Below are 136,614 nucleotides of genomic sequence, written 5' to 3' on the forward strand. Positions count from 1 at the left end.
TTTTTTCCCACAATGACACTTACCTTCTTTCCTAGGTCTTGAAAGGAGACTATAAAACACCAGCCAATCTGAAAGGATATTATCAGGTTAGAAAGCCCAGGAGCCCAGGATGGGGTTGTGCTTTGTGTCTTCCTGGTTGGACCTCAGTTGGTCCATGGCTGCTCTACTTTGCCCTCGATGGGTGGATGGATGGGTGGATGGATGGATGATGATGATTGATGGGTGGATGGGTGGGTAGATGGATGGGTGGTGGATGGATAGATGATGGATTGGTAGATGGATGATGATGAGTGGGTGGGTAGATGAGTCGATAGGTGGGTAGGTGGGTGGTAGGCGGTTGGATGATGGCTGAATGGGTGGGTGGCTGGGTGGGTGGATGACATTTCCCTGACACAGCCTGGTTAGGGCTGGGCCAGAGAAGTCTCTAAGTGAGTATAGCTACAGCCCATCTCTGGAGTCCTTTTCCTAAGCTGTCCTGCCCTTGTCATCTGGCTGGAAGGTGACTATGGACTCCGAAGACTTTGTTTCTAACTTCAACCCCATCCTGGTCAAGTGACAGTTGCCAAGCACATCCCCAGACACCATTTTCTGTGTCAGGAAATGAGAGCTGCAGGGTCATGGGGTATTGTGACTAAGTGGCCATGAACCACACTGCCCCATGCCTCCCACAGCTGGGCCCACCGTCCCTGAGATAGCCCTGGGGGTGGTCCATGCAGTGTCAGGATCAGTATAGCTTCCGCCTTCTGGCATGCGCTTGTGCTCTGCCACAAATGCCTAGGCTTCTTTTGGGGCTAAGATGCTGCCTTTCAAAAGATGAGATGGTCCTGAGATGAGTGACCTTGCACATGTTTGTTTTTGTGTGTGAGGTGGGTGTGTCTTTGTACACGTTTACAGGTTCATAAGGCCAGATGTGAACATCAGGTGTCCTCCTCAGTCTCTTTCACACACACCCTTTCCACCTTGTATTTTGAGACAGAGTCTCTCAGCGAATCCACGGCTGACAGCTGGGGCTGCACCAGCTGGCAAGTGAGCTCCGGGGGCCCTCCTGCCTCCACCCTCCCTGCCGTGTGCTTCTGTAACTCCTTATCTTACGTGGGTCCCGGGGATCTGAACTCAGGTCATCATGCTTGCATTGCAGCCACTTTACCAACTGAGCCATCTCCCCAGCCTGTGTTTTATTCATTTTAGAAAAATAAAGTGTGCCCCCCCTCCCCCCATGGCAGTTGCCATTCTAATGGTCAGATTATCAGTATCTGAGTTCGGGAACAGCAGCTTTTTGCTGTTGCCCTCGTTGGCCTGCTGTGTACATTTTTATGCTGATTATGCTTTCATGGCATAGTCTGCTGTCCTGGCATTCCACCTGTCTGCTGGGTGGGGTCCTGACCTTTTGGGTCAAGTCATTATGCCTGTCCAAACTGGCTCAAGAGCTTCTCCCATGAGTTCTGGATTTTACAGTATCTTATGAGATGTCCCCTCTTTTTTGTCAAACACATTTAATTAGACCAGCACCACTCAAAATATGGTTTTGACTTTTTTTTTTCTTTCCTTTCTTATTTTTGTCAAAAATCAAGTGTCTATAGGTGTCTGAGACATGTGAGAAGAAAAACATGTTCTCTCAGGTTACAGCTTTAAGTCTGGGTCAGCACTGGGGTGTGGAGGCCTGGGAGGGTGGAACAGATGGATACAAACAAAATATGGCCCTGCCACCTAGGAGATCCTAGGGACACAACTACAGTCACCCTGTCCTGAGTGCAGTCTGTCGTGGGTGTGAGAAAGAGACAGGTTTTCTGGTGGGTCCTTGAGACCAGGACTGGGCCTTGGAGAAGGGAAAGGGAAACCCCCTCATCTACCACTAGGCCTTGACCCCTTCGTCTGCTTGTCTCCCAGCAGGTGAACCAGAACAGCACCTCCGCACACCTGGGAAGTTCATGATTTCCAGGTGAGCGTTCCTCCCGTCTCCCAGAGACTCCCAGCCCTGGCTGAAGTGCCCATCCTTTCAACCTTCTCTCAGCTGTGTCCACTAAGGTGGACAGGCCCAGCCCCATCTCGTTTCCATGGTGACTGCCTAGAGAGCTATTTATAGAATGGAGGCTTAGTCTGGGCTCTGGAGGGGGGAGTGTGTGGTCAGTAGGCATGGATGCTAGACCAACCAAAAGGAGGCTTCTTTGATCCTGGGGAGGAGCAGGGAGGACCATGGAGATGGGGGTCCTAAGCTATCTCCATACCTAGTGGAGACTCATACCCTCCCAGATAAAGATAAACCCTCAAACACCGAATGCTGTCACAGTCATTTCATCATTGTGGGACTCCACCAAGAGTGGCCTGAGGGGTTGAGACAAGGGGCACAGCTCCACCCCCACCTTCAGAGAACCCTATGGCCCTCCATGTCCTAGCCAGTGGCTGACATTCTCCAGTGCCATTTGCAGACTTGGCTCCTTCAGAGCCATTCTTGGTGCCTCTTTTGCTGAACAGTAGGGAAAGGGACTTTGAGCTCAGGCATCCAGTCTCTGTGACTGTCTGCAGCTATGCTGAGGGATTCACTTCAAAGAAAAGAACCTGGACAAGAACACTGCTCCCCTCCAACTCCTGCTCCCCTCACTTCCTGCAAGTCTGTTAGACTCCTGGACCAGTCCATTTCCAAAGCCCTGATTCACAGTTTAAATGAAATACCATGTACAGGGCTCGCCAGCCAACCCACCGTGGACTGGCCTGGATCAGATGCCGACACCTCTTGCTTCTCTGAAACTCAGTTAACACATAATTTTTGGGAGGTGGGGCTGTTGAAGCGAGGACTTTATGCATTGGATCTTTAATCACACCTTTAATCCCATCACTCGGGAGGCAGGGTCAGCTGGACCTCTATGAGTTCCGGGCCAGCCTGCTCTATCAATGGAGCTCTAGTACAGCCAGTGTTAATGTTGTGAGACCCTGTCTCAGAAATGAAAAAACAAAAACAAAAAACAGAAATGCTCTATTTCAGCATCACCCTCTGCTGACACCACTTCCCCTCTCTCAGACTCTGCGCAGCTCGGATGCCTGAGTCCTCGCCCTGTAATGGAAGTCGGACTACCCCAAGCACGTTGCTTGCTGTCAGTGTTGCCGTGGCCTGCTGAAGTGCAGTGTTTGTACCCCTCAGCGGAAACAGACTTGGAACCTCTGCTCCAGGGCGGATGTGGAGGAGAGAGAGACTACTTCAGCTTCGGAAACTTGGGAATTTTCTATTTTTTTCCTCCTTGAGAACTTTTTTTAAAGAATTGAATTTGCTATCTTCCCTGATGGACAGGCTCCTTTGTTGGCCTCATTTCTTGGAGCAAGACCTGTGAGCCGTGCCTCTCCTTGCCTTGACTTTGACCTCAAAGGATCTATTTAAGAGTTTAATATATGGGCTTTCCTCCATTCTTTAGTCCTACTCAGTTTCACAGAGAAAAGAAGTTAATTATTTGAATAAAGTAAACAGGCTGCTGTCTGTGCCTTACTTCACACGGAGTGAATAGGCTTCTTCCCTCATGACTGTGTGACAGGAGAATATGCCCATGCTGCTGTGGGCACCTCTGAGCTCCTGTGATCCCACAGCAAAGGCTCACAAAAAGACCAGTTTGGGGGTCCCTTCTGGTAAAGTTGGTGTGTACTTGGGTAATTCTCAGCACAGAGATACATGGCAACATGGATAGAACATTCAGCTGAGCTCTTACGAGCAAGGACCCATTTTCTTCTTGCCCCGGGCCTGCTGGCCCGAGGACAGCTTTGTAAGGTCTGAGAAGCACCCACGCCTTGCTCGACTTCCTGGGCTAAGCTGTGTGGCTCAGGGAGGCAGTGGCTTGCAGTGTCCTGGGGGTATGGTTTTGGAGGCAGGCTGACTTTTGTTGCTCTGGTACCTGACATAAGCAAGGGAAGGTTTCTTTTGGCCCATAGTTTCCATCATGGCAGGATGCCTGTGACAGATGTTCAGGTCACAGTGGGCAGTGAAGCAGGGAAGGGAGTGCCAGGGCTCCCTCGGTTGGCCTTCCCTTTTCCTTCCTCTTGAGTCTGAACTCCCCAGCCTGTGGGATGCAGGCTGCCCATGTGCAGGGCCAGTCACCCAGTGCCTCTACATCCGGTCAAGTAGATGGTGAAGTTCCTTTGTGACTCAGTGCTGGGTGTGGGCCCTCTTCATCTGCATAGTGGCACTTCCTGAAACTTCATGCAGTTACCAAGAACCACCAAGGGTGACATGGCAGTGCTCCTGTGTGGCAGCATCTGACTCTTCTTCAAACTAGTGAGAGGGTGGCCAGGCCTCTGAGACCCTTCCTTTCCCTTACTGTTTTATCGAATATATTTGTTTATGGGTGAGCTGGTGCACACATATTACAGAACATGTATAGACATCAGAAGACAACTTATGAGAGGTTATTCTCTCCTTCCACGCATAGTTCCAGGGAACTATGGCAGAACTCAGGCAGACTTGGCAGTGAGCACTTTTGCCTCTGTGGCTCCTGAGTGTCTTCTGTTTGTTCAGCTGTCATCGACATCTCCAGTTTGCCAAGTATGCTTTTTTCCACCTGACTCCTTCCCTGCCGGAAGCAGGCATCCCTGGCCTCTGTGTATGTTTGTCTACACATCCATACACCCTGCCCCCTGTAGCCTCAGTTTGGCATTTACAGGATCAGCCACGTGTGATCAGTAATACCCGAGAAGGGGGTTGGAGAGATGGCTTAGCAGTTAAGAGCACTGACTGTGCTTCCAGAGAATCCCAGTTCAATTCCCAGCACCCACGTGGAGTTCCCATTTGCCTGTAACTCCAGTTCCGAGGATCTGGCACCTCACACATAAAAAATAAATGCAAATAAATGTAAACCAATGCCTGAGAACACCGGGCTGACTGCGCGGCCTGCTTCTCATCAGTGCAGCCAGGCATGGTGCACCATTGTGAGTTGGAAGCCAGGCTAGACAATGTGAGACCCTTTTCAAAAAAATATTGAGTATTACAAAAATTATTTAATTTTGTGTATATGTTTGTGGACTGGAGCATGTGTGGGATTACAAACACACCACTGCATTTGGCTTTACCTATGTGTTAGGGATTCTAACTCATATTCTCCATTACACAAGAGTCTGACATTGGTTTCCACAGTGTGAGGCATTTTAAGTCATAGAGGAGAGACTGAAAGCATCCAGGAGGGGGTGAGTTCAATCCCTGGAACCCATGTAATGCTGGAAGAAGAGGACCAACTCCACCTTGCTCTCCTCTGACCTACTCTTTGTCCATGTCTCTTGTCTTGTCTGTCTCCCTCTTCCCCTGCACCCCCCAGCAGTGGGCTGTGATAGAGCTTCCATGCTCTCTCCCACGGAGTCATGGCTGTGACTGTGCACCTGCCTGTGGAGAGGGTCTGTAGGTAAGATTCCCGGGGGTGGGGGGCACGGCGAGCGTGATCAGTGTCCTACCATCCTAACAAACCAAAGTACAATCCCACCGCAGTTCACCGTGGGCACCAAAGCATCTCTTGGTCATGCAGAGCATAAGTGAGAGGCTGCTGACCGAAGTGGGTATCACTGAAAGCGGCCGCAACCTGAAGTCTACACAAGTAAGGACAGTAGCTTCCTTTGTCTTTCCCACCTTTATGTAGTCCCGCCTTTCAACCTCAGACCAAGGACAATTAGAGCAAAATCTTAGACAGTTGGTTCGGAGGGCCCCAGTGACTTCCCACTTGGTCAGTAGGCCTGGGTGTGGTGATCATTTGGGGGAGACACGGCTGGTCTGCAGATGGGGGCACTTTGGCTTGGAGAACAGCACTTCACTATAGGCACTTGCCACAAAGCCTGGTGGTCTGGGCTTCATCCCAGGATCCCACATGATGGAAGAGGAGAACTAACTCCTGCAAGCTGACTTCTGACCTCCACCAGTGCTGTGGCGTGCACTGTCACAGCACAGAGGGTGGAGGGAGGGGCAGGGAGAGAGAAAATAAATATAAAAATTAAAAGTCTAAAAGCCGGCTGTGATGCAATTTGCAACCCTCATACTCAGAGGGTATTAGGCAAGAAGGATCACAAGTTCCAGGCCAGCTTTGGCTACCTGTAAGTTAAGACCCTGTGGCAAAAAACAAAACAAGCCTGGAGTGTTGTTTCACGCCCTTAATCCCAGTACTTGGGTGGATCTCTGAATTTGAGACCAACCTGGACTACATAGTAGCACTCTCAAATCTCGAAATCTCTTCTTGGGCTGAAATGGGCTGAGTGATGGTACCTAGCATACATTAGGCCTTGTTCTTAGCACTCCTGTGCGCACACGTGCATGCAGAGAGACAGAGCGAGAGAGACACCCTCTTCCTGGGGCTCCAAAGATGACTAAGGAGATGCAATGGTTCATTTTAATGTCAGCTTGCCACAGATGAGTCACTTGGATAGTGAATCTCCCTTACAGAACTGTTCTGACTGCCTGATGGGCGTGGAGACCCACCTGGATTGTGGGAGGCACCTTCTGATAGCAGTCTTGATAAAGGTTGATTTTGAAAGGAAAACCATCTGCCTTTTGCCCTTCTGGCTTCCCTTTCACCACTGTTGATTGACATTTGAACCAGAGAGCCTGGGCTCGCACTGTGGACTGGCCAGCTGCTCCCAGGAGCCTTCTAGAGTGACTGAAGCAGATGAGATTGCTGAGGTACCAGCTTCAGGGACTGGGCAACTGCTGGGTTGTCGGGGTCTCAGGTGTGAGATAGCGGTTATTATTTTAATGGAAGCTGACTTAATAAATTATTTTCATGTATATATTCACCCAGTTGGCTCCGCTCCTCTGGAGAACAGTGACTAATACAGCAAGTAAGATGCCTGCCCCATAAGCACAAGGACCTGAGTTTGAATGCCCAGCTCTCACAAATCTAGAAATGAGTGTTTTCTTTTCTTTCTTTCCTTTTGAGACATAGTTTCTCTGTGTAGCCCTGGATGTCCTGGCACTCACTTTACAGACCATTCTGGCCTTAGAGGTTTGCCTGACCTCTAAGGTTTGCCTGACTCTGCCTCCAATACCTGGGATTAAAGGCATGTGCTACCAAGCCCAGCTTAAGCCCTAAAACTTTGAGACAAGTGCTTTCCCCGTCAAGCCATTTCCCCTGAACACCTGCGTGCTTTAATTTTCCTTCAATATTTCTATTTGTATGTGTATAGCTATTTTGCCCACATGTGTGTCTATGTACCACTTGTGTGCCTGGTATTCAGAGAAGCAGAAGCATCAGAACCCCTGTATCTGGAGTTAAAGACAGCTGTAATCCACTCTGTGGCTGGGTGCTGGGAACTGAACCCAGGTCCTCTGCAAGAGAAACAAGTGCTCCTGACTGCTGAGCCACGTCTCCAGCCCCTTCCTCACACTGTGCTTTTCGGATCTCACCGAGCAGCCCAGCTTTCTCTGTAGTGCAGGGTCTCCTGAGAGACTAAAGTATGTGTAAAAGCATTTAAAGGGAAACCAGGTCGCTGATCTCAGTCAATCTGGGTTTCCAATCTTGCCAAGTTCAGTACACCATGTCTATTTTTGTAACAGACTTCAAAATGAGAATGAGACATGTGCCATGGCATAATGTCACTGTCCTAAGAAAAAGTACATGTGCTAGACTTTAAATATATCAGCTTTGAAATTGCCACCTAAGGATTGTTTCTATGGTACCAGCCTATTTAAAGTTGTGACTGAGCCAGGCTCCCCACACCCCACACAATCTTTCAAGCGGATGCACAAACTTCAGAGGGAGTGGTTGGGGGCATGAATAGTGGGGTGGCAATACCGATGTTGATAGGCCTGCACTCCTGCGGCCTGGCTCTGTTCTTCAACTTGCTGCATGCTGTAGGCACTTGCCCTCTTCCAGGGCCTTCTCTGGAAGATGGGATGGACCAATGAGTGTCAGAGGGTCCTGCCATATGCCTGATGAGGCTTGTTTACATCACCCTTTTTGGATGGCTATGTGTGTGAGTACCTCTGCGGCAATCTAGACATGGTCCTGGGTGTCCCCAAGTCCCAAGGCTAAGCATTTGAACTGAGAAATCTGGAGGAGAGGGCATAGTTTTGAAACAGAAATCTTTGTGTAGCTGGGCTGTTCTGAAACTCACTCTGTAAACCAGGCTAGCCTCAAACTCACAGATCCACCTGTCTCTGCTTCCTGGGTGCTGGAGTTAAAGGCATGCACCTTTAACTACTTGGCCTTCAACTGAGAAATATTGATGGAAAAGGGCACAGCACCAACCTTTGAAGTTGGGAGGCTTTCATGTAAGGTTGTTGGCCTAGGTTCTGGGGGCTCATATCCATCCCAATCTCTTGTCACTTCTCATAAAACAAAACAAAACACCTAGCCTTGGGAGTTGGGAACATCTAGACTCATGTTGTGAAACCTTCTCATCCTCAGAAAGGTCTAAAGTCGGACCCCTATCTCTTCCATGTGGGCTGAGTCCTCTTTGTGAAGTTCCTGTCATACTGTCTGTCTCTGCTGCTGGGACCCTGAACTCTCCTCAGAGTCTCTACTGTGCTACTGCCTGTCTGTCCATGGTGTTAATAGCTTTTCCAATAGACTTCTCACTCCCCAGGGATCTGTTTCAGTGTCCCTCTTATTGCTCCCTGCAAACCCTTCACTTCTTTTGTTTCTTACATTGTTTGGGTCTAGCTCCCAGTGCTAGGATTAAAGGTGTCACCATACCTGCCATATTTAGGGCCAGTATTCCATAATCCTCCCGTATCTTGTCAAATTCGTGTAGTATATGCCAAAGTCCTGAATGCCTGACATTTCTGAGACTTGCCTAGCATAAGCTTCCTCTATGTTGAGAATTATGAAGTACCACTCACGTCAGATTGAGGCTGAGCTCCTAACAGTGCGGTGAAACCCAGGCACCACCTGCGTCAGAACAGATGAAGTAAACTTGTAGTTTGGGTGTGCCTGCCTGCCTGGTTGGGGCCATTGCCTCGATGTGTTACTTTCACTTTGCTCACAGGCAGGAAGATTCTTTCCCAACACAAGTATGCGTTTAACTTTCCTGCACTGGGGTTCCTGCTCACGCTCTGAAGGCCTCTTCCCTGCCATGTAACTGACCTCTATGCCGGTTTATTTTTTCCTATGGCTTTTCCTTTCTCCATTCTCCTCCCCTAGGCAGTTCAGATTTCCAGCTTGCTTGCCCTGGGCTCTTTTTTTTTTTTTTTTTTTCATTTTGGGTGGCCATACTTACCCTCTAATAACTGCCCTGCCATGGCTGACCTCTATCCTGGCTGTCTGAAATGCCTTTCCCCTTCTCCATTCTCTGGGCAGCTTTGAGAGGTACAGCTTGCCTGCCTTTCGAAGGATTGCCCTTTATCATTCGTGTGTATCTCTTCTTAAATTCTTTCATTAATGTGACTATAATCCCCAATAAGGGACCCTGATTTCACCAGTACCATGGTGGCTTTGACAGACTCCCAGAGAGCCTCACTAACATGTCTTTCCTTCATATCTTAGGTTTTATTGCTGGATTGTAAAGACCATGACCAAGAGCAATTTGCGAAGGAAAGGATTCACTTGCTCTCCACATTATAGTCTGCTAAGGAAAACCAAGGCAGGAATTTAAAGCAAGAACTGGAGCAGAAGCCCTGCTTACTGGCTTGCTCCCCATGCTTTTTAGCACCCAGGATCACCTGAGCAGGGGTAGTACCACCCACAATGGGCGAGGCCCTCCCACATCACTCATTAATCAAGTAAGTGACACCACAGGCTTGCTTACAGGCACCTGATGGAAGCACTGAGGGTCCTTTTCTCAGACAACTCTAGTGTCGTTGACAAGAGAAAAACAAAAACAAAACCACCCACCCACCCAAACAAACAAAACAACCAAAAACGCCAACCAGGACACAGCCTTTTACCGTTCTAGAAAAAACTAACCTGTTCCTGAACCCAAGACGGCATCAGACTATTATCTGGAAAAGTGTAAGATGAAATACGCCCCTTTTTGCTGGGCACTGGTGGCGCCGCACTCCAGAGGCAGATCTCTGAATTTGAGGCCAGCCTGGTCTACAGAGTGAGTTCCAGGACAGCCAGAAGTACAACGAAAAACTCTTTCTTGAAAAAGAAGCAAGCAAAGAAGGATGTCCCCTTTCCGCTTTAGCTGTTTATCACAGCAACAGAGAAATAACTAGAGCAGAAAGGGAAATAATAAAAATGCTTCCCGGAGAGAATGCTTGGGCGCTCCTTCCACCCATGCATTCCTTAAAGTGTTCCAGGTCCACGCTGGCTTGTCCTAAAGGAGCCGAAAAGGAGGCGCTTAGTCCATAAATCTGCTGTCGTAGAGTCATTATATTTCAGAAGAAAACAGGAACAGAGGTTGGGAAAGGAAAACGGATTTATTAACAGTCTGGCCACAGGTGCCTAGAGATTAAGTTCTGAGGTTCCTTTGCCTTTCCTGTTTACAGTTTTACAGAAAAAATAAAACAAAAGCCGATTACTCTGCAATGACGGGAATTTGAACAGAGAAATCTCTCCCGGCAGACAAGCTCTTTCTCTGGGGTTAGGCCATTAACCTTTTCTTCTTGCAACACGGAGTCCTGAAGATATTTTAATTATTCAGGGTCCTCGTGACAACGACAGTCTGGAATCGGCGGTTCTATCCGGGGGTGGCTTTCTTGGGCTCACTCCTTCACGGTCTTTGTTGACTGAGACTCTAGTACCTGAAAATGGAGTGCCCTGGGACCAGAAGTCCACACGGCCTCAGTTCCGTTGAGAAACGGAAATAGAGCAAAGCGGGCTCACCAGCTTTTCCGTTCCGCAGACCCGACCCCTCTAGCGTTAGGTCGCTGCCGGGGCAACAGCGCGCCATTTCCGCCATTGGATGACGTTGTTCCGGCGCGCCGGCAGGCTACATCCGGGTTTCTGCTAGCAGGCTCCTCGCAGGCTCTCGGACCCTGGAAGGAGGCTGTGTGGATCGCGGTCGCTGAGCGAGGTGAGTGGGCCGGGGTATGGTGTCCGGAACGCTGGCTGACCCTGCGCGGCGGCGGCCCCGTGACCTCCCTGCACCCGGGTCTCTAGCCCGGCTCGCTGGGGGACCCAGACCAGATGAGGCACTGGGACCAGCGAGCGTGTTCGGAGGGTCTTCTGACCTCTGTGGGCTTTCCCCCCATTTCTTGTGTGGGAGAGGCGATGATATTTTACCCGTGGGCCCAGGGCCTCCTGCCTCCTTTGATAACTTTGCACTCAACGTGCGCTCGTAGCTGAGGTTAGAACCTGTTGAGGTTACCGGTGCCTAGTAAGTTGTGGAGTGATATTCGTAACAGCGGGCCAGTTTCGCCCTGCCAGAAGTCCCGGACTCGCTTTGCTGGAGACGTCAGTCACTGAGGCACCTGTACGCGATGGCGTCACGTACTTAGGACCTTACTGTGCAGCGCACTGTGTTGAGGCTTTGTATGAAATATCCGCGTACAGAGACGCTGCTAGAGGTGGGGTTTGCACTCAGGCTGGGTTGTTAATTGTTACTGATTTTCACAATTATTCCGAAGGATTCACTTCTCAGTCTTGACTGGTAATGATGGTGAACCTGAAGCTGACCATGGGGCTGAAGTAGAGGACGCCTGCTTTCTTTTCTTCGTTTTTGTTTTGAGACAGGATTTTTCTGTGTAACAGAGCCCTGGCTGTCCAGAAACTTGATTGTAGATTAGGCTGACCTTGAACTCAGAGATATGCCTATCTCTGTCTACATAGTGTTTGGAGTAAAGTCTAGGTGCTCAAGAAACACTGGGAACTCAGCTTTTGTTGTTGTTTTGAGACCAAGTCTGACTGTAGCCCTGGCTGGCCTGGAACTCACTGTGTAGATCAGGCTGGCTTTGAATTTACAGAGATGAACCTGGCTCAGCCTTCTGAGTGTTGGGAGGATTTTTTTTTCTAAAGTATCATCTTAATAGTCCTTACAAGCTACTTCTGAATCTGACTGTAGTCACTGATACAGTTTATGAGAGAAAGCTGAAGAGATACTTGGGTAGAACAGTGTGTTTATTCCCCGCCTTTTAGGTGGAACTGAGCAGTGGCATTCATAAAGACTGCAGCTTTTCAGTGCCTCAGAAGCTGTTCAGGTTTGGGAAGGAAACCTTCAGTCTCATGAAACAGTATTTCAAAAACGTTCTGAAGTTTCCCTGGGAGTGAAACGCGACTAGATCTAACTCTTGCCTGGAGAACAAAAAGGACCAAGGTGCCCACCTGGTTCTGAGGTAATCCCGTGATGAACCCTTACTTCCAGTCTGTGGTGTGCTTGATGTTTGACTCTGCAAGGCCAAGGCAGCCTGACTTTTTAAAACCATGTGGACTGCAGGGACTGACTTGTCCTACTTTTTGCAGATCTGGTAACTTTGTCCTATGTTTTATGGCTGCTTTATTGAGCAGCAGCATAAGGCCAATGGGTTTTTTGTTTTCAGGAAACAAGAATAGAGACTCGTGAGGCTCTTCTGCTGGCCCCAGGTTCTCACAGTGCTGTTCTTCTCCCCCTTCCTCTAGAGACTGGCCATGTCTCTGTCCCACCTGTATCGGGACGGGGAAGGCCACCTGGATGATGATGATGACGAGCGTGAGAACTTCGAGATCACTGACTGGGATCTCCAGAATGAGTTCAACCCCAATCGGCAGCGTCACTGGCAGACCAAGGAGGAGGCCACCTATGGGGTGTGGGCTGAGCGTGATTCGGATGAGGAGAGGCCGAGCTTTGGAGGAAAACGGTATTGTCTGTTGGGCTGCGTGCCCTGGCATAGAGGAGTAGGGGACGCCTTCCTGAGTCCATAGCTACAGCATCCTGCTCTGTGATACTGAGCTGGGGTGGTAGGTTCCTCCTCAGCAACTGCTGTGTGATGGGAGCACAGCTACTTATGGATAGAGAAGTGCTAAGCCATCACAGGCATGGCAGCTTTGGAACCGTGTCCAGGTCAAGGAGTGCCCTCACAGGTGCCTTCAGGACAGGGAGGTCGAGAAGGTCACTGTGGAGACCTTGTTGGCTGAAACAAAGATAGAAAACTGAGTAGGTCCACAGGGGAAGTGTGGTAGTACAGGCTGGGCTATATACTGTCTCACAAAAAAAGGAAAAAGCATGTGTCCCCACACTTGACTGCAGTCAGAATTTTTTATCAATTTCACTTAGGATTTTTTTTTTATCTATCTGAATTTTTCTGTTTGATTTTTACACTTGAAGTTGTATCTAAAATAAATGCGGTGTATGTGTTCTGCTGGAAATTGGCCACATGCATGCTAGGTAAGGGCTCTACCCCTCTGAAGCAAACACTGAGCTAAAACAGTGTTTTCAGTTGTAAAATGGACACCCAGTGGGAAGGCTCAGAGGTTTGCCTGCAAGCCAGGCTAGCAGAGTTCAGTCAACAGACCCAGCATAAAAAGAAAAAGGGAAGAACTGCTCCACAAGGTTATCCTCTGACATTTTTTGAAGTGTCAAAGAGAAGTAAGATCACTTCATCATATTTTGAATTTATAATCAACTCTGTTGACAGTGACAAATCTCCAGCTATGTCAGCTACATATTTGAATTGAACAGATCCCATAAATGTTAAATGTGGGCTGGGAGATGACTTAGCAGCAATTAAGATTGAATGCTGCTCTTGCAGACCTGAGTTCAGCTCCCAGCACCCATGTCAGGCAGCTTGCAACTGCCCGTAATTGCAGCTTCAGGAATCTATACTTTTGGCTCCTTGGGCACCCACATCGTCATGTGTGTAATATTTTTGAAAATATTAAATATAAGATTACTGGAGTCCTGGTTTGAGTCCTTTTGGCATTTGGACATAAATAAACATATTACTGCCTTAAAGTGGATTCCAGGGCTGGAGAAATGGCTCAGTGGTTAAGAGCACTGTCTGCTCTTCCAGAGGTCCTGAGTTCAATTCCCAGCAACCACATGGTGGCTCACAACCATCTACACCCTCTACTCCCCTCTTCTGGTGTGCAGGTGCACATGCAGATAGAGCACTGATGTGCATAAAATAAATAAATAAAATATAAAAAAAAAAAAGTGGATCTCATGAGGGCCCTGACTATATGAAATTGTCTCGTGAGCAGTTTCCAGGACAAGGTACTGCAGAGACATTCTCTAAAGACCTGAGGGTTTTGTGTATGTCTGCAGGGCCCGAGACTACTCTGCGCCTGTCAACTTCATCAGCGCAGGACTCAAGAAAGGGGCAGCTGAAGAAGCAGACTCAGAGGACTCTGACGATGATGAGAAGCCTGTTAAGCAGGAGGACTTTCCGAAGGATTTAGGACCAAAGAAGTTAAAGACGGTAGGTCCTTCAATAGAGCTTCCAAGTGCACCAATGAGCTTCCTCAGGGCACCAATGCAGAGGCTTCCTGCACAGGGCAAGGCCCAGTGGACAGTGAGCTGCGCCTGTGGGTCCTGCAGTGTCCTTCCTGCTCTGTGTCACTGACGTAGCTTTGGTTCTCATGCTGCTTTTCATAATGCTTGCGCTCCACTAGATTGTTCTCTTTTTCTTTCTCCCCCAAGCTCGTCTTTTTTCTTTGCAGGGTGGCAATTTTAAGCCCAGCCAGAAAGGCTTTGCAGGAGGAACCAAGTCCTTCATGGACTTTGGCAGCTGGGAGAGACACACGAAGGGGATTGGGCAGAAGCTGTTGCAGAAAATGGGCTACGTCCCTGGTCGGGGCCTGGGGAAGAATGCACAAGGTGAGGCTGAGGCCCAAGAAGAGTGTGTGTGTGTGTGTGTGTGTGTGTGTGTGTGTGTGTGTGTGGCACAGGGAGGGCTCATCTCATCAGCCTGCTTCTTCCCTAGGAAGCCCTTCAAGTGTCGGTGATGTCCTTGGTAGATGGACAGGTCCTGAGAGGATGCTTAAGCTCAAAACTAAGCAAAAGGCTGTTAACTCTGCAGCTGGGTTTGGCATCATTGGCCACTTGTGCCCTCCAGCTGCTTGGCTTTCTTAAAACCCAGGTTCAGTATAGAACTTGGTTAAGTGGGAATGAGAATGCTAGGGTCTAAAGTGGCTGCACACACATATCTCTGTGAGCCTGGTGTCTCTAATGAAGAAACTGCTAATGTTTCAAAGTCAGACAGTCTCACCTACTGCTCTAGGTTTTGCCTGGCAGAAGTTTGACTGCTCCACAGTTGACTTTGTGGCCTTCTAAAAGCAGTGTCCTCAGCTCCCTGTGGCTTGTAACCTGCCCTTCTGTGACCACTTAGATGAGCCTTTTTGGGCTCTGAAGGCTCAGCTCTGCATCCCTGCTCCTGTGGCCTTTGTTCTTAGTCAGCATCTTGGTGTCAGGGAGGTCAATGCGTGGCACAGAATGGCAGCCTTTGCCAATTGAAGATGCGCCTGTGCTGCTGGCTGACAACCACCCATGTTGTTCCCTGCACCAGCCCTATTGAGAAGCAGCCCCTTGCACACGCCGCTCACCACTTTGGCTCAGAGCCACAGGAAGCAAGCACTCAGCTTTTTTTTTTTTTTTTTTTTTTTTTTTAGCAGGAACTGGGTCCAATCAGAAACGCTGTAATTCTTGCCTCAAGGCCACCCGCATTGATCTCAGGTGGTGCTGAACATTGTCCTAAGGTTTCAGCGATGCTGAATGAGGAGATGGAAGGAAAACCTGGGGAGGGGCAGGAATCCTCTTGAACGTGTTGTGTTCCTGTCCATTTCCAGGGCCTAGCCATACTACAAAAGTTAATTGCGGCAATGTGAGCCCCTTACCAGCCCATGGCTGTCCTTCAGCCAGTCAGCCCCCTGAGTTACTGTGCTTGCTGTATAGGCTTCTGACACCAGTAATGGACAGTAGAGTAGGGCTGAATCCTCCAAAGCGGTCTATTTTCCATTCACCTATAGTCTCCAAGGCCAGAAGTGACCTCACTTATCAAGTCCCAGGGGTGTGGCACTGTCCTGAACACAGGGAAGGGCACCCCTGTATGGTGTGTTGGTGGGGTGAGGCGCAGGAAGTGTTCTCATACTTGTATCTTCACATAGGTTGCTGAAATCTGAAAAATCTCTGTCCTTGTTCAGGTATCATCAACCCCATTGAAGCCAAACAAAGAAAAGGCAAAGGAGCTGTGGGTGCCTATGGCTCAGAGCGGACCACTCAGTCTCTGCAGGACTTCCCTGTGGCCGACTCTGAAGAGGAGGCTGAAGAGGTAACGAGGGCAGCTGTGTGGCTGGTTCATGGCTTAGGCCATTCCAGGCACTGTTATTCACAGGTTGTACATGCTGTGGGCCTTTGGGTGTCACCATGCCAACTCACACAGAATGCAGAAACAGCATGAAGGGTTGGGAAATGCAGGCCCTACCGGGCTCAGTGTACAGCCGATGACATTGCTCTTATAGGCTGAGGTGTGTGTGAGGCAATGGACAGGGTGGGGAACAGAGGCATGCTGCTGTATGGTGGGCTGACGGCAGAGCAGGCTCTCCTCAGCCCAGAGATGGCCTGGGGAGAGCAGGCACCATGCTTTCTGAACAGCTGCAACTCCAGCTGCTTGAGAGCAAGGCAATGACAGGTTAAATCAGTGTGAAGGGGGACTGACTTGTAGGGTGAGCACGTCCTCACTCACGCTACCTTCATGCTAACACAGAAATGCTCACCATTTTTGTGGAGCCCTGCCCGGTAGGGCCAGCATTTCCCAACCCTTCATGCTGTTTCTGCATTCTGTGTGAGTCCACCGAAGAGCAGCAGAGCCTCGCCCTTTGCTCAGCCACCGCCATTGGCTTCTCACACCTGTACTGTGTAGAGATGTTGGGGAGTGGGCCTTGGTGGCTGCAGGCCTGCTGCGGGCCTTGATCCTGGCTGCTGTGGAAGAGGCTTCTCCCATTGTCACTCACTGTCTCCCTCTACCTCAGGAGTTTCAGAAGGAGCTGAGCCAGTGGAGGAAAGACCCTAGTGGGAGCAAGAAGAAGCCAAAATACTCTTACAAGACCGTGGAGGAGCTGAAGGCCAAGGGTAGGGTCAGCAAGAAGCTCACAGCGCCTCAGAAGGAGCTGTCCCAGGTCAAGGTATGAGGATCTCTTATGAGGTCCCTGTCCATTGTCTGTGCATATGCATGTGCATGCATTCGTGTGGGGGGCGCGGGGGTGGCATATGTGTGTCCATTTCTCATTCCAAAACAGAATCTCTCCATGTAGCCCAGGCTGGCCTGGAACTCTTAGTGTATGCTGGCCTCAAATGCTCAGTTGTCCCTCACATCCTGACACTGGGATTCCAGTACAGCACTGCTTCTTGGTCCTGACCCTCTGCCCTTCAGGGTACAACAGCGGTCAGGCACACAGTGCTTGCATTTGTCCAGAGCTAAAGTGCAGCGAATTCAGTAACACTTCTAGCAGCACATTCCAGGCCCTGGGTTCCACCCTTGTCACTGTTGAACACTCTACCTCTCCATGCAGACTGTTAGTGGTGAGCACAGCTCCCCACCAGGAGCCTCTGTGCAGCCTATGGCCTCCTTTGGTTTGTTTTCTCCATAAATTCATTTGTAGATAAACTTTGCTGTTTGAGACTGAGGCGAGGGCTCCTGGGAGGAGGGCAGTAAGACGAGGGAAAACAGCTGACGTCTCTGTCCTTTAAGGAGTTCTGATGGACCCACAACTGTCAGGCCTGTCAGTTGTGCATGAAGTGAGATTTTGGAACAGCTGGGATGGTGGTGAAATCCTTCCTCTCTATGATGGACACATGGTGTTGCTGTAACTTTCCAAGTAGCTGGACAGCAGCGGTGGCAGCTGCTCGTCACTGCTTAGTGTGAGATAGTGTGCCAGCTCAGGCCTGGGTAGGCAGCTCTGCTCCATTAGCGGAGCTCTTACACTTGGCCAGCGCCGTATCCCTGCCCAGCGGTGGCTGACAGATGGCGACCTGCCTCTCTCTCCAAGGTGATCGACATGACAGGCAGGGAGCAGAAGGTGTACTACAGCTACAGTCAGATCAGCCACAAGCACAGCGTGCCTGACGAGGGAGTGCCCTTGCTGCCGCAGCTGCCTCCCACAGCTGGCAAGGAAGCCAGGGTGCCGGGCTTCGCGCTGCCGGAGCTGGAGCACAACCTGCAGCTGCTGATTGAGCACACGGAGCAGGAGATCATCCAGAGCGACCGCCAGCTGCAGTACGAGCGGGACATGGTGGTCAGCCTGTCGCACGAGCTGCAGAAGACCGCCGAGGTGCTAGCGCACGAGGAACGCGTCATCTCCAACCTCAGCAAGGTGCTGGCCCTGGTGGAGGAGTGTGAGCGCCGCATGCAGCCCCATGGCGCCGACCCCCTCACGCTGGATGAGTGTGCGCACATCTTTGAGACGCTGCAGGACAAGTACTATGAGGAGTACCGCCTGGCCGACCGTGCAGACCTCGCTGTGGCCATCGTGTACCCGCTTGTGAAGGAGTACTTCAAGGACTGGCACCCCCTCGAGGTGAGCTGGGGCGCAGCCTGCTGCTTGGGCTGGGGCATGGCTCCTGAGGTGGCAAGGCTGATATGCTGGTATTCTGCAGGATGGCAGCTATGGCACCCAGATCATATCCAAGTGGAAGAGCCTCCTGGAGAACGACCAGCTGCTGTCTCACAGCAGCCAGGACCTGTCCTCAGACGCCTTCCACAGGTGCCAGGCCCCACCCCCACTGCATGGCCTTGCCTCCCAAGGCGCAGGAATCTTGCTGAAGGCTGGAGGACAGCCATTCTCCCCCACTGACTGCTCCACACTGGCACTGTTCTGGGCTTGAAGGCATGCTTGCTCACGGGTCTGTTGAGCGTCCTGAGTGTCCAGGAGGTGGGCTGACCCTGGGAGCACCATGAGCAGCTTTCGCCCACAGTGGAAAATGCAGACAAGTGAACAGGCATTGCAGGGTAACAGTGAGACCCAAGGAGGCAGGTGTGGAGAGGACAGAGGTGTCTCAGGAGGGGCCATTCAAGCTGTGAGCCCGAGTGTGAGAGGTGCTGTGAACAGAGGTTCTTGGTGGGAAGGTACCCGATACCCTGTGCTGAAACCATTCACTACATGGTCCTGCCAGTTGTAGCCCCACAGAGGAGCCCAAGGCTGAGCGCCAAGACACCTTGGGAGCCCCAGTGGGGACTGGCTTGAGGTTTCCTGTGAGGTCTGTGGGGTGGCACACTTAGAGCACTGGGAAGCCAGTGGTGAGGCTGACCAGCCGCCCTTGCCTCTCACAGGCTCATGTGGGAGGTCTGGATGCCTTTTGTTCGGAATGTGGTTGCCCAGTGGCAACCCAGGAACTGTGACCCGATGGTAGACTTCCTGGACAGCTGGGCACCCATCATCCCGGTGTGGATTCTGGACAATATCCTGGACCAGCTCATCTTCCCTAAGCTGCAGAAGGAGGTAGGCAGAGCTCCGGCACCATGTCTCCATCTGTGTGCTGCTAGACGCCTGGGACTCAAGGACTCTTGTCAGCATGGCTGACGTCCTGCAGTAGTTCTAGCCTTTTCCATAGTACACCTTCCCTACCTCCCTCAAGGCGGAGGTCATTTCTCAGTGCCTTTGGTGAACCTGGAGCCATGCTGAGGTTTAAGTTGGTGGCATGAGTGTTTGCTTTTCCTCTGTGGAGGGTCCTAGAGTTCAAATTGTCTGCAAGGCAGCTTGGCTACTTCTGTGCCTGCCATTTACCTGCACGGTGGCTCTTGGCCTCCACACACAGGACTGTGGCTCTTGGTCAGGACACACAGAGCTCACCCTAACGACAGCACTGGTGAGTCCTGAACTGTCCATGCGCTACATTGTTCATCCTTCTGCCCTCATCCTGCAGGTGGACAACTGGAACCCCTTGACAGACACTGTTCCCATCCACTCGTGGATCCACCCATGGCTGCCTCTCATGCAGGCCCGCCTGGAGCCGCTCTACTCCCCTGTCCGCAGCAAGCTGTCCAGTGCGCTGCAGAAATGGCACCCCAGTGATGCCTCAGCCAAGCTCATCCTGCAGCCCTGGAAAGAGGTCTTAACCCCTGGGTCCTGGGAGGCCTTCATGCTTAGGAACATCGTGCCCAAGCTGGGTAAGGAGCCAGGGTCATGGCGGCTGGGTGCAGCTTACTCAGTGTCCCACTGCAAAGGTACTGCTTAGGGGAGAGGTGGGGCCGGAGGGCAAGCAGGGCCTGCCTGCTGTGTGTTCACAGCCGTGACCAAGGTCTGCAGTGAGCACTTGGGGTTGTCTCTGCCTTGTAGTTTTCCTGATGGGGCTGGCCTGGGTGTCAGAACCAGAAAGCCACTGGCCTCTTAAGTGCTTGTGAATCACGGGGAGTTCTTTCTGGGTAGAAGGAAGGAGCAGACTGGAGACCGAAAGGTCTGTCGGAGGGCACTGTGTACTTCCATGACTCCTTCCTACTGCAGAAGCTGAGCTAGGGACCATCTTTCTTGCAGGCATGTGCCTGGGTGAGCTCGTCATCAACCCCCACCAGCAGCATATGGACGCCTTCTACTGGGTGATGGACTGGGAAGGGATGATCTCTGTGTCCAGCCTGGTGGGGCTGCTGGAGAAGCATTTCTTCCCCAAGTGGCTTCAGGTGGGACATGGTGGGGTGGAGGGGAGAGCCCCGAGTCCTTGGTACTCACTGCTGTCTGGGCACAGTATTACCTCGTCTCAGCTCACAGAACCGGTCTGGGATAAGATTAAGGCTCAGTATATTTAGGCCATAGGCTGGCTCCAGAGTCTACTATAACTGCTCTATGCTGCAGCAACATGACCCCTGTAGTGTGGACTGCTGGGAGGAGCCACATGGGGACACTGCTCCTGCAGCTGTGGTCCAGCCCCCTATCCAGTATGTAGCCAGTGGTTTAGTGTCCTGTATTCCTTGGCAGGTGCTGTGCTCCTGGCTCAGTAACAGCCCCAATTATGAGGAGATAACTAAGTGGTACCTGGGCTGGAAATCCATGTTCTCAGACCAGGTACTGGCACACCCTTCTGTCAAGGACAAGTTCAACGAAGCCCTTGACATCATGAACAGGGCTGTGTCCTCCAATGTAGGTGAGTAGGGTTGCTGTTGGGGATGTCCTGGCCCTGCTTCGTAAACATGACATTGACTCCCATTTTTGGTAATCTGGGAGGCCACTTTAAGTATCACTTCACTCTCTAGACAGTGTCCAGTGGACCTAGGAACTCATGGCTCACAGCACGCCCTGTGACAGATTGACAGGAGCTGGGTCTGACTCGCTGCTGTGCACAGACAAAGCCTGGTAGTTGCTCCTTCTCAGAGTGATGTTCTGTGCCTCTGAAATAGTGTTGGTGCCTACTTCCTGGGCCACAGAGGGCTGAACTCAATGTCTGTGGCCCTCGGCTGCTGTGTCCTTGTGCACCACTGCTCACTGTCGAGGCCCAGGGTTGAGGTTATACAGGTCACAGTGCTGAGCGATAAGTAGACTGAGGTGTTCACAGCAGAAGCACAGGGTCTAGCCCACTTAGCCTGGTGCACACGGGCCTGGCCCTCTCCCTGCTGTTTCAGCTCTTGGTGAGGCTCAGTGCTCATGGAGGGTACATGGCTCCATGGCTCCAGAGTGGCAGCTGGGATGGGAATTGCTATCTCCTTTAACCTGTTCCCACTTCACCCACCCCAGACCATGATGTTCCCAGAAGTGGTTGTTCCTCGTACCCCCACAGCTTAGCATTTGCATTACCCCATGATCCTTCAAGTCCACATACCCTAAATACCTTTTCCATTTTTTCATTTAAGTTTTTCATCTGTGTTTGTGTGTCTGGTGGGGGTGTTGTACACAGGAGTGCAGTGCCAGGGGAGGCCAGAAGAGGGTAGAGATCCCATAGATCTGGACTTAGATAGCTGCGGGCCATCTGAGTGGGTGCTAGGAATTGACGTGGATTCTCTGCAGCACATACATAATGCAAACTCTTAACCAATGAGCCATCTCTACAGCCACATTTTCCATTCTTGGAGGCCAAGGGAAAGTAGAAGCAGTGTAGGCCATTGCTCACCTTGTAAATGGTGATTTTAGGGGTCCACATCTCCTCTGATACTGACAGGTTCACTTCGGTATTTGCTATCAGCCACGTGGTTCCCAGACCCGCTTGGTGATGCCGACTCCCCAAGCATGCACTGATCATGTGTCAGTGCCTGTGCCCTTAGGCAGAGGTGCCTCATCGAGTCACACACCATGTCATCACAACACACACGTTGGCCCTGCATCCCTGGAGTCACGTGTCCTCACTGACCTCCCTTCTTTCAGGAGCCTACATGCAGCCAGGTGCAAGGGAGAATATTGCCTACCTCACCCACACGGAGCGCAGGAAGGACTTCCAGTACGAGGCAATGCAGGAGCGCCGGGAGGCTGAGAACATGGCACAGAGAGGCATCGGTGTGGCTACCAGCACTGTGCCCATGAACTTTAAGGACCTCATTGAGACCAAGGCGGAGGAGCACAACATCGTGTTCATGCCCGTCATCGGCAAGCGGCACGAGGGCAAGCAGCTCTACACCTTTGGCCGCATTGTCATCTACATTGACCGGGGCGTGGTGTTCGTGCAGGGCGAGAAGACATGGGTGCCCACCTCCCTGCAGAGCCTCATTGACATGGCCAAGTAGACACGGGGGCCACGCCAGGCAGGTGTGAATAAACAGCACTTTAAACGAGCTCATAATAAATGTCTCTATCTGGGAGACCAGGCCACCGGGGCAGGACATGGTAACGCCACCAGTTGGCTTGGCAGAGAGGCTGGTGTGGTCTGCACTGTGGCCTCCAGCCCAGGTGGCAAGTACTGCCCTGTTACACGGGCTGAGCACAGTCTGTGGGTTTCCTGATGATCTCCAGGTCCTCACAGTTGTGGTAGTCAGGCTCCTCCCGAGATGCCCACAGGTCCCTAGGCAGTCCCTCCAGCTTCTGTAGTGGGAACCAGTGCACAGACGTGTCGTTAAAGGTGTCAGCGTACCGGGGGTTCTGAGGCAGTGGGGACTCCTCCAGGCCTTTCAGAATCTGAGCAGAGAGGTCCAGACACAGGCATTAGGTATGACCCCACTCTCTCGGCTTATTTTCTGTTCACCTGGGCACCCCATTTTCCTTTTGAAAAATAAGAAATGGAGGTTTGTATTTCAAGCTTTTCAGCCCCGAGGGCAATGGGAATGCTGGACTCACCTTGAGGATGAAAGGGTTTGGGTACAGACTAGGAGAGGCACCAGCTGGTTCCAGGGGAGCCCCCTCCCAGTATGTATGCTCATTAACATGGGCGGGTACTATGGCCTTGCACCCCCACCTGGCTATCTTGTCAGATACCTTTGCAATGTAGGGATAATTTTCCTGCAGAATCCTTGTCAACAACCTAGAAATAAAATATATATTTACACAACTAGGAAGTGTATGGGTGATTTTGTTTTTCAACTTTTGAGAGGTAGAAAAACAAGCTGCATGCAGCACTGAGGGCTGCACAGAGGGAACCCAGGAAGCAGCTCCTGGGGAGGTCAGCACAGGCAGGCACTGTGAAGCAGGTCAAGTGTGGTCTGCACTTTAAAAAGCGTGGCAGCTCAAACACTGTGTTCTCAGTAGGGGGGATTACTTGCAGATTCCACAAGTGCTTTAAGCTGGACCCGGTTCCTATGGGAAAGCCTTTCTGCCTGCGGATGGGTCTGGCAGTCCCATTGGGTTACCTTTCCTGGAGGCCTTGGAAGCTGTTCCCAATGATGAGCACCCTAGAGAGAGCGTCTGCGGACCAGTTGCTCCACAGCAGGTTGTTGTACAGAGCTGTACCACAGTGTGGCATGTAGAAGACAGTGGGCTGGCCCTGGACACTGCACTTCCCTTCCTGTGGAATTGATAGCAGAATGCGTGCTGAGGAGCTGAGTGCAAAGCCTCGCTCTCTCGTGGCACGGCTATGTTAGTGTACGGTTATGCGTGACTAAAGGAGTCGTCCAGAGGAACCCAAGCTGACTAAATGCAGGTATTCCGTGTGGTGACTATCCCCATGACCTGTGTTCTACATCTTCCAGGCATCCTTTCTCACTGCCAAGCCTCATCACAATGGGGTCACAGTGCCCTCTTCTAACAGCTGCTTGGCCATGCCCTCTGGTCCTCTCCTTGTAGTTTTCCATGTCAGGCATGAGCCCATGGTAGTTCCCTGTGGCTGCCTGTGGTCTTGGGCAGGGCCTGCTCGTGGCTCTCTGTGCACAGGCTAACCTTGCTGCTGTCCTTGCTCCCTCAGGTTACAGGTCTCCTCAGGCCTCTGCATCTGCTCTTCTCTGCAAAGCTAGCACTCACAAGGCTGGTCTGCAGCTGGTGTTGTAGGGTCTCACCACTGCCCAAAGCAGCAGGATCATGAGGCTGAGGCCATCCTGGGCCACAAAGACCCTGTAAAACAACCCAGGAGGGGCGGGGTAAAGGTGCTCGCCACCTGATCGTGCCATTCCAACCTGAGTTATTCCCAGCGTTCACAAAGAACCCAGATAGGACCTACAAGGTTCGACCTGTATGTTTTGTTGATAATTTTTTTGTGTGTTTACATGTGTTGTTCACATGCCCGCGCACCATGTGCATGCCTGATGCCTACCGGGGCCAGGTGTTTTGGAACTGGAGTTACAGATGGTTATGAGACTCCACATGGGAACATTCCTCTGGAAGAGTGCTTTTAACAGATGAGCCATCCTCCCAGGCCCTGGACTTAAGGGTTTGCAAACCTAACACATTAGTTCATGGTGCTGATTCAAGGTTTCATGGTGGGTTTAACAGTCCAAAATGGAAGTGACTCTGGGCTTCCCTGGGCTCCAGGAAGGCCAGCGAGGCACTGAATCATAGAAAGCTGGCCACGGGCAGAGGTGGGTGGTCTGGAGGAGCTGAGAGCACCTACCTCATTCTCGCTCAGCACAGTCACACCGAGGGAGGAGAGCACCGAAACCTCAGTTTGGCTAAACAGAGGGTCATAGGCCCAGCAGTGGCTTCTGGGGATCTGGAAGGTAAGAGGGCTGCTTTAGTCCCAGGCACACCGCTACCATATGCCATGCGAGACAGACAAAGCTCACCTGGCACTTCTCCAGAAAGAGAAGCATAAACGCGAGCTGGGTCCGAGCGGTCACACAGGAGGCAAAGTTCCCAAGGCCATAGCACACACACTTGACAGGGAAGGTGCTCGTGGCCAGGGGCTCTTCTGACCCATAGGGTGATAGGTCAAGGCACAGTCTTCCGAAAGCTTCTGTTAGCACCTGTAGTTGCTCCAGCTGCTTTCTAAGACACTCGGCAACTGTTTCTGAAAGACCATTACCCCAACTGTGGTCAGAGCACATGCTATTCCCAGGAGCGAGGCTGTGAAAGCAGGGCAACAGGCCTCAACACCCAGAGCAAAACTGCCTGAGATCTGTGTTCTGGCTTCCAACGGCTGGATCCTGAACTCTATTGCCCCAAACCTAAGAGCGTGTTAAAAGGTTTTATCTAAAGCCACGTGCCTGAGAGGTCTCTCCTGACTGACAGGAAGCACTTGAAAGGAGTGCAGGGTGCAGATGGCCTCCACAAGGGCAACTGGGTGGCTAGGTTTAAAACCACTGTCCACCCAACCTCCTGGCCCTTTTAGGTTACTGTCACACACACACACACACACACACACACACACACACACCCCAAAAAACAAAACAAAACAAAAAACAAAGGAGCCATGTGTTCCAACAATAAACAAGCTGTTTTTGTTCACCAATGTGGCAAAGCCATCTTTGTACAGGTTTCCCTGGTGGCAAAAGGCTGAGAAACTGTCTATGTCCTTGCTGGGAAGAGAACCCTAAAATGTTTTGGATAGTAGCTTGATGCTGCCTTTCACTTAACAATCTGAATCTGGCCTGGTGACTGCAGCCTGCAGGTGAAACTCAACTGAAAGATTACAACAGGAGCCTTTGATACAAAGTGTAAACAGTAAACAGGATCTGTCCATTCCCAAGTACCATGCTGAACATACTATATTGAGGACGTAGCTGCAAGGGGAGGGTCTACACTGTAATGTAAAGGAAAATGCAGGATAGACATGAAGTTTAGCTATCCTGACAGTGATTAACAGCATTTACTGCTCTCATATAGAAATATGAGAGCCAAGCACATACCACCTCACTTAATTCCCCAAACACTGCATGATGTATGCATTACCATCTCTACTGCAGATTTAGTAAGTGCCAAAGACACAGCTGTGAGGAAGGTAGTTGGAACCCAGCACAAATAAAAAGTCTTTCCATGAAGAATGTCCTTTGCCCATCTTCAGGCAGGTCCTCCTCCTTCCACTCCCACGTGATACTCACCCAGTGCTGAACTGCAGAAATCAGAGATCCGAAGGTCCTCCCTATTGAGAAGAAATGGCGTGGTCATCTCTCTTCTCTAAGGCTCTTAACCCTGACCGTGAACCAGCCCTTATTGAATGACACACCCATGGCCTAGATGTAGACAGCTGGGATCAAAAGGACCTCCGTCAAGAGATTTCCCAGGGATGGTCTGGGTCTGTTCGGCCTCTTTGACCTGGCAGAGATGCAGCTGCCTAAACACTATGAAGCCCTCAGACTTAGCCTTTCTGATGTGGGTGTCCTTCTCTCAAGACTGGAGAGTAGCAGGAGGGCCTAAACGAGTTCTTCTGCAGAAACTCAACAGGCAGCTTGCCCACTATAGATAATTCTAAAGGGAAAGTCCAAGGGTCTGGTCTTTATTCACATCAGCTGGTTTCCACTGCCTATGGCAAAACCATCAACAGTGAACTAAAATATGCCAGAGGCAGTGTTGGGGGGGGGGGGGGAACAGAGAGGAGAAGAACTGCCCCAGGAGGCCTACATTCTTCCAGGGAAAAGAGACCCTAATGCATTAAAGTACTTCTTAAATCCTAGGTAGTCTAGATCAGATTCTCTGCTCAGGGAGTCAGCAAGGATGCTGGGAGAAGCAGGGGCCTCTGGGAGATTCTGAAGCAGCTGAGAAAGCAGCAACTATCTGATAAGTGCCTTGAGAGTTCAGGCCCCAGGCACCTTCATCTCACTGATCTTTAGAGATCTTAGAGGAACTGTTTGCTTCTGTCCAGCCCCTCAGCCACACAGCCAGTAATTCCTTCCTGTTCAGAGATAACTTCTGGGTCACCACTACTTTTTGAGTATAACTTGGCCCCCTTATCATAACCTTCCTGATCCACCTGAAATACTACCAAAATTTGTGACTTAGTCCTCCAAGAGGACAACTAGAAAGGCAAGTACACGACATAAGCCTGTGTGTGTGCCCTATTAGAAGACACAGACCGAGCTGTGGGGAAATGGAAGTAAGGTAGAAGGGTCCAGTATAATGGAGGTGGAAGCATGGCCTTGATATCACCAAGGCCTGGTTTGGAAACAATGACCTTTGTATGTCTGAGTGCCCAAGATCTTAATGAGGCTGGAAGTAGGGAGGAAGTATGGAGGATGCCCAAGTCTGCACACAGCTGCTGCTCAGTAAACTACGGCTGCCAACATTGACAACTGTGTTCACGCTGCAACCTCGGTTTACAATACTGATAATAACTACTGCAGGGTGTGGCTCACACCTGCAATCCCCGCATTAGGAGAAAGAGGCAGACTCTCCTCCAGTTCCAGGCCTGCTGCGCTAGCCTAAGCTATAGTACGAGATCCTGTCTCTCAAACTCAAAACCGGACTCACAAACTGAGTTTGATCATTCTGACCCATGCAGTGAAAGGAGTGGTCCTCTGAGCTCCACACATGCGCCATGACACACGCACCCTCAACCTCTAATAAATAAAACGAAAACCAAGCAAGTAAAGAAAACAATCAACACTGGGCCTAACATCAACAGTGAATCCCGGCCCTGGAAGTTTACCAGGCGCCAGGAAGTGCTTTACGGTTACAACACTGTCAAACGAAGGCGCAGAATGACAAGCTGCTGTAACCGCAGTAACGCGAACAGCAGCTTTACCGAAAGCTTGCTACAGTGCAACCCGCCTGGAGCTCAGCCTTCCCCAGAGGGTGGGCACAGCCGCTTGGGGAGACTGAGGCTGGAGTGGCCTCTAGGCGCTGCACTCACTCGGCCTCCCGCAGGCGGCGCAGCACAGCCTCGCCGTCTGCCTCCGGCTCGGCCTGGGGCCCGCGAGCCTGGCCCTCGTACCGCCGCGGCCGCCTCCCGGGTGCGCGCTTCCTTCGCGGGGCCACCGCGTTCCAGTGCTCCAAAGACGGCTCGACTGCCGCCATGCCCCTGACGTCACCACTGCGCGCCAGGGCGGCCGCCATGTTGACGTCACAGGCTCGCCGAGAATACGCCATCGCCAAGCCCCTGGTGGGGGGAGGTGGGGCCGCGCGTGATCGCGGGGCTGCTGGGCGCAGGTATCGATGCTGTCACGCGGGCTGGCGGGCGGGCGTGAGATCCGGGCTTTCGGGCCGCAGCTTCCCGGCTCCTCACCCATCGAGGCCACTTCCTACGTCTCCCTTCCGGCGCGCGCCGGACCATCCTCTTGCTGTCACCTGTCTGGCTGCCATGAGGCAGGTCCTACCCACTAGATGGTCACTGACTTCATCTAGACCTTTGAGAACTAGCTGCTAGGTCCTTGGACCAGGCCTCTGCGAATGGGAGGTGTGGGTTCCAGGAACTGAGATGTCCCTGCACAGACGCCCTGTGCACCCTCTGGAACGAGGTGTCTGTAGCTGAGATGACAGATATTTAGGCCATCTCTGGTTCTTGGCGGTTCTCCCTCAGGCACTTCCTTCTTTCTAAGGGATTTTACTTGCTTTTGAAAGAGGGTCCTACTTTGTAGCCTTCGTTGGCCTGGAATTCAGCAATCTGCCTCCCTCTACCTCCCCAGGGCTGGGATTAAAGGCCTGAGGAATCATGCCTGGCTCCCTCCCTAAGAGACATTAACACACTGTATTTCCACAGAATTGTGGCAAAGCTTTAGAGACTGTGTTCCCGACGGAATTAGCCGGAAGTGTGGGACTACAACTATTGATGAAAATGACCGAAGTTGAAAGGTTGTCAAGAGGAAAGATTAAACCGTTTTTGTGTTTCCTCCTAGTTTTATCTACACGGTGAAATATTACTGTCAGGAGACCTCAGCATCATGGACAGTAATTTTAATGCCTTGAACAACCTGTCTCTGGACAGTTTCCTCGGGGGAGCCAAGGATTAGAGTAAGTGAGGCCAGGGTCCTTTCTGACTGGGTATTTCATGATACCCTGAATTGTCTTCCACCTGATGGGAGTTTGAAATGAAGGGCACTCTGAAAGTGCTGGTCTTGCATCCTAAAAAGCTATACACATTCTGATTACACTGTTGAGTGCCAGTTCCTTAATTTAGGTTCCACTGTCACTCTAGCAACCATCTGATTTGTGTGGCTCCTTGCACCCAGAACTTTCCACACTTGTTATCTAATTTCCCTTCTCCAAGGCTGACAGTGTTTTCTGCTGAAAAATAAATAAATAAATAAAAGGGCTTTGAAGTCTCTGCTACCCACTTTCTTTTTATTTTGAAACATAGTTTCGAAATCATCTACTTAACTAACCGTGTGAGTCACATGCCTGCATGAGTTTCTGAAAGAATCAACTCTTTGTATTTACTCAGAGCTGAGACACTGGTGTGTGAACTGGAAACTTCGGGCCTTTTGGAGGAACACACTGGATGACTTTGAACTGTAGGTGGAGCTCCCAGAGAGGCGTTGATAGGGGTCCGGTGCAGACAGCCACATGGATACCCCTGAGACAGACCACAAGTCTATGTTACTGTGTTGATCTAGTCCACCTCCAGTCTGTCGCCTCCTTGACTTCTCAGTGGTGCAGAGATACTTCTGGAAATGAACCTGCCCCAAAAGGAAGTTGCATTTTCATACCGAATGAAAAGTAAGCAAGTGGCAGAAACCACCTGACTTGACCACACCTGTCGTCACTGGACTGCGCCACCAGTTGGGGACAGAAAAGTGCTTCTAGGAGGAATACCAGATGAAGAGGATGAGGCCATCTGGAGAGTAAATGGCCACCACCACTCCCCCAGAGACAAAGCCAGCCTCATGGTGAGTGTCAAGGCCTGCCTGAAGCTGCTTCCAGGATCACTTTGAGTGGACTGGAAGCCTCAGCCAGCTGGTCTTTCTGTTCCCCTTAGGGCAACCTCATTAAATGTGGAAGCCATGTCTTTCAAGAGCATATGTGTTTGAACCTTGAAAGTTTTGGGCTGGATATAGCCCAGTGGTTAAGTGTTCACCTAGCATTTGAGTGGCCCTGGGTTCAATCCCTGGTACAGCAAAAATAATCAAATCCCAGAAACACCTTGCAAACTCCACCTCAGGTACTGCAGGTAGATGATTGGGATGGTGTAGCCTGTCTTGATCTCCTGGGTGTGTCTGTGTCGTGGAGGGGCAGGATGGCTGCAGCTGAGGTCTGGCCAGTCTGGCTCCTAAGGCTGTTGTGTAATGTCTCCCTCGTGGAGAGGTGACAGTGAAGGGTGGGGCTTAGCTAGACTCAGCAGCCCCAGTAACCGATTATAAATGGAGCCATTCCAAATCACGCTTGAGGTATAGTGCATGTAGAGGAGCAGTCGTGATTTCAGAGTGTGGGAGAGGATGGGTGGTGCAGGGTGGGCTTTGAACCTTCACAGGCATTTTGATCACCATCTAAGCTGTGGTCAGTTGCACATTGGACCCTGGAGCTTGAAAAAGTGGATGATGTTGGGACAGGTTTCTGTCATGAGGAGGGAGAAGGGGGGCGTTCAGGGGAAGGCCTTGTGTCCTGCAAGACTGGCTCCATGACAGCGTGTGTCCATTTTGTGGGCTGCTTTGGCCTGGTTGGTGTGCTCTGTCTAGTTCATCTTGGGCAGCCAGGTGATGCCAGCCTCAGAGATAGAGTCTTCCGAAGCCACCCATCCTGGCTGAGCTGTAGTCCCAGAATATGGGAAGAAGGCAACACTGTGTAGTTTGAGGATTCTGGAAGGGCGGGAGGAAGCAAGACTGAGCTGCTGGTAAGGTTTTGAGGGTCAGAGAGGAGTCTGGTGCTTTTCTGTCCATTTCAAAGGCTCTGTCTTCCTTTTAGGGGTGTGACTGCTGCAGGTCCTCCACACACATTACATGAGTCCACGAGTTCTTGGGAGAAGGGCCTTTCCACCAGCATGCTGGGGAGAAGTGCAGTGGAGATAACCTCAGTTTACTTTGTTACCGGAACCTGGAGAGACAGCAGGAAAGCATGTAGGCAGTGTGATTGTGCAGCCGCACTGGGAGATCTGGGCCCTGAAGCAGCGGCTGATGGCTGGGCACTGGCGTATCTGCGGTCTCCCTGGGTTACTCTTGCAGTGGGTTTATCTGCTTGTGGCTACCGGACTCTTCCTGGCAGCTGAGCACCGAGGCCTCCCAGAGCCAGGAGCAAGAAAGTGTCATGAACTTGTCATTGTCACCAACAGGGACCCATGGCTCCCTTCTGTTCTCTTGTCAGGTGGAACTACTTTTTTCTGTATGATGGTTCCAAGGTAAAGGGAGAAGGAGATCCAACCAGAGCTGGTATCTGCTACTTCTATCCCTCCCAGGTAAGCAGGGGCTGTTGTGTGTGTGGCCTCTTTGAAGACATGTTGGAGATTATGCTCGGGCCATGTGCATGCTCTGCTCTCTCCCCAGCCTCTGTTTACTTATGGTTGAAGTTTGGAGCCAAGCTCTCTCAGAGTTCCCAGCCTCCATGGCAGCTGAGCTGACAGGCCCATGCCACCAGTCAGTACTCTTTGTCTTTAGTTCCCAAACAGCTCAGGCCTCCTCTCTTGCTAGTTCCGCCCAGCTCTGCCAGCTGTCTGTCTCCTCCTGTTTTCAGGTCTTTGATCAGCTAATTTCAAAAGCGTTTATTTACACAGAAAAGTAGAGACTATTCCAAACTCCTCCATACTGTTTGTAGCATCGGCACCTGTGAACGCTGCCTACATCCCTCTTCTTCTTCTTCCTAGAGAAATTTAAAGCGAGTTCTAGATATTGTGCCATTTCACCCACCAGTGTTTCTTACCGTCACACCGGACAGACGTGACCATGAGTGACAGCACTTCTTTAGTTCAGGAGCTGCAGCTAGACTCTAATTGTTGCCATTTCTTTGGCATTACCCTACCAGATTGCCTCTCCCACTCTTTTCCTCCCCCAAGTCAGGACCCTAATAACACCCTGCTTGCTTAGTCTGTGCCAAGTCCCATTTTTAATAACAGGCCTCACACACCAGCCATCCTGTATTCTTGTTCCCTCAGATTACTGAGCTGCCACATTAGCCTGCCCCGTTCTGGGATCACCTCCTTATGGTGACACCAAGTGACATCTTCTGTTCACAGATTTCACTTTCCATTTGTAGCAAGCTCTGGATATCTGATGAGTTTCAAGGTCCATTCCGTGAGGCAGGATGTCATCATGGGCGGCAGGTGTTCCCGTGGGTCAGGGAATGTGTGTGGCCTCCCATGTGCTGAAGCCCTGCTTTGTCCTCTGCGCTTGATGTGGGGTCCTCTAACAGCCTGCCACCCAGCAACCTGACTCACAAGTCACCATAAGGAGGTGATCCTTATGGTGGCTCCACCATGCACTCTCCATTGTTGGTTTTCTTGTATGGTGGGGAGATGTTTGGAGATAGTATCTTGCCTTACAACCCTGGCTGCTCTTGACTCTATTTTATTTTATGCATCTGAGTGTTTTGTCTACATATATATGTGTACTTGGTACCCCTGGAGGGCAGAAGAGGGTGTCATCTCCTGGGACTGGATGGTTATAGGAAGTTATGAGCCATCATGTGGAGACTGGGAAGCAAACGTCAGTCCTCTGCAAGTACTCTAAAATGATGATCCATCTCTGTAGTCCCTGGCCTTGAACTTTGGGTTCTCTTGTGTCAGTGGGATAATAGGCATAAACCACCAGCCCAGCTGTTACTGGAGAGATGGCTCAGAGGTTAAGAACACTGGCTGCTCTTCCAGAGATCCTGAACTCAATTCTCAGCAACCACAAGGTGGCTCACAACCATCTATAATGAGATCTGGTGCCCTCTTCTGGCATGCAGGTACACATGCAGACAGAACATTGTATAGATAATAAATAAATAAATCTTTGAAAGAAAGAAGAAAGAACTATAAAAGCTGGGCCAGAGGTAACCAGCAGGCAGGGCAGTGTCAAATGGATCCCTGAGTTTAAGGCCAGCTAGGTCTATGTAATGTGAGTTCCAGGACAGCCAGGTCTACACAATAAGGCACTGCCTCAACAGCAACAGCACACACTTCTGGTCAGATGGCTCAGCAGGTCAAAGCATAAGCCTCAATTAAATCTCTGGAACTCATAATGGAAGAGAAAATTAGCTTCCAAAAACTTCTCCACACAGGTGTGGTGCATATGCCCAACTCACACATGAGCACACACACAAATGCATACAATGGGAATTTTTTAAAAATTAAAAACATAAAAACTATTCTCAGCCCATGAAAATGGGGAGCAGATGCTGGTCTGTGTAGAACAATCAGGTTGAACTTTGCTTCTCCCACAGACCCTGTTAGACCAGCAGGAGCTGCTCTGTGGTCAGCTTGCTGGAGTCGTCCGCTGCCTGTGGGACCTTTCTGGCACCCCTCCCACACTCATCCGTCTGCGGAAGCTCAAGTTTGCCATCAGGGTGGATGGGGACTATCTGTGGGTAAGTCTGAAGGGACAGAGCTGGTATTGGACTGTTGTGGTGACAACGTGAGCTCTCCCCCTGACTGCAGCTGCTCCTCAGACTGCAGTGCCCTCCCAACACTGCTGTGAGGCAAGGGCGAGTGAAGAATTTTAATCCGGCAACAGGGCTGCTCTGATCACACCCAAAGACCTTCTAGGTCTGTGTGTGATTCAGCTGGAATGCAGACACACCCTTAGTATACACCTTTAATCCCAAACAATGAAGGTAAAGTTAGTTGATGGAATAGGATATACTCAGCTCTCAGGAGGAGCTAGAGGAAAGAGAAGCTACTTAAAAGAGAGCAGCAGAGAGAGAGAAGAGAGGCAGTTTTACTGGGACAGTTGTATAGAGACAGATTGCCAAGAGACAACAAGCTAGACACAGGTGAAGATAGAATGAGCCAGAGAATGAGAAGGAGCCACAGAGTAGAACAGATTGCCAAAGATAGTGTGAGGCCAGGCAGAGGCTGAGAGAAGCCAGTTTGAATCAGTCAGCTTGGCGAGGAGTCTGAGCCAGAACACCTGAGTTGAATTAGCCAACCAGAGTTCAGAAAGAACTAGAAAGTGTGAACTTAAATAAGCAGTAATCTGGGGCTGGAGAGATGGCTCAGAGGTTAGGTGCACTAACTGCTGCTCTTGCAAATGGTCCTGAGTTCAATTCCCAGCAACCACATGGTGGCTCCCAACCATCTATAATGAGATCTGATGCCCCCTTCTGGAGTGCAGGTGTATGTACATGCAGGCAGAACACTGTATATATAATAAATAAATAAATATTTAAAAAAAGAAAAAGCAGTAAGCTTCTGAGAAGACAACTAATTCAGGCAAATAAAAGGTAATTTTGCAGAACTCTGCCAGGGCCTCATGGTGTCAGGCATGTGCTCTGTCCTTGAGCCACACACAATCCTTCAAGTCACTTCAGATATGCCTGCTCTGAACAGGGCAGATTTTTTTTTTGTATCATTTTTACTTATTTGCATTTGCACATGTCTGGTATATACATGCATGTACATGTTCAAGTATGTGTGTATGTATATGTGTGTACATGTACATGTATGTGTATATGGAGACATGGTTAATAGCATGCCTATTACTTTTTCTTAATGAACTACTGTTCTTTGTTTTAATGCTGTCTAGTTAGTGTTATCATCTGTGGCTTTTGCCTTTTGTAGCCTGAGAAACTATTGCCTTCTATTATGGTCTTCAGTTTTTAAAAAAAAAAAAAAGTTGATTGCTTTTGCTTCTAAATTTGTGTCTATAATCCTACCTGTTTTTTTCTTTATGGGTGGTGTGATTGGAGGTCAAGGTTGATTCCCCCCCCCCCCAAATTGGTTATCTAGTATTTCTGCACCATTGCTGAGTTCCCTAAGCACCTGCATCGTAGACAGGTGACTGTGAGCATGGGTGGGTCTGGGTCTGCTTGATGATTCAGCAAGTTCCTCCTGTCATGCTTTCTAGTTTTGTGCAAGTCTTGGGATGAATAGTATCCCTCCTGAATTCAATCCCTTTGCCAGTGGCTCTGGCTAGGGATGCTGTCCTTTTTCATTGCAGTTAGCTTGTGGGTGTGATGGGAAGTCCTGAGTTGGGAGAACAGTCCTGGGGTGGAGGGAAGGGGGACGACATGATGCAAGAGCAAGAGCTGTGTCTCACTGACACAGCAGTAGAGAAGTGGGACCCCAAGCCCTGGGTGAACAGGGTTTTTAAAGGGAAAAACCCAAAAGCAGGGGGTTCATGCCTTGACGTTACGGGATTGGGTAAAATCCATAGGGGTGAGGTGACCTTCTACATAATCAAAATTGCCATTCTTCTAAACTACATCTGGAACATTGGGGAGAACTTTCCCAACCAATTCTCATTGATTATTGCCAGGGATATTATCTCTATTTTCTATCATGTATTTATTTTCTGATATTTCCTGGAGGCTGTTGCTAGGAGAGTTAACTTTGTTTTCTGCCAAGTGTACATTCTGTGATATTTCCTGGTAGGTGAGTTCAGCTCCCGGTCAAGATGGCTCCTCATTTCAAAATGGAGTCACCCAGGCTAACTTAAACTCTTCATTCCCTCCTTTCCTTGTTCATAAAGAAGCCAATCCGGGGCTCTTACAGTCCATGGTCAGATTCAAACTGGTGGTACTGGGTTCTCATTACCATCAACTGTATAGTCCCTAGTCTTTGCCTACTATATCCTAACAACTTGTTAAGCAAGCATGGTCCAAAAATGACCAAAAGCAAAAGATTCTGCCTTTGAGCTGTTATAATTCTGGCTTTGCACATCCAGGATTGCAATACTAGTTCCCACTCCAGTAAGCAGGTCCTGAAGATAATAGCTAATGTCAGAGAGCCCCTTTTGACTTAGCATTTCAGCCTAATAGGTGGGATTTTGGACTGAAGGTCTTTTCTTCTGAATTTGTTTCATTTTTGACAGTAGGACCGTTGGCATCAAGGGGCTAGGAAGGCTGAAATGCCAGTCAAAAGGCTGGGCAACAGGACAGTCCTCAGAGGCGTCTGGTTAGTTGATCCACCTGAAAAGGCAGTGAGCAATCATGTTAGTTTCCAGCAAGTTCAGATCTCAGCTTGCAGTCTTAACCAGGTGAAAATCTGCTGAGACAAATTCAAACTAGAAACAGAAGTTAAAATTTGTCTAATAAATGAGAAAAGTGAGAACTCCCAAAACCAAGGAAGTAATTCATCTGGGGTCCCTTTGAGCTATGTCAGATTCAGGTTTATTGACTTTTTGATTTCCTGAAACTCATATAAATTTTTAGTTTGCAAAAGAAAATATATAAAAAGACTCAGAAAAATAATATATCAACAACATTTTGTGAATAACAGGTAAAACTGCATCCAACGGAATGAGTATCAATTCTTAGCTGTATGTTTTGTAACCTTTATAAACAATTTAAATGTGTCCATGCTCTGAAACTTTCACACTTTAACTGTCAGTACAGCTGTTGGTAATCAGCCATCATGCCATTTCTTGTACACTGGAAAGTTAGGCAGAAGTACATTAACAGCTTTAGTATTAACTTCTGGATGCTTGGACTTTCCTTAACAAAGCAACTAGAAGGAATAGGTTTAAAATATTCCTAAATCATATATCAAAGTCTCAAAAATGGCAGATATTCAAATATACATTTTGGACAGATGTTCCTAGCATAATGAGAAGCATCTCTAAGTCTATTTCCAGAGACAACCAAGAAAAAAATTAAAATCTCAAGCTTGTGACTGGATAATAAGCATTCAGTGTTCCATCAGCTTATCCCAATTTTATTAATCAATATTTTAAAGCTGAATTTCTGAGATTTTATAACAATGTAAATATATCAATAGCAAAGAGGGGGAAGAAATCTGAAATATTATCTTTAAATATTTATTTAGACGCCTTTAATTTTTTATTAACTCTGAAACATTTTCCAAATCTTTAAATAATAATTTTTAAATTTTCATAATCTAAATTTTTATATCCTCAAACTTTGTATAAATTCTATCTTTTTATCCAGCTATTCATCATAAAACATAGACAAATAACATGAAGCCTGTAGGCAAGGCGAACCTGTTTGCCTTTTTAAATATAAGACCTAGTACCTGGTAATTTTTACTAACTAATAAATTAACCAATAAACTAACAATGGATCTAATTATCTGTTCATTAACTGCAAAGCTGCCATTACCTTAGCTTAGCCATCAATGTGATTAGAGACCTGAGAAGGATGAATAAATGTACCAATCCATGTACCAATCAAAATGACAGTGACAACTAGTCAGTCCATCACCTTAGGCAGCTGTCCCTGGCTTCTGTGGTCTCATGGCATCATGAGCAGGAGCAGTCCAGCAACCAGGCACAGAAGATGAGAGACCATTTCTGTGGAAAAAGAAATGAGAAAATGGCCTCACCTTGCCCTTAGCAATGTGAAACATTGACTCTCCAGGTGTCCACAGTTTTGTCCACAGTTTAAGCTGGGCCCTAGGAGTGGGCCAGTTGGGGCAGTCTTGCCCAGTGGTTAGCATACCATAACCCAGAGTCGAATTGTGTCTAGATCTTAAGCTTACACATATTAAAATGCCATATTCATCAGATCTCTGACAAGATTGAGGACCAGCATATCTGAATTATTCATCATCTATCTTTTATTTATCTATTTTAAATTACATCCTATAAAATAGAATGTCGTAATCTCTAATTCTGGCATATTCCTTAGATAAATGTTTTAGAACCATATTTATTTCAAGTAGATGTACATAGGCAAACTTCATAATTACCTGTCCTAAGCTTAACTTTAAAAACATAAATAAAAGACTAGATAAAACTAACTCTTATAACTAACTGCAGTCATTAGCACAGCTTCAAATATCATTCTGAACTAAAATCAAAGCCAAACTTTCAGTCAGATACAATATATGGAAGAACTAGCAAATCTTGCTCATCCTGTCATATTACATTGAGACTGAACAGCAAAAAGGCTTAAAGTACAAATGGAGAACTAACAGCTGGCAACCTTAGCAGAAATGGACAATTCTGGCCATTTTAAACCTATCAGCCAGAAAGAAACAACATTCAATCATTTATATAGGAACTGGCAACCAGGCATATATTTTATATAATAATTAACAATGACTTGACTATAACCCTGTATAACCCTGGGCTAACATGGAGCTGCAATAAAGAACATAAGACATTTTTTTGTTGTTGTTTAAAGATTTATTTATTATTTATTCAACATTCTGCCTGCACACCAGATCTTACTATAGATGGTTGTGAGCCACCATGTGGTTGCTGGGAATTGAACTCAGGACCTTTGGAAGAACAGTGAGTACTGTTAAACTCTGAGCCATCTCTCCAGCTTAACATAAGACATTTTGCATTAAAGAAACATCAGCCTTTTAAATGGAGAGCAACATTTTTTACAGTTTTTTTTTTTCAAATCATATTTGCAGGTGTAAAAAAACAAAGCAAATACAGTCCATATCTTTTATAACATTTTATATACTTTTAGATTAGCATTTTTCCAGTTCCGTTGTTCTGGTTTAACTAAACATTTTTCTTGCTTTTCAGAGCATATAAAAATTTCCATCAAAATTCTTTTCATTATTTTTTATTTGTCATCCCGACATGATACACTGTAAAAACTGCAATTTTCTTAATTGGCTGAAACAGTATGGCTTGGTTTCATTGGGTAAAATTAATAAATACCAAAGTCTTTTGTCTTCCCCCAAAGGATTGAAAAACTATTCCAAGTTTCCTTTTAGTCTGCCCAAGGTCATTGTTTAAAATGCCTGATAAACTTTAAAACATTTCATAGCCTTAAACATATTTTTTTAAACCTGTTTTTGCAATCTCAAACTAAAGTATCCTTTTTAGGAATGAAGTCACAAAGCATAACCTTAATTTTAAAAGTCAAAACCAAATTTTATCAATGCAAACGATTTAATACTATTAAAATCAATACCAAGTGTATTATTTTGATGTCATAAACTTTGGCTGCCAGCAAGAAAATTCTTGTATACAAACACATGGAGGTGCAGTTTTAATATTTTATATAAACAGAATTTCAAATCTTGTTATTTTTATAAATCTGGTCTTTAAGACAGGACAGAATTATGTAATGTCTTAATATACTTAATAATCAGTAATTAGACATCAAGATATATAGAACATAGTAAACTTACATATTCAAAGCAGACAAACAAAACTTATTTTTACTTCTTTTAGTTGTAATTTCAAGGGAGGAACATCTTGCTACCTATTGAATCCAATTTTTATGACCATAGAGGCTTGCAGCTGTTGCCCCTTTAAGAGCTGTCTGCCTGCACAGAAACATTTCTGTGCAGAAGTTTCCATTCCCAAGCAACCCGACTCCAGTAAGACCTCTGCCACCAAAGCCTTGAGTTGGCAGAGACCAAAGCATTGGTAGGGCAAGAGTTTGAATTTAACCTTTAAACATATTTATAATAACTCTTAATTTATAACTAAAGCATACAAAGCATATTAACCATTTAAGATCTATCAAAAACAAACATAAAATAATTATCAACATGGGCTTGAACTGTGGTTGGAACTCCTATAATGTCTGGAACATTTTAAAAATCTGACAATTGTCCCAAGTGGGCTGGTGAGTGAAAAGAACAGTTTCAAAAGGATCAATTAAGTTAACATCTGGTGGCCCATAAGGGAAGAGCCATAGAATCTGCCTCTGATTTTGGAGAGCCTGTGGGAGAAGGATTGTTAGTGGGGGTCAGAAAGGGCTTGATCCAAGGAGGTGGATGAATCACTAGATCCTTCCAAACTACAATATAGGGCACTTGATCTGGGTGCCCACATGCTTTCTGAAAGACTCTATCTCCCACCGCAAGAAAGGTGGGAAGGTGGAAAGTTACTTTTGGCAGCCAGCTCACATTGAAGGTGGGCCATTCCGAGCTGCAAAAAGTCATCATTTTTCCTGAAAGACTAAGCTCTAGTCTTAACTTCCCTAAAATGGTCAGAACCAAGTCAAGGGGTTTGGAAGTAGTCTGTCCCATATCATCAGTCAGTCTTTTAATCAAAAAGAAACCAAAGAAATGAAACAGACAATTTCAACAAACAGTAAATCACACAGAGATGGAGCTGGCTGTCTCAGGCAAAAGCAAAACTAAAGGCAAAAAAATCACAGCTTGTACCCTGGCTAATTTCCTGGGACCAAAACTGAAATCAAAGAAGCAAAAAGAGCTGCAGCTTTGGACACAAGTAGAACCAAGCATTCTCCGATAAACGCAAAACCACAAACAATTAATCGTACACAGAAATGAAGCAGTAGCTTCTGACTCAAAGCCAAGTAATCTCAAGCGAACGCAAAACCACAATTAGTTAATCATATACACAGAAATGAAGCAGTAGCTTCTGGCACAAAACCAAGCAGTAGACAATCACACACAGAGATGAAGTGAAACCAAAAACCTGGCTTGTAAAAACACACACAGAGGCCGTGTAGTCATACTCATGGACCTTCAGATTCTTGCTCAATTTCCCTGCCACAGAAACTCCAGAGCAGTGGGTGGTCCTGACTCACAGACCTTCAGAGTTTCACTCCGGTTTCCCTGCCACAAAGCTCCAGAGCAAAACTGAGGAGGTCAAAAACGTCTTTTGACCCCAGTGGCTGTGGATCCCCAGTACGTCTGTCTACCTTATCCACATCTTGCCACTTCTACAGACACCTCAAGGCCTTTCAGAACAAAGAACAAAAAGTAAAGGCAAACAAACACTTAAAGCAGATGGACAATACAGTAAGACATTTACCCATGGAATGAAGCTCTCCAGGGAGTCCTAGAGGTTCTAGAGGGTTAGGGTTAGGGTTCCCGGTTAGGGAACCAAATGTTGTGCCAGGATCAGAAGACCCTCGGAGACCACCAGGAGACGACTTGATGCAAGAGTAAGAGTGCTTTATTACGAGAGTGATCGCACTTGGGACCCAAGTCTCACTGACATAGCAGTAGAGAAGTGGGACCCTGAGCTCTGGTGAACAGGGTTTTTAAAGGGAAAAACCCAAAAGCAGGGGGTTCATGCCTTGACGTTACGGGATTGGGTAAAATCCATAGGGGTGAGGTGACCTTCTACATAATCACAATTGCCATTCTTTTGAACTACATCTGGAACATTGGGGAGAACTTTTCCAACCAATTCTCATTGATTATTGCCAGGGATATTATCTCTATTTTCTATCAAGTATTTATTTTCTGATATTTCCTGGAGTCTGTTGCTAGGAGAGTTAACTTTGTTTTCTGCCAAGTGTACATTCTGTGATATTTCCTGGTAGGTGAGTTCAGCTCCCGGTCAAGATGGCTTCTCATTTCAAAATGGAGTCACCCAGGCTAACTTAAACTCTTCAACAGAAGGGGTTGGTGTCTGTGGAGATGAGTCTGGCTGCAGTCCTGTCAGCTTAGCTGCAGAGATAGGATAAAATTAACCTCTCATGTCAGCACACACGTTACACTATGGTGTTTTCATGGACAGGTGTCACTTGTTTTCTGCCCCTGTTTTTTATTATCTATGTTTCATCCCCACCTCCCGTAAGTGTTTTTATTGATCAGCATGGTGGTCATACCTATAATCCCAATACTCAGAAGGCAGAGGCAAGTGGATGTCTGTGAGTTCCAGAGCAGCCAGAGCTACAAGTTCAGTTCTCAGCACCCTCATGGTGGCTTAGAACCATCTGTGACTTCAGTTCCAGTGAACCTCACAACCTTTTCTGGCTTCCTCAAATACTAGGCATGCACACAGTATATAGACATACACACAGACAAAACACCCATCCATTTTTAAAAAGTCATAACTTGCACACACACATACACACACACACACACACACACTTACGCACACCTGTGTAAATTTAAATCTAAGATCCTTGGCTGGCTATGACTCAGTGGGTAAGGATGCTTGTCACCAAGCCTCATGACCTGAGTTTGGTAACCAACATACATGTGGTGAAAGTAAAGAACCTACTGTTGCAAATTGTGCTCTGAGCTCCATGTGTGTACTGTGATTACACCTCCTAAAAATGTAAAAAAATAAAAAATAAATCTAAGTTCTCTTATAGAGAATGTATAGTGTTTATCTTTCTAAAATTTTTTTTCTCACTATGGTGATTTCTACCACAGCTCCATTATCATTTATGGGTGCATTGTGTATTGTGTATAACCCCTGGACTTGTGGTTACATTTCCCAAGTGATTGGGAAGATGGTTGATAAGCATGTACCATCATACCTTGCATCACATCTTATAAACTTATAAATCTTATGAACTTATATGGATAGTCACTCACTCATTGTGTGTTCGTGTATGTGTGTGTGTTCGTGTGTGTGCCTACCACACTATACATCCTATGGTGGGTGTCTGTAGGTAAGAAGATAGTAGTTTGCTGGAATTGGTTCCTTCCTTCCACCATATAGATATCTCTCTAGGATGGGAACTCTTATCCTCAGGCTTGGCAGCAGGTACTGTTACTTCCTGAGTCATCCTGCCAGCTCAGCTGTCCTCTTTTGTTAAGGAAGCTGCCTTCTTTAGGAGCTTTGTGAAAACTTAGGTGGCTTTGGTTGTGTTGGTTTGTTGCCAGAACCTCTGTTCTCTTTGATTGATTACCAGGTTTCTTTTTTTGGCAGTGGCTCTGTGGTATAATTTGACAAGTACTGTGACAGGCCTGGCATTACTTCTAGTCAGGGTTGTGGGGTTTTTTGCCATGTAAACTTTAGGATTATTTTTCTGAGTTCTGTGAGGTATGTTGTTTGGTCCTTGATGGGAGTTGTATAGACTCTGTGAATTGCTTCATGACATTTGCTACTTCCACAGTGCAAGTCACCTGGCCCTGAGCGTGAAGGGCCTCCTGTGTTCGTGTGCTTCTTAATCTCAGTTTCCTCCACGTTTTGAAGTTTTCATAGTGGCAGTCTCTCACATCCTTATCTATATTCCTCCACTCCAGATTTTTGTTGGTGGTGGTGTTTTTGTTTTTAAGCTATGAGAACTGGCATTTTTTTCTCTCCTAATTTTTTCTTTCCTAGCAAATTTGTTATTGACGCATAGACAAACACCCGTAGGTTTTGTTGTCTTGCTCCCTCACTGGAAGCATTTATATCAGCTCTAAGCGCTGTCTGGTGCAGCCTGCAAGGTGGTTGAAATGTAGAATCATGTCGTCTACAAGTATGGATGATTTGACTTCTTTATTTCTGTTATGTCCCCTTTTTTCCTTTCTCTTCTGCTCTGGCTAAGACTAGGAGCACTAGATCAAGTGAATGTGGAGAAGTTTGCTGCTTTATTTCCTTCTGAATCTAGCAGTGAGCACCACCTTTCTTACTCTTGGTACACAATCTGTTTGAGCCAATCTGTGGTCCTTTTCAGCGCTTGTATTATGAAGAGATACTGACCTTGTGCTTTTTGTCTTGGGTCTTTCTGTGTTCTCAACTACATTTACACTTAAAATTATTATAGGGTCTTTTGCCTGGTTGAGCCTAGCTTGCATGCTGGGAATGACACCCTCTTGGTCCTGGTATATGAGCTTCTTACTGTTTTCTTCCTTCTCCTCCTCTTCTTCTTTTTCCTCCTTTTCTCATTTGTTTCTCAAGACAGGGTTTCTCTGTGTAGCAGGCTTGGCTATGCTGGAACTCTCTTTGTAGACAAGCTGGCCTCAAACTCACAGAGGTCTACCTGCCTCTGCCTCCCTACTACTGCAACTAAAGGTGTGCTCCAACATGTCCAGCTTTCATTGTGTTCTTGACTTCAGTTTTCCACACCTGACATTTCTGTGTCTATGTTGATGAGAGAGATTAGACTGTCTCTTTCCTTTGCCATGTCCTTATTTGCTTAGATCAGGGAAATGCTGGCTTTGTGTGAAACAGCTGAACAGTATATATTGCTTCGTGTTTCAGAGCTATGGTAGGATTAAAATGAGTGCCACCTGGAGGACATGGTGCCTGCACGTATAGTACAAAATGAAGGATGGAGTGAATGAGCCTGCACACTGCTTAGACCCACGGTTAGCCCCACATCTGAGAAGCAGTGCCAGGAACAGTTCACACCATCCACGTATTCACACAAACCTCCCCAGCTTGTCCAGAATAAATGCTGTGGTGCAAGGAACAAGCTTGCCGTTCTCACGGGCAGGCAGCCTCTCCACCCAGTGCATTCCTGCCGATTGCTGAGCATGTGTGATGAGCTGAGAAAGTGGCATGTCTGGTTCAGCAGATTAGGATTCAGGGCCCTTCTGGCTACTTGGAAATGGTCAGGAATAGGAATCCAGGCCCTTCATCCTGAGACATATGCAAGACAGACAGACAACTGCTTTTAGGAGACTCTGGCTTGGGGTGGTGTGGAACAAACTGGTGGACATGAGAAGGACAGATTGAAATCTCCCTAAAGCTACCACACTGGGCTAAGTCTTCATAAGATTCAGAGACAAGTGCTAGGTGAGGTACTGGGGTCACATGACCTCTCAGTTCTTTGCTGTTCAGTTCAGACCACTAGAAACATTTATATTGGATGGACATGGCACATTGAACAGAAAACACTACATAGGGAATTGAATAGAGATATCAGAGGGGACAGTTGTCCATCAGCTTCAGCTACAAGGATGTGGCCATCTACTGGACCTCCTGTCCTTGCACCACAGGGCCACTGTGTCCCTCCCTCTTAAGCCCTCCAGATGCCCTACGCCCAGCAAGATGGACAGCCAACACTAAAACTGCCATCCACCTTCTCTCCCACTGTCTATGCCCTCTGACCCTTACCTTCATGTTTTATTTAAAATATCCATAAGTAGGCTTTTGTTTTGGGTAATGATAAACAGACTTTTATTTTGAATAATCACACTTAGGTTTTGTTTTTTCAATAACATTGCTAAAGAACAAAACATTTCACATGTAAATTAAATCTGTAAGCCAAAGGTATATCCAGCAATTCATTTCCAGCACAGTTTTAAATGAGATCATTTTATAGCTAAGTAAAGGTTAAAATTCTACAATGTAATACTGAGGCTTTGGGCCTGGAGCAATGCCCAGGACTCAGAGAGTTGGTTGTATTTTGTCACACAGGAGTACACGGCCCAAACGTGGGGCCCCACTCCACATCACGACCCACAGCTCTGCAAAGCAATGCAGCCTCAGCCAGGCACAAATGCAAAGAAGGCAATTCCCCAAATAACAGCCTGCACCCCCCTAAAACTCAGAAGCTACTACTGTGAGATAGGGTGACTGTGTGGAAGGAGTTACAAAATGCACCCTGTTGTCATGAAGTCCACACTAGAGCAGGAATTGAGCACCAGAGTCTACACTGCAACAGGGAACATGAAGGTATAGAGTCTAAAGAGCAAAGCTTCCCGAAAGCTGTGAAACTTGCAGTTAGGGTAGTCCTTCGGGCTGCTGTGGGGGGGCCACGCCTGAGAGACAGTCTAGGCCAGGCCCCCTCTGCCCCTCTGAGAAGCTCAGCCCTCCATTCCCTTGGCACTTCTGTCCTTGCATTGTCTGAAAACATCTTCATTCCTTGTGTAGTGCTCCCAACTTCAGCTCCAGTCTGCTTCCTGGACATGGCAGCCATTACTTTGGATTGGTTTTCGGCCTGGCACCCAGTAGACGGCTCTGTATTGGCTGAGGAGCAGCCTGTGGTTTAGGGGTGCGGCGCTCCCGCTGCTGCAAGCGCTGCCTCCCTCGGGCCAGGGCCTCCAAGTACCAGTGCTGCTCTTTCCACTGTTGTTTTCGCTGTTCTAGCTTCTGCCTTCTGGCCTCCAGCTCAGAGAAATCCTGATCCAGCTGATGGAGCTGTGTCTGCAGCTGCTTACTCTCAGCATACATACCCTTGCAGAAGTCCCTGAAAACATGATTGGCCGTAGTCTCCAAGGCCTTGGCCTTCTTCTTTAGCTTCCTGGTGAGGTTCTCACCCAACTCCAGCAGGTTCAGCTCCTCCATTTGCTTCTCCAAGGCGGCCCTATCCTTCAGGAACTGAAAGTGTCTCTCTCGATCCATGAAGGGAGTGTTAGCTAATATGCTGGCTTCCTCCTTCTCTAAGTCCTGGATCTTTTTGTTCTGGCTCTGCTTTAGTTGTACAACAGGCCTCAGGGCCTTCAGCTTCTTCCTCAAGGTGGCATCCAGCATCCTGTCCTTCAGTAGCTGATTCTTGAGGTTGGCTGTGCGTGAGGAGAAGGTGTTGAGCAGCTCTCGCCTTTTGACTTCTATCTCCTGACACTGCTGGGTGTAGTCTTTCCAGAGGGAGTCATACTTCCTATCACTCTCTTCCTTCTTCTGCTTCAGGTACTCCAGGAGGGGCTTGTGTTCTTCTTCCTCCAGAGATATGGCCGTCTGCGTTTCCCTGATGTCCCTCATCAGTACTGACCGACGGCTCTTAACTGCTTCCATTTCCTGATGCATCTTACTCATGGCCGCCATGGTCTTCCTCCTCATCATCTTCTCCTGCTTTGTCATAGACGCTGGCTTCAGAAAGCTGTTGAAAATGGTCACATGGTGAGCCTCTGAAGGAGGAGTTTGGCGGCCAACAGCAAACCCTCCTTTGAAATCCTGGATTTCACTGGGACTGCTCTGCAGGTCTATGTTGGTGATGCTGACCCCTGAGGAGCAGGTGCTGGCGACAGGGACCAGTTTTTCAGGGGCACTTTGGCCAGTTTGAGGAAGTTCCATCTCTTTTTTCTTCTGGTCCTGGAAAATTAGCTCTGGCCACTTCACTCGGAAGTCGCATGTGGCCTTCTTCCTGGTCAGGCAGGCCCTGCAAGAGGGGTTTTGGTGTTTCAGCACAGTCTCATAATTGCTTGTAGTAAGTGATTTTGGACTAGCAGCCCCACCCATCTGCCTTTGTGGGAAAAGGGTGGCTCTTCCCTGCCTGAGGGGGAAAAGGGTGGTTCCTCCTACCCTTAAGTCCCAAGTATTATAATTCTGGCTTTGAGACTCCATTAAACCTTCCCCTCCAGGGTGCGGGCCTTTGGCCCTCCCAGATCCTGCTACCAGGGGCTCAGAAGCTCAGCACTGTCTCCTGGCTACAGTAGTCCCCTCTGTTCATCCCCTGGGCTTTACAGGCACAGGTAAGCACCTCCCCCACGGTCTCACAGGTGTCGGAGGTACAGGCCTCTCAGCCCAGGCAGAGCAGAATGTGGACTGTTATAGCCTCCTCATTAACCCTTAAGTGGCACATTCCCTGGTGGGCGGGGCTGGATAGAGGCGGGGCTTGTGGGATGGTGGGCGGGGCCTGGGTAGACTGGTTCGGAGCTGTAGGCAACCTTGGAAGAAAACCTGCTGAGTCTTGGCCCCTGTGGCAGGTAGCACCTGGGCTTTCTCAGCCCTGCGCAGGAGACCCTTTGCACTCGCCACCTACACGGCGCGGGCTGAGCAGGAGCCCTGGGAGGGAGGGAAGATGTCGAGGGCCTGGAGGCTCCAGGCTCCTGGCTTCGCTTCGCAGTGTGGAGTTTGGGCGCAGTCTGGGTCTGTTCCTCTGGCTTAGGATGCCCTCGGTGGCCACTGGGTTGCCTGTGGTGCTAGCGTCCTCCTGATGCAATGGCTGGTGTGCGAAGGGTGAGGCTTGCACAGCAAGCTGCCTCAGTTTCCCTGGAAGAGAGAGCCGCCTCAGAATTATGTCCTGTGCAGCCACCTCAGTACCGAAGGTAGTTACAGGTGGAGAAGGCCCAGAGTGTGGAGCGAATGTTCTAGGGAAGGACGCGGAGGAAGACCTCCCACAAACAGAGAAGCTGCAGGAGCAGAGGCCCCAGCATGGCCACTGTCCTGGTGGGCTCTCCCTGCTGTGAAGGACAGCTGAGGAACTTCCTCAGGGAAGAAGGCACTTGGCTTGTGGCAGGGGCAGTTTCAGTGCCTCCTGGCAAGGAGGCCCATGGGAGCAGCAGGAACAGGGAGAGGTGTCACTGTGTCTGGAGCCTTGGGAGAGGCTTCTGGGATAGGACATGCAGAGTTGGTGCCCTTCTCTATGTGCTGCCAGCGACCTCACCTCCTGCCCCTCTCCGGGCTTTTGGGTCTCAGTTCAGCACTGCTGTGTGGCTGCTGTGCTCAGACACAAACGAGGTGCCTGGGAAATGTGAAAAGGGGCGAAGGAAGAGTGAAGGACGAAGAGGAGAAGCAGTGGGGAAAGTAAGGACTCTACAGGCACCTTTAATCCCAGCACTGGGAGGAGGCAGCATAGGCAGGTGGTGGATAGGTCCTGTAAGTTTGAGGCTTGATCTCCAGAGCTACACAGTGAGACCTGGTCGCGGAAGGAAGCAAGGAAGGATGGAAGGAAGAAAGGAAGGAAGGAAGGAAGGAAGGAAGGAAGGAAGGAAGGAAGGAAGGAAAGACGGATAGACCCTGGGATACCATTTTTCTGCAATTGATGCAAGCATGGGCTTGCATTATTAGCCATCTACCTTGGTCGTCAGTGTTAGTGGCAAGGCCTTGTCCTGCTTTGAGATCTTTGTGTCACCCCTTAATAAGGACAATGGTAACAGGCTTGGGCCCAGTTCCTGCATAAGGCACCCACCTCACTGCCCCGCACGCACACAGTGGAGAACTCTGTTGAGACTGAGGAGTAATAAGAAGCAGTTCATGTTTCCCCTGTGAACTGGCAAGCTGTGGTCACCAGGGCCTGGAGAGCAACGGTAAAGTCGTATGGCTTCATCACCTTTGCTCAGCATCTTCTGCATCAAAGACGAGGGAAAGACCATGCCACATCTCCAGCATGGAGCCCCGTGCCCAGCCCAGCACTGCACCACCAAACAGGGTTTTTAATGGGACAGCGAAGCCAGCTGTTACTGTGCATGCTCTGGCTTTACAGCGAGACGCAGACGCAGGAGCCTCTCGTAAAGGTCTCTTCCAGAACCCATATGTATTGATCTTCTTGTTGGGTTTATGGGAGGGTGCAGTGTATCCTGCTCTCATTTGCAGCCTGGGCCTGCCCAGCCCAGCTTCCTAGCCTGTGGCCTGAGAGTGCATGTCTGAAGGAATTCCATGTCCCTGAAAAAGTTGATTGGAGTCTTACTGGATGCTCATACCTGACCGTGTGTGTCTTTCTTTTCTGTCTGCCTGAACCTCAGCTACTGGGACTCATGACTTGGTTGGGATAGAAAAGTGGCAGTACTCTGGAGGCATCTACACAGTGTCCTCTGCTGCTTTCAGGAACAGTCCTCACCCCAGAGCATGGTAACCCTAACCTTAACCCTTGACAGATGCAAATACTCTTCATTGGCTCTGCCAAAGCCCCTTCTGAAGACTGTGTTTTCATCAGTCTGCTGGGATTTGCTTTCAGCATTTCCATTTGGTTTCTTTCAGAATCTTAGTTTCTTTCTGAGTTTTTCTCCACGCCTCCACCTCTCTCATCTGTACTAATGACTGATCTACCCTCCAGAATGGACTGACCTCACCAGCTCCTTACCATCAGGCCACTGATCATTTATTTATTTATTTCCAGAAACTGTTTAATCTGCACCGGGAACTTTTCCCAGCTGAGAATCTGTGCTCAGCAGTCATGGTGGTTGCTCCATTAGGGAGCAAAGAGTGTTTCTCTTTGCAGAGCACTCAGTTTCAGGGATGGTCCTCCTGAGAGGTTTGTTCTGGAGCCACAGGGAGGAGAAACAAACAGCAGCCCTGTGCACAGGACACAAATATTCTCAGAAGAAAGCAGGGTTCCAACATGACCACAAAACCAACAGTGGTAAAGCTGTAGACCGCGCTATGATGTTAGCATGACCGGAACATGAATCATAATGAAAATGTTCAAAACACTGGACAAATGTAAGAAGGAAGAGCTAAAAACTGTGTGTATGTGTCTCTGCGCAGCTGTGTGATGTGGAAGCTTGCTGGAGGTGAGTGTTGTGTTGTTGGGTGTCTTCCTCGGTTGCCTCCACCATCCTTTTTGAGGCAGGGTCTCTTGCTGATCTGAACCCTCCTGAAATGGGTAGGCTGGCTCATCAGTCTGTGATCCTCCAGTCCCCACCTCCCCAGTGCTGGGGTTACTGGCATGCACACCATGGCTACCTTCTCTTTGCTTCATATTAAACTCAGGCCCCTCTTGCACAACCAGTCTTAAAGATCTTAAAGGAAAGCTTGTAAACCTCTGGTGGCTCTTGTGTCTCTGAAGAATGCGGGAGGAAGGCAGAATGCCACTGACTGCAGATGGGAGAGCAGAGAAAACGAAAGGGGCGCAGGAGAAAAAGAAACCAACTATGTTAAAAAAAAAAAAAAAGGAGTCTTTATGCTTTCTTCATGGATAACCATGTACATTCTGCCCCAAGCAAGGTAACATAGTTTCAGCTCTGGTTTGAAGGCATCTAAATAGAGCATGACCAAGCCTTTAAAAAAAAAAAAAAAAAAAAAAAAAAAAGAAACCAACTATGGAAAACGTAGACTGCTGACCAAGAGAGGGAAGTGTGTAACTGAGTTTGATGAGTGTTCAAAGGAGATGGCAGGTAAAAGCACAGCTTCAAAACCTCCAGTCCAGTTCTGGCTGAAATTCAGAAGGACAGTCGTGCTGGTGGCGCTGCAGGGGACACTGGGTGATGATGTCTCACGTGCAAAAAGCCAAAAACAGCCTCCAAAAGAAAGTCCCACATGGTACTGGAGCCTCTTTCCCTTTTCACTCCCCAAGAGGTGGGGATGGCTGTGATGTGCTCTGAGGGGAAGGGATGGCAAAGCTTCCCTGTGGCTCATGCTGCTTGGTCCGGGTTAGACAAGTGTGCACTGTCCCATCTCTGCGCCAGAGCCAGTTCTGCTGGCCACACACAGCTTCATGTCCTTGGACCAGGTCGATTCTCTCACCCTCCCTGGATCCTGCCTGCTAATGTTCTAGTCTAGGGTGTCGCCCACGTGCACTAGAAGTGTGGGAGCACTCAGAGCCCTAGATGTGTGCAGCAGAGGACCCACCTTCCTACTTTCAAGGATGCTGAGTGTTAATTACCCACGAGAGGGATGCTTTTGTGGGTGTCATGCACACCTTCCAACGTCAGAATTCTTGGGGCTCTGCAGCTTTGACAAACAGCTTTAACCGACCTACTCAGCTTGGGCTCCAAGCTCTCAAGCCCCTGCATTACTCTCAGTGAGAGCGATTCCTCACCTCCAGGGACAGAGATGAATCTGCTAATGCAGCTTCCAGCCTGTGCCTACCTTCCACCCTTCCAGCCCCCAGCTTGTCACTGCCTGTCTCCCGCACTCACTTAGGGGCTGTCACAGCTCCACAAAGGCTCCCGACCTGGGCATGCTCTGTGGCCTCAGGCCCAACCTAGTTCTGTTCTCAACAAGGTAGCATTCAGCAGTGGTGGGAAACCCCGCTCTCAAACAAGCACCCTGAGGCTTGAGTGGAGAATGCAGGTATTCACACAGGTGACTCTGGTAGCCTCCAAGAACCTGAGCACCCAGCTGCAATCGCTTGGGGTATTCATAAGCGGCATGGTGTCATTCTTTCTTTTTCTCTTCACTGGCGGGGTCTCTTTTGACCTATGTGACTAAGCTCTCTGTAAGAGACCACTGACTGGGGCTGTCAGAGGAGCTTTCCAGTAGCAAGTGGTCACAGAAGCAGCAAGTAAGCCAGGCTGATGGCGCTTTTGCAAGCAGGTACAACTTAAGATAAGGCTCTGTGGTTTTACTTCCCAGTAGACTCCGGTCCTCCCAGAGCCAAAGCCCTCCATGTCAGGCAGTGTGCACTGTGTTCCTGGGGAAATGGGAAGTTTCTGTCCTAGTAGGGGTTTCTATCACTGTGACAAAACACCAAGACCAAAAGTAAGTTGGGAAGGAAGTGTCAATTGGCTGATACTTCCACATCACTGTCCATCTTTGAAGGAAGTCAGAACAGGAACTCAAGCAGGCAGGAACCTGGAAGCAGGACCTGATGCAGAGGCCATGGAGGGGTTGCTGCTTACTGACTTGCTCATCATGGCTTTATTATAGAACCCAGGACCACCAATCCACAGTGTGGTGGGCCCTCCCCCATCCATCTCTAATTAAGAAAATGCAAGCTTGTGTACAGTCCAGTCTTATGGAGGCATTTTCTCAATCGGGAATCCCTTCTCTCAGATGACTCTAGACTATGTCAAGGTGACATAAAGTTAGCCAGCACAGTCGTCTAGTCTACGCACCCCAGATAGGGAAGCCGTGACAGACCAAAGTCCAGATGCCGTCCTATTAGGTGAGCCAATGAGTTTCCCTTGGAGTTACTAATATAGGTGTGTTAGGGGTGGGTACTAAGAGGAGCAGAAATAACTCAAAGACAGTTATATCACTAAAGCTGAGCCACCAGGGTGACAGCTCATGAAAGCTGGAAAGCTGGCGCACACTGCCCAGCTCAGCAGGACGGACAGTGTCCTTGCCTGGTGCCTCACTTGAGCTGAGCCTCTTCCAGACAGCTTGGCTTCTCAGAGTGACTCTTAGCAGTCTTTAACCACTTATATCCTCTTGGGGAGGGAGGGACCTAGTGAATCTGCTCAGCTTCAGTGACTTCCTTAAGCTGTTTTGAGTTGTTTCCTTCCTGAGCCTAAGGAGCTTCTCTGCAGGCTGAAGTGTTTCACCCCCTGTAAAAAACCCTGCTTCCCTCGAAGATGGAAGGTTGTATCTTGAGAGGAAACTGCTGCAGAGCTTTGTGACAGGTGGGATTTTCCTCCACCACTATCTTGTCCTCCTTGGGACAAGCCATGAGGAGCAAGCCATTAAACAGCACTCCTCCACTGTCTTGTCCTCCTGTCTTCCTTGTGAGGGCTGTGGGCTTGTTCTGGAGGCAGGGCTCACTGGATTTTGTCTGCTTACTTGTTGGAAGTAGCTTCTCTTTCCCCATCCTCCACCCATGATCTATGTTGCTCAGGCTGTTTGCTGCTTTTCTGGGTGGCAAGGTGCTGTTTTCCTGCTTGGATCCTTTTCATTGTGAATTTCTGAAACTTTTCCTATTTCTCTCTTGGGGTCAAGTCCACTGATCAAGTAGCTCTTCCTCACCGGTTCACTCAGACTGTTTGCCTTTTGTTTTCAAACTGAGACCTAGCACACATTAGGGAAACACCCTTTGGATGAGCCACACTTTAGTCCCTCACTGAGGAATTCTCTAGAAGATGTATTTTTTAGACAGAATCTTACTGTAGCTTAGACTGACCTGGAACTCATTTTGTATCATTGTATATCAGTTTGTGATCCGACTGTTAGGATCACAAACTTGAGCTAGCATGCCTGGTTAGGAAGTGACCTCACGAGCCTGTGGCAAGTGCCATAGAGGGCTTGGATTCTGTTTGTGGCCTCAGAGAGAAGCTACAAGAACCGTCCTTCCACTCTCCCTCTGCAGGCTCTGGGCTGTGGTGTGGAGCTCTCCGATGTCAGCTGCAGGCAGTTTCTAGATCAGCTCATCGGATTTTTTCATTTCTACATGGGCCCTGTCTCCCAGGCCTACAAGGTATGGCACAGATTGCCAGAGGCATTGAGCGCTTCAAAATCAGCACTGCTGGGACAGGCCTTCCCTGGGCCTGTCTCTGTGTACTACGTGGTTCCATGTGATGAGGTGGCACACCCTAGAGCCCCTTAGGGATGCCTGTGTCCCATATGTCTGCTGTCCCTCTTCTCTGGGTTGGTATACCTTTCTGGAGGATGTTCCCTGGCTCTGTGACAGGGCTGGTCATCGGAGTGAGAGCTGGGACATATATGGTAGGGATGGGATGAGACAGACCTGTCCATTCTTTTGGTTTGCTATTGGGGAGCCCCCTGTAGAAACAGAACCCTTCCCAAAGACCCTGTGTCCTGATCTCAGGTGCTGATTTCCTCTGTCCTTGTCTCAGAACTGCCCTCAGGGGGAGCTGAGCTTGCAGTGGGATCTCTTCATCACACAAGTCCTCAGGAGCACAAGCGAATCACACAGGATCTTCAATGCCCTGTGGAACCTGGACCATACCAAGGTAAGGCTGCTGCCCTCCTGTTCAGTGCCCGCATGGGTATTCGGGTGTGGGCTGTTGGGACAGGGCTGTGAGCTGCTTCAGAACACCTGTGTATGAGCACGTAGATGGGGAGTGGGAGGATGTGTTTTCCAGCAGAGCAACTAACTGGTGAACGGTTTCCCTGCTGCTGTAGACTGAGGCAGGCTGCCTCTCAGATGCTCCTTGCCCTGCTTCCCTGAGCACTCTGAATGCCAGGGGGGACCATCCTGACAGGCAGCAGATAAAAACTCAGTGAGTAGGGTTGTCACCACCACCTCTGAAGAGGTGACTCTGAGGCTCGAGGGGCTCCTTGTCTCTCCCTACAAATGTCCAGGGCTTTAGTGACCTGTGGCCTGGCTCACATCTTCTCATTTGCATTTGAGAGAGGTGGGAAGTTCTATTTCTGGACCATTCCATTTCCCATTTGCACTCACCCACTGAGTGCTGGCTGCTGTATAACTGGCCTGGGCTTCTGTGCATCTCAGGTCTGCCCTTTTCCTCTCACTGCTGAGGAAAGCAGCTAGGATTCAGCATTTCTAGCGCCCACTGTGCTGGGCAGGGGGTAGGTCTTCCCACTTCTGGGGGAACTTCGGAGGCCAGTTGGTACTGAGCACAGTCTGGGACTGTGAGCGTGAGGTCACTCTGTGTGCATCTGTTACTTTAGTCCTGGCTCACGTCCGTGCTGGTGGGGGGCTGCCATGTCTGGGCAGGCTGGACAGGCTCATGTGATTTTCATGGTTGAACAGCTGATTTCTTACAAGAAGTACAGGCCAGCCTGAGTTGTAAATGGCCTCAGTTGCACTCTGAAGACTGCTCTGCTGTTCCCTGGGCACTTGTGGGTGTTCTCACAGGCACGTGTCTCATGTTTTTTAGGTGGAGCCCCTGCTGCTGCTGAAGGCAGCTCTCATCTTGCAGACCTGCCAGCGCTCGCCCCACGTCCTTGCTGGCTGCATCCTCTATAAAGGACTGTGAGTTGTGCCCACGCCTCCCCTCCACTCATGTCCCCTGCTGGGCTGCCACCTCACTGTTCCCACTAGTTCTGTATCAAGGTCTGCAGTTCGAGGCCAGCTGTTTAGCAAAGGCCAGATCATTTGGGTTGGCCTAGGGTACATCACCTGGCAACTGGGAACTGTTCAGGAAAGGGACCCTGAGGTACTGTTTGCTGTCTTGGTCCAGTGTGAGTGGGTGGAATGCAGTGCAGAGCCCCACACTCTAAGCAGCAGCCAACCCTGCAGGTAGAGGCTGTGCTCAGTGCACTCAGCTGCTCCCAGCAAACTCACACAGAGAGCTCCAGGCCTCACCACCTCCTTACGGAACATTTGTGCTCACTGCCCAGGCAGACTGGGCCTTGGGAAGGGCTGAGAGGTGTGCCTCAGCCAATGTTCTGTGTGTGTGTGTGTGTGTGTGTGTGTTGGGGGGGGGGGTGACGGCGGGAGTGAAGACCTGGCTTCTCTTCCTTTCTGCTTTGCCATCTTGGACACGTGGCCCCCTCAGGAGACCGTGCTGGAGAGTGAAATGAGTGGGTGATGTGGGCCCAAGCACAGACCCCATGACCATCATCTCTCTCCCCAGTTCATCCAGGATGACTCTGCATGTCATTTTGTCACAGATGGCATCAAAGATAGGGTTTGTGGGCAGACAAGGTGGCTGAGTGAGTAAAGGTGCTTGTTGCCAAGCCTGGCAACCTGAGTTCCTTTCTGAGACCCACACGGTGAAAGGAGAAAACTGACTCCTCTGTCCTGTATACATCTCACAGCACTTGCCTGTGAGTGCACACTTGTACACACATACACACACACACACACACACACACACACACACACACACACACACTTTATTTTGGGACAGTACCTCACCATGTATCCCTGGCTGTCCAGGAATTCTCTATATAAACCAGGCTAGCTTTGAACTCACGAACATAGGCTGCCTCTGCTTCCTGAGTGCTAAGATTAAAAGTCTGTGCCACTGTGCCCAGCCCCCTCTGTGTACCAACTGCACAGAGAGGCCCTTCTGCCTTTTTTTTAGTGATGCCCATGGCCAGCAGTGTGGCAGGAAGTCCTACACTGTGTATAACTCACACACGGGTTCCCACTGCTCTCTGGGCAACTGGGGCATAGTGCTCAGAACTGGACATGTGTGGTGGACATGCTTTTGTCTCTGCTGGTTATTGATAGTCTCACTGTGCATACAGCCCAGGCTGGCCTAGAGCTCACAGAGGTGCCTCCTGCCCTGCCTTTGTGCTCCCAGTAGTTGGCTCAGAGACTCTTTTTCATTGCACACAGGTGGCTTGCTTGTGTTCTTAACATGCCTGCCATCTCTGTGTCGAATAGCTACATGATACCTCGTCAGTGAGGCCTGCAGAGCAGAGTCCTCCACTGAAAGCCTACCAGATTTCTGCCAGCCACATCCCCAAGATCCTCTATCTCCAGGGATATTTGTAGTGAAATTGTAATTCAGAACATGGCTGCCCTGGCAAGAGATCACATCCAAAGACCTTCTAGGTCTGTGTGATCCAGCTGGAATATAGATGCACTGGGCAGTGGTCTCCACTCCTGTGATCCCAGGAGACAGACACAAGCAGATCTCTGAGTTCAGGGCCAGCCTGGTACAGAGCAAGTAAAGTGAAGAAGCTTTTGAGGTAGAAAACAAAACAAAACAAAAAAAAGCTTAGGTCCAGGCTTGGTGATACATGCATTTAATCCCAACCTATGATGGTAAAGTTAGTTTGTAGAAGGAAGCACCCATGTTTGAAAGTGATGTCTAATTGAGTGGCAGAAAATGTGACAAATAAGAGGAAGATTTGACAGAATAGGATAGGCCAACTCTTCATGAGAAGAGAAAGGGAAACTATGTAAGCAGCAGTGCAGGAAAAGGAAGGAGGCAGTTTTACTAGGAGAGTTTTACAGAGACAGGTTGAAGAGAAAACAAGCTAGACACAGGTGAAAACAGAATGAGCCAGAGAATGAGAAGGAGCCAGAAGATTAGAACAGATTGCTACAGTTAGTTTGAGGCCACACAGAGCAATTCGATCAGAGGCTGAGAGAGAATCCAGATTGAATAAGTTAGCTTGGAGAGGAGTATTGAGCCAGAACAGCTGAGTTGAACCAGCTAGCAAGAGTTCAGCAAAAAGCAAGAAAGGGTGAGCTTATTCAAGGTAAGTTTCAGAGGCTGAAAACATTCTAGGTCTAGGTTAGACTGTACGGAGGCTGGAAGCTTCCAGGACTAGGCCTAGGTTAGCAGATGGAGGCAGTAAGCTTCCAAGAGAAGAATTAAAACAGGACAGTAAAAGTTACATTTGCAGTGGCATCTCTGGAGCTGGGAGGCCCCAACACTTCTCATGGCATTCTTATCCTTATGTCTTAACCCCAGGATTGTGAATTCCCAGCTCCCGCCTTCCCTCACTGCCAAGGTCCTGCTTCATCAGACTGTACCTGCAGACCAGGTACGGTACGGACTGCAACCTGCTAGGAGGCCGACCCAGAACACCTGTCATCCAGCCTGGTGGGGCAGGCTCCACATGGCAGGTTTAGGGCACTTGTTCACTGAATATGTCACAACCCATTGGTGTTGTCAAGGAGGAAACAAGAGTAAATGCAGGCATTTGCCATGTAGTGAGCTTGGGCACTGGTTCTTTTCACGCTAAGCAGAGCTGTGTGCATTCAGCTTCCACTAGCTTGCCTTGATGGCAGTGAGGACACTGTAAAGAATATATCCTTAAATCAGCAGGAAAACTGCTGCCTGTGGTGCTGTGTGCCTCCCATGCCCACCATGGGAAGCTGAGGCAGGATGATGATGAGGGCTACCTACTGAGACTCTGTCTCAGACACTGGGTACAAGGGAGGAGAAAGGAAGCAAGGGCAGGCACAGGGAAACCCTGAGCTTCATATGGTTCATTGTGTTGGTATGAAGAGTCCACACAGCCATTGACCATAAAGCTGCCCACAGACAGGTGGCATAGCGGTGCACACCTTCAAGTTTGAGGCTAACCTGGTCTACAAAGTGAGTCTCAGGACAGGCAGAGCTCCACAGTGAGGTCCTGTTTTGGGGAAGGGCAAAAATGCCTCAGACTACAGCATAGACTCCACAGCTGTCATCCACAGTTCCCATCTAGTCTCTCCCTCTCCATCCCCCCCCCCCAATTTTTTTGTTTGTTTTGATTTTGGAGATGGAGTTCCCACTGGGTAGCCTGGTCTACATAGAGAACTGAACTTCTTGTCCATTGGCCTCACCTCCCCAGTGCTTGGTCCCAGGCTGAGGCACTAGCACTGGCTTGTTTTGTGAGCTTCTGTTTGAAGTGCTTCACTGACCTCTCTCCCACCATGAGCATGAGCTGACATTCAGAGCCTGGTAGGGCTCTGGCTTCCAGTGGGTGGTGTCTGGAGGGCTGCCTGCACGCTCAGCAGTTTGGAACTGTAATGGAGCTCTTGCCTGTCTCCCATGACTCAGCTTCTGGGAACACACACTGAGGGAGAAAGGCCCTCCGAGCCTTACAGTGAAGGGGCAGCAGGTGAGACGTGGCTGCCTGAGGGTGCTGCAGACTTTGGCCTGCTGCCGCCGCCACATATGGCTCTCAAGCTGCTGTCCGGTGTAGCAGTGGCTACCCATGACTGGCACAGAGGCTCACGGCCCCTAAAGCTGGAAACTTGTTTTCCCACCTATACAAAGGAACTGCTGGCTTCTAGTCTGTGTCTGAGGGTCAGCTGATTTACATGAGCTGCTGCAGACTTCCTCAGGTCTCAGCCAGAGATTTCACAATGAGTACAGTCGCTTATACTATTTTAAGTGGAAATACTGAATTTTATTTAATGCCTCAAAGTAGTCAAAGTTATTTACTTAAAAGGGAAGGTCCCAAGTATTACAGGACTGTTAGCTTTAGAGTGAGAGGTTATGTAAGTTTGTTTGCTATTGCTGGGGCTTGGAGCCCAGGCCACTTGCGCTTTGTCACTGGGCTGTACTCCTAGCCCCTGTGGCTGTGCTGTGGACTAGGTTCCCAAAGCCAGAGTCAAGAGTGGGAATCCTTGCTCTGGTCTTTCATGGGAGACACTTAACCAGTTCAGAGCTGCTGCCTTGAAGCCTGCATGGCCCAGTTCTTGCCTCCTGGCCTCTGAGGAGCAAATGGCCCTGCTCCATCTGCTGGACTCTTGGCACAGGGTCATACCAGCTCTCTGGGCTTGGCTAAACCCTGTGAGCAGATGGTGCATGAATTCCTGATGGTTGTCAAGAGGAGAACATGGTGTCTGGTGCCAACCTGTGCACTCTTGTTTCAGAGACTGCCTGGAGCAGGGGCTGCCCCACAGGAAGCAGGTACGTGGTGCGGTAGACAGTGGGATGAGCTGTGTCAGACAGACGGGACTGGAACAGCTATGAGGACAGTTGTCCTTTGGCATCCTGATTTCCAAAAGTCATAGTCTTGGGCATGCCCTCCTGTGACTGCATTTTGTGACACTGCTCAGGTAGTGCTCAGGGTGTGAAGCTGGAGAGAGAGGAAGAAAGCTGTGGCTGCCATCTCATTCAGGATGAAGTGACTTCCCCAAGTGGCTCTGGCCTCATTCTAAAGCTGGAATTTGGCTGAGTCCTGGGCCAGCTGGAAGCCCCCCCCCCCCAACACTTATTTAATTTTAACTCATCTGATGTCTCCCTTCTCCACATTGGAATGTCATTGCCACACTCCTCTTTCCTTACTGCTCACAGCATCTGGGCAGGAGCTCTGGGGCTTTGGGCTAAGGGAGCAACCCCAGGGCTACTACCTGACCCAGTGTGGTTTAAGTGAGGCAGGTGAGTACCAAGGGCTGACCTCAGAGCCCTGCCCATGTTGTTTTTCTTTGCAGGAGCAGCTTTGCCCCCTAATGTGCAGATCACCCCTGTTTTCCTGAGTGAGGAGGAAGTGGCCAGCCTCCAGGAGTTCACAGTAGAGAGCGAAACTAGGTAGCCTGGTGTTCCCAGGGGTTTCTTCCAGCACGTGTGCTTCTTGCTTGTCTCCTCCACCAGCTTGTGAGGGTGTTGATCATAGGTGTCGTGGCATCAGGCCATGCAACAAACTCAGTGTGATACCCAGTGTGGAGCCAGGGGACCCATTAGCTGTGGTGGCTTACTGTGTGGCCTTGGCCACCTCTGGTCTGTGATCCTGACCTCACTGAGACACGCCCTGAGGACCACTCTTTGTCTTTCTTTACCTCTGTGGTTTGACCACGGTGGCATCTTGAGGCCAGTAGGTGCAGATGTCTGTTTGTCACTGATGCCTGTGACATCAGAGGATCAGAGCCGTAGTGTTCTACACTCTGCTAATGTGTTTTGTTTGCCAGACTCCAGGGAAGTTCATCTCAGTACCCTGCCTGGGATCAGAGCACCTCTACCCTAGCAGAAGATGCCACAAGGTATGCGCCATCTATGGCTGGGACATCAGCTGCCATCCTGGAGCCCACCCCCCATGATGGAGCATGGCTGAACGGCAGTGGGACAGATGAACACTTGCCTGGGCATGAGCAGGAACATTGTGGGACCACAGGACTGGGCCCCACTGCCTGTGGCTGGGGCACTGGCCTCAGCAGCAGGCTGCAGAAGGAGCTGGGTTTCTCCCAAGAGGAACTGGACTTGCCTGAAATCCACATTTCTGAGGCTCAGGAAGCCATCCCAGCTGTGCCTGCCCCAGGTGATCAGGAAGCAGTCTTCCCCAGCCCCCAGGACCCCACACTTCCTGAAGTCACAGCCATTTGCAGGTGCCTGGACCTTTCCCCTCTTGAGAGGCCTCCTGAGAGCAGAGGGCCAGAATGGCTCACAGACCCTCCCATCACCAATGGCGAAGCCCGAGTTCCTGGCGCAGACCCTCTCCCCAGCAGCAGGCCTGTGGCACTTCCTCCCAGTGATCCTGCGGGCACAGAGCCCAGTATGGAGAAATATGCGGATGGAGCCGACTCAGCCCTAGCATGCAGTCCCCACTCAGCTGACTGTCAGGGCCCCTGGCCCTCTGCAGGCAGCAGTGGCTTCAGGCCATCCGCAGCTGGACTCCACGAAGGCCTCATGCCCATGAAGCTCTACACTCACAGTGTGAATGGGCTGGTGCTGTCCTTGCTAACAGAGGAGCCTCTTCTCAGAAACGCTGCAGCCATCGAGGAGGTGGTGAGTGTTCTCGGGAAGGACCTCAGGTTTGTGTACTGAGGCTGAGTGGTCCCCACCTCTGTGAGGTTTTGTAGGGTGTGTAAGAGTGAGCCACATAGGCGTCACAGCACTGGTGTACAGGTGCTGGAGAAGGGAAGAGTTGGGCAGTAGTGGCTTGCACACAGCTCTCCCGTTGGTACCTTGCTTCCTTTTCAGTGGCCTGCAGCAGTGTTCAGCTTCCCATTCTGAGGTCATGCACCAAGGCCAAGGTGCCCTGCTTCTGGCCCAGCTCCAAGCTGAGGCAGCATGGGCACTGTTACCAGCACATCACAGCCTGGGGAAGGGGTCCCCAGGAACCCTGCATTTCCTCCCTAGACCCAGCCTCACATAGTAACTTGGGTGCTCCTTCCCAGAGTATATCTGAAATCCAACTGGTTGTGGAGGGCTCTTTTTGAAAAGCCATCCCTCCTGAAGCAGTGAACTGAGCTCTAGGGTCTGGGCCCACACTAGTGATAGAGTTGCTATGGTAACAGCCTTGCTGTCCTTGGCAGGAAGAACAGTTGCTGCAGGGCAAATGGTGTTCTAAGGCTGGACTTGTTTTTTTCTTAAATCCACATCATTCTGAGGCAGTCCTCCACTGAGGAGCCAGTCATGTTAGAGCTGAGGACAGGCTTCCACAGACCCTGCCCGTGGCCCAGAGGCTTGCTTTGAGCTCATTCAGTGTAGCAGTGCATAGCTGTGCCCACCTCTGCTTTAGGACAACAAAGGGTCATGCTGCGGCTTCATACAGCTCTGTGTCTTGTCTTTCCCTCAGATCTCACTGTGCTGGGCCCCAGGAGGGTTGCTCTGAAGACCTGGGGTTTGGATGCAGCAAAGGAGATAGACTGCCCCTCTCTTTGCCTCTGCCCCTCTGAAGAGACCCAGCCCAGGCTACCTTGGGGAAGGGTGGGCTACATAAGTCTGCTAGGCTGGATCACTATGTCAGGCAAGCTGAGAAAGGTCCTGGCAGGCAGGCCCTGCAGCTCCTGTCCTGGGAAGAAAGAGCCTGGTCGGGTGCAGACCTCATGAAGTGGCGTGTCCCCGCTGACTCTCACCCATTCCTCATCTCTGTCCCAGGCTAATCGGCCCTTGCTGAAAGGTTGAAAGAGGAGAGGAGAGTGTCCTGGCCTCTGCAGCCTCCGCTGTGGAGCCATTTGTCAAGGCCAACCACATTGTGACCACAGCCTCCAGCTCGACTGTACAACAGTAGAGTTGTTGTGGCTAGGCCCAGGAACGGGATGCAGGGCATGGAAGACAAAGGCCAGTAGTACTCTCTAGAGTACTCACCTTGAGCAGTGCTGATCTGAGAGTGGGAATGTGAACCAGACAGAACCCAGGTCTGGTTTATAGGAGAGGTTTGTTACCATCTCTCTGTCTTAAGCAGAATAGACTTAAATAGAAAGTGCTTTGCCTGATTCTTCTGCAGCTTTCTTGCTGTTTTCTGGAAGGAAGACAGACAGAATCTCAGCAGCGTGGTCCCACAGGCTGGCTAGACAGTGCCATAGCCCTCTGAAGAGGCTCTGTCCGGAGGTCTGTCTTCTAAGAGCGAGCCTGGGAGCTGTGCTGTCAAAGGGAAGTGCTAGAGACTCCCACCAGGGGGCAGCTTAACATCCCTGGGCTTGCTTTGGGCTCTACACCCGTGATCTTTCCATAGCTCTTCAGCTTCAGGGAGCCCGTGGGTTGCTGCTTCATTAGGCTGTGCATGGGGGCACCAGGGATTGCTTGGTGATGTAGCCATGTCAATCCTGTGGGCTGCACACACTGCTCCCCAGCCCACAGGGCTGCGTCACCCGCCTTGAGATGTAGTGTGGGCTGAAGTCAGATCCCTACATCTCCTCAGGCCGTTTTGAGATCATGCTGCATATCTAGTCAGTGAGGCTTTTACTCAGGGACCTGGACATTTTCAGCTTTGCAAGCTCTACAGCCTTGTATGGTTCAAAACCAGGCAGCATGTGAGTGGTGTGGCCGTGACCTTCTGTGACCACCCCGAAGACTCCTTATAGGTCACAGGGGATACTGTGACTGATAAAAACTGTCCTCAGTTGCTAAGCTGTACAAAAACAGGTCACCTGTATTTAAGCAGACCCTTGTATCTATGACAGCACTTAGTCACCAGTGGGAAGGCTCCTCCATATAACCTGTCCTATGATAGCTTAGAGTTAAGCAACTTTATCTTAACTATAAGCTAGGCACAAAGTAGAGCCTTCTACCTTCAGAGAGAGCAGGATCTGGTTGGCTCACTCTCTGGTCCAGCTTTCCCTGTCTCTTATCAGCAACTTTAAGAGGGTCACTGTTACCTGGGCCCTTAGGTCTGGATGGTATGGTGTGGCTGTGTGGTGAGCTCCCCTGGCCATCCCAGTGCCCACCTCCAGGCTGCTTGGCAAGCTCCCCTGGCCATCCCAGTGTTGACCCCACTCGACCCCGCACCACCCCAACACATATAACTTTCAAACCTAGGCTCATTTGTGTCTGCCAACCCAGTGTTGGTAAGTGTCCTGACCGTCAGGGCAGAGGTAGCTCTGTGTGCACCTGCTCTCCTCAGCTGCACGCTCTCAGGAGAAGCTAGTGGTTGCAGTGGTTGAAGTGGCTGGCACTCACTGGTTTGTCCATTGGCTCATTCATGGGCATTCACACACTACTTATCTGCTGGAGCTCCCGAGACAGAGTTGGGGAGGTTCTTCCACTCACAACCTCTATCTCCTTCCTCAAGACAACCTACCTCTGGTGGCTGCTCCCCAGGACCGCCGCTTTCTGCAGGCCGTCAGCCTCATGCACTCTGACTTCCTCAGCTCACGCCCCTCTCAGAGCCCTGAGTACAGGCCACAGGCCCAGAAGTCCCCAGTCTTCTAGAAGCTGCACATTCATGGAAGAGATGAGCTCCTGATAAACTTCACCCAGGCTGTGGTGGGAAACATTGTGAACACAGGCCACCAATATTGTTAAGACAGAAAGTCCCAGAGATGAAGAGACGACTCAGGGGTTAGAGCACTTGCTGCTTGTTCAGAGGACCTGAGTTCAGTACTAGCGCCCACATTGGATGGTTCACAATTGCCTGTATCACCTGCTCAAGGGATCTAATGCCCTCTTCTGAGCTCCATGTGTACACACATAACACATGAAAAGAAAAAAAAAATATATATATATATATAAGCATGAGGGGCTGGGGATTATACACGCCTGTAATCCAAGCACTCAGGAGGCAGAGGGAGGAGGCTTTCCACAAGCTTGAGGCCAGCCTGGTCTTCATAGTGAATTCCACGCATAGGGAAGCCCTATCTAAAAAAAACAAAGAAACGTGAGTGGAGCCTGATGTTTCAGGCAAACACTGACTATTTTCGCCAGACACAGTGGCCACGGAGGCATTGTCTAGGTGCTCACTTTTTAACTATGCCACCCTATGACCTCCTGGCTCTCTGCAGTACCACAGCAGCCTGGCATCGCTGAATGGGCTGGAAGTCCACCTGAAGGAGACACTGCCCAGAGCTGAGGCCAGCCCCAAAAGCAGCACCTACAACTTCATGCATTACGACCGCATCCAGAGGGTGCTCTCAGGTAAGGGACAGATACAGGGACCCCAGCCCCGCGTGGGTGGAGAACTAGCCCCAGTCATGGCACTGCTGTAGAACACAGCCCTCTGGCCTCAGTTAGGCCTCTTAGCTCACTGGCAAACCTTCCTTTGCTCCTTTTCTTGTTGCTCATTCCCCAGAGGGAACTCGTGAGTTTAAGCATCTGTGGTAAGGGGTCCCCCGTGCAGGAGCTACTGTGGCTTGCAGTGGGGCTGGCAGTGCTCTCTCCCAGAGGCAGCAGTTGGGCTGGGACCTGGACTCATTGCCCCCGCGTCAGGACTGGGCACAAGGAGTTGGGGAGGTTCTACCACTCACAACCTCTATCTCCTTCCTCAAGCCAACCTACCTCTGGTGGCTGCTCCCCAGGACCGCCGCTTTCTGCAGGCCGTCAGCCTCATGCACTCTGACTTTGCCCGGCTGCCCCTGCTGTACGAGATGACCGTCAGGTGAGCCTCTGAGCCCACTTCCAGCAGCCCCTCAAAGGCCTGCTCACCAGGTGCTTCCTGGGCCTGGCTGTGCTTATCACTAGGTAGTGAATGTGGTTGGTCCCTTTGGCCCTTTGGAGGCCATCCTCCCATGCATGCCTGGGTTAGGTTTCCCAGAGCCTCCCCTGCTCTAGATATGCAGGTTATGACAGTGGCAAAGCTGTCATAGGGCTGTATCTTTCCTGAGGGTAGACCAGACAGCACCATTAATTCTAATTACAAATGAAACGCTTCCTGTGAACAAACGCACTGCAGAAAGTTCAGAACCAGACATTTCTCCAGTGCACAATCACCATGAGAGCCCACCTGTGTCTTTTTGTGGTGGCACTCCAGGGCACTGCCATCTTGGTTTTCATGCTCTGTGGCTGATAAAGATGATGTGGGTTCCATTTCCCTCTCCACTGCCATGCTTCCTCATCCTCCAGGTGGCTGGTACAGTCTCTGGACTATTCCTGAAACTGGATATTTAAACCAGCCTGTTCCTCCTCTCCATGCTTCCTGAAGCTAGAGGAAAGTCAGGCACATTGGAGGGCTGCCGGGAGAGCCTCCCCTCCCGGGAGACCTGCAGGCTCAGAACTGGCTGTGCAAATGACTCTTCATTCCTCTCGCAGTGAGAAACATGAACGCACGTGGAAACAGTGGTACCCTAGGCCACAGTCTCATGGGCAGAAGGCCAGGCTCTGAGCCCAGGCCTCCATGACTCTGAGGGCATGCTCTTCCCCAGAGGCCCCAGGAGTTGGGCTAGAACTGGGGGTCTGAACTCACAGGAGCACACAGAGCCTTGGTGATGAAATTCCCATGTCCTGTCACCTGACATGCTAGAGCCAGCTGTCTGCCCTGGTATCCCCTGCTGCTGGTAGCAGCTGGTAGCTCGTCCTCTCTAGCTGGCAGCCGACATGTGACTTGCATCTAGGTGTGCTGAGTATGTGGCTGTGGAGTAGGAGGCGGCAGTAAGCGAAGGTCGACATCCGCCCCACCACCTGATGGTGGCCACTGTGCTTCAGCCTCCTAGAGCAAGAGGGTTCAGTGTGGGGTAGAGCCCAAGGCTGGTGCCGGGCGAGTTCTGACCTCAGGGACAGGGAGCAGCTCCGTGGCACTTGCTAAGGAGCACACAGTCTCCTGTGGTCTCTGAATAAAGCCAGGCACCCTCTGCTTGCCAACAGGAGGGTCAGCATTGCCACACAGGGGTAACTGGAGGGTTTACCCATCAGGCCCCACGCTTGAGCTTCAAGAGGGGCTGACGATCCCTATGCCAGCCAGATCCCGTGTGTACCCAAGGCCTGGGGGTGCCCCTCATCCAACAGGAGACAGCGGAGGGGAGGAGCCTTAGCGGCCCTGACTCCACTATTAAATGCTACAATTAGGGAAACTGAGGCTGGTAGGCTCAAGGAAGAATGTAGGGCTAGAGGTGACTAGGGGTTCCTGTTAACAGGTGGGGTCTCTCCTTGGTTACTGTGCCCTGGCAGGGAAGGATTCAGCTGAGAGACACAGTTTAAGCTGAAGTTTACTTGGCAAAGTGGAGAAGATGAGGCGGGCTGTCCTGAAAGTGGGGGAGCATCATGATGGGTATTGGTTGTGGATTTTTAAGTGTGTGTGTGCCGTGCATGTGTGCATGATATGTGTGCATGTGTCTATATGGTGAACACACATATGTGTGTGGTGTGGTGTGCATGTCTGAGTGTGTGTGACATGCATTGTGCATGAGGTATGCACATGTGTCTGTGTGTGATATGCACATATGAATATATGTGTCAGTGCAGCATGTATATGATGCACATGTTGTGTGTGTGATGTGTGCATGACGTACACACAGGTGTCTGTTTCTGTGTGGTGTGTGTGTGTGATATGCCCATGTGTGTCTGTGTGTGGTATGTGTGTGATGTGCATATTGTGTGTATGTGTGCATTTATGTGTGATGTATGCACATGTCTGTGTGTAATGTGCACACGTGTGACTGTGTATAGTGTGTGTGCACGTCTGTGTGTGGTATGTATACATGTTTGTGTGCACATGTCTGTGTGTGTGTGTGTGTGTGTGTGTGTGTGTGTGTGTGCGCGCGCGGGTGCGTGCGTGCGTGCAAGTTTGCACATGCACCACAGTGCGAGTGTGAAAGTCAGAGGCCACTGTGCAGAACTTGGGACCATTTTCTATCGTTGGGTTTCAGGGTGTCAAGCATCCTTCTGGCCCTGTGTTGTGGAGTTTTAGGGAGTTCTTATGAATATTTATGCAATTGGTGGCATATTCATAGATTGAGGTAACCTTTTTTCTTCTCAAACTTTCTCTTTAGGGTATTTATTACAAGGTTTTAGGGAAATAGCACAGCGGTGTGAGGAGATCAAGCCTGCAGTGCAAATGACACTGGTGTGGAGGATGCTGGCCCTTGGGTAGTGTGCATGTACCTGCACTCGTCCCAGGTGCTGTCTCGGTGTCTGGGCAGTGTGGCTTCAAGGGTGTGGGACAGATGAGCAGCATGCTGTCGGGAGCTCAGCGCTGCTCCGTGAGCAGCTGTGGTTTCCTTGGTTACCCTACTCCTACCTTCTCAATTACCCATCACAGGTCTTCCTCTGTGCAATGCTGCGTCCCTCTGTCAGCCCGTGGGTCTGTCCCTTCCCACTCCTCTGTCACCATCAGGCATCAGGATACAGCAGCACCAGCTACCTCCTGGGCCGAGGCTCTGTGGCTGGTGGGTGGGACAGTCGTTCCTGCTGTGAGGAGGGAGGGATGTGAGCAGGGCTTTTGCTCCGCTGTTGCTGTGTTGACAGCAGCCTCCATGGTTCACTTAATTGGTAACTGGGCCTTTAGATCCTGACTGCAGCCACCTCAGGCCCATCATCCCTCCTCCCAGCCCCCAATGAGTTGAAAAGACAGGAGAATAGTTGTTACCCAGGCCTGCAGCTCAAAGCAATGGTCTGAGCCACAGCCGGCATTAGGGGTGCTGGGGTGGCCAGCCAGGGCCCACACTGGCACCCCTGAGCTGTTGTTCTCCTTCCTCCCCCATAGGAACGCCTCCACGGCTGTGTATGCCTGCTGCAGCCCTGCCCAGGAGACCTACTTCCAGCAGCTGGCGCCCACAGCCCGCAGCTCTGGCTTCCCGAGCCCTCAGGATTGTGCCTTCAGCCTCGCAGGCAAGGCCAGGAGGAAGCTGCTGAAGCACGGGGTAAACCTGCTGTGAGCAGAGCACAACCTGCACTGGGCCGCGGCCCTCCACACAGTGTCCCCAGTGTTCAGGGCCGAGCAGGACCTCGCTCCTCAGTGGGTGCTGAATGGCACCAAATGGGCTCAGGTGCTGGCCTTTGTGACTTGAGACTTGACTATGGTACAGAGCAGGCTACAACTCAAGAATGCAGCTCTGGGAATCTCAGCTGACAGTCTACTCATGGTACCCATGGTGCTTTGCAACCTTGTGGTGCTGAGTTCCAGTTTATGAAACAGATTCCCCAGGGCTCAAAAATAAAATGACCAAACTGAGTTCTGAGCAATTGCCTAGCGACAGAGTGAAGGTTTATAAAGTTGCTTACGTTAGAGCACAGATCATGTGCATAGAACCGGTATACGCTGACCTACAGACCGAACTCATCCCAGGTGCCCGGCAGCACCAATCCCACAGGCCTGCTGTGGAGGGGTTTCTGTGCTATATTGTGGAGTCTGTGCATGGTGATGGCACATGACTTCCTCCCCATGTGCCCCCACGGGTGCAGAACTCATGCGTCTGCTGTGCTGGCTGTCTCTCCCCAGGACTGCACAGCCTCGTGCCTGTCTTCAGGGTCATAAGCCGCAGCGAGCAGAGTCTCTTCCTTTCCCTGAGACCCCTCTAGCTACTGGCTGGCCAGAGGCTGGCCTCCCTGCCAGGAGCGTCCTGCTTCCAGCCAGGCACAGGCATACTGACCTCCAGCCCCAGTCAGTTCTTCCACAATGAAACTCATTCCAAGTTTTTTGGCAGTTCTCAAGAGACCTCACGATGAACTTCCAGCTTGTTCTGCCGAGGGGTGCTCCGCACAGCACACTCTCCCGCCTGCTAACTGGTACTCAGTCCTGGCCCTAACCTTGGTCTCAGCCCATGATATGTGGGAACCTGGGACTCAGGAGCACAGAGGTGTCGCATCTTCCTGCTGTGGCTCTTCTAACTGCTTGTTTTTGAGGATTCTTCTAGGAAGCTCTTTCAGGGAATGTCACTGAACTCCACCTGCCCTTGGGTGGCACGGAGCTTTCTGCAGACCAAATGCACTCACTCTAAGAACCAGTGCCTTCCCAAACTCCACTCATAACAAGATGAGGCCTGGCCCAAGCACCATTGGATGGGAAGCCCTGAATGTAGGGGCTTAAAAAATATCCCCAGGGGTTTTTCTATAAGTCAGGAACACATTCCCTCTTGAGCATGGACATATCACTGGTGTGTGGTGTGCGTTGTGGAGTACATATGTGTGGAAGACAGAGAAGGACATGGTGTGTCCTATCATTTCCCACCTTATTTCTTTGAGACAGGGTCTCTCACCCAAATGAGCTAAGCTCCCTCATTGCTCAGTGCTGGGTTCCAGGCGTGCGCATGGCCTCACAGCTCTTAATGTAGGTGCTGGGATCTGAACTGGGGTCTTCATGCTTGTCCTGCGAGCTTGCTCCTCTCCGCTCAGCCATCTGGTAGTCCACACCTGTGGTGCCAGCTCTGAGGTGAGGCAGGAAGACACCGAGTTGAGGGCTGCCTGCACCACTATGTGGGCTCCCTGCCACCCACAGTTCTTACCGAGAATGAACCTGAAAAGAAGGAAGGACTGAGGGTTTAGCTCAGAGGTGCTTGCCTGGCAGGAGGCTCTGGCACATAACATGCATACCTCTCTTGGCCTGTTATTTGTGGGGTTGTGGGTCTTGAAGACACACAGGTAGCTAGATGGTAAGGCCCCCAGGGAGGAACTTCAGCCTCAGCCAGAGCCTGTGAACCTTGTTGGAAGTGGATCCATAAAGGTGCAGATGGCTCTGCCAGTACTTCCGGTGAAGCTGGGTGAAGTGACGGTAAGCATTCATCGGTTCTTCCCAGGAGTGCACTGGAAGTCCCTTCTCCCCCACACAGAGTGGCCTCCACCCACAGAGCCTCAGAGACCCAGCTGCCTCCTGCCCTGCCTGGCTGGTCCCTGCTTGTGCAGCCTCTTGAGAAGATGTGGCAGAAGCCTGTGGCTCTGCTTTTTCTTTGCTGTCGGTGGAGGGCTGGGACCTCAGGTATGAGGCATTTCCTGGTCCCAGGATGCTTCACTGGGGTGCACAAAGGTCCCTCCCCGTTCCAGATTACAGCCCAATTGGGCCTCCTGCCTGAAGCCGGGAGCTGCTTACCATTGACAGTTTTGTGGGGTTTGTATGTAAACTGTTTGCCACTTCTGCCAAAAAGAACCTCTGGAGTTGCTTCCCTCAGGTCTATAGAAACCCTCACATCTCAGCCCAGGTCTGACTCAAGAATTCAGGTCCTGAAACACTGCAGGCATTCCTCCTCCTTTGTCATTTCTCTGTTTCCACCAAGCCAGTTCTGATGTCAGACTCAGTGTTGGGTTTACACTGAGCCATCCTGGTGGCCCTCCTTACACTCTGCCTCTGCCATGGAGGCTCCACCGAGGCCCCTCTAAGCCCAGGGAGGGGGGACACCTGGTGCTGCTGCTGCTGAAGTCTCTACAGCTAGTGACTGGCCTGGAGGCTGTTGGGAAAGGACATCCAACCCTAGCTTCTTGCTCCATTGCCCTTGGCGCCTGGCCTCTCAGGACAGTTGGCATATAGCCCCAAGCCCACAACCTCAAAATTCCCTTTGAAAATGGAATGTCCCCACAGCAGAGGCTTGACAGGGTCTGTGACACGCTTCCATTGTACTGGGCGAGTACCAGGCCATCCATGGCAGTGTCTGCCAGGGAGCTCTATCCACAGCATCATAGTCAACAACCAGAGTGTCACTGTGCACCTGAATAAAAGACTCCACACACTGTCCACAGCAGAAACCATAGCATGCTCCCAGGAGAGATTCAACTGGCCATCATTCCCACTGGGGAGAGACTGGCGCACACCCATTCACACCACTTCCAAGTGACAGTCCTGTGGTGTCCCATGATGTCCAAGCAGGCCTTGAGCACCATCCTAGGTGCTTCTGACACATAGGTGATGGAGACGAGTCACCAGGAGAGCAGCTATGTGAAAATGGCTGAGGGGGAAGCCAGTGGTTACTGCGTGTCAGGAAACAGTGACTGGACCCGCTTGCTAGCCTGCCAAGGGGCCTGGATGGACTCCTGCCCTCCAGAGCCGTGAAGGGCAATTCTGGATGTTCCAGCCTGTAAGTTTGCAGTCCTTTGTCACAGCTGCTGCAGGAATCTACACCCAAGTATTCGGCTTGTGGGAGAGGCAGGCCTGGTGAGGACGCTGAGGCACCAGCCTATCACGGGAGTCCAGCATGAGAAGATCTGCCTGTCCTTGGCTAGAAGGTCACCACTCCCAAGCGGGTGGGAAGCAGGGAGAGCGGTGGGGTGGAGGGGGCTTCTTGAGGGCTGTGGCTGTCCCTAGAGAGGGCTTGTGGCCTGTAGCCCTGAGAGGATAGGCAGCGGGTGGATGGAGCTGGCAGTGGACAAGGGAGCTAGTCTACCTGATGGGTGACAGGGACCCATCATGTCAACAGCAGTACAGGGGAGTGGTGCACTGGGGTGTTCATGATCTGCATCCCCCTCCTGCCCAGCACACACACCTACTCGCAGTCCTCAACTGCTGGCCTCTGAGAGGAGAGTAGCAGGAGGGGCAGCACCTGCCACCAGGCCCCTCTGTGAGGAGAGAACTAACCTGTTCTTCCTGCACATCTTTGAACCCTGACAGGAGCCCAGAGGCTGCCCAAGAATTGCTGAGAGGCAGTCCCTCTCTCTGTCTCACCTTCTTACAGCCAGGCCCAGCATGCTAAGGCAATGACTTGGGGCTCTGGCCTGAGGCCTGTGGAGGCTTCTAAAAGCACCATATTCACTCTCCTACCCAGCAGCCAAGCTGGTGCCAGCTTCAGCCTGGGCTCCCGTTACAGCATGTATAACCAAGGGCAGTGAGTGGCTCTTTTTGTGCCTTGTGTCCCTCCATCCTCATCCCCACACCCCGCTCAGCTAGCTCAGTGTCTTTGTATTCTTGTTAAAGCTTAGAAGATGCTGGCAACCCAAGAAAAGGCATTCTGAGGGTCCAGGACGTCAGCTGTTTGGCACTTGGGTGCAATCTACACCTATAGAGCAGTACAGTGCACGAGTTCCAGCAGAACACCCAGATCTGAACACTGGGGTCCCTGTGGTGTAGCTCTTCTCCAGCTTTAAACTGCCTCTGGATTACTACAGTGTAAACCAAGGGAAACTATACACATCTTTGCTGAGGAGAAACGACAAAGGGCTTAGCTGTGGGTTGGAACCTCGGGCCTCAGGCATGCTAGGTTCTACTACTGAACACCATCTCTTATTTTTTTTTTTAATGTGTTTTCACTCTGGTGGTGTGGCTCAGTGGCAGAGGTTCTGCCTAGAATCCCCCAGTGAGGGGTTGGGATGTGGCTCAGTGGCAGAGCCTCTGCAGAGAAACCCCAGTGAGGAGCTAGGGGCATAGCTCAGTGGCAGAGCACCTGCAGAGAATACCCCAGTGAAGGGCTGGGGCATGGCTCAGTGGCAGAGCACCTGCCTAGAATCCACTGTAGGGGACTAGGAGGTGGCTGAGTGATAGAGTGACTGCCTAGAATCTTATCAGTGGGGCATAACTCAGCGGTAATGTCCGCCCAGCATGCATGCAGCTCTGGATTCCAACCCCAGCAGTGCAACCAACCAACCAAAAACCCCTAAACACTCTCATCATGAACTTGGGATTGGCTCACATGTGGGAAGTGGGGTTGGGGAGAAAGGTTAAAAAAAAAAAGGGAGATGACCAGAAGTGACCTGAGAAGGTGGCGGGAAGTGGCCAGTCCAGTGTGAACCTCTTGCCACCTAGCACTGCAGTCCGCTTGAGTGTGTCCACAGCCATCTGTCAGCAGCTCTCGGTGGCCTCATTCTGTCCTGTTCCCTGCATTTATATCTGGTTCACAGCAGTCAGCTGGAGAGGTAAATGCTGGGGAAGGCTGCTGGCAGCGGTGCCTGCAGCCGGGAAGGGATCCTTAGAAAGGCACTGGCCCCTAGCCTATGTACATTAACATGCATGCACCTGTGCAGGCCCTCCTAAGCCACTGGAATGCCTGATTGAAGTCAGGTTAAGCTTCTGAAGCAAGCATGAGACCCATGCCACGGAAAAGACTGAGTGGGTTGCCACTTCTCAGTGGTATAGGACAGAAAGCACAGCTCAGTCGTGTCTCGGGAATCAGTGCAGTGTCTATGCTCATGGGGCCTAACAATCAACAGGCAGGGTTGGTTTCAAGCAAAGCTGCTTCAGGAAGCACGGGGACTCCGAAAGTGGGGCTGGCTAGTCTCCTGTGGTTCCTGCGGGTGTGGGGTGCGGGGGGTTCGTATCTGTTAGAACTTGAGTCATCGTGTGTCCAACTCTGATCCAACAGGGTAGGAATTTGGGAGATTGGCTGGTCCGGCCTGGGTCAGGGGTCCAGCCCTCAAGCTGATTTGCCAGACCTGAAACCTAAGGGCACAGTGTGGGGTTTTGTGCAGGGGCTCAGTGGTAGGGTGTCCGGCCCACATGGGCGAGATATGGGTTCCATCATTAGCATTGCAAACAACAAACACATAAACAAAAACCAGCACCCAGGATTCTGTTGACGAGAATTGCAAATCGGGCTGTTGTAGAGGCCGGGGCCAGGTGGACAGCCCAGCATCCCAGAGAACATGGCTCAGGCCTTACCGCCCTTGCTACCCAGAGCAGCAACCCTCAGCCCCAACTATTCAAGCCACAACAGCAGCGAGTTCTAAGATACAGGTAGGTCTGTGTTCCACCCCACAACACAGAAGGCAGCTGCTGTGGGATGGGCATGGGCCACCCACAATCTGCCTCTGCTGTATGCAGCCAAGCCCTCAGCTGGCACCAAAGACAGTGATGGGAAGCAAAGGAGGGTCAAGGGTCTAAGGACCTGTTGGTGACTTTGAGTCTTGGCTGGAGAGGCATGAAGAGGAAGCGGTGGGGATTCCTGTACCAGGTATTGGCTTGCTGTCCTTCCTCACCTCCGGTGGTCCTAGTGACACGCACAAATGACCCCCCAAACTGCTTAGTTGGTGGCGCAGCTGGAGGACGGGGAGGAACATCTTGGCCCTGGGAGGGCACCGCTCTTCCTTCCCTGGTGCAGCATCCCAGCGTTCACAGGCACTGGGCATGTGTCCCAACACCCTGCAGCCAGGCTGCCCCAGGGGTACCTGGCTGCCATCACTGTGGCCACCCGCAGTTGCTCACTGTATGTGGAGGAGATGGAACCCGGGGCCTCAGACATGCTAGGCCTGTGGTCCATCCTGAGCTACATCTTAGCTCTCTCTGTTAAGATGGCCATTTGGCCTCGCCCACGTGATTCGACTCAGAAACCAAGAGCCATGCTCCCACACCAGCCCGCCACTTCCCACGGCCCAGGCCCTGCCTGCTGTCACAAGCTACTTGACCACAGCACTTGTCAGCAAGCTCTTTATTTACTTCCTGTTCCCCACCTGTGTCCTTGGTGGTGGGGCAGCCAGGATATGAGGGAGTCATGCACTTTGAGGGGCTCTGCGGAGACCCCGAGTGCAGAAGCTCCAGAGCCCAATGGTTACCTCCCCAGCTCTGAGTAGAGAAGCATTCTGGGTGCTCTCCCTCCATCGTGGACTGACATCATCCAGTTAATGTCTAAAGGTGGCTGGTTGGCATTTGGACCTAACACTGAACCTCTAGATAAGGCAAGCTGTCCATTCTGTCCTGCTCTGCACAATGCTCATGGGCTACCACTGCCAGAGAGCATCCTGAGGATGGCTGGCTGGCTGGCTCCATTCTCACATCAGCTGGACTCAGGGCCTCTGGACGGCCTTCACTTTGGGACAATAACTGTCTTCTCTGGAGACCAAAGAACCAGCGCCATGTCTGTGGGTCTGTGGCTCTCTCTGGTATCCTCATACCCAAGGGTGTCCTCATACCCACTGAGCCACTGGGCTGACAGACATGGGGATGACTCTATGCCATCTCTCGTCTACTAGCATCTGAATGGTTATGTACAGATATAATAAATGTCAACTCTTAGGCAACACACTCCAAAGCATGATGGACACTCTGGTCATGTGGTTGGTGGCAGAGGTTCAGCCCGGCATGGTTCCTGCCAAGCTTGGCACACTCAAAACCACAGCAGCAGCATGTGTGAGGCCTGGCTTGGCAGTAGGCTTCTGGAGGCAGTGAGCTGAGTGGATCCCTGTTCTGCGGCTGACCTGAGAGCCCTCACTGGTCTTCAGCTCTGTAGGAAGCTGTGGTTAAAGAAAAGGCCCTGGTCACAACCACCGGGGCTTGCTAGACTTTGGGTGACAGCGATAATGACGGATTTCCTGGGCCTTGACCTATGCACCACCCTGCCGGTTGTCTGGCAGCTCATAATGAACCCAACTGGGTGTGCGGGCTGCAGGTGGCCTCTTGCTTCGGGACAGTGAAGGGTCCTAAGAACCCCAGCATCGGAGGTCAAGCTGTCTGGCTCAATGGCTTCTGGTTTGTGGTGTTCCGTTTTTTTTTGTTTGTGTTTGTTTGTTTGTTCTCACAGCTACGTAAGTTTGAGATGATTACATTTAGACAAACAGCCATTTGGTTACTCTATTCCAGAACACGGAGAAGACATCAGGTAGCAAAGTGACACAGACTGGAGGGGCACAGAGTCTCTGGTCACAGCCAAAGGGACAGACACACTGGTAGGCCAGAAGTCCCAGCAAATAACCAGAAGGGGAGAGAAACCTAGGAAGTCCCCAGTAACCAAAAGAATGATGCCCCACAGTGGCAGGAAGCCATTTCCGCTTCCAGCATGGATCAGGGCATGGTCAGGGTGGGCTGCCCCCCACAGTCCACCCAGGCTCCCACTCAGCCCGGCTCCGGCCCAGGCAAACGTCCTCATCGTCCTGGGGCAAAGATGAAATCCAGGGCCTGCCGTTCAGCAGCTGCCACGTTGGGGTGCCAGAGGTCCACCATGAAAACCACCCGTGGGCCGTCCTCAGCAGAACCTGGAGAGGAGCATAAGGGGTCAGATTAGCCCTGGCACAACTCAGTGTGGCCTGAGCTGTTGTCCCAACCCACAGAATGTCCGACACTGGGTGTGAACCTGAATGTGACGATGGCCTTTAGGTCATGACGACTGAAGTTGGCTTGTCACCTGTAATACCAGCTGGAGAGATTGTCCATGGGAAGATGATGTGGTTGGGGGCGGGGGCGGGGGCGCTTAGGACTTTCTGGTCAGTTTTGCCCAGTACTCTAAAAGTTTTCCTTACAAAGTCTAACAACCATGAAGCAAACGGGTGGGCAAGCTCTGGGAGAGGCAACGCCTACCTTCATGGAACGCAGTGTGCAGGAAGGAGTCGTCAAAGAGCAGACATCGGCCTTCCGCCCAGCACTGGGGCTCGCCCCCCACCACCAGCTCGCAGCCGTTGGGAGTCTTCAGACCTGGGGAGAAAACACGGGACTGAGAGTGGAGGCAGCCAGGTTTCAAGCCTGCTAGACGGTGGAGCTGAGCTGCTCTGGCTAATGCTCAAAAGCTCAGGTCTACCCTGGAGTCCACACTGTGGGCTGCCTGTGACCCTTAATTCAGAGGCTGAGACCACCCCGAGATGACGGTGTTAGGGGTCCTTGGGGATTAGGCTATGAATGGGGTCTACAGTTATGAAATGGACCCTTCTACCACGTGAGGTCACAGCCACAGGGTGCCATGAGTTCGCTGTGCTGGTGAGTCTTACATCAACTCAACACACAAACTGGAGTTATCTGAAAGGAGGGAACCTCAATTGAGAAGATGCCACCATAAGATCCAGTTGTAGAACATTTTCTTAATTAGTGATTGATGGGGGGGGGGGGCCCAGCCCATTGTGGGTGTGGCCATCCGTGGGCTGGTGGTCCTGAGTGCTGTAAGAAAAGAGGCTGAGCAGCACCCTCCATGGCCCCCGCATCAGTTCCTGCCTCCAGGTTCCTGTCCTGCTTGAGTTCCTGTCCTGACTTCCTCCACTGATGGACAACAATGTGGATGTGTAAGCCAAATAAACCAAGATGCTCTGGGTCATGGTGTTTCATCAAAGGAATGGCAACCCTCACTGAGATACCCACCCAGCAACCACAGCAGCCTGACAGAGCTCCACGCTGGACCTTCAGCCGCAGAACGGTGAGCAGCACACCCCTGGGCTCTTGTTTTGCTTGTTCAGACAGGGTCTCTCACTGTGTTGTCCAGGCTGACCTTGAACCCTGCATCCTCATACCTCGGCCTCCTGAGTACAGGCACCACCGACCAGCCGTTTCTGTTTTAATTTAAAACTTTGTATTCCTGTTGTGTGTACCTGACGACACACATGAGTGAGCATGAAAGGTGGTTCTGTCCTTCCACTGTGGGCTCTAGGGATCAGGCATGTAGGGCATGATGTGCCTTCACCCACCAAGCACATCTCCCCACCCCCTTTTTGGTCTCTGAAAGCCACCCAGCATGTGGCTGGCACTCAGAGCCCAGTAGATAGGTCAGTCTTTCTAGGGACAGGGGGATTAGTGAGGCAGCGCTGGCTGCCACGTAAGTTGTCAGCAGAATTCCTCCTTTGCCGGCTTCATCTGATCTGGGTCCTAGACTCTTTTGTTTAGGTTAAGAGCCTGAGAGTCTCCTTACCTCGGGAACTACTGATGATTAGTCCTGGGACCCATGGGAATCCAGGGACGCTGAGTTCAAACAGGCTTCATCCACACACTTCAGCCACCCTACAGCAGGACCTCTTCAAAGGACAATTTCCTGCGGCACCCTGGGGGCCATCCAAGACCCGTTATTTCCCGAAAATTACTAGCTGGCCTCGGAAGGGAACAGCCACTTCGGCAGAGTGTGTACTTTCTACACTCGAGTGTACATACAGCATATATGGTATGTGCTCATCAGACATTAACACAGGAGTCCACGCTTGGATGTCCTTCTCCCAGCCTGCCCACTCAACACACCCGGCTCCTACCACATCAGTCTCCAAGGCTTTCCCCTCCTCTGCATCCCAAAGCTTTTGAACAGCACAGTAGCTGAGGACACAGTTCAGCAGTTCGGCGCTTGCCCAGCATGCATCGTTCTTGGGTTCACCCCACTACCGTTTAAATCAAAAGCTCCCACAAAGCAACACCTTTCAAAAGAAAAACTGCACTCCCATTGCCAAAAGGCTCGAGCCCCAGCCTGGCCCCGCTCTATGGTTTGCTGCCGCCTGGGCTCTCCTACCTCAGCCTCCCAGCTGTTTGCATCCTCCCATGATGGATCCTCGCCAAAGGTTTATTAACCAAAGCCACTGTGTGGATCAAAGGCTACCCGGTAGTAGTGATGGCCTCTGCCTGCCAAGAACTTCACATGCACAAACTACTTCTGCTCCTCAAACAGCCCTGAAGGCAGAGTTGAGCACCCCTGTTCCAGAGAACAGCTTGGCTTCCAGGGCCTGATAATGGAAGATGAGTGAGGACCTAAGCCAAATGTGCTGCCTCCAGAGCCCTGTGGTCCACTGTTTCCCAGGGCAGAGGCTGTGCCTTCCAGAGTCATGAGAGCCACTGCCACACTCAAGAGAAGACTGCCAGGCGCTGCGCCAAACGGCCACTTAGTGAGTTGTGTCCCCAAACTTCTCCCAGCACTGCTGCTGAGTGCCCATTTTGCAGAGAGGCGGCGAGGTCTAGGGAGACTCAGGCTCTGTCCAGCCCCACAGCTGCCCATGGACCCAGACTCCCCACTTCCTGCCGGCCTCTTGTCCTGCCGGCCTGCCAAGTCCCTCCACAGCAGCCCTCTGACGGTGTCACTCCTTCTCAGCACTGGCATCTTCAGTCCAACCCGTACCTTACTCAGAATCCTCACCCAGAGAGCTGAGGGAGCAGAGCTGCTGGGGTAAGAGGGGGCGGGAGACCTAGCAACTGACATAGGCTCCCTGCAAAGCACACTAGGGAACCCCTCCACAGCCCGCACAGGGCGCTCATCCTCTGCTTTCCTTCTCTCCTGAAGTCAGCCAGCACCGCTGCTTACCGCTATTGCCCAGCTCGGCACACGCTAGCATGCTCACCAGCAGGGCCACGGCCTCTGTCACCAGCCTTTTGTCACCATTTGCCAGGAGGAAGAGGCCACAGAGCTGTGAATCTGACTCCATGCACCACACTCTGCCCTTAGCTCTGGTAAGCACTGAGACACACCTCGTGTTATCAGATCCCCAAAGGAGAACCATGGCCTCACTTTCTAAGGAGGAAGCTCTGAGGAGGGAAGCAACTTGCCCAACACAGCCCAGCTAGCTCACCAGCTGGGCCAGATGCAAATGCAGCTCAGCTTGGGACCCAATTTGCACGCCACACATACACAATGTGCAAGATTCCTAGAATTTGAATAAAGTGACCAGAATACTGGGCACCATTTATCCACGGAAAGTTTAGCATCTCTCACAGCCTCCTTGGGCATCTTCCGTGACACCCCCACCCCCTGGCCCATGAGGTCTGTCACCACAGACTAGCCACCAGCCATACCTGGATACACAAACTCAAGCCAGTGAGAGCTTTAGGCCAGCTGTCCCACTGACCACAGCCCAGGCCCTGGGCAGCCACACGTGGCTAGCGGCTCACGTAAGAGACAGGAAATACTAACAACGAAGCTACCATCCTCCCCTCCGAAGTTCTAGACAGAGCTGGCGGTGGTGCCAGCTACTAGGTTTAGGTTGGTGTGAGGCCCAGTGGCAGGGAGTGTGTGTGAGTGCCCGGGCTCCATCTCAAGCACCACAGGAGAATGAACCAAAGTTTGAGAGAATAAAAGGAAATGAGATTCACCTTCTGCTGTCACAGTCGTTTATAGACCACCACCAGGAAAAAACAAAAACCTTTTTCTGGGGCTGGGGCTATGGCTTAGTTTGTAAAGCTCTTGTGGTACAAACATGCAGACCTGAGTTGGAACTTGCGCAGGTGAACCGGATAGGCACTGCAGCACACACTTGCAGTCACAGGGCTGGGGAGTGGAAGACACAGAGATCGCCCTCGGCCTTGAGACCAGACGGCTTAACCTAAGCCGTGAGCCCAGGGCTTAGAGAGAGCCTAGGAAAAGTAAGCTAGAAACAAGACTCCAGCCTCAACACAGACACACATGTAGTGCAGGCTAGCCCTCCAAGCCCTGACCCTTCTGCCTCAGCCTCTCGAGTGTTTGGACTGCAAGGTGCCATTGCGCCCAGCTAAGCACTGCCGGGATTGGATCAAAGCCCCCAAGAGGCAAAGGCACCTTCTTACGTGAGGCTTCCGTGAATGTGCGTGCTGGGGCTCCGCCCCCTCCACGTACCTAGGTGGCACCGGATGCGGATGTTTGTGGGTCCGTAATGCTCCGTGATCACAGTCCCAGGACTCAGCACTGAGATGCAGGCGTTCCCGAAAACATTGTTGCCGATACAGGTCCGGAGGCTGCCAAGCAAGCGGTAAGTCCGTGGGCACTTCCGGCAGTTCCTGGGGACGCACACGCCCTGGTTCACAAAGTCAAAGGTGAACCACTCCCCGCTGGGGGTGCTGTTCACCTTCCAGCCCTGCGGGAGGCTGCAGTTAGAGAAGGCCTTGTAGAGCGTCTCGAACTCGCAGAGGATGGCCTGGAAGTTCCGCTCCAACAGCTCCACGTCGTGCTTCTGGGCGTCCCGGGAGAAGTAGGGTGATGTGGGGAGGTCAGGCAGGAAGAAGACCTCGGGCTTCTGGATGGAGGGCTGGCTGCTGAGGTAACGGCCCTGCTCCCGGATGCCCTTGTGGATGCGGCCCATGCCGGACCAGGAGTACCGCTTGGCGTATTCCTGCAGGTTGTGGTAGAGCTTCTGGTTGAGGCCGTCGTGGTGCGTGCAGTGTACACACTCGGGCGACTGGCAGTACATGGACCCATTCTGCAGTCCGTTGGCATCGACGCCCTGCAGGAGGGAGTTGACGGACACATGGGGTCGGGGCTGCTCTCTGCCCACATGGTAACAGTACCAGAGAAACAGGACCAGCAGGCAGGCCACAGTGACCACGGCTGTGCTGTCGCAGTCCCGCACGGACTGGATGCCAGTGGCAATGCAGTCCCTCAGGCCATCCAGAGACCAGCTCCAGGTTACCAGCCACTCCAGCCACATCTTGGTGGAGTCAGTACTCGGAGTGAATGAAGCCGGCTCAGATGATCAGTCCTCTTGGGGTCCCTGGGGCACCCCCAGCGTGCAGGTTAACAGGCAGACGGTGTGGCTGGAGCAGGGGGAGGCATGGCTGCCACTGTCCCTCAGTTCCTGCCCAGGGCTCCATTGATGAACAGTGAGGCCTGCCAACTGGGCCCACTAGTGAAAGTCACTGCAGTGGGGTAGAGGGCGCTGCCTTATGTCCCGTTAACAAATGCTGTCAGTCACCGTGCAAGGCTTTTCATGATGTCCATACCTGGATGGAAACAGAAAACAGCAACATGAAAGTTATGACTAGAAAAGTCCTGAATAGCAAGAGTCTCAGGAGGCTGGAAATACATCATTAAAACAGCACCGACGCCTCCCCGCTTCCCTTCTCAAGCACGATGTAAGTCAGGCTATCACCACACCGGAGAAGCAAGTGGGTGCCCTCGAGTGACTGTTGCGGCAGACACATGGCTCCTTGTGCCACTCAGCTGCGAGGTGACCTAGTGGCCTCGCCCACAGGCTTATGAAAGGGAAAGCAGCACCCTTCTCAGTCCCTGACTCAGTTTCCCACCCGGACAGCAGGACACTCCCTTGCTGGACATCCTGCTTGGGGGAGGTGGAGCCCCCAAATCACTGCCAAACACGATGCAAGCCCGACTGTGCCTCTCAGGTCTCTAGAACCTAGAATGCCCCCCAAGGGGAACCCAGAGTGTCCCCCAGTTTCTCTGCAACGCTCTGTCCACCCTTCCTTCTCCAAGGCGGTACAAACAGCCAGGTGTGTGTTCTCCTGAAAGCACCTCCATCAGGAGCACGGCTGGGAGCATTTCAGTGCTCCTCCCTCCTCCCCTTGGGGCAAATGGGGGACAGTGACAGCACAACTGTGTCCCACCGCCTGGACCAGCTAGGCCTGGGAAGTCTGCAGCGCAGCAGAGAAGTCACACACATAAATTAGACATAGGTTAGACCTGCCTTTTGCAAGGCACTGCCCTTCTCTAAGCCTTCTCTGTTTTCATCCTCAGCTGGCTGGGGATGATGATGTCATCGTAAACCCTCGATGTGTGATCAACAGGCAAACCAAAGATGGAAACTACCCCAAGGCTCCCGTCCCAGACAGGAGGCAAAGGCCGAAGCAACCTGACTTGGGTGATGTCCATTCCCAGACTCAAGGAAAACCTTTGGTGCTCACTCAGGACCCACTGGCATCATCCAGGTGTCAGCTGAATAAAGATTGGCTATAATGTTTCGGAAGTCAAAAACACACATGCTGAATATTCATGGGGACTCTTAGGCTTCTAGGAAAAGTACAGGAATGTGGAGAGGAGAAGCCAGTTTCTTCTCAAGATGCTGAGCCGGGTGTTAAGCTCACCACCCGCCCCTCCTCCATGGGTAATGCCATCCACCCTGGCTGTTTCCTCTTTAGGAAAAGCCCCAGAAAGGTGTCTTCTTTGCACTTCTCTTCAAGACAGCCTAGGGTTCCCGAGATTCTGTGTGAGACTCTCACCCGGTGTTCACAGACTCTTCGAGCAAACACATTCCTTCCCTAACTGCAACTCCAAAGCTGCCTTCAGCAGCCAGGCTTCCTCAGATGCCCCGAGACTGAGTTTGTGGTAGTACCTGACTGGAGAAAATAAGTTCCCACCAACCTGCTTAATGCCAACAGCGCGCGCACGCGCACGCGCGCGCGCGCACACACACACACACACACACACATACACACATGCTGCTCACACACCTGGGTGGGTGACTAGAAGAGCTCTCGGTGGCTGGGCTCCCTCAGAACACCCTCACTTCGGACCACACTGACTAGAGCCTCCCCTGAGACAGAGCAATAAACAGTTCCACAAGGACAGACCTGAACCCCTTCACAAAACCAAACCCAGCACTAAGAGGGGCACAAGAGCTGATCTGTGACAAGAAAGCAAACTGTGGCTTTGGTAGAGCGAGTAGCAGCAGGAGGGTGGATGGGTGCACACTGCTGGCTCTCTTCACACATCTGTTCCCGTCAGGGATGGGCATCATGCAGCCCTGCACCTCAGATCTCAGAGACCAGCAGGCTCTGGGGAATAAAGGCCAAATTCACGTCCAAACAAAGGTAAGTTCTGACATGAGAAATGCCTGGGGAGACAGTCTCCACTTGACCCAGTTAACCCGGATCAGATGACCAGCTCAGGAGGCTTTCTGATGCTAACGAGCTCGGGTCACCCTGAGGTGAAGCCAGGCGACCCTCAAGCCCCCCTACCCCAAGGTACAGCACAACATAGGGGAGGTTGTGTTGCTTGCTATTCGCTCTAGCAGGGAGCCAGAGAACTGTCCTGAGACAAGCCCTCCCCTCGAGGGATCTTCCTCACGGTCTCCAGTGTCACAGGGCCTGGATGGAGTACGAAAGGAGAGAGGCCAGAAAGATGCGTTACCGCAGGTGGTGATGCCCATAGTCAGGGGAGGAGATGGTGAGGTGAGGGCTACCTGGAAAAGTAGGAAGGAGGTGTAGGGCGCGTGACAATTCATGGGACAGGGAGGTGGGTTAAAGTGGGTGATGTTGAGGAGGAATGGGGGACCAGGGAAAAAGGCGATGGAGGAGGTTGGAAAGAGGAGAAGGAGAGAAAGTGGGGGTGATGCTGCGCTGCGCGATCCAGCCCGAGAGGCACTCGGCACGCAGCCGGTGCTAGGCGACCGCGGGCCCTGGGCCGGCCCGGGATGCAGGCGCGGGCGCCCCGAGCATCGTCCTCCGCAGCCCCTCAGCCCCGGCGACGCTGCTTACCTGCGCGCGCGGCTGCGGGGACCCGGGCGACGCCACTGCCCCAGGGTCGGAGCCGCCCCCTGCCGCGCCCGCAGCCGCCGCCCGGCCGGAGCCGCGAGCCCCGCCGAGCTGGTGCCGCCCGCGCTGCGCTCCGCGGCCTCGAGGACCACAACTCCCACAATGCCGCGCGCGCCTGGCGGCGGGGAGGGGGCGGCGGGGCGGGACCCCCCGGCGCGTGCACCTGCCGCGCGTGTCCGAAGGGGAGGGGGCCCCGCGCGTCCCGCCTCACCGCGCGCCGGGTGCGTGCATCAGATTCAGGGTGTTCGTGTTTGAATCGCCCTGGGTCCTGCTCTGCCCTCCCTCCCACCCTCCCTCCCGCATCCCCTCCCCTCGGTGTCCTTCCCCTCGCCCCTCTTGCCTGTGATGGATCCCACACACACTTCTGAGGCCCCGCGGACACGTGGGATGAAATTGCAAAAGGAACAGCCTGGAGGATCCGGGGCTCCGTGCCCCGCCTGGGCGCTGCCCACTGGAGCTGTTGCAGACCTGGCGCCTGCCCACAGGGAGGCCCAGTCTAGTCAGCAGCGCCCAGTTCAGCCCAGCTCACAGGAGACAGGAGGGACACCGCTCTGTGAGCGCCCAGGGAAGCGTGGGCTCCGAGGAACAGTGCATGGGTGTTTTGGGAGCGTGGGGTGGGATGCCAGCCCACAGCCCATCTGTGTCTGTCCTCGAACCTACTGCTTCCAAATCCCAGCATGCATCTCTGTCATGGCCTAGAATCTTCATTTTTCTTCAGGATCCGCCTGTCCCAGAACTCCCTGGCCCTTCACCCAGGCTTGCCCTTCAACTGTTAGTGGCTGAGAACCCACCTCCCTCACCCAGGACCCATTACCTGGACAGAGCCCACTCTGTCACTTAAGCCCTTGTCACACCTCCAGAAATAGAATAACAGCATTTCCCCTACTTTTTCTTTTAATACAATAACCCAAAATGCATTCATTGATTTACTAGGTTCTTTTGTAGGACTGCCACCAAACACCTGACAGAAACCTCTTGTGGAGGAAAGGCTCATCTGGGCTGATGGGTCAAAGGTTTTCAGTACGTCATGGAAGAAAAGGTGTGGAGGAATGGTGGACATGGAAGTACATGATCTAGGCTCAGTAAACTGGAGCGAAAACAAAAACAAAACAAACTCCAGGGCCAGCCAGTCCTTCAAAGCGTACCTCTACTGCCTACTGCCTGCAGCCAGCAGCCAGACTCTCCTCCTTTAGGCTCCAGGGCCTTCCCAAACGGTGCCATAGGCTGAGAACAAGCTGTCAAACCATGAGTATGACTTAGATTGGAACATTCACAATGAGAGCCTGTAAAGTGGACTGAGGGCAGGTGTGGGCTAGAGTGGGCTGCCCCGGAAGCTGGTCCTTCTCAGCCCGAGTAACGGGGCCGAGTGGCCAGAGAAAAAACAGGGCTTGTGTCCTGCTTCCCATTTAGAAAGTTGCCCAGATCTAACCTGGCTCGAGGTACTTCATGCATAGAGAGCACTAATTCTTCATATGGTCGTCTGTATGTGTTCCTTTCCCGGACTACACCGTCTGCAGTGCATCATGAATTAATATTGTCTATGAACCTTGTAATTTTCTGTGACCAGGGTGATTACAGGGCTCCGAGTTTGTTAAGCATATTTATTTGTTTGGTGGCCAGATTCCAGACATGCTTCTGCTAACTTTTCTGGCCATTTCATCTTTTTTTTAATTGGCTGAGAGTCTCAGAAAATGAAAATGACCTCCCATTCTCTGTCAAGCTCCAGTGGCCTTAGGTGAATTCTGCCAGAAAAAGGTATCCATGACTTGCAAAGGGAACTCTGGGGGTGAGGACTGTGGACACACTGCCGCTGAGCTAGTGGAAGGGCTGGGACTAAGTGCGTCTAAATTGCCTGCCTTCAGCTCGGCTGTGGTGTGTTCTCCTCCCTCCTGTCTTGGCGAGGGCAGTCACTGCAGCCCATTCTACACTGCACAGCCCATCATTAAACCACCGCAGGAGCTTGTGCCCCCCCCCCAGCTCTTTGCTTCTGCAGCTGCAGCGTCTGTATGCTTGGGGGTGGCTTGCTTGAGGACATATCTCACTCAGTCAAGGTCACAGTGACCCAACAAGGAGTGTGTGTTAAAGGGAACTGGCATGGCTACTGTGGAATGTGACTGGGAGTGTCATCTGCCAAAACGACAAGTTAGGTTAAGAACCAACAGCTTAGCTTGGTTCTTAGCTTAGCTTCCAGGTGTAGGGACACACACCTAGAACCCCAGGATTTAAGGGGTTAAGGCAAAGGGATGGGAATTCTAGGCCAGCCCAGGGCTCTATAGCAAGGCCCTGTCTCAAAACACAACACAAAAGAAAACAAACAGCCAATAACGTCACTGTGCAACAGTTGTGCTTTCATGAGGCAACACAATAAGGGTTTGAGAAGGAGGGGGGGAGTCATGGGTGACCTTGAAGGTTATGTTCTACAGCAAAGAAAATACAATTACATTATGGTATCATTTTACCCTCTGTGTGGGTTTGCATGAGAATGCCCCCCCACCCCCATAGGCTCATGTTTGAATACTGGTCCACAGCTGGTGGAACTGTTTAGGAAGGATTAGGAGGTGTGGCCTTGATGAAGGAGGTGTACTATTAGGAATGGGCTTTGAGGTTTCAAAAGCCCAGGCCCAGTTACAGTCAGTGTTTTTTTTTTTTTTCTCTCTCTCTCCCCCGCTTTCTCACTGCTGCCATGCTCCGAGCCATGATGGTTATGGGCTCACCCTCTGGAACTGTGATCCCATCCCAACGAACTCTTCTGTAAGTTGCCTTCTTAATTATAGGGAAGCACCTAAGACACCTGCTTGCATGCACACATGGGTCTATGTGTATCCCTGAGAAGCAGTGGGGGAACACGTGTAATCTCTTACATGAGATGCTCTGTGTTCACACATGCAGAAGATATCCCTCAGAGGAGCCAGTTTTAAGCCACAGGATTTTTAAGTTCATGGAAAGTTAAGAAAAGAAAAGGGACTGGGATGGAGGGCAGAGGGAGGGCCCGCATTTCCCACTGTGTCTAATTTGACTCTCTCTTACATACAGGTTTGCTGTGTAGCCCCAGCTACAGCTCAGGCTGTCAAGGCTTGGTGGCATGTGCCCTAATGTACTGAGCCACATCATCTCTCCTACTGACAGTTTAAAAACTACCCTGTGATCATCTTAAATACCCAGAAAACAATGTTGGCAAAATTCAACCCCTAAGAACGCAGAGCAAAGCAGGAGCGGGAGAGAATGACAGTGGTATGTCTGGCAGTGTCGTGAGTGCTGCATGCCTGTGTGTGTGCGCCCGCACTCTCTCCACATGTGTGAAGAGAGACCCTGGTCCCAGGATATGGTACTTTTCAATAGTGGCTGAAGTTAGTTTAACACCCTTTGCTCTGGTTACATTTTCAGAATAGTATTTATGTTCAAGAATGTTCCTTGCATTTTCTTTAATGTAGAAAAAAAATTAATGCAGTGAGCTTTCATGGAGAGAAAAACCAAAATCTGCGAAGAGGAAAAATGTTGGCACAAACCAGAGACAAAAATCCATCAGCCTAGAAAGATCTTCCAAGCGTAATGTCTGTGACTGCAGAAGGCTGAGGCAGGAGGATTGCCACAGGTTTGAGACCAGCCTGTAACACATAGTTGAATTAGAACAAATTCCACATTGATGTGTAGTATAGTACAAAGTATAAAAACATACGCTAATATGTATCAGTAACAAAGGTATTGTGTGAGGCCAGTCAGTACAAATTGAGGTTGGTAGTTACTGCTGAGCAATAAGACAGGCAGAGGGAACACATTTGGAGCACAGGCGCTGTGGAGAAGGCTCAGCCAGTAGGTGTGCCTGCTGTACGGGCACGATCTGATTCCACATCCCCAGAACTCACAGAGGACTGAGGCGTGGCTGTAAGCAAGCCTGTAAACTCAACGTCAGGGGCAGAGACAAGGGGTTTGCTGGGGCCCTCTGCCGTCAGCCAAGCTCCAACTTCAGGGAGACACCCAGAAAGCGATAGAGCAGGGCGCTCCTGGGGCCTTCATGATGTGCACACACACACACACACATTTGTACAGATATCACGCACGCATGTATACGCATCCATGCATGCACACTCACTTTAAATACCAAGGCCAAGACAGGAGAGATGGCTCAGTGCTTAGAAGCACTGGCTGCTCATGTGGAGGACCTGGGTTCGATTCCCAACACCCTCATGGCAGCTCACAACTATTTGTAACTTCAGTTCCAGGCAGGGGATCTGATGCCCACTTTTGACCTCCACAGGTACCAGGCATGCATGTGGTATACATATATACATGCACACAGGCAAATATTCATACACATAAATACATAAAATTAACATTAAAAAATACCAAATCTATGAAACAAAACATTAAGATGAAGTTGATCCATGACATTGTAGTTTGTTTGATTTGTTCCTCTGAATGATTCAAGTGTCAGAAATGATGAGGCATCAGTATGAGTAGGGAAAGTGAGCTTTTGAAAGTTTGGGTTGTCTGATGTGACATGAGTGATTCGAAGCACAAGAACGGCCATTTTCGTGTGGTTCAACTTGGTGTTAGTGGTACTATTTTTGGGTGTTCTACTGAATTCCTCTGGGCAGCTGCTTCCTGTCGGTTTTATTTACTATCGTGTGTGTGTGTGTGTGTGTGTGTGTGTTAGTCAATGTTACCACCAACTTGACAGGATTTGGAGTCTCCTAGGAGACACAGCTAGGCAACTCTGTGAGGGTGTTTTCAGATATAACTGAGGAAGGAACAGCCACCTTCATTATGGGCAGCACGGGCCCATGGAAGGGGGATCCAGGCTGAATAAAAAGGAAAGTTAGGAAAAATAGCGCTCAACACCAGCACTTCTGATCTCAGGAGCCGCATGACTGGCCACCTCGGGCTCCTGGCATGTGGTGGATCACAGTCCCTGAAGTAGATATTTGCTCACAAGGATGAGAGAAGTAAACTGATACGGGAGGTGAGTTAGGGGAGCGGAACCTGCACACTCTGGGAATTGCCAAGAGAAGTCAGAGAACAGCATTCTAGGAGAAGAGTCTGCAGCTCTCCAGCTGGGTCTGGCGCTGGATGGGAGTGCTTGACGGTTGGCATGGACACCCAGGGCATTCTGTCCAGAAAGCAGAGCCACAAGCAGGTGTTCCAAGAACGGTCAAGATCACCCCACACTAATCCAATAATGCGCCGCTGACATCCATTTAGCATTTGAACTTCCTGCTTCTGGCGTAAATTGTGGGGCCAGACACTTGGCGGGCGGTGGCGGGGACCTGCCTCCAGATGCTGGAGTAAGTGAATTACCCAGAGGCTCTCGGGAAAGCCTGTTTGTTTCCCCAGCTGCCTGTCACTGGGTCAGCCTGCTTCGTTTCCTCGGTGTTCTTACTGGGTCACTGTGTTACCATCTTGAGTGTGGAAAGCCCAGACTTGGTGCCAGGAGCTGTCTTGGAAGGTCATGAAACCTTTAGGAGGATGGCCTTGCTGGGGTCAGCCTTGAGGTTTGCAGCCCAGACCCTCTTCCTGTCTGCTCTCTTTAACCTCGCTGAGTTAGATGGAGATTAGGGTCTCAGTCCTCCTCCTCCCCCAGCAGCGTGAGCCACGTGCCACCACACTTTCCTCACGTGGCTCATGTCATGTCCGGATTCTGCCACGCTGACAAAAAAAACTAACCAATGTGATCTGGCTGCTCTGTGTCCCTCCGATGCCTTGGACTAGCTTCAGGCGAGTAGCATGTGCTGACAGAGAGGTTCTTGAGGCGATAGGGTTAAAAGGCGGTGGGAGTTTTGTGGGGAGAAGTAGGTGACTAGGTCCCTGGTGTTGGCTGATGGCCTCAAAAGGCATTAATGTAGGTCTCTAGGGAATGGTGTTAGTTCCTGTGAGCGCAGAGTTATAAAAAGAGCAACCCTGATCCCTAAATCTTTCTGTCTTCCTGTGTTGTCCTGTACTGTAGTCCCTCCCTCTTGTGCACGTTCCTGCAGTGATAGGCAGGTCAGCAAAGTTCAGGATCAGTCAGTAGAGGTCAGCCAGACAGAAAGGGCTGCTCAGTCACGGACTGTCGGCCTCCAAAAGAGAGCCACACATCCTTCTTTGTGCAGTGTCCAACTCGGGGCATTTCGCTATAACAGCGTCAGGTTGACCGGCATGTCAGGCACAAAGCCTGAGCACTCCTAACAGCCCCCACATGAGAAAACAAAGATGAGCAAGGGTTAGATTCCAACACCATCTTCAAGAGAATCAGCCCAGAACCAACACCTGAAATAGGATTCAGCTCTTATGTGCAACAGATATTATCTTGATGACACATTTTGTTCCCATAAGACGTTTTTAATGGGAACAGACTAGGACCAAGTACAGGCTTCAGTGTCTGCCTCCAGCTGGGGTGACACTGATGCTATTGAACTTGCTCCGGGGAGGTCACTCCAAGGGCAAAGTGCTGCTTGTGCTGGTGTGAGGACCTGAGTTTGCTCCTAGAACCACCTTGAGAAAGAAAGAAACAGACCAGTGGGCCGTGGCATATGGCTATGATCCCAGCCATGGGGAGGTGGTCGAAGACACCCTTGGGATTTCCTGGACAGCCAGTCTAACCTAATGAGCAAGCTCCAGGCTGGTGAGAGACCCTGTCTCAAAAAACCTGAAGGAAGACAGCCCAAGTTGCCTCCTGGCTTCCATACACACGTGTACTGCCCACACAAACATGCACCACACATGCAAATTATTGAACAGCCAGTGCCCAGTGGTACCACCCCTCACAGTACATGCTGGCTGCGCACACGACGTAGAGCTGTGTCAATGCAGACTAATCGGTGTTGGCTCTGGAAGAAGACATAAGAAGCAATACGGGAACCTAGTCTTTCTATTTATTCTCTCTATGTAACCTTGGCTGGCCCGGAGCTCTGTGTGTGGACCAAGCCGGCTTTGAACTCAGAGAGACCCACTGAGATTAAAGGCATGGACCACAGCTGGTTTAGGAATCTAGTCTTTAAGAATAATCCCAATCCCAGGAGCAGAGAAGACAGGGTGGCTACACAGGCTTCCCAGTGGAGACAGGCTCACTCCCATCCTCAGCTCACCCTTCCGTCTCCCAGCACAAGGCCTGTACTTCTCAGCTACTTCTAAACTCTGAAAAGCTCCCTGGGTGGCCCCCGGGCTGTATTCCTCACTCAACACACAGGACACCAGGTACACAGCACCAGTGGGGAACCAGGAGCAGAGGGTCTTAATGCAGTCTCCAGAGAGGTTTTCAAACATGATCAACATTTAAAAATTACAAGACACCCCTCGTCCTAGCTCCACTTTGTATTGCTGTATTCTGATAGCTAACAAAAGCAACTTCCTGGAGAAACGGTTTATTTTTGGCTCACAGTTCATAGGGTGTAGTGCATCATGGGCGGGGCCCACGGTGGCAGGATTGTGAGGCAGATCCACAGTCAAGAAAGAACAACGAAGGCAAGCATAGTGGCACATGCCTTTAATCTCAGCACTCGGGAGCCACAGGCAGGTGAATCTCTGTGAGTTAGAGACCAGCCAGCCTGATCTATAGAGTGAGTTCTAGGACAGCCAGGGCTACACAGAGAAACCCTGTCTCAAATAAAACAAAACAAAGCAACCCCCCTCCAAAGAAAAGGCAGGAAAGGCTTCTGTTCAGTGTATTTTCTCCTGTGTATTCAGTCCAGGATCCCAGACAAAGGAATGGTGCTGCCCGAGGTGGGCAGGTCTGCCCATTGCAGCCTGATAAAGGTAATCTCTCATAGGCATTCCCGGATCCTAGGCCCATCAAGTTGACCATTGAGATTAACGATTGTACTAATTTAAAATAAAAAACAAGCGGGCTAGCAAGATGGCCCAGCAGGAAAAAGGGCTTTCGTCACACATCTGAAGCCTCGAGTCCTGTATCTGGAACCCACACAGTGAAGAACCAACTCCACAGAGCTGTCCTCTGACCTCCGCATTCAGGCTTCCCCGCAACAGTGATAAACATTTAAAAAAGTCTTTTAAGAAGAAAAGTTCCAGATTCTCTTGAAAAGAGGTAAAATGTTCAGGAATGCTGGGACGTGCTTATTCGATTATGTTGGCTAGTGTAGAAGAAGGCTTGTGTTGGCCGTGACACCAGTGACAACTGTCACTTGTCACTGTCTTTACACCGTGCATGTGTGTGGGCACTGAGAGTGAGGTGCTGTTCCCGCCCCTCCTCATCTTCATCAAAAGTGGAGAAACAAAAGCCAGCCCAAGAGGGAGGGCTGGTGGACTGACTGGTGGGCTCTGTGGTGCCTTCTATATCCCATAAACCCTTGGGTTTGAAGCTCCCAGAGCGACATGGCCAAACACACTATAGAGAAATATCCGGCTGTCTGCTGCTGTTTGTAGGATTAAGCTTGGCAGCGTCTGAGAATTCCCCATGGCAGGCGGAGATGGGACGGGGCAGGAACGTGGAGGCTAAAGTGTGCGGAGGCTTGTGGAGGGATGGAGCAAGGCCCACGCGGCTGAGGTGGGGTGAATGTGGGCTGTAGAGGAACACGAACTGGACAGCAGCTCAGGTGTGAGTGTGTGTTCATGCAAGCATGTGTGTGCATGCGTGTGAGCCTGTGTGTGCATGTGTGTTCGTATGTGTGTATAAGCGTACATGCATGCATGGGTATCTTTCTCTACTACTCTCTCTACTTCATTTGATTTTCCTTTATTTTTGAGAATTTCATAATAATAAATATTACTGCTTTCTTATACACCCCAGGACCACCTGCCCAGATGTCATCCTTCCAGTGTCTTCCCTCGATGCTGAAGAGGAGAGCACTGTGGGTGGAGTCCTCACAGGGAGCCCCCTGGCACATCAGGCCTGTGAGGAGGCCTGAGAGTGGCCTGAGACACAGAGGAAGGTAAAAAATTACAAGACACCCCTCGTGCTCCCTGTGTGGGCACATCAAGAATGTGGGATCCCTGCTTGGAACACTAGAAGCCGACCTTGGCTTCTCGTGGGGTCTACCCAACTACTGCCCAATTCCTTTGACTTCCTGCCAGCATGATGTCTGGGTTTCAGAAAACCTGGGGCCCAGAGCAAGGGAAAACTTGAGCATCACGTCAGAAGGTCTGCTTACCAGGTGCTGACTTAGCACAGCCTAGATGGAGAGAGAGGCGCCTTTCACTGGATGGCAGTCCCCGGAGACCTGTCCCCGATCTGCTGTTACTGGAATCTGCAACTCCCGTGAAAGGTTGCCCGGGGCATGACTCACCTGGTGCACATCCAAACCAAGGCTTCTGCATCGCAGGGCCACCCGGGGCACCTCCCTCCTGCTGCAGCCACAGTTCAAGAGGGGCCCTACAGCCACCTTGCCTGGCCAGCTGGCTTGGCACACTGCAGGTCAGCAGAATTTTCTAGGATCCAGGGGTTAAGAAAGAATTAAGTCCAAGGAGCGAGGTGGTAAGTCCCTGACCACCACCACATTCCTAGAGAGGTGAGGGTCAGCGTGCCCTGCAGGATCTCACCTGGGCTGAAGTTCTGAGCTGAGACCTTGGAAACAAATGCATGTAAACAAACAAACAGATAGCTAGACGACTCCCTGGAGTCTCCTTGCATTTCTTGTTGATCAATTTGGCTTTCACACGCCTGGGAGTTTGTGGAGGTCTGGAGTGGATGATGGATGGATGTCTCAGGGCCATCTCTCTCCTCTTTCTGCGCACTGTCTTCTGTCTTACAGCCACTTGGCCTAGGGTGGTAATTCATCCGCTCTGCCAGGTTCTATCTCACTCATTTGGTGCTGGAGTCCTGGTGGTCAGGTCACGACGTGGCCATTACAGACTCGCTGACTGATGAATTTGAAAGGCTGTGGGGTCCAGATGCCATCCCCTGAGTGTGAGTGTGCAATGGGTGAAGGGCTCATGCTTCCTGTCACTGTGAGCTGTGCTGTTTAGACTGAAGTCTGAATGAATCCCGTTTCTACCCATCACTGCCCATGTGGCCTCACACATGGCTCAATGAGCCTCAGTGTGTCCATCTGTGGCAATGGGCCCACTACTTCCCAGGAACACTGTCCTGTTTCAATGGGGTGACTTAGGCAGATCTCTAGCATGTGTTCTGGCTTAGGACGGACATGCATTTAGTTTGTGCATCCTCAGCCTCCCTAGCCACAAGACACTCTCAAGTCAGCATTTCCCAGAAGCTTTTCTCCTCTATTCAGCGTCTTAACCTCAAGTTTGCACAGATAGGAAGAACTTCATCGCTGCCCACAGACCTCTTGGTCCACCCTCATCCCTCTGGCCAAAGCCCTTGCCAGGCAGCCGTCTGCCAGGAAGCCGAGAAAGTGTCGCATTCCTCACTGGCCAGCCGGTCTAGCTGAATCACTGAGCTCCAGACCTTCTCTCAGGAAGGTAGGGGCTGGCTCCGTGGTTAAAGGCGATTGCTGCGAAGGCAAGGTGACTAATTTCAACTCCAGATCCCACAGTGGAAGGAGAGAACCCACTCTTCAAGGCAGTTCTCTGATCTCTACATCCATGCTGTGGTGTATTCATACACACTCTCTCACACACACAGGAGTTAATACACACATTCAAATAATAATAATAATAATAATAATAATAATAATAATAATAATAATAATACGAAGTGCAAACACAGCAGATAGGTGATTGAGGAAGACATCTGGCTTGCACTGCACAGGAACACAGACACATGCATGCATGCATTCCCACATCACATACATGCACATACACACATACATACCACACGCATACACACACACCACACACACATACACACCACACATGCACACACCACACACATACACACACACACACACACACACACACACACACCACACACACCACACACACATACACACCACACACATGCACACACACACCACACACACACACACGTGTGCGCACGCGTGAGCACACACACACCGATCACGAATTGGAGCGACATGTTGGCTTGGGAAGTTGTACATGTCCAGCGATGAGCTGAAAGAACAAGGTGGTGACTCTGGAGTGAGGAGCGTGGAAGGGACTTGTGGGATCACGAAGGGACTGTGAAAAGAATCCATGGAACTGCTGAGAAGCCCAGAGGATGCAAACCAAGCATCCTGAGAGGAGCAGGGATTATGGGAGACAGGCTCAGGCAGGAGGACCCTAATCAGTATCAGAAGGGTGGGGGAGGGGTAGGCCAGTGGACAAACTAGCTGTGGCTTCAGAGGACTCAGAATCGTTGGGATCCCTTCCTACTGGCACCAGTTAGAGGGGACCTTCTCAACCTTGGATCTACACCAGCATCCCATGATGCTCAGGGAATCGTTGTGACCGTGACAACGAAGTTTAGTTTGGTTTCAGGAGCTTCTGTCCATGATGGTTGGCTCCACCGTGGCTGAAGCAGAAGAGTGTGTCTGGAGGGCAGGGCAAAAAGCTGTGATGCTCGCCTCTTGGTAGCCAGGAAGGAGGGAGGGAAGAGGAGAGGGAGAAAGAGAACAAAGATGAGGAGGAGCAATAGGGAAAGAGGAGGACAGAGGAGAGGCAGACCGGCCAGGGGCAAGATTACCTTTCAAGGACACATCCCCAGTCACCGAAATCCTCCAGCTTTGTCCCACCTCAAGACCCAATCACAGCTCAGTGAAGGGATTCTCCAGCTGAGGCCAAGCTCATGGGCCTTTGAAAGGACACTGGGCATCAAAGCCCTAAAGCTCACCTTGCCCGGGCTCTCCACATCGCTCACCAGCAGACCTGCCTGTTCCATTCGCTTGCTTGCTGTCTGTGATCTAGCTCCATCCTGCTGCTGAGACAAAGCACTGATCAAAAGCCACGGGGGCGGAGGGCTGTGGTGTATGGGGGTGTTATTTGCATTGCACTTCCAGGTAACAAGACACCTTGTCTGGCTTGTACTTCCAGGTCGCAGGTCATCATTGACGTGAAGGTAGGAACTCAAGCAAAAACTTGAAGCAGAAACAATGGAGGATGCTGCTAGGAGGCTTGCTCAGGCTCAAGCTTAGCCAGCTTTCTCCTACAGCCCAGGACCACCTGACCAGAGAATGCTGGCTTATATGTCCCTGTCACAGAGAGAAAGGGCTCAAGGAGGAGGCTGGGGGTGGAGGCGCTTGCCTTGGGAGGAAGCAGAGACAGGCAGGTCTCTACAGTTGCATGAGGAGTCTTTTCACAGCCGCCCAGGATGAACTATGAAAAGAAGACTTATCTGTACCATGGCCGTCCCTCTCACTCTACCTAGGTCTCCGAGAACATGACAAAATGTCTGACTTGCTCTCGTCACTGCCACCTTTAACTCGCCGGCGTCAACTAGCTAATGTGTCTGTCTGTGCGTGGATCTGCTCAGTTGTGCCAGCTGTGCTATTAACACATTTAACTCAGCAAGCAATTAGCAGCTGCAGCTAGGCCCTAAGCAAGTGCTTAGAATGAGGGGCTGGTCGGAAACAAGGCTCCCACCCTCCACTTCCCAGAAGATGCAGAGTAGGAAAGAGGAATTTTCCTATTATTGCGTAACTGTCTGTTTTGATTCTCTACCCTTGCTTTCTTTAGTTTCCCCCTACCAACATCAGCTGTCTGTAAAGGCATTTGTTCAGCTGGCCTCAGGAAGCGTGTGCCCACAGTCAGTGTTTCCATGGGCACGGAGGGGGAAGGCTGGGCAGGGAGAGTGACAGGGAGAGCCATGCACTTGCCTCTGCTGACTTCCTGAAATTTAAAAACGAGTGCTGACAGGACAGGACAGATGACCCTGACCTGCCAGTCCGTCTCCGATGACAGAGCACGGGTGGGAGCCTGAAAGCGGGACCCCACGGCTGCCTGGAGATGCTTGCAGGGCCGGGACCACGCTGAGGGTGGAGATGGGGGTGGGGGTGGAGAGACTGCAGCTGTGGTGATGGCGATGGGATAGTGGTGCTGGTGGTGGTGGTGAGGTGTGCGTGGCCGCGCACAACATGCGTTGCAACGGATAATTCTCCCATTAAAATGCTTTTTAGAACAATGTTTGAATACTTCTGTCTGCATCTAAACCCCAAACTCTATCTTTACTTTCTTTCTTTCCTCCTACCCCCCCCCCCCATTTTTTTTTTTTTTTCAAGGCAGGGTTTCTCTTTGTAGCCCTGTCTGTCCTGGAACTTGCTTTGCAGACCAGGCTGGCCTTGAACTCACAGAGATCCCCCTGTCCCTGCCTCCCGAGTGCTGGGGTTAAAGGCGTGCGCCACCGCTGCCTGGTTTTTGGTGGCCTCCAGCAGACATGCTTGGAATATGAAACTCCAAGTCCAGCCCTGTTCCTTCATTTGCCATCCTCAGACTTGGCTCCATAGTCTCCTTCGTGATCATCTCTCTCACACACTGTGTGGCCATCGTGACTGTGTTTGTGAGGACTTCTGACCTGCACTCCCTCAGTGGCCAGGCTGCCGGGTCACAGTGCCATTACAGAGGAGGCTTTAATCTCCCCTTGAACAGGCTGACTACCCTGAGGATAGCCCTGAGGAGGGTGGGTTCAGGAGCAGAGGGGTTATCCAGCAGGCTAACACAGGATCGTGGTTGTGATCCAGGAAAGGTGAAACAACTTGAGAAATGTTCCTAAAGGGAACAGGATATGGTATTTGGTGGCAGCTGTGGTTTGAACTCACACTGAAGTCAGGTCCCTGCTGTTAGGCACTGAGTGATAAAGAGAAATCAGACCATGGCATTCAGAGATGTGGCCTCTCAGAGGAGATTAGGATGAGTCAAGGTCATTAGGGCAAGCCTGTGCGATTGATTTCTGGTGGCTTTAGAGGAAGAAGGAGAGAGATCAGACACGCCCGGACCTGCTGTCTCTGGCCATATGATATTCTGTGCCACCTTGGGACCCTGCCAGCTTGAAGGCCATTAGCAGGTCAGGCCTTCAAACTCGGTACCTCCAGGACTGTGTCCCCAATAAAAACAAAATACTTGAAACAGGGTCTCACTCTGTAGCTCAGGCTAGGCTGGCCTCAAGCTCATAGCGATCCTCCTGCATGACCTTTTCAATTCACTACGTGATGCCCAGTCTTTGTAAAGTAGCCTACCATAAGACTTTTGTCATAGCAATGAGGAATGTGAAGACAGTGGATAGAAGGGCTGAGGAAGGAGCCGAGTCTATCTAGTTTTCTCTGTTGGGCACCTGGAGGGAAAGATGAGATGACCGTGTTTGAAAGAGAGAAGTCATGTGCCATGGACCATTTTAATCATGGGAAATGGGAAATGGCAAAGACCACAGGTATTTTTTGAGGTGTATGTACTTGTGAGCATGTAGAGGTCAGAAAACACCTTTGGCGTCTTTCCTCAGGTCCCTTCCTAGTTTCTTAAACTAGGGTCTCTTACAGGCCGACTGGCCAGCCGTCCTCAGCAAGCCTCAGCCATCCTCCTGTCTTCTACTCCAGTGTGAGGATTACACACAGATGCCATCAAGCCTGCCTTTTCACATGAGTGCTGGGAACTGAATTCATGCCCTCGTGCATACATGTGGGGCAGGCACTTTGCCCAAAAGCTATCCTAAACTGAGACCAAGAAAAGCCACCACATGGGAGGAAAAGCTGGAAAATTTCACTTTGTCTAACTGTTTTGCTTCGAGTCAGAATCTCATGTGGTCTGAGCTAACCTTATGTCCTGTTCCGCCCACCTCTGCCTCTCAAGTGCTGGGATTACAGTACTTGCCGTCATGCCTAGTTTTGGTCTATGGCTTTGCTTTAAGTACTTCTTCAATGTAGTTCTTAAAAAAAAAAAAAAAAAAAAGCGTCTCCTTCGGTTGTCATTTATAATCCATGCGATAGCCCGGCAGCCGTTTGTAGAAGCCCTTCCTTTTCATTTGGCATTCCTGTCTCACAGCGGATTTTGAGAACAGAAATATAATCACCTCCCTGCAGACAGCCCTTTCTCGGCCCGGAGAGGGGGGAGGAGATCAGCCGCAGAGGACTCTGGGTTGGTGTGGCGCCAACAGGCACATCGTGATCAGGGTTGCCTTGTCAGAAAGTGAGCCTTATAAAGAGCAAGAGGGACCCTAAAGCCAGGAGCCTGCACACCCCAGACCCACCTTCTCCGCATCTCCTGAGAGAGAGGGAGAGCTTCTTTTGAAAAGGAAGCAGTCCCGTCAAGATGCTGGAATCTAGAGAGTGTGATGGGGTCAGACAGGATGTGCTGAAGTATGGAAATGACCTCAAGTCTTTTTTTTTTTTTTTTTAAAGGACTTCCCACCCCCATCTCCAGTGCAAGCCTGAGCTAGTTTCTTTTTCAAATCAGGGCTTAGAAAATGTGCTGCAGGGGTAGTTTGGGGCATTCTGATTTGCAATTCCCAGCAGCTCTTCCATCCAGAGTGCTTTTTGGTTTCCATGGAAACTAGCAGTGTTTTGAAGAGGCGGTGGCAGGTTCGGTGCAGAGCAACTGCCACTGGGGAGTATGTGTCAGTGTCAGTCTGTTGGTTAAAGTGAATGCTGAAAGGACTGTGCTCTGGGCTTTCCTCTGACCCTGTCAACTTGACCTTCTCAAGAAAGAGAAGTGACATGAAGATGAAGCCCCGCCCCCACCCCAGCTTTTGGGCGGGGGGGGGGGGACCCATCTGCAGTCACACAGCATCAAATGTCTCCCACTTGGAGTCAGCCAGTAGAGCAGGTGTGGAGATGACACCTGTGTTATTCCTGTGGCTGCGGAGCCCAGCTCGTAGCTGATAGGTAGGGAGACTTCCTCACTGGCTGGCATTTCCTAGCTTGGAAGATTTATGTCTTGTGGGACATATTCTTAGCATCCTGAGGGATTGTCTCACAGCAAATTTCAGGCTGGACTTTAGGAGTCTGTTTGCATGTGTATGGGAGGACAGAGCGTGTATCTTTCTCAGCGCTGGAATTCTGTGGGAGATTTCTTTCTGGTCAGTCTACAGGCATGTGATCTACCTGTAGAAGCCCAAGTTTGTGGGGACTGGACATCAGCTGCAGCCGCACAGGCTGATCTTGGTCTCCATCCAGTTTCTACCCTAAAACTCCTAATGGCCACTGGGAGGGCTGTGCTGCCGTGGCACTCCTCCCTCAGAGCCCGCCCCCCACCCTCTTTGAAGACTTCTTCCTTCTTTTCTCTTAGCAAAACTACATTTGCACTCCTTGCCCTTATTTCCTATTCTTCTTGGCTGTGAGACAGTATGACGGCATAAGTCACTGGTTCAAGATATTTCTGGTGACTCTTGATCACCCCAAAGCTTTGCACCCCAGGTTAAACCCACTGAGGGCTAAGACACCATCATCCTCACAGAAGCCACACCAGCTGCGCCTACCCACCAAAAGGAATGTACCAAGAAGATGGGGCACGCTCCATCCCTGCTTCTTTCTAGCTCCTCAGGATCGCTGGTGCTTGCATGAGCCAAAGGCATGGTGGGAAAGGGCTGACAACAAACAACACACACCAGAGTTTCACAGATGAGGAGTGAAAAGATATGGGATCGGGCCACCAAGACAGGGCGCTTCCTGCCTTTTGGACCGGTCCTGCATTGTTCAATCCTTACAATCACCCCTTGGCTCTTTTTCATAGTTGCTGCATAGATCAGGTTGACCTAGAACTTTCAGTCGCCCTGCCTCAGCTTCCTAGGTGCCGGTATTGCAGGTCTGTACCATTCAACCCGGCCAGAAAGTGACATTTAGAACATCTGTATATTTCACACAGTAAAGCAGGGTGGGAAAGCACCAGGGCTCCCATACAGGACTGTGCTCGGATGCGGGATGGATGACGCTTTCATTTTTCTTTGTGATGAAAACCTTTGTGGTGGTGAGAACCCAGCACGGGCTTCGCCCCCTCAAGAGGCACCAGACAGGGTCATGTCCACAGCTTCAGGGCGCGTGTGGATCTCAGGAAGGGTACAGGGCCTGCTGCTAGACAAAATGTAGCACAAGGCTAGTGAGACAGCATTTGCTGCCAAGCCTTAGGACTGGAGTTTGGTCTCTGGGACCCATCAAGCATGAGCGGAGAACAGATTGTTGCAAATTTTCCTTTGACCTTCATACACACACACACACATACACACACACACACACACACACACACACACACACAAATGCACAGAGTAAATAAATGCAAAACTGTAGTAAAAAAAATCACTTCTAATAGCATAGCCAGCTTAAGTTGAAGTTCATATTTAACTTTATTATTAAAAGTTACAAATAAAAACAGTCATGTAAAGACAAAGAGGATGGACATGGGAGGAGGGAGAAAACAGGCAACAGGACAGGAGCCTACCACAGAGGGCCTCTGAAAGGCTCTACCCTGCAGGGTATCGAGGCAGATGTTAGGACTCATAGCCAAACTTTCGGCAGAGTGCAGGGAATCTTATGAAATAAGTGGAGATAGTAAGACCTGGAGAGGACAGGAGCTCCACAAAGACAGTGACAGATCCTAAAATTCTGGGCACAGGGGTCTTTTCTGAAACTGATACTCCAGCCAAAGACCACTCATAGAAATGGCCTGGAACCCCTGCACAGAGGTAGCCCATGGCAGTTCAGCATCCAAGTGGCCTCCATAGTAATGGGGACAGGGACTGTCTCAGACAGAAGCTGATTGACCTGCTCTTTGATCACCTCCCCCTGAGTGGGGAGCAGCCTTACCAGGCCACAGAAGACAATGCAGCCACTCCTGATAAGACCTGATAGACTAGGGTCAGAGGGAAGGGGAGGTGAACCTCCCTTTTCAGTGGACTGGGAGAGGGACACGGGTATGGAAGAGGGAGAGTGAGACTGGGAGGGGAGGATGGAGGGAGGTACAGGAGGGGATACAAAGTGAATAAACTGTAATTAATAAAAATAATTAAAAAAAGAAAAGAAAAAAAAAGAGGAAAAAAACCCAGTCATGTAGCAGGACGTTTTGAACACTGTATTCAAATGCCGATTTCTGTACTCAGAGATCTGGTTGAAGTCTAGATGTTGGCATTGTCTTTATCACTGAAGCATCTCCTGTCTCAATGTTGTGTTAAAATTTTTCTCCATCATTTCTGATTGGTTAATAAAGAGCTGAACCACCTATATCTGGGGAGGAGAGTTAAGGTGGGACTTCCCATCCCAGGGAGGGGGTCCCAGGTGCAGAGAGAGAGAGGAGAAGGTCAGTATGAGGGAGTCGCCATGAGGACAGGGAGAGAGCAGGAGCAGCCAGGGCAAGACTAAAATGGCAGGCAAAAGGGGAAGTGGCTGGGAAATAGGACAGGCCAGCCTGGATGGGTTAGAATAGGTGAGTATCTGCCCAGCTATAGTGCTTGAAGCTTATTAATAAATTCAATAGGTTTCCATATCATTATTTGGGAGCTATAGGAGGCATAGCAAAGCCCATACTTCTAATTTTACAGTCACATACTGAAATTAACCAGATCTAAAGACTATGCACTTCCACAAAGCCCTGTATGATTAGAGTTGACATTTGGGATGGACCCTGGGGCCTTTATACCCCCATTAAAGAATAATGAGATTATAGAACAACTGAAGAATAACCCACTGCCACAAATGAAAAAACCACAACAGATTCAGAACTAGTAAAACAGCTTTGCGTCCCTTTTATGATCCGTGTCCATTGCCTGCATTCAGTTCATTTTCACCCCTAATATTCAGCCTCTCTTTCTGTTTTTGGGAATGTGGGGGGTTTCAGGACAAGGTTTCTTTGTGTATCACTGGCTGTCCTAGAACTTGCTCTGTAGACCAGGCTGGCCTCGAATTCAGAGATTCACCTGCTTCTGCCTCCTGAGTGCTGGGATTAAAGGTGTTCACCAACATTGCCCGGTATATTCAGCCTTTCTTAATCTCTTGTCTGCATGCTATACTGTATTTGTTTACATACACACATATGTTAGTGTCTAGATTCCACATATAAGAGAGAACAGGTGGTTTATTTCTTTCTGACATTCTAAGCCAACCCATTTTTCTGCAAATTGCGTGATTTCATTTTTCTCCTAGCTGAATACTTTTCCATTCTATGCATATACACCAAATCTTCATTATCCATCCATTTGTTGACAACTTGGTTGATTTGAATTCTTTTTTTCTAGTGAGTAGAGCGGCAATAAGCATGGGGTGCAAATATCTCTATTAAGGGTCTGCAGTTCTCTTGGTATATACCCAGAAATGAAGTAGCTAGGTCATATCATAATTCTATTTTTATTTTTTCGCTTAACACCTAAACTGACTTCCACAATGCCTTCGTTAATTCACGCTCTCACCAACAGTGAATAAGGGTTCCTCTCCCTGCGTATCTTTTCTGACATTTACTGCAGGTTTATGGGCGACAGCTGCGATGGCTAGGTGAGGTGGTTTTACAATGCTTTTAATTTCCAATAATAACATTGCTTTCAGTATTACTATGATTCAAATTCCATTTTTAACATTGGCCCAGCTTGAGTCTTGATGCGCATCTCTGACTGCACAGTAGCCAGGGACTTCAGAACCATGACCAGGTACCCGAGAAACATGGTCAGACACCCCAGTCTGTCATATACTCCCAAACCATGGCCAGGCACCCCAGAACTGTGGCCAGACAGGCTAAAACCATGACCGGGTATGTCAAAATTCTGAACAAGTACTTTAGAGCCATGGACAGGCACTCCACAACTGTGGCCAGGCTGGGCACAGAACCATGGCTGGGCACCCCAGATTTAAAGGTACATTAAAGAGTTACATGCTTTTTGATTATTATTATTTTTAAACCATCATGCATCTTGCCTTTTCTGTTTTGCTTTGGGAGTGTGGACTAGGACTGCTCAGAGGGCCAGAGCTTGGTTCTGAGGATGCCTAAATCTGGGAAGAGTAGAGACTGGGACAAACTGAGGTACAGGGGCAGAAATGGGCTGAGGACTCGAGAGGCGTTTCCCTGTGGTGGGCCTGGCGCGCTGCTTCCCACTTGTCCCTGTTAAGAGAGCTCAGTAGAAGTTAGCTTTTCCTATGGGCTCAACACAGCCACATGCTCTAGACTGAGCCACACGCCAACTCCAGGGTTTCTCAGTGTATCCTTGGCTATCTTAGACACGGTTTATGGATGGGCCTGCCCCTGCCTTCCCAAGTGCTGGGCTTACAGGCGTGCACCACCACCGTCCAGCTTTATTTTTATTTTTATTTTTATTTTTTGAGGTGGGTGTAGAAGGGCCTTAAACATCTTTGTGGACCAGAAGTGAATCTCTGTGAGTAAAACACTATAGGAGCCAGGAGTCTATGACAGCCATGCAAAACCCTATCATCTCTATTTATGTGTCTATAGCTGTATCTTTATCTCTCTCTTCTGTCTCTCTTTCTAGATTATATACATGCATATATATATATATATATATATATTTTTCAATCTATAACTGGAGCATGCTTCATGAGCAAGGGAGAGCGTGCAATGACCTTGGCTTCTCTTTCTCTGCCAAGAGTGGAAGGCAGCCAGCCATTTCTCCAGACAGGATTCTGCTTCATTGGATAGAATCCATTTCATCAGATGTCATTATCCACAGAAAACAACCAGCACCCCACAGGGAAAGTGTAGAGACGAATGATGTATAATTCAGGGTTTTCTAGAGTAACAGAACTGATAGAATACAATGTGTGTATACACACACGCACACACACACACTCACGCAAGCACTCGGGGATGGGGTGGGGTGGTATTTATTGGAGTGTCTCACAGGCTGTGGCCCAGCTAGACCAACAATGGCCATCCAAGAATCTAACTGTTGTTCAGTCCAGGAGGCTGGGTGTCTAGTATATGTTAGACCAGTTGGTCTTTAGTGTATGTTAGAATCCTGAAGACGTAGGCTCTAAGGCCAGGGAAGGAATGCACAGCAGCAGGGAAGATGCAAGTAGGCAAAGGGCAAGAGCTTCCTTCTTCCATGTGCTTTTATGTAGGCAGCCACCAGATGATGTGGCCCAGATTAAGGTGGCTTTCCCTCAGATTTAGCGTGGGTCCTCCCACTTCAATTGCTCCAACCAAGAAAAGCCCTCACAGGTGTGCCCAGGTGCTTGGATTTTGGTTAATTCCAGATGTTGTCCTATTGTGATCTGCTTTCAAGTTTGGAGTGTGGGATGAGGAGGCTTGGTGTGAAAGTGGAGAGCTGACTAGTAGAGCCATTTCTGGGATGCAGGCCCCTGCTGGGCACCATCTGGGGCATCACAAGGCTGGCCTCAGGCCTTTGGTCCTGGCAGACTCTAAGCTAGCCTCCTGGCTCATCGTCTCCCTTCCTCAGATTAGACTTGACATCATAGAAACAGAGCTGGGCGCACTTCAGTGTGCCATGCAGCGCCCCCTACTGGCTCCATCCCTGGAGCTCCCTAACCACAGTGCCCAGGGTGGAGCATTAATGAAGCCCCCTGGGACAGAGAAACAGGCCCCCCACCTGTGATGTATCTGAGTAGGAGCTCAGCCATCTGAGCCGAGCACCTACAGGACCCTGAGCTCCTGGGGGCTGGACAGTGAAGGTGACTGGGAGACCACCCTGGGTTCAGACCCCATGGCTCGGCCCACAGGTTCTCTTGTGACACCTTGTGTCTCTGTCTAGGTCTGGCCAGGGCTGGCTGCCTGGCTGCTGGGTCAAGATACTAAGTTGTGCCCATTGCCAGGGAAGCAGGGTCATCTTGGAGACTGGCTCTGTGGCTGTGACCACACGGGTCTCCTGAGGAGCCTCTGCCTTAACCTAAGAGCAGCCAAACAGGTGAGGCCACTCAGGGGAGTTGACAGGAGAAGTCTGTGTACTCAGCTCCTTGCTCCACAGTCATTAACTGCGGTTGCTGAGCACAACCGGCCCACATCTCACGATGACACTCTCTGGTGACACAGGAGGTGTGGGCACAGGTCCACACACGGCCTTGTGAGTGAGCACGGACCTGCGTTGGCCCGATGGCTTCTGTGAGGAGGGAGGATGTTCCAGGGGCCAGAACATGAGGTGTGGTAGCACCAGCTGCCATCCTCTCCTCCTCCCGATCCACTTCACCTCCTTCCCCCAGAGCCTGCCCATCACCTGCAGCCTCTCTCGATTGCAGTTTCTAGCCCTGCCCTGCTCTGACCTCTGACCTTGGTTTCTCACAGGCACATGCACATGGGCAGTATTTTCCCATATTCTCATTCTCTTTCTCTCCTCTCCCTGGAAGGGTCCTGCTGTTGAGCCCATGCTGTTCCCCGCCTTGTGACAACGCTCTTGTTTCCACCTCCTACATTCAGAGGTTCATTTTTTTTCCCTCTTCTGGGTCACACGTCGCCTGGGCTAGCCTTCAGCAATCACGCTGAAGCATTCACATCAACTACAGCCATTACCCTCTGTGCTCTGTGGCCTCCATTCTGTGCAGGGAGGCCTGTGAGAAGGGAGTTCCTATTGCAGGGAATCCTTATGTACCTGCCAGAGCAGCGGGACGCTGAGCCTGGGCTCTGCCTTAGCCTGGCCATGCCCCTCCCTGCCAGGCTGTCCTTCCCAAATGTTCTTCTGCAGTCTCTGCACACCAAAGCTCCTTTGGCATCAGCTGGTGTGAGCCTGCAGTCGAGAATAGAGGCTGATATTAAGCCACACTCACGGCTTGGCCTGGCTTCCCAGGGACGCCAGTTCCTGACACTCCACGAAATGAGCTTTACTGACATGCTTGCTTGCCCATGTATGTGTAGGGCAGGTCTGTGACTCCTGGCTTGAATGTCTAGATTGTGAGGCTACCCATGAGCTGCTTCTTCCCGGGGCCTGTGGGGCATAATGTCTCCCCCCCAGGCCAAAAACCCTCTCTTCAGAGATGCTGCAATGGTTTAGTAGGAGGCTCAGCTATCACTCCAGCATTTAGGATGCTGAGGCAGGAGAATTGCTGTCAGTTTTAGCCAAGCCTGGGCTACTGGGAACACACAAAAGCATGGAGGAGGCAGAAACAGGAGGATCCCTGAAGCTTGGCGAGCTCTAGGCCAGTGAGAGACCCTGTCTTGAAAGAATGGATGGTGTTCTGAGGATAACATGGCTCACGCTGTGCTGTCAGATCTTTGTTCCTCTGGGTGAAGGAATGCAGGCTCTTCCTCCTCACCTGCCCGCTGTGTTCTTACCTCAGTTGTCCTGCTGTTGCTTCCATGCAGGAACTGCTGTGGGCCAGGGCATCTGACTGGGTTCGAGGTAGGGAGAAAGGGGGTGGGGACTGGAGCAGCCTGGTCTGCCTCCTCTTCAGGAGACCAGGTACTCTCCTAGACTGCTGTCCATCCCACCCATTCCAGAAAACTCCCCAGAGAATGCTGACCAGCAAGTGTTGGGGAAACAAGCCCAGGACTGAGGAAGACTGGGAAAATGGGTGACAGGATTGTTGCAAATGAAATCAACCACACCCCAGTCTGAGGCTGTGCTCACTGTGACTTATGGCTGGGACCCTGTTTCAACAAAGAAACAAACAACAGGAACACATTTCTTTACTCATGTTACTGATCTGGTATCTTCTTTTGAAAAACATAGTTGAGAAATTATATAGTACTCGAACACATTATTACCAGAAGGAAAAAAGGTTTATCTTCATGGACTGCTCTGAAATTTTTGGTCTATTGAATTTTAAAAAAAGTTTAAAAATTACATTTACTGTCTTTGTGTGCCTGTTTACATGTGTGGACACCTAACAGCACAAGGACGTCAGGTCTGATGGCTCCACCCACTGAGCCACTAGCTAAGTTTGTTTCCTCCTTTGAGCATGAGAATGGACCAGGATGTTTGTGGCAGAGCCGCAGAGTTGATGCTGTCCTGCCCTGGGGACCTCTGGGACTGAAGGAAGCAGATCATGCCTGAGCTTGGGGTCTACTGGGATGAATTTTCTTGAGACCAACACCTTTCTCTTCCTCTCCCCCACCCCAATTCCTTTCTCTATTCCCCTCAGCTACGTAGAGACTGTATTTTAACAGCGGACACCCTTAAGCCAGAACAAGAATCCTCACCAGGAACTGAACAGACCACCATGTTAATGCTGAACCTGCAGCCTCCACAGCTCTGAGAGGCGGGTCTCTCGGGGTGAGCCCACCTGAGCCTGGGGCACTGGCCATGTTGGTAGCAATCCCCCAGACAGGACTTGTCCTAAACATTCCTTAGCATGCCCAGGGCCACTGTAGACAGGGCAGGTCGTGCCTCCCTATCTGAAGTACCAGCACTTGCTGCCTGGCCCCAATCTCCAGGAACAACCCTGAGAAACTGGAAACATGGCCCTGAGTGTCACCCAGGAGTTTCGGAACAAACCCCACATCCACCATTCTTTTACATCTGTTTTATTAGCAGCAATATATACAAAGTGGAAAATGGTTTCATTTCATTTTTTCTAGCTTAGAAAGTCTGCTTTTTTTTTTTTTTTAATTGTTTGATGATAAATGAGAAAGCAAGCATCCAAGAAGACGCCTACCTTTGCGGGTGCCGAGGGCCGCACAAGACCGGACCTGGAGTGCCATCTCACTGGGCCTCATCAAAGACACAGAAAGGTCACGACCAAAGGAGAGGTCGTTTTGCCTACATTTCCTGAAGCCACCCATTGGTTCGTTGGAGTCCCCGCGGTGCTGCCATTCTGGCTTTAACCTTTCTCTTTCTCCAGGGCTGTGTGTGGATTTCCAGAGTTGTCCCCTGAGGTTTGTGAGTTCTCCAAAGAGCTGGCTTCAAAGGTTCGGGTGCGAGCATTTGGAAAGACGGCCTCCCAGAAGAGGTCAGAATACAATGCTGGCAAAACAAGTCTACCAAAAACGGAGCTGAAGGGTGGGAGCGGGGTGGATGAGCTTCGAGCAGGAGAGGAAGGAGCTGTGTGTGTTGACGGGTGCAGCTCGAGTCAGTCAGTGTGAAGGATGCACCCGAGCTCTGGAGGCCTGCTCTTTGGAAACGTGCTTCCCCGCTGACGTCAGAATGGGGAGCTGCTTGTGGGAGGGCTCACGAGTGTGTCCCGTTCACAGAAACAAAAATTTAATCCCGGTGGGTTCAAAGTTCCATCTTGTAAAAACAGACAGGGAGGGACCATCAGGAGACGCCTCGTATACATTCACTGCTGCTAGCATTGTTTCCCCGCCCCCCAAACCTTTACATGTTACAAATACACAGTCAGGTATTTAAAAAAAAATAGACACCAGCATTTCCTTTCACTCAGTGTACACGGTGAGCTCGCACAGTCCACCTCTAGGCTAGAACAGCATTTAAAACATGGCTACAGGGACTGCACCACTAAGTCAGAACCGAGACATTGGTCTCCTGTTTAAAAAAAAAAAAAATCAACATTTTAACCCCCCCGCCCCCACCACTGGTAGCCAAGGCATGACCTGGCCAGCTTTAAGGAACAGGGTTAGAAGGGCCACACACATCAGCCGCTGTGGAGGGCAGGCGCTTAGCTTTCACGGGGGCATAGCATGGACAAAGACCAAATGGCATGGACAGTTTGCAGGTGGCCCAGGGCCAGGGTTGGGAGCATCTTAAGTAGGTTCTTCTACGTCTGGAGAAAAGGCCACATTATTTTGTAGTTTGGTCTTTCCCCAAGGGTCTCCTGCTCCCCACAGCCTGTTCGGTTTCTCCTCTGGTTCCTCTGTGGGTGGATGGGCTGGGTGACCAGAAATGACCCTGGCCACAGTGCTCAGGCACATGCATGCAGGGGACTTTTCTGAAGGAAGAGAAATCCATCCTAGCCAGGATGAGGGCTGAGAGGACGGGCTCTCCCTGTCCCCAGAAGGCAGAAAGAGATTTCTCTCCTTTGAAACCCAGGGGTTTAACACAACCATGGGAGAACACAAAACAAAGTCCTCATGTTGAAGTGCCCCAATGCCTGAGCTGCTGAGAGTCCCCTGTCACCACATGGCCCTCAAGTGATCACACCCCTCATACCCACTGTTTCCTCCAGCACCTAGCCTTGGCACCTTCCTCATGATTGCACTTAGAAAGTAGCCTTCTGGAGAGCCACGGCCCATCGAAGAACCCTGATGAAGTGGTAGCGGAAGGCTGGGAGGGTTGACTGTTTGGAAACATTTTGTTTTTACGGAGGTTCAGGCTAGACCTTGAGCCTTAGCATCCTGTGGTTTCCATTCTGCTCTGCCCACGGGGCCTCTGCTTGGGCCCCGATGACACTCAGAGCCTCAGGGAGGGCCCTCTTTCTCAGCACCTTCCCTGCTGAGGGGCGTGTGAGAGCAAGGAGAGTTGGACTCGGATGGACTGCCTTTCCTGGCTATGTCAAAGACCAGGACAGTCTAGAACCCCAGGGGAGAATCAGAGCTGATCCCTGGCTTTCAGGTCAGGATACCCCTTTCTCCCCAGCAGACCTCGTGACTCTTCCCATGGATTTATGACCCTCACCACTCAGGACGACCATGCCCAGCTATGGTAGGTCCCAATAGGCAACTTACCCGGTATCCATCCCTTTCTGAGGTTCCCTTCCCCAGGACCCCTGCGCCTCACCCTTGACAGTCCTTTGGGCTTTCAGAAAGGCGCTGTTTCCTCCTCTTTCAGAGCATGCCTTGATCCTAGGGAACGTTTAGAAAATCTCTGCTGACTTCAGAAGGGCGTGGGAGGGAGAAAGTGAGCTAAGCCCTTTCGGAAGCTTTTAAAATTGGAAAAGAGGACAGAGATTTGTTTTTGGGGGGGAATAACCAGGCCTTAAGTACTCAGGCTGAATTCCACTGCAAGGCAGCCCTGCAAGGGACACCATGATAACCCAGGGCTCCCGTCTGTTCTGAGTACACTGTGGTGTGTTGCTGAAGACCATGCAGGGTGCTGGGCCCAAGCGTGGCACCGCTGATCCAACTTGACCTGTCCGCCACTGTGTCTTTACCTGCCGCTGTTTGCTGTTCAGCTTGCCTTGGGAATGGAGGCTGTCATGTGACTTTGGCTGCAGCCACTAGGTTCCGAACTCACCGAATCTCAATGCCTTCAACTTCAAATATAGTAAGTACAGCAAAGAAACAGTGAATCTTTGAGTGGAAAGTGTAGAGGAAAGATGGCAGCCACGCGGGGCTGCAGCCCAATGCCACACGAGGTCTCTGATGGATGTGTGAGGAGGTCCTGACAGTTCACGTCTGCATGTCCGTCTCTAACGTCCCCCTTTCCAGGGCAGCTCCTGTTAGATGGAGACTTCGTACTCTCTCGTTTCCTGCAGGACAGAGTGGCACACGCGGGTCAAGCCCCGAGTGGCAGAGTGACATCCCAAGGCTTCCAGGGTGTCACCCCTCCCCGTGTCCCTGGCTCTACACTGCAGTTCTGCTGGGCTCATTCACTGTTACAAGTGTGTGTGTGGATGTGCTATGGCATTTTCTGGGGTCTGATGTCCCGCCAACACTGACCGTAGAGGTGGAAGGGCCAGGGGAGCAGAGCTGGCAAAAGCTGCCCCTCTAGGAACCCCACTGCACTGATGCTACCGGCACCTGCCACCCCCTTTGCCTCAGGCTGACCAAGGCATGTGTGCACTGACTCTAAGGTACCTGGAGCCTCCGCAGTCAATAGGAACCCATCCTTTGAGTGCGGTCTCCACCAGTCAGACCTCTACCTATGATCTGAGAACAGACTAAGGAGAACAGTCAGCTGTGGCTGGTCCCCCTTCTCCACGGCTCCCTGAGCTGTCCCCAAGAACAGGTGAGGGCCAGAAGCCAATGAAGCCACAGGCTCTGCCTTGGAAGTGCTACTGTCACTTCCTGTGAGGTTAACACAGCTATGGTCACATCAACACTTCCTGGCTGATGGGAAGTGTCACGGGCAGAATGTGAGGTGGTCTCATGGTCCCCATCTTCCAGAGGTCATGCCTGGGTAGGTAGGATAATACGGCGGCAGTGGGGGGGGGTTGAGTGGGGGCTTACAGAAACATCAAGACAGAGATGAAGGAAGCCAAGCTCAGATGACTGGACATCCTCCCTAGGCTTCAGGGAACAAAACGGCCTGCACAGAGTCCTTCTACAAGGTGTAAGGGAACCATCAGAGGTCACAGGCCCTGGCCAATCCAACTCTGGCCTGTTTCCAAGCTCGTCTGTTTCTGTAGATAAACGGCCTCTTTTTCCACTGCTACCCACAAGTCTCCCTGTCCAAGCAATCATGGGAGCCAGGATGGCATGAGTCCCTCCCTGGCCAACCCTTGGCTAACCTGTGGCTCTGGCTGGTGAGCCACGAAGCAGAGTGTTCACAGAGGAGATATTTCACATGGGAGATCAAAGAAGGGGGAGCCGTGGCAGGCCAGCATGGACAAGGTACAGGCTTGCCCATTTCTTAACAGCAGGGAGAATTACAGGTCAGGGCATGACTCACAGCCCTAGGCCTGGCGGCTCCCCATACGTACCCATGGACCTTTCCACATGCCTGACATCTTCTAGCTTCCACCCACATCTCTACCTCAGCTTGACTGACTCCCCAGCCCCATCAGGGGTCCCCACCATGCAGCCGTAGAACCCATCTAGCTTTTCACGGTCCTTAAGGATGATAACTAATCATTGAAACTCGGGGAGGTGTGAGGGCGAGAGAGCGTGAGCGCTCAGGGTGTGAGGTCAAGCTGGATTTCTGTCTCCTGGCTGGGTACCACCTCCTCTGAGCTGATTTCATCTCTCTGGACCTGAGTCCTCCTGAGTCTGAGTAGAGTCGGGGGGGGGGTCACATTGCCCGTCACATGGTGCATCACATACCGCTGTGGATGTCTGTGTGCCCCGCCAGGCTTCTGTGCTCACTGGAGCGAGAGACCGTACCTGTAGCCAGCTTTACAACCACAGCTGCAGCTCTCGGTGACGCCGAAAGTTTCCGAGGGAGCCGAAAGAGCCCCACTGTCTAGCGTGGACAAGGCCACCCAGTGCAGCACTCTGGAGTCCGTGCTTGCAGTGCACGAGCCCGGCACTCGCAGGCGTGCTCCCCCTCCTCCTCACGGGAGAAGCGGACTGTGAGCGGCCTCGCAAGTCAACACACCCTACACCTCCTGATGGGTCCAGAGGCCCCAAAGAGTGAGCGATCTGGGCTGTCCAGGTTTGCGGAAGAGTGCCCTGTGAGGTTTTCCCGACGGGGAGTCTCTCTCAGATCACAGGCCTGTGTGTAAGTGAGGTGGGGCTACAGCATTGGTACTGTGTGTGTGTGTGTGTGTGTGTTTCCCTGCTGTCCTGCAGGAGCCTGCACTGCAAGGTGCAGAACAGCCCATGCTGCTTTCAAATGCAGCTCAGCCAGACACAGCAACTGCCTCCTGATGCCCCCCAGCTGGGGTCTAATCACTGGCGGACATGGCTAGCTTCTCCCGGAACTCTGCTCAATGGGGGATTAACTAGGGACGAGGCAGGGCCCCTGAGTGGTCCCCTCTGGCAGCCATGCTGTGGGCAAGGGGGAGCCCTCCAGCAGAGCAGTGGGACCACTTACCCCCGTCTCGTAGATGGGGTTGTCAAACTCAGTTTCCACGGTGATCTGGCTGTAGGGGTGGGAGTACATGAGGGGCAGGCGGAGGCTGGAGTATTGTCGGCACCTGCAGGACAGACAGCAGAGCTTGAGTCGCACGCCGGCCCTGCTGGCCTGCAGGCTCTGCAGGAGTCTCTGTGAAGGGCATGCGGCATGTGGACACAGCCCTGAGTGGGTGGGGGTCCCACAGACGTCCACTCATCACCCCACAGGCCTGCGGCAAGCCACCTTTACCTCCCCTCACCCCTGGAATGGCAGAGCCCAAACTGCTTTGGCTTGTGAAGTACTTTATATGTCCGTTTGCTCCCGGAGCCCAGTCTCCCGGGACTGCACCTTGCCCCTAGCAGAAGGCAGGCATGGAGCCTAGGGCAGCCTCTCACACACTCACTATGCCTGGCGGCCTCCCACCTCACTCATGATCCCCAGCGTGGACCCTTCCACCCTGCCTGCCAGGCACACAGCTTCCGTTCCAGGCTTTGTTCTGTCTCTCAGCTATTGTCACCCGCCTTCTTCCTGTGCTTTGGAGATCAGCTACTTTTCCTCTCTGGAGTCTGCTCTTTTCACCAGGATGGTCCCCAAGCCCAGAGGCTGCTGGCATGTGGCAGTGGCTCTGAAACCATGCGGTGGGTGTGCCTGTCCTCAGAGAGTGCTGTGATCTTGAGCATCTGGGACCAAGCCCTGGGACAGCACTGTGCATCTGCTAAGTGACTGTCACCATGAAGCCACAGGGGAACAACCCCACCTACCTCGTGACGTAGATGTAGGCTCCTCCCAGCAGCAAGGAGATGAGAAGGACCGGGATGAAGATGGCCAGTGCCATGTTCCCACCTTCCAGTGAGGACTCTGCTGCCGCTTCTGCTACTGAGCACACAAGCCACTGAGGCTCTTGCTTCCCACCGGCTCCACACCCACCGGGACCCTGGCCCTCCCATGAGTGCCCTCCCTAGCTGATGTCCCACAGCCTTAGACACCGGACAGCCATGGAGGGACAGGGGCAGAGAGCAGAGGCTGGATGCTGGCCCTTGCTAGGGAGCTTAAGAGTCATCCTCAGCTGTGGTAGCCAGAGGGGGGCTGAGAACCAGTTTGAACCCTGGTCATTCCAGGCCTGTTAAGAGGGCTGTGGAGAGGGCAGAAATCTGGTTAAAATTCAGTTCAGGGGGTGACTTGGACAAAAGTCTGGAACAATCCTGCCTCGCTCTCTGAGCACCCCTGTGAGAAGCTGTCCTGGTTTGAGGGACAGGGCAGCGGGGACGGCTCTGCCGACCCCCAACACATGGCAACTACAGAGTTTATGGCAGCTATCTTGGGAGCTGGGAGCAGATCTTCTCAAAGAAAGAGGGTGGATCCTCTTTCTTCATATTGCCTCTAGAAGCTTGACCTCCTCTGCCATTCTCTACGGCCATGCCTCACAAACTTCAGCTACCCTTCTGTCTATCACCCATTAGCCGCTTCCTACATGGGCAAAAATAACCAGTCCTGACCTCCACAATGAACACACACAGCCAGGGGCCTGGCTTCAGTCACACTTCCTGGGCACAGGGGCCCCGGTGTGTGTGTGTGTGTGTGTGTGTGTGTGTGTGTGTGTGTGTGTAGGCTTCCCATCGATTAAGGTACATCAAAAGGCAGCTGGGGATTCCCAAACAGAGCATGTGTTGGAGGGGGCATGGAGCACGCTACTTCCCTAGGTGAATGAATGGCTGACCCACTCTCCTCCCACACTGATCTCTGTCCCCTTCTCGTCCTTGCTGGGCTAAAGTGCTGTGTGGACACCAGCTGGGCACCTGCAGTTCACTCAGCGTGACGCCCTGCCGGCCGCATGTCGTCAGAACGACAGCAATGGTGCTAGAGACAATGGGAGCAGCTGTTGGACTTGCTGTTGGCTTTTTCTAAACGAGACAAACAGGCCATTGCCATCTGTACCCACCGTCCTGTCCTGAGCCAAATGGACATGGTGCTGAAGGCAGGCTGTTTCACCTATGAGAGGCTTCATCTTAACTTGACTGGATCAGGAACCCCCTAGCAGGCACACCTCTGGATGTGTGTCTGTGACACAATCTGGAAAGGTCTAAGCGGGGAGGGGACACCCATCCTAGATGTGGGCAGCTCCATCCCACAGGCTGGAGTCCCTGACTGAACACAAAGGAGGGAGTGAGCAGGGCACCGGCGTCCATCTCTGCTTCCTGACTGTGGGTGGGTGGGTGGGTGGGAGTTAGCTGCCTCATGCCACCCCTCCATGACAGGCTGTACCCTGGACCTGTGAGGGCCAGTTAGCCCTCCCTCCTCTACACTACCTTTGTCAGGAGTCTCCTCACAGCAAGGAGACAGGCAACTAAGACAGGAACTGAAGGAAGGAATCTAAAACACAAGAGAATCCTGGCTGGCTGTTGTTACCTGACCACAAGAACACACCACACTCGGGAGAAGGACAGGGGGCTGTGCCAGGGAGCAGAGGCAGAGGGAGGCAGGGCTCTGGATGCTCTCAGCCGCCTTTCCCTCTGTGGCCCCAAGGATGTTCTGCCCAGGATGTGAGGTGAGTTTCTTTCATCCCCATAGCACCATTGGTTAGAAGCCGTCTGGCATGGCCAGGGCTTCACAGGCTTCTCTGACCATACTGCCACTGTCAAATCCCTTCGGGCTATACTTAGGGACCTAAGTTAAGCAGGCTCTTAACTGCCTATCCTTTCCAGCCCTAGCAGCTACTTCCAGAGGCCCCGGAAAAAGCGACTGACACAGCTGCCTGATACGTTAGAACTTTCAAGACAGAAGGAGACTCACCTTCTAACGCGTGCTCGAAACTGTCTTGATTAACTGAAACAGAAAGCAGGAAGCAGCGTCAGCGCTGAGGCAGAGGTCGATGGGCCCACATTCCAAAGCCCGAGTGTGCAAGGCTGGTGCTGCTGGTGTCCCGCAGGATGGCTCCCCACAGTACCTCCCGAGGTGGCGAGATGAACGAGATGGGCAAGCAGCCGCAGTGTCAGGATGGTGATGGCACATGCCACGTGTTCTGTATCAGGCCAGGAGTCCGTGCTTACCCCCTCCCCCTGCCCCTTGCCAGTCTCCTTTGGCAAATGTGGTTGCTGACTCTCAGAACCATTTTACAGATGAGTGAATGGGTTCAGAGAGGAGTGTCAAGGCCTGGAAGGCCACACAGTGGACGTGGGTTCCAGCGGTGGCTTCAGCTTCCTTCACAGCTCTTAACTTTTTTTTTTTTTTTTTTGAGATGGCCTCTAGTGCTAGCCTTGAACATTCAGCACCCACCTCCCAACTGCTGGGATGTTGGGTGTGTGACGTCACTCCACCCCCGACCACACGGTCCTCCATATTGTTTCCAAGGAGGTATGACTCAAGACCCTGCCGCTGACTGCAGTGGGGTGAACCTGCTTTGAAATCCACGTCACACACACCTTTTTTTTTTTTTTAAATCCATTTCCCATATTTACCAACTGGGATCAGTCCTCTACATAAGATTATTTTCATAAACTTATATTTCTTATAAAACACTGAAGTTCAGTGCTGGGGATGATACCCCATGCTCTGTCAGCAAAGCCAGTGAGTGTGCTGTGCGAGCAATGAACTGCCCCAACCAGGGCACTCGGGATGCGGAGCCTGGAAGTGAAGGCTTGAGAGGTTAAGACTGCACCAAAGTTCTATCTAGCCCCAGGACCCCGGATTAGACTTTGACTTTGTCACCATTGAGTAGTGACAACAGCCCAGCTGAGAAGCCTAGCTAGCAGTCCTCAACTAGAGACGTAGTGCCGAGGCTTACAGGTTTCAGAGGGGGCCCTGGGTGGTGGCTGGGCTTCAGAGGCCCTGTGAGAGCTGGCATGCTCTCTCTGCCCCACCATAGGGTGGCCCTGCTGGGTTAGCAGGCAGCATGCATCCCCTGCTGGTACAGAGTCCTGCTGTGGACTCCACAAGCCTGGGCCAAACAGACTAAAAAAAAACCCCCAAAACAACCAAAACAAATCTACCCATTCTTAGATATTTTGTTATAGTAACAACAACAACAAAAATCATCAAGAATTGGCAATCCCAGCACTTGGGAAGTAGAAGCAAGAGGATCAGGAGTTCAAGGCCAGCCTTGGCTAAGTTCAAGGCTAGCCTGGGCTACATGAGGCCCTGTCTCAAGAAACAAATAGACGAACAAGAGGAAGGAAACAGACCACACACACCGCCACTGGATTTGGATTCCGTGAAGCCCACCCTCAGGGCAAGCTCAGGTTCTCCTGGAGTCAGCCCTGACCCTGGCTCCTTAGGTCTCTTTACCTTTACAGATGGGCAGGGGCCCGCTCCAATGGGACGGCTGTCCCAGGATGCAGCGGATGGTGACCTCGCCCGTGAGCTCGAAGCCCTCGTAGCACATGAAGGTGAGGGACTCTCCAGGCAGGTACAGCCTCTTGTACAGGATCTGGTACCCGTTCTCAGGCAGCCCCGGGTTGTCACAGGCCAGGGACTCCTCAGCTGAAATCAAGCCAGACACGGCTCTGAGACGGTACCAGACTGTAGGTGACCTAGCCCAGCCCACAGCACTCTCTCTCCAGAGCCCCAACCCTGCACCCAGATGGTTCCCATTCCTCGTTCCCTCTCCCATCTCTGGACAGACTACACGACCACAAAATGAATAGGGTTGTACGATCTGGATTAAAAAGCAAACCAAAAAACCAAAAAAACACCTTTCCATTTACTCGCTGTGTGATCTCCAGAGAGTAGCACACCCTCTCTGATCTTCAGCTTTCTCCTTGACAAGTGGGAATGTGGCTGCAGGACTCCGTAAGAGAATGGGTGCAGGAGGTGGAGAATGTCCTCACCATGCGGAAGGTACTCAGTATGAGATGGATGGTGGCGGTGATCGATTGAAAAGCCTATCTGGTGCGTCCAGGTCTAGTCCCTATCACTCCTCATCATTTCTCCTCTAGGAATCCTTCCCTAATGCCACCTGCCACCAAATTTCTTCTTCCACCCAGCAGTGCCCACGGCTGTAAAAAACAACAACAACAAAAAAAAAAAAACCCCGCTGCGTATCCAGGACAATTGCCTTGCTAAGTGGCCACAATCAACAGGCGCACGCTTCCCCCTGGTGGCTGCTCCCGGGGACTGCCGACTCCAAGTCCTGCGAGGCCGAGGGTGGACCTTGCCATTTGTTTGCTCCTGGGTGACCACGGCTCTGCGTGAAGCGCCACATATCCTAAAACATTTACAGGATTTTAAACTGTGGCAAAATCCGCACAAAGTTTGCCGACATAGCCGTGAACAGCGGACCTGGAGCCACCAGCTAAGTTTAGCCCACATCCCTTCCGGAAGCCACGGCTCTACTTCCGGTCTCTGTGAACTTAGGAAGGTAAGGACTAAAGCAGGTGTGACTGTACTCTGAAAGGCTAATTTCATTTAGCACAAGATCCAATTTGTATCATAAGCGCTTCCAGGTGTGTGTTTGTTTGTTTGTTTGTTTCCCAGACAAGGTTTCTCGTTGTGGCCCTGGCTGCCCTGGACTCTTTGTGGACCATGCTGGCCTCGAACTCAGAGATCCGCCTGCCTCTGCCTCCCAGGTGCTGGGATTAAAGGTGTGCACCTCCGCCCAGCTAGGGCCTCTGTTTTTAAGGGTGAATAGTGTTCCGCTGAGGAGCAGACCATGCGCTGTGTCCGTTTCACATTGGTGGACCTGTGGCTAACCTCCACTGTTGGGCTAATGTGAACAGTGCTGATGTCACCGTGGGTGTGCAAATCCAGCTGAGTTCCACTTCTGGTTCTTTGGGGTAGATACCCAGAAATAGAACGGTTGGGTCCCAGGGTAGCTCCGTGTTGATCTCTGAGGACCTGTATACTGTCTGACATCAGCTCGCCCATGCTGTTCCTCCGAATGACGCACATGATGTCAGAGCTCCACCTGTGGTTCCTCACTCTGGCTTGAGAAGAGCCATGGCCTCAAGTGTCACCCCCCGCAGCAGCTGCCCACTTCAGAAAGATGAGAGAGGGGGCAATCTTCAGCAGCTTTTGGTGCCCTCAGCTGAGTGAGAAAGACCCAATGCATGCCTGTGGCCTAGGCTTCCATCTGTCTTCCTGGTGTAACCCTGAGGGTTCAGGACGCAGGGGAAGTGGCCTGTCTAGACCCACAGGACCTGGAGGAATTTGACAGCTGTTCCCAACTGTCCCCCAGGGCCACTTCATCTTCCATGCCATGACTGTGCCTACCTCACACTGAACATAGGAGCCTTGCTAAAGGAAGGGCATCTTTTCCTCTGTCTGCCTTTCTCCTCTCTCTCTCTGCCCTCTTTCCTCTCCTTCCCCTCTCAGTTCTCTCCCTCTCTCCTTTCTCCCTCCTCCCTCTCTGCATTCCCTCTCCCCCTTTGTCACAGGCAAGGGTCACAGACGGATGTGGGGATGGCCCTGTGGTCCCTCCTGGGACCATCCCCTGAGTATGCTGATCCTGGTCTGTTCCTGGGGATTTCATTGCTCTTGGAGCTTTGGTAATGTCCTCCAGCACTGTCAGGGAGGGGTGGGTGGTGGTGTGTTCTCTTCATTGCTCCCGCTTCCTGGAACTCAGTCTTCTGCTGTGCTCATTTCAGGATCCCAGCACCCAGCACAGGGTTGGGTTCACAGGAAACAGTTATTCAGTCAACTAACGCACCCTGTGCGCCTACCACGTGCCAGCACACACGGTCGAAGGTGGAGTGTTGCCCACAGGCTCCTGTGACTCAGCACTTGTTGCCTGGCTATGAGCGCTGACAGGGAAAGCCATGAGACCTTTAAGAGGTGAAGCCTCATTGCGGACATGTGTCTCTGGGGGGCGGGCCTTGAGGTTTTATATCTGGCCCCATTTCCTGATCACTGTCTGCAGATACAATGCTCTCCCCTCCCCCTTCTCCCCCTCGGCCTCCCCTACCCCTGCCGTGGTGGACTGAAGCCCCTCCACTGTAAGCTGGAGTCAGCCCTTTTTCCTTTTCATGATGGCATTTTGTCCTAATTGTTCACAGAAGTAAATAAAACAAATCTAAGCTTGGCCCCATGGGACTGAGGCTAGACTAGAGACTGTTAGTCACTAGCACAGTGTAGATGAGTCCCGCTGTGGCTTTGAGGTGTCAGGAGTCAGGGTGTGTCCACCACAGGCTGGATCTCTGCTAGGCTGGCTAGGCTGGTGGTCAGGTGGCCGGGCTGGTGGTCAGGTGGCAGTGACCTGCTGGGGCTAAGCAGCGCTTATGCTGTTTAACTACAGTCTTGTCAGCCCTGTTATCTCACAGCCATTATCTGCTGATCCCTGTAGGCAGTCCAGAGTCCCAGTTTCCCAGAGAGAAAACAAATGAATGGAGGGATGTGTCTCGGCACCGGGAAGAATCTGACATGGCTGGCTGGGTGGATACCTGGCTCTCACCCCTGACATTGGGGCGATTGTCATTAAACCCCAACACCTGACATGCAGCCCGCCCAGAGGTCAGCTGGCAGAAAGGGCTCCCAGGCCATCATACTTTTGGAGGTGTATCTTGCAAGATGTATCTCAAATGACAGTGACAGTGTGGACATGTCCCGGCAGCACTCATTCCTGTTCCCTAGAGCCTAGGGACCTGCAGAGAGATGGCAGTGGGTCCTGCTCTTGAGACTGTGTACACTCCACGTTCTCATGAGTCCACCAGACACGCAAGCAGGAGGCCTGATGCCAAACGGTGGGTGCAGGAGACGGATGCAGACTGGTGTGCTGGAGAGTCCTCCTTCCACTAGAGGAGGGGTGTCACAGAAGTGGCAGGGGTGCAGACCAGTGCAGCTCCCCAGAGGAGCTGAGGGACTCATGAGGACCAGGCATGGCTATGCTACTGTCCTGTGAAGTCAAAGTCACCCATAGACTTCAGTTTCGCCCTTGGCTCTGCACACAGTTTGAGACTTGCAACCAAGTCCACAGTCAGGTCAGTGCTGGGAAACCGTGAGGACCCCTTGCATTACAGGTACATGGGCGAGGCTGGAGGCCCGGCAAGAGACAGGGACTGTGCCTGGGCTTGTGGGAGGGAGAACTTTTAAACTTAGTTTTCAGTTTCTTTTCTGAATCTTAGGTACTCTAAGCACTTGCCCGACCAGTGGCTTACAGCCCCCCAGCCTTTGGGTCTCTCTCTGTAGCCCAGGGCAGCTTCCCACTTTAGCCCTGCCCCAGGGCAGAGAGGATAAGCTGTGCTGCTCAGCTCAGGTGCTGGTTTTCATCTTTCTGGCTTGCATCACCACAGTGCAGAAAGTTCGTCAGGCTCTGCCCACCTGAAGGTCTGCAGCCGCTACCAGGTATTCACGCCACTCTGGAAACACATCAGGACTGGGTTTTATCCCGAGTTCCTTTGCTGGCCTGGTAGACAGCTGACTTGTACCCCGGCCTGAGCTATGAGCTAGCTGGGGCTGGTTTCTGGGGTGCCTTGAAAGTCCCATGCAATTCATGTAGTACCCAGAAATGACCAGCAGATGGCAGTGACACCCCAGGCGATTGCTCTAATCTTTCGGGACTTTTCTATCTCGAATTACCACATGACTCCACAACCCTGGAGTCTCACCCCACATGCTGGGATGGCAGGTGGGGACTGCCACGCCTGCAGGATGCTGTTCTGAAAGGTCCATCGAGAGCTACAGTGCTGATGTGGTTGTTACTCGATTTCCACTTTCTGCGACACAACCCTTGACCAAAGCTGCTCAGGAAGGGTCTGTTCCGGCTCACAGCTCAGGGTTGCAGGCCACCAGGGCGAGGAAAGCATGGAGGCAGGAGCATGAGGCAGCGGGTCACACTCGGGAGGCAAAGGGATGAGATCCCCCTTTTATTCAGCCTGGGGCTCCAGTCTGTGGAATGGTGCCACACACGCCTAGGATTCATGGTGACAACGTCTTCTCTCTGGAAACTCCACACAGACATGACCAGAGGTGTGTCTCCTAGGTGGCTGCAAATCCAGCTGGATCCACAGAGAAGGGGTGACATCACAGTGCGGTTAGTGGGTTACTTTGTCACTTTGTTCATATCTGAACGTTTGTTTTGGATAGAGGACACCCAAGGTGAGCCTTCGAGGTCCCACAGCCCTGACAACAATGCACGTATCTACTCCGAGCAGCATCCTGCACCAGCTTTGTTGGTTGGTTTTGAGACAGGGTCTTGCTGCTATGTAGCTCCTGCTGGCCTCAAGCTTGCAATCCTCCTGCCTCAGCAGTGCTGGATTATAGGTGTGCACTGCCATGGATCAGAAATGGTTTCTTTATAGGGTCTTCCAGTGACCCCCTAAGACACAGATCCAGTTGTCTTCCTCCCTTATCTGTGGCAAAGAACCATGGCCTCACTTGCCACAGCTGTTCAACTATAAGCCAGCAGAGACGGGCTTTCTGGGGAGTTGGCATCCATTGTCAACAACTCACCGCATTGCCATTTCATAGATGAATAAACTGAGGCCCAGGCAGCTCATTTATCAAGTGTCTCACCAGGAGGAAGTGGCCAAGCTCTAATCCAGGCCTGGTGATACTCTGGCCCTCAACTTGGTCCAATTTGATTTTCAGCCTCCCATGCTGGAGATCATGAGAAGGAACTTGCCCCCTCTCCTCCTCCACTGAGACTGCTCCACCCCTCCCCACCCCCTTCCTCAGGTCCTCCCAGAGCCTCCTAGAGTCTTAACACCTACTGTGACTCGGGAGCTCTTTAGTGTGGGTGTCAGGGAAGCCGGCTCCATTCAGTCCTGCACCTGTGATTTCCAGGAATGTTGGTCCCAGTGGAGGAAGCTCCAGGTCTGAGGACCTGAGGCCTGGGAGGGCTGTCTTTGGAGATGGTTGGTTCCCCCCATCTTCTCACCTAGAGTCTCTGCTGCCTTGGTTGCATGAATGGGGTTTCTGAGCACTGGGGTGTCGCTGGCAGAAGCTTGTGCCCTGGGCTCTGGAGGCTGTCGCTCCCACCATCTCTGATGCTGAGTGCCCCTCAGAGGTCTTTGCATTGAGCGTTGTCCCTCAGGGTGGCACTGTGGGCGCTGGGGTCATCTGGCTGTACCTTTAAAGGGACCCTGGCCCCAGCTGGCTGCTTCACCACAAACTCTAGCAAACTGCACATCAACTGCCCTTGGACAAGAACCTACAGGCTGGGGGCTCAACGAATCCCTTTTTTCTTTCCAAATCAATCCACCTCAGGTGTCTAGCTACAGCAACGCAGGCTACTACATCCTGGAAGTCTCAGCTTTCTGTAATTAGCACATCTACGCATCGGTCTGTGATTAGCACATGTCTGCATCCTGTGCACACCAGCAGGATCGAGGTCACGATCGATTGAAGAGATGGGAACTCCTTCCTTGACTGCTCGCCCTTCTCTATCAGAAGGGCCACACCTCAGATTGTTTTTTTTGTTTTTGGTTTTTTCCTTACAGGAACAGAGCAGTTGAGGCAGCAGTTCGCTGCCCAAGGCAAGGCACACAGCTATACCCGTGGGCAGCCGCCCTGCTTTCCGGTGGCTTGGGGCCTGTCTGCTGGTGCAGCTGCCTGCTGCTGATGTCATGGAGGGACAGGCCTGGCTCACAGGTTGCAGAATGTATTCTCCTTGGAGGAGAAGCATCTGGGCCACCAGCTGTCCACTGCCAGGGCTCTGTCCCCCCCTCTTCTTCACTTACATGTTAGTTCCTGGGTCCTCCCGGACTCCTGAGGCCTTTTCTGGGGTCTCACTGCCCACATTCCTCAGTGACCTCTTTCCAGCCTATTGTTCTAAAGTCTCTGCACAGGTGACTGTTTATATTAGAATTTAAGTGTGTGTGTGCATCTGTCACAAGTGTTTCTGTCACCCCCCAGAGCTAGTACAGGCAGTTGTAAGACACCCAGCGTGAATGCCGGGAACATGACTGTTTTAGACCTCAGTGGTGTGGGAAGCTCTCTTCTTGCCATACAATCCCGGGCCTTGCACGCACTGCCTTGGTCAGTCCTGCTGTGGGCAGCACTGCTGAGCAGGACTCCTGGGGCTCATCGGAAGCCTGGCCTCGCAACAAAACTCTTAACGAGCTGGCGGCCAAGGCCTTTCCGAAAATTAGTATTCCCCTGCCCCATCTCCCAGATAAGGTCTCTCTGTAAAGCTAGCCGAGCCCTGCACTCTGAGTCCTCCAGCCTCGGCCGCCCCAGAGGGAAGACAGGCGCGCACCACACTTCCTCCTAACTCTCCCTCTCTCCCTCCTTGTTTAATGTATATGTGTGTCACAGCATGAGCGTGTTTGCACCGCGTGGGCGCACACGTGTGTGTCTGAGGAGGCACGGATGTGGGCATGTGTGCGGAGGCCAGAGGTCGATGTCGGCCGGGCGCCTTCCTCTACCACCTTGCTGAGGCGGCCCCTCTCTCTGAACCCCCAGCTCTGTTCCACTCACCTAGCTAGAAGCTCAGCCCCGTGTTTAGGGGGGTGCTGGGATTCAAACTCTGGCCCTCGGGTTTGCACGGCAGGTGCTTCATCCACTGAGCCATCCCTCCAGCTCCAGAACCCCCTTCCTAATACAGCAAGGTCCTCGAGAGAGAGGTGAGGGAAGCTTGGCGGAGGGCCGCCGGGTCTGCCTGAGGCCTTCACGTAAGAGCCTGCAGCACTTAGGCCTGTGTGTGGTGTGTGCGTGTGGCGGGGACAGCACAAGCATGCAGCGTGACGCCTCCCCTCAGGGGGCACTCTGCGGCAGGAAGTGAGCCCGAGACAACGACCCCCTGGACTCACAGACACAGTGGGGCAGGCGCGACGTCCAGATGGGAGTCCCCGTCTCGCGGCTGTAGCAGGTGAGGAGCGAGCTCCCTTCCAGCACGAAGCCGGGGCTGCAGGTATACTGGATGGTGGTGCCCACCAGCAGCACAGGGTCCGAGATGAGGCGGGTGGAGTGCTCCACCTCCCCGGGGTCGGTGCAGTACATAACTGCGGAGGAGGAGCACAGGGACGCCGTGACGCCACAGCTCAGCACGACTTCCGGGAGGCCCCGGAAAGGCTCACGCGGTGCTCTTTAGGGCCCACGTGGTCCACAGATTCACAGAGGGGTCTGGAGAGCAGGTCAGGTGGGGAGAGACCTGAACCTTAGTCCTAAATGTGCCCCAAGAGTCTCTCACCAGGCTCCGAACCTACAGCTAAGGTATAAATCGTCCCTGAGGAGGGTGAGCATGGGCGGGGAGCACTGTGAGGATGGGAGCACTGTGAGGAGGGGGGAGCACTGTGAGGAGGGGAGCACTGTGAGGAGGGGGAGCATGTGGGTGTTGAACACAGTGGGCAGCATTGGGGTAGCACCGTAGGGAGGGGAGGGCTCAGTTCGAGCACACATTCCATGACATCCTGAGCGATGGCCAGAGAGGGAGGAACAAAGCGAGGGCTGCCCCTCTTCCCTCTGACGCCTGACACTAGAAAACAGGCATCAATCGCCCTCTCATTAAAAAAATCGATACAGATAAACGGGAAACAGTAAACTAATTAAGAAGGAAGGAGGGCAACAGCTGAGCGATGTGAAAGCTGGCCGCCACCCTCAGTCAGGGCCGCCGTGGACAGCTGCGTCCCTTCGCGTGGAATGCCCATCGGCAGCTGTTTCTGCCTGTACGACATCTGTCTGTCTGTCTGTCCACCCGTTTGTCAATCCTCTGTCCATCCGTCCATCCATGCAGCTAGCCATCACCAAGAAGGCAGCAGCCCCTCCTTTCCTGCCCCCCTTTGAGGACGGGAGCACAGCTGCCTACTCATGCCTGCCCGGTCCTCCTGGGGGCAGCACCTGGGAGCCAGGGGGAAGGAGGCTGGCTGCCTGCGGAGGGATTTGACTTCCTCTCTCGACTGTACAGGCCCTCTAAAGATCAGCATTGCTCTCCCTCAGGCTCCACAGCAGGCCCCACCTTCACCCTCCACCCAGTGTACTCTATTTATTTGCACTTCTGTCAGGCCAGAGGTGCCAGAGCCTGGGGTGTCACTAAAACTAGGAAAGGAAGCCACCTCCTACCTTAAACAAGTGATTCCATGTGGCGTGTGCCCTTGGGAGGGACTTTCTACCCAATGACTTAGGGAGAAGAAAACAAACAAACAAACAAACAAACAAAAAACGACTCTTACTTTTTTCACAAAATGGGGGGTCACTGCTCCAACTCAGGTCCCATTGGCAGGTGAGAGTGTCACTCCCCACGATGTCATAGCCGGGGTCGCATTGGTATGTGATCCGGGCTCCCCTGACTAGTTCCGTGTGGGAAGTGGTTTTCCAGCCGTTCTGGATTTCAGGCAAGTCTGAGCAGGAGTCGTTCCGTGACACCTCTTTAAAACAAAGACATCTTCCTTAGGTTTGGGGAGAGCAGATTAAGACTTAGAGTCTCTTGTAGTGTTGCTGCCTCCTGCCCCTGTGGGGAACTGATCCACAGCGAGACAGTAGTTTACCACAAGCGACGGCCGGCCGCCGCTGCACACTGCTGGAGAACGTTTGCCAAAATCTGGGACTCCCAAAGGCGTTTCTGAGCTGTCTGCTGGTGGGGTCCTCTCGTCTTCCTATAAAGCCCTGTCACTGAGGTGATAATCCAACTCTTACCATCCTGTGTCAGAGTGCACAGTGAGGAGTTTCATGTCCTAGGGACAGTGGCATCCATGACAGCCCGAGGATCCTTGACTGCCCGAGGAAAGCCACCCCAAGCAGCCAGCAGGGGCTCTCCCCAGGATTTCAGTTCAGTTTTATTTGGAGAAAGGACCTCTCTCAGCTGTCTACAGGAAGAGGACACGGAAACTGCTTCTAGAGTTGCCTGCAAGGGATTGGGGATTGGGGGGAGGGCTATTTTTAGGTCTTTGAAAAATCAGCCAAGCCCTGGATTTGGGACTCAGCTGCACATGCTGGAAGATGGATGGAAAAGGAGAGATGGGTAGGTGCTGTGGGCTTTCTCTGGCCAAATATCTGCAGAGGGAATAGGTTTGTTTGTCTGGCCCTTAGTGGGAGCTGCCATGCCACCCCCAGAACTCTTTCTCCTGTGGCAGGGGTCATGTTCAGAGATGACTTAGTTGGCACCATTCTCTACCTGGGTAGCCATGGCTGAGTCACCTGCCCTTGCCATTCAGTTCCCAGAGGCTGCTACATGGGAATTCTGTTTTTCTCCAGCAGGCAGCATGGAGGCACCAGAACTGCTCATCCCCATGGACTCTTGTTAACCCTGCTGTACACAGAGGCTGGTCTGATAGTTGGACCCCTTCCTCCTCCCTCTCTCTCTCCTTTCCTTCCTCTTCCCTTCCTCCCTCCCTCTCTTTTTCACTCTCTTCTACTTTCATGAAGTCTCCTGGAGCCTCTTTCAGCCTTGAACTCACTGTATATCCGAAGGTGACCTCAAACCACTAATTTTCCTGAGTGCTGGGGTTCTAGCTCTGCAATGCCAGGTCATTTATGAAGTGCCAGGATGAAACCCAGGGGTTCCTGAGTGTCTTTTTCCCCCTCCTTTCTTCTAAAAATAAGGTCTCACTATGCAGCCTTGCTTGGCCTGGAACTTGCTATATAGACCAGGTTAGTCTTGAACTCACAATGTGTCTGTCTTCTGAATGCTAGGATTAAAAGCATATACCATCATGCCTGGCTCTTAGGTTTTTATACATGCCAGGTAGCACTCTATTGACAAAACCAGAGTCCTTCCTGGTCCTTCCTCTCTTTAAAGAAGCCATGCAGCTTCAGTTGTGTTTGACACACACACATTCAGCTTCACTGTCTTCAACTGCAGGAGGAGGTCAAGAATCATGAGGCTGTCTATCCCACACGGCAATGTGAGGGTTAACGAACACAGACATGGTTATATGACATGGTGAGATGTATGAATCCCTCTGTGTATTTGATCATGGGTCTGTGAAGACCTTAGCAGGCACTAAGAATCTGAAATCATGGCTTCAAGTTCATGGTCAAGCTAGCATGAGGGTCTAACCAACCTCCGGGCAAAAGAAATGCCCAGAAGTATCAAACATGCAGCACCATGTGCCAATTTCTTGTTCATAGCAGACATCACTAATCAATCATTTCGTCTTCAGTACAGCACCACGGGGGATGCTGTCCCTTAGGTTGGAGTTCATTGATTACCCCAAACTGTGAGGAATGAGCATGAAAGGGCTTGCCAGTCCTGAACTTCAAGTTCAGTGTACAAGAACACTTCTTTAAGAACAGAAAGTGTTCAGAGAACACTGGTCAGATGCTGGGGTCACCCTGATCAGCCTTCTATGGAGTCAGATCTTTGCCATCCCACTGATGGCTGTTCCGTTCAATAAAGGGACCATAGGATGACTTCATCTTCCAGCCAGGAGGCAGAGGGAGTCTCTGGAGACAGATAGGCGAGAAGCCATCAGAACCCCTTTCCCCAAAGGGTGCTGATGAGAAGGGCATCCATGTGTGCCCCGGGAGAACTCAGGAGCAACAGCAGTAACATCCCAGACATCTGCAGCACAGTGAAGGGACAACAAAGACACCCAAGAAGCAGAATGGAGAGGATGGATGGCTGCGTTAGCCTCTGGGAAAGGGTAATGGGGAGGGGAGAGCAGACCGGGGTGAAGGCTGCTCACCAGCTGGGAAGCTAAAAGCAATTCCTTATCTGAGCATGTGCCAGGCTCCTGGGGTGCTGGCAGTCAGAAGCATGCCTTGTCAACTTAGATACCAGGAGAAGAGAAGACAAAAAAGTTGGTGTTATATAGAGGCCAGAAATGTCCTAGGTTAAAGATGTGGAATCTTTATCTATCTATCCCTAGGGATTTTGTGGTAGAAATGTTGGGATGAGTCCTTTGTTTTCATGCTGCATCTTGAAAATTAAGATGCCAAGCTACTTTCTGGGAGGAGCCAGCATGGAACATAACCACCAGCTTAATCTCGTTACCAGGATGAGCAGGTGTCCCGCCATCCTGGACATCGGAAGTCATGCGTTAATCATCCCTTGCACCATCAGGTTCTGTGTGTCTACCAAGAACATCATAGAATGAGGGACTGAAAGAACTGGGAATGAGGCTACCTGGGTATACCCTTCAGCTCTGTCATGATGCACAAATTCCCCATCCTCATGGATCCAGGGCTGCTTTTGCCACACCAGGGACAGGGTCGGACCAGAAACCCAGCTGGTTGCCCAAGCCTCTTCAGGGCTAGGTTAAGCAGGATGTCATGGTGCCCTACTTTCCTGACTGCTGTGGATGATGGTGAATTGAGTGTTCCTGGAAGGATGTAGAGATGTGCTTGGATCTGAGACATGCTGTGAAAGTAGAGAATATGGATGGATGGAGGAAAGAAGAGGTTGCCTGAAAAACAGGGAAGTTATTGTCCCATTTCCTAGAAAAGGGCATTTCTGTTACTGTGGCTGTTGGTGGTGGTCATGATGGTGATAGTGGTGGTGATGGTGGTGATGGTGGCAATAATGGGTGTGGCCATAGTACTGGTGATATTGGTATAGGTGTTGTGGTTGTGGTGTTGGTGATTGTGTACGTTGTGGTAGTTATAGCTGGGGGCCTGGTTTTGGTGATTGTGGTTGTATGAGTGGTGGTGGTTACTGTAGTTGCGGAAATAGTGGTGGTGATGACAGTGGTGGTGGTGGTGGTGATGGGGCCGGGGCTGCTGTTGTTGCTGATTGTAGGGAGGGGGACGGTGGTAGTGGTAGAGAGTACCCTGTGAACTGGCCTTGAACTTGATCATATGTTACTTTCTTACTTTGTTTTATAGAGCGTTCATCAGTCACACTGAGAACCAAGGAAAATACACCCTGCTATGTGTCCAGGCCCTGGAGGGTGTGAAGGAGGCTAGGCAGAGCTGAGCTGTTCAGACACTCAGCTGAAAAGGTATCCTTAGGGAGAACTGGCTTTAGGTCAGGAGACAGAGTGCAGATGAGGTTTGAGGAGGTGCAAATAGAGGAAAGTGGGCATGTAGACACAGCAGACAAGCAACAGAATACAAATGTCTTAGTATTATGAGGCCTCATTTAATAAGCGCTCACATTCACTTCCTCAATGTTTCCACATCACACGAGTCCTCATGACTGAAGAGCTTATCCTCTTAAAACCCCATGTGACAACTATGCCAGTGTATTAACACACTCACCAGCCACAAAGCATCTGCACAGGTGTACCCACAGGCAACCACCATGCCATTCCTCCAACACAAACGCAAGTGATGGGTTGAGACACCTACCTATATAGTTCATGATAAATCCCTGGCCCTTGCCAAAGATGAGGCCGGCAGGGTCCGAGTGGAACTGAATGGTGAGGTCCGGTGTGGAGGAGTACAGCTTCTGAGGACTGCTGTTGCCAAAGTACTGGCCCAGGACGTGGGGCACAACCTCATCCCCATCATAGATGGTCAGGATATCGCTGTTGCTCAGGTTCAGGCTTGATGGGCAGAGAGAAGAGGAGGGTGTCACTGGAGGCTCTTGTCTGTCTGCATAAGCCCAAGTCACCTTTTCAGGGACACGGAATTCCTTCAGACATGCATGCTCAGGCCACAGGCTAGGAAGCTGGGCTGGGCAGGCCCAGACTGCAAATGAGAGCAGAACACACTGCGCCCTCCCATAAACCCAACAAGAAGATCAATACATATGGGTTCTGGAAGAGACCTTTATGAGAGGCTCCTGCGTCTGCGTCTCGCTGTAAAGCCAGAGCATGCACAGTAACGGCTGGCTTCGCTGTCCCATTAAAAACCCTGTTTGGTGGTGCAGTGCTGGGCTGGGCACGGGGCTCCGTGCTGGAGATGTGGCATGGTCTTTCCCTCGTCTTTGATGCAGAAGATGCTGAGCAAAGGTGATGAAGCCATCCGACTTTACCGTTGCTCTCCAGGCCCTGGTGACCACAGCGTGCCAGTTCACAGGGGAAACATGAACTGCTTCTTATTACTCCTCAGTCTCAACAGAGTTCTCCACTGTGTGCGTGCGGGGCAGTGAGGTGGGTGCCTTATGCGGGAACTGGGCCCAAGCCTGTTACCATTGTCCTTATTAAGGGGTGACACAAAGATCTCAAAGCAGGACAAGGCCTTGCCACTAACACTGACGACCAAGGTAGATGGCTAATGGTGCAGGGAGAGGTCAGAGCCTTATCCTGTTGAGTCTGCCTGACCCCAGCTCACCTGTCCCCTCCACAGTCACCAGTCAGTCTCACATCTTGTGTACCAGGTCCCCCCCGTACCCTTCCCAACCTCCAGGCTCCGGTCCAGTAGCCCCAGCCTGTGTACCAGCCTAGCCTGCTGAGCCCACCTGACCCAAGTGCCCTCTCAATTCCCTGGCACCATACCCAACCTCCAAACCTAGCATGGGCCACACTTTCTGTGCTCCAGTTCAGTCTGGTGGATCACTGGATGAGAGCCCACCCATGCCACACCCAGCTTCAAATTTAGCCCAGGTTGGACATCCTGTATACTGGTCCAGTCTGGTAAGTCTCAAAGACCCAAGGAAGCTTGTGCCTCAGCCATCCTGTAACCTAGATTGGGGAGGGAGGTACATTTGTGCTCCAGTGAAGCCTGGTGAGTTCCTGGATCCTTGACTGTCCACACCATCCCCAAACCTTAAGCCTCACCCTGGTCTCACAGCTTGTATGTCAACTTAGCTTGGTGTGTGTCCAAGACCCCACACAGGCCACTGTCACACCCCCTGGCAAAAATCAGGTACAAAAGCCTAAATAGATCCAGCCATCTGTCCTATTGCATGCTCTTTTTGGTCACTCTTTAATTGGAATCACCCCATCCCTCCAATCAAAGTTACCACCAAACACCGGGAGGAGTGGCCTGCCAGCTCCTCAGCTCTGATTGATTGAAACCAGCCAAGCCTGGGCGACATCAGAAAACAAAAACCCACAAGCAAGCCAAAAACCAGGCTTGCTTCTCCCAGAGAACCTCATATCAGACATGTAACCAAACCGTGACCATGGAAGTCTGTATGTCCAGGTCTTCTCACAAAAAACCACAAACAGTATGAAGGGCCAGCAAAGTATGTCAGTCACCATACTCCCCAAATACACCAAAAAAACATTCTTCAATATGAATTACCTAGAGGAGCTGGGTGTGGTGGTGCACACCTTTGATCCCAGCACTCAGGGAGGCAGAGGCAGGCTGATTGCTGTGAGTTTGAGGCCAGCCTGATCGACAAAGTGAGCTCAGGACAGTAAGGTTACACAAAGAAACCCTGTCTTGGGGGTGGGGACACAATAACAAACCAACCAAACAAAATCCACCCCCCCCCAAGTTACCTAGATGAACTTTAGGACACAGAATTTGCAAGAACAAATATGAAACTCATCAAAAATTGCAAAGAAGCTGGGCATGGTAGTGTGCGCCTGTGATCCCAGCACTCCGGGAGGCAGAGGCAAGTTGATTTCTTTGAGTTTTAGGCCAGCCTGGCCTACAAAGTAAGTCCAGGAAAAACCTGGTTTGAAAAAGGAGAAGAAAAAAAAAAAGGAAAGAATTTAAACAAAACATAAACAGCCCAATAACTGTAAAGAGATTAGCAATGAATATTATCTCTAAGAAAGCACAAACATATGGCTGAATGAAATGATGAAGACGATTTAGGTTTTAAAACTCAAGTTGAATAAAGAGATAGAAATATCGAAAGAGAGCTCAAGCAGAAGTAAAGACATAATTGAAAAACTCAATAACCTAGTTAGAAAATGCATTGGAAAGCTTTATAAGTAGAACAGAGCAAGTAGAAGACAGAATATCAGGACTTGAATATAAAGCAGAGATGCTAGATGACTCAGGCAAAGAATATTAACAAACTTTAAAACATTCAAAAGAAATATAAAGGAGATTCAAGACACTATGGAAAGACAAAATCTTGGAATTGTAGGTGTAGATGGAAGAGAAGAATTCCAGGTCAATTCCAAATCTTTAACTAGACCATAAAAGAAAACGCCCCAAACCAAGGAAAAAACACTCCCATACAGATACAAGAAACACACAGAACACTAAATAGTCAGGACCAGAAAAGAAACTCCCCACAGCACAGCATAGTTAAATACTAAAAATACAGAACAAAGAGAGGGTATTGAAAACTGCAAGAGAAAAATCATGTCACACAGAAAGGAAACCCAGAATAACAGCTGATTTCTCAGTGGAAGCATCAAAAGCCAGAGCGCCCTGGAACAATGTACTTCAAGTTTTGATAGATCAAAGATGCCAACCAGGCTACTATACCTAGAAAAGCTATTTGACATAGTTGAAGAAGAGAGAGAGAGAGAGAGAGAGAGAGAGAGAGAGAGAGAGAGAGAGAACCTTTCCAATATTATATGAACAGGCTAAAATAATTCATGTCCACCAAACCAATGATACAGAGAATAGTGGAAGTGATACTTTGGGCTGAGTAGAGAAATAAGCATAGCCAATACACGATAGAAAGGAAACAAAAGTATAATTACTGAAACATAAAATAGGACTACAAACACACACACAGGCAGCATCAACACATACCTTTCTTTCATCTTCTTTTCTCCTCCTTTTTTTTCAAGACAACAAGGTCTCACTATGTAGCCTAGGCTGGCCTTGCACTCCCAGAGGTCTGTCTGTCTCTGCCTTCAGAGTAATAGGATTAAAGTTGTCCCCAAATGCAGCATCATATATCTTTTAACAATAACTTTAAATATGAATGGCCTCAACTTCCTAATCAAAAGGCCCAGGCTGGCCAAATGTATTAAGAGGCAAATGCATCTTCTTGTTGTCTACAAGAAACTCATCTTTCTACCTTAAAAGTGAAAGGGTGAAAAAAGTACTCCAAGCAAATGGGCCCAGTAAATAAGCAAATGTCACATTGTATTCAGGCTTAAAATAAATAAGAAGAGATAAAGAATGTCAGTTGATTTTATTAAGGGAATTAGCCAAGAAGACATTAAAACCCTAAAAATATATGCATTTAATTTTATAAAAAGTGTACTACTGGACTTAAAGACACAGATGAACTCTGAGTAATTAATACCCACATTCTCCAACAGACAAGTCATCTGAACAAAAATATACAGAGGAACCTCAGAACGAAATGACATTATACACTATATGGACCTAACTGCTATTTATAGTGTTCCGTCTAAATACCAAAGAATATACATTCTGCTCAGCAGGTGATGGGAGTTTCTTTAACATCAACCACATCTTGAGATAGGAAACAAATCTTAACAAATTGAGAAAAACTGCAATAACTGTGTATTCTATCTGACCACAATGCTGTGAAGCTTAAATCAACAACAAATGAATACAAAAACACAAGGAAATTAAACAATGTATTACTGAGTGATTAATGGGTCAAAGAAGAAAAAAAAAGTAAATTTAAGAATCGTGGGAATCCTGGAATTAACTGAAATGAAAACACAACACAACAAAACTGCTGGGACACACTGAAAACAGTCTAAGAATGGAAGCTTTCATCTCTAATTGCTTACATGAAAAAATCAGAAAAATCAGTAAGAGCATGCCTGAGCTCAAGAATCTGAAAGAACAGGAACAGACCCTTGACCCAACTACCCAAAAGAAAGAAGGAGAGGACAAAAATTAACAGAATCAGAAACGAACAGGCGAACATTACAATGGACACCAAAGAAATTTAAATATACTGTGTGGGAATACATTAAAATCCTGTACTCCATTGAGTTAGAAAAGTCTAAGAAAAATGGATGAATTTCTAGGTTCATCCAAACTTCCAAAATTAAGCCAAAAAGGGGCCAACACCCTCAACATAAGAAAAACAGGAGGTGGAAACAACAATGAAAAGCCTTCTGACTAAAAAAGTCTAGAGTCAGATGGATTCACAGTGGAATTTTACTGGACAATGCTTAAGTTTATTTTTTTAGAAAAATAAACAGAAGTAATACTCTCAAACTCCTTCTATGAAGCCAATATCACTCTTATCCTCTAACTAGGTAAAGACACAGCAAAAAAGAGAAAACTACAGGCTAGTATATTCTTGATGAACATAGGTGCAAAAATCCTCAATAAAATGCTTGCAAGCTGAAAACAGGCATACATAAAAAGATCATCCACCACGATCAATTTGGCTTAATCCTAGAGATATTGGGATGGTTCAACATACATAAATCAATAAACACAATAAATCATACAAATGGGCTAAATACAAAACACACATGATCATCTAAATAGATGCGGAAAAGAACGTTGAGAAAATCTGACATGCCTTCATAATAAAAAAAAAACCTAGAAAGAATAGAAAAATGCTATATTTGGCAAACACACTGCTAATAGCATCCTCAATGGAGAAAAATCTCTAAGCAATTCCACTAAAACAAGTAAGAAGACAGGGCTGTCCACCATCCCCACTCTTCAATGTAGTGCTCATAGCACTAACCAGAGCAATGAGAGAAAAGCAGGAAATTAAAGGGATACAATTATGAAAAGTCAAAGTATCTCTATGTACGGACAATATGCTCTGATACATAAAAGGCCCCTAAAATTCCTTCAGAAGACTACTAGAAAGTGAGAGGGATGCATGATTTTGAGCAAAGCGGCAGAACGCAGAGTCAACTTACAAAATCAGTAGCCTTCTGCTATGCTGCTAACAAAAATTTTGAGAAAAAGCTCACGGAAACACCCCCATTCACAACAGCCTCAAAATATCTAGGAATAAACCTTATCAAGGCATTGGAAAACTTCCATAAAGAACTTTACATCTCTGAAAAAAGAGATTGAGAAGATACTAGAAAATGGAAAGACATCCCATGCTTAATGTTTGAATTAATTTTGTGAAAATGACCACTCCACCTAAATAAGTTTACAGATTCCATATGATCTCAATCAAAATCCCCATGACATTCTTCACAGAAACAGAAACAAAAATCCTAAAATTTATATGGATCCACAAAGACCCCATATAGGCAAAGCAGTCCTGAGTGAAAAGAATGGAGGAATCACCATTCCAGATTTAAACTGACGTGGGAACTGAGGTGGATGGTTAATGACCCAGAGGGGAGCTCAGAGGTCACAGAAGCCTGTGTTTGCATCTGTCATTGAAAGACAGTATCCCGGGGTCTGACGGTCCTTCCTTCCTTCCTTCCTTCCTTCCTTCCTTCCTTCCTTCCTTCCTTCCTTCCTCCCTCCCTCCCTCCCTCCCTCCTTCCTTTCTTCCTTCCTTTTTCTTCTCCTTTCCTTTTTCCTTCTTCCCTTTTTCCTTTACCCTTTCCTTTCCTTCTTTCCTTTCTTTTCCTTTTTTCTTTCTTTTCCTTTCCTTTCTTTTTTCTTTTTCTTTCCCTTTTTCCTTTTTCCCTTTTTCTTTTTCCTCTCCTTTTTATTCCCTCTTTTCCCTTTTTTTCTTTCTTTCTTCTTTTTCCCTCTTTCTCTTTTCCACCTTTCTCTTTTTCTTCTTCTCCCTCTTTCTCTTTCTTCTCCCTCTTTCTCTTTCTTCTCCCTCTTT

General features: G+C 50.8%; 6 protein-coding genes and 1 long non-coding RNA gene across 13 annotated transcripts in view; 3 read left to right on the forward strand and 4 right to left on the reverse strand.

Annotated features, from left to right (window-relative positions):
- The first annotated feature begins 34 nt into the window (after positions 1 to 34).
- Positions 35 to 3,480, forward strand: LOC129675806 (uncharacterized). The gene is made up of 3 exons (XR_008719989.1): positions 35 to 86; positions 1,888 to 1,939; positions 3,017 to 3,480. It is a non-coding gene; the product is annotated as an uncharacterized LOC129675806 (long non-coding RNA).
- Positions 3,481 to 10,832: 7,352 nt separating this feature from the next.
- On the forward strand, positions 10,833 to 22,496 carry Tfip11 (tuftelin interacting protein 11). The gene is made up of 14 exons (XM_055606173.1): positions 10,833 to 10,911; positions 11,973 to 12,169; positions 12,453 to 12,670; positions 14,077 to 14,230; positions 14,472 to 14,628; positions 15,951 to 16,078; positions 16,779 to 16,931; positions 17,796 to 18,323; positions 18,403 to 18,509; positions 19,076 to 19,244; positions 19,669 to 19,912; positions 20,277 to 20,419; positions 20,715 to 20,880; positions 22,092 to 22,496. Exons 3-14 carry the CDS (start codon positions 12,462 to 12,464, stop codon positions 22,445 to 22,447), a joined length of 2,514 nt encoding a protein of 837 aa, XP_055462148.1. The 5' UTR covers positions 10,833 to 10,911; positions 11,973 to 12,169; positions 12,453 to 12,461; the 3' UTR covers positions 22,448 to 22,496.
- Position 22,497: 1 nt separating this feature from the next.
- Srrd (SRR1 domain containing) lies at positions 22,498 to 28,309 on the reverse strand. Of its 3 annotated transcripts, XM_055606178.1 has the most exons (7): positions 27,871 to 28,306; positions 26,123 to 26,163; positions 24,869 to 25,092; positions 24,697 to 24,795; positions 23,504 to 23,658; positions 23,133 to 23,178; positions 22,498 to 22,835 (listed from the first exon to the last, which is right to left on the reverse strand). In XM_055606178.1, exons 1-7 carry the CDS (start codon positions 28,104 to 28,106, stop codon positions 22,629 to 22,631), a joined length of 1,008 nt encoding a protein of 335 aa, XP_055462153.1. In that variant the 5' UTR covers positions 28,107 to 28,306; the 3' UTR covers positions 22,498 to 22,628. The 3 variants fall into 3 exon arrangements, with proteins under 3 accessions (XP_055462153.1, XP_055462155.1, XP_055462152.1); XM_055606180.1 differs by having other exon boundaries at positions 22,754 to 23,178; positions 27,952 to 28,309; XM_055606177.1 differs by having other exon boundaries at positions 22,754 to 23,178; positions 27,871 to 28,308.
- Hps4 (HPS4 biogenesis of lysosomal organelles complex 3 subunit 2) lies at positions 28,097 to 68,500 on the forward strand. Of its 2 annotated transcripts, XM_055606174.1 has the most exons (15): positions 28,097 to 28,166; positions 28,853 to 28,967; positions 29,398 to 29,842; positions 31,251 to 31,341; positions 33,306 to 33,449; positions 53,226 to 53,333; positions 53,713 to 53,829; positions 54,721 to 54,815; positions 57,217 to 57,289; positions 59,115 to 59,151; positions 59,676 to 59,772; positions 60,150 to 60,963; positions 64,401 to 64,533; positions 64,885 to 64,993; positions 68,033 to 68,500. In XM_055606174.1, the coding sequence occupies exons 3-15, from the start codon at positions 29,802 to 29,804 to the stop codon at positions 68,202 to 68,204; spliced, it is 2,031 nt and encodes a 676-aa protein (XP_055462149.1). In that variant the 5' UTR covers positions 28,097 to 28,166; positions 28,853 to 28,967; positions 29,398 to 29,801; the 3' UTR covers positions 68,205 to 68,500. The 2 variants fall into 2 exon arrangements, with proteins under 2 accessions (XP_055462149.1, XP_055462150.1); XM_055606175.1 differs by lacking the exons at positions 28,097 to 28,166; positions 28,853 to 28,967; positions 29,398 to 29,842; positions 31,251 to 31,341 and adding an exon at positions 46,903 to 47,013 and having other exon boundaries at positions 33,372 to 33,449.
- LOC129675980 (coiled-coil domain-containing protein 121-like) lies at positions 45,521 to 46,780 on the reverse strand. Its single transcript, XM_055606176.1, has one exon. The coding sequence runs from the start codon at positions 46,778 to 46,780 to the stop codon at positions 45,521 to 45,523; it is 1,260 nt and encodes a 419-aa protein (XP_055462151.1).
- A 6,101-nt stretch (positions 68,501 to 74,601) lies between the features above and the next one.
- Positions 74,602 to 84,076, reverse strand: Asphd2 (aspartate beta-hydroxylase domain containing 2). Of its 2 annotated transcripts, none has more exons than XM_055606463.1 (4): positions 84,020 to 84,076; positions 80,430 to 81,529; positions 76,469 to 76,582; positions 74,602 to 76,146 (listed from the first exon to the last, which is right to left on the reverse strand). In XM_055606463.1, exons 2-4 carry the CDS (start codon positions 81,235 to 81,237, stop codon positions 76,037 to 76,039), a joined length of 1,032 nt encoding a protein of 343 aa, XP_055462438.1. In that variant the 5' UTR covers positions 81,238 to 81,529; positions 84,020 to 84,076; the 3' UTR covers positions 74,602 to 76,036. The 2 variants fall into 2 exon arrangements, with proteins under 2 accessions (XP_055462438.1, XP_055462440.1); XM_055606465.1 differs by lacking the exon at positions 84,020 to 84,076 and adding an exon at positions 83,673 to 83,692.
- Positions 84,077 to 108,219: 24,143 nt separating this feature from the next.
- Sez6l (seizure related 6 homolog like) overlaps positions 108,220 to 136,614 on the reverse strand; it is a 151,542-nt gene continuing 123,147 nt past the window's right edge. Inside the window, exons 10-17 of one of the 3 annotated variants that reach the window (XM_055606011.1) lie at positions 130,410 to 130,606; positions 126,353 to 126,547; positions 124,994 to 125,185; positions 117,597 to 117,791; positions 116,106 to 116,138; positions 114,077 to 114,185; positions 113,295 to 113,397; positions 108,220 to 111,069 (exon numbers count right to left, since the gene is read on the reverse strand). In XM_055606011.1, the coding sequence (XP_055461986.1) occupies positions 111,040 to 111,069; positions 113,295 to 113,397; positions 114,077 to 114,185; positions 116,106 to 116,138; positions 117,597 to 117,791; positions 124,994 to 125,185; positions 126,353 to 126,547; positions 130,410 to 130,606 (1,054 nt within the window). In that variant the 3' untranslated portion in view covers positions 108,220 to 111,039. Of the gene's footprint in view, positions 111,070 to 113,294; positions 113,398 to 114,076; positions 114,192 to 116,105; positions 116,139 to 117,596; positions 117,792 to 124,993; positions 125,186 to 126,352; positions 126,548 to 130,409; positions 130,607 to 136,614 lie in introns of all 3 variants that reach the window. The other 2 variants (XM_055606010.1, XM_055606009.1) reach the window with 2 other exon arrangements.

The sequence above is a fragment of the Psammomys obesus genome, unplaced genomic scaffold, assembly GCF_907164565.1.
Source record: "Psammomys obesus unplaced genomic scaffold, mPsaObe1.curated_primary_1811, whole genome shotgun sequence".
NCBI classification, from domain to species: domain Eukaryota; kingdom Metazoa; phylum Chordata; class Mammalia; order Rodentia; family Muridae; genus Psammomys; species Psammomys obesus.

Coding starts and splice junctions, on each gene's coding strand:
- Hps4 (XM_055606174.1), top strand. CDS start 29,802: ATGGCCACCACCACTCCCCCAGAGACAAAGCCAGCCTCATG. Junction 53,334..53,712: donor CTGTCTCCCAGGCCTACAAG/GTATGGCACAGA, acceptor TCCTTGTCTCAG/AACTGCCCTCAGGGGGAGCT. Junction 57,290..59,114: donor AGACTGTACCTGCAGACCAG/GTACGGTACGGA, acceptor CTCTTGTTTCAG/AGACTGCCTGGAGCAGGGGC.
- Srrd (XM_055606177.1), bottom strand. CDS start 28,106: ATGGCGTATTCTCGGCGAGCCTGTGACGTCAACATGGCGGCCGCCCTG. Junction 26,164..27,870: donor CGCCGCCTGCGGGAGGCCGA/GTGAGTGCAGCG, acceptor TCTTCTCAATAG/GGAGGACCTTCGGATCTCTG. Junction 23,179..23,503: donor TTCCAAGGCCTCCAGGAAAG/GTAACCCAATGG, acceptor TTTTATTTCTAG/GTTGTTGACAAGGATTCTGC.
- Tfip11 (XM_055606173.1), top strand. CDS start 12,462: ATGTCTCTGTCCCACCTGTATCGGGACGGGGAAGGCCACCTGGATGAT. Junction 14,231..14,471: donor GACCAAAGAAGTTAAAGACG/GTAGGTCCTTCA, acceptor TTTTCTTTGCAG/GGTGGCAATTTTAAGCCCAG. Junction 20,881..22,091: donor GGCTGTGTCCTCCAATGTAG/GTGAGTAGGGTT, acceptor CCCTTCTTTCAG/GAGCCTACATGCAGCCAGGT.
- LOC129675980 (XM_055606176.1), bottom strand. CDS start 46,780: ATGGGTGGGGCTGCTAGTCCAAAATCACTTACTACAAGCAATTATGAG.
- Asphd2 (XM_055606463.1), bottom strand. CDS start 81,237: ATGTGGCTGGAGTGGCTGGTAACCTGGAGCTGGTCTCTGGATGGCCTG. Junction 76,583..80,429: donor CCGCATCCGGTGCCACCTAG/GTACGTGGAGGG, acceptor TTTTCTCCCCAG/GTCTGAAGACTCCCAACGGC. Junction 76,147..76,468: donor GCACACTGCGTTCCATGAAG/GTAGGCGTTGCC, acceptor GCTCCTCTCCAG/GTTCTGCTGAGGACGGCCCA.